This window comes from Arvicanthis niloticus, chromosome 13 (assembly GCF_011762505.2).
Source record: "Arvicanthis niloticus isolate mArvNil1 chromosome 13, mArvNil1.pat.X, whole genome shotgun sequence".
In the NCBI taxonomy this organism is placed as follows: domain Eukaryota; kingdom Metazoa; phylum Chordata; class Mammalia; order Rodentia; family Muridae; genus Arvicanthis; species Arvicanthis niloticus.
Window position 1 is genome coordinate 50,539,411 of NC_047670.1, and position 141,138 is coordinate 50,680,548.

General features: G+C 49.2%; 5 protein-coding genes and 1 pseudogene across 15 annotated transcripts; 4 read left to right on the top strand and 2 right to left on the bottom strand.

Moving 5' to 3' along the window:
• The first annotated feature begins 12,213 nt into the window (after window positions 1–12,213).
• Gpihbp1 (glycosylphosphatidylinositol anchored high density lipoprotein binding protein 1) lies at window positions 12,214–13,834 on the top strand. Its single transcript, XM_034517176.2, has 4 exons — window positions 12,214–12,332; window positions 12,638–12,757; window positions 13,144–13,260; window positions 13,361–13,834. The coding sequence occupies exons 1-4, from the start codon at window positions 12,281–12,283 to the stop codon at window positions 13,744–13,746; spliced, it is 675 nt and encodes a 224-aa protein (XP_034373067.1). The 5' UTR covers window positions 12,214–12,280; the 3' UTR covers window positions 13,747–13,834.
• A 17,201-nt stretch (window positions 13,835–31,035) lies between these two features.
• On the top strand, window positions 31,036–43,991 carry Zfp41 (ZFP41 zinc finger protein). 2 transcript variants are annotated; one of them, XM_076912287.1, is made up of 4 exons: window positions 31,036–31,193; window positions 32,389–34,037; window positions 36,093–36,211; window positions 37,721–43,991. In XM_076912287.1, exon 2 carries the CDS (start codon window positions 32,555–32,557, stop codon window positions 33,149–33,151), a length of 597 nt encoding a protein of 198 aa, XP_076768402.1. In that variant the 5' UTR covers window positions 31,036–31,193; window positions 32,389–32,554; the 3' UTR covers window positions 33,152–34,037; window positions 36,093–36,211; window positions 37,721–43,991. The 2 variants fall into 2 exon arrangements, with proteins under 2 accessions (XP_076768402.1, XP_076768401.1); XM_076912286.1 differs by lacking the exon at window positions 36,093–36,211.
• A 7,359-nt stretch (window positions 43,992–51,350) lies between these two features.
• On the bottom strand, window positions 51,351–52,423 carry LOC117719261 (HCLS1-associated protein X-1-like; annotated as a pseudogene).
• Window positions 52,424–57,962: 5,539 nt separating this feature from the next.
• On the top strand, window positions 57,963–62,915 carry Gli4 (GLI family zinc finger 4). Its single transcript, XM_034516889.2, is given in 5 exon segments — window positions 57,963–58,734; window positions 58,736–58,767; window positions 60,782–60,855; window positions 60,857–60,878; window positions 61,508–62,915. Coding segments are annotated over 5 exon segments (1,125 nt in total). The 5' UTR covers window positions 57,963–58,660; the 3' UTR covers window positions 62,431–62,915.
• A 9,853-nt stretch (window positions 62,916–72,768) lies between these two features.
• Top1mt (DNA topoisomerase I mitochondrial) lies at window positions 72,769–96,314 on the bottom strand. 8 transcript variants are annotated; one of them, XM_076911515.1, is made up of 15 exons: window positions 96,036–96,096; window positions 94,036–94,101; window positions 93,037–93,149; window positions 90,955–91,076; window positions 86,649–86,771; window positions 85,873–86,060; window positions 85,034–85,178; window positions 84,222–84,365; window positions 83,747–83,932; window positions 82,419–82,487; window positions 81,705–81,819; window positions 80,114–80,241; window positions 79,437–79,531; window positions 73,506–73,652; window positions 72,769–73,021 (listed from the first exon to the last, which is right to left on the bottom strand). In XM_076911515.1, exons 4-15 carry the CDS (start codon window positions 91,018–91,020, stop codon window positions 72,919–72,921), a joined length of 1,509 nt encoding a protein of 502 aa, XP_076767630.1. In that variant the 5' UTR covers window positions 91,021–91,076; window positions 93,037–93,149; window positions 94,036–94,101; window positions 96,036–96,096; the 3' UTR covers window positions 72,769–72,918. The 8 variants fall into 8 exon arrangements, with proteins under 8 accessions (XP_076767630.1, XP_076767629.1, XP_076767631.1 ...); XM_076911514.1 differs by lacking the exon at window positions 96,036–96,096 and adding an exon at window positions 95,953–96,007; XM_076911516.1 differs by lacking the exons at window positions 94,036–94,101; window positions 96,036–96,096 and adding an exon at window positions 96,198–96,314.
• A 23,902-nt stretch (window positions 96,315–120,216) lies between these two features.
• Window positions 120,217–130,725, top strand: Rhpn1 (rhophilin Rho GTPase binding protein 1). Of its 3 annotated transcripts, none has more exons than XM_034517504.2 (15): window positions 120,217–120,550; window positions 124,183–124,298; window positions 125,044–125,172; window positions 125,294–125,369; window positions 126,231–126,308; window positions 126,661–126,785; window positions 126,872–127,038; window positions 127,224–127,417; window positions 127,847–128,003; window positions 128,084–128,191; window positions 128,562–128,756; window positions 129,299–129,375; window positions 129,527–129,673; window positions 129,758–129,919; window positions 130,372–130,725. In XM_034517504.2, the coding sequence occupies exons 1-15, from the start codon at window positions 120,470–120,472 to the stop codon at window positions 130,543–130,545; spliced, it is 1,986 nt and encodes a 661-aa protein (XP_034373395.1). In that variant the 5' UTR covers window positions 120,217–120,469; the 3' UTR covers window positions 130,546–130,725. The 3 variants fall into 3 exon arrangements, with proteins under 3 accessions (XP_034373395.1, XP_034373396.1, XP_034373397.1); XM_034517505.2 differs by having other exon boundaries at window positions 120,309–120,550; window positions 128,081–128,191; window positions 130,311–130,447; XM_034517506.2 differs by having other exon boundaries at window positions 120,316–120,550; window positions 128,081–128,191.
• The last annotated feature ends 10,413 nt before the right edge of the window (window positions 130,726–141,138 follow it).

Consider the following 141,138-nt stretch of genomic DNA (forward strand, 5'->3'; position numbering starts at 1 on the left):
GGAAGATGCCAGGTTCCTGGTGTACAGCTGATCAACATTCCAAGTCTCTCCCAAGTCCTGAGCTCCTAGGTTTCCAACCAGGGGCCCTGCCTACTACAAGAAACCAGCCTCCGGCTCTCCACACACACGGCTGCCTCCCACGCTGTTAAATTCTGCAGCTGTCTTCATCTCTCTTTTCTCCTGCTTCGGATGACATCGCTCTTTAATTTCCCAAGCCAAAAGCACGGCTAATGAATGTCAGGCTTCTTTTCTAATATGCTCTGAAAAGCAAGCAAAGCTCCAGAGGGGCCCAGGAGAAGAGGAAGCTCACAGAACTGCTTGTCTGGGGCTTTGTACAGGTCTATGCCCATCACTGGACAAAGGCTGAGGGGATTTTTTATTAAGACTGGGCAATTATCTGAACAATAGAAAGCTCCATCCCTGTACTCCTGGCTCAACCAGGTAGATAACACTCAGGAGAGTAGCCACATCGTGAAGACCCCTGATCATCTTTAACTTGCCTTGTTAACTAGTGACCTTGTCTGTCTGATACCGTTAGTCTGGGCCTGTGTTGCTAATGTGTCCACCTTGCAGGTAATGCTGGTTAGTCTTCTATAGACTAGGCTAGCCTCTAACTCACAGAGATCTGCCTGCTTCTACCTCCCAAGTGCTGGGATTAAAGGCATGTGGTACCACGCCCAGCCAAGGGTCTACTCATGTCATTAAACTAAGCTTTGTCCCCATGTTTACATGATCAGCTTGTAGCTTTACCAAGGACCTAACCCTAGCACACAGCTACCAAAATGTAGCTACAGTCATTCTTGATTACTCATAGCCAACTCCTTGCCTACAGGGTGCTCAGGGATGGTCTCCTTCCTGACTTAGGTGGCAGCATTTTAGAAGGCAACCTTGCTCACAGTTCAGTGTGTTACAATCAGCTGCATTAGAATCCAGGGGTGCCTTGCAAGCTCTCCTCAAGGGAAGGAGCTTCCTAGAACCAGCGGCACTGGCCAGACCACCATGCTTCCTATTATGTCAGCTTAGTTCTCTATCTCACACTCAGTACAAGCTCCTCCAGCCCCAACATCGCCACTTTAACCCTAACGTTGATTCAACCTCTGTTTTTACTGATTGCCGAACAGAGGCAGTCACAGAATTGTGTTCTGAAAGTCGTATGCTGAAGTTCTAATCCCTGAGCCTCAGTGTAGCTGTATTTGGAAACAGACCCTTTAAAGACATGGTTTAGGTCTTAATCCAATAAGAAGAGATCAGAACGAATGGACAGACACACAGGCAAAGACACACGGGGTTAGGGTGTGGTGAAGACATAGGAACAGATCTACACAACCTGACTAACATCCTTAATCTTAGGCTCCCAACACCAGTCACTTGGGCTGCCCAATCCATGGCACACACAACAACAACCCAGAAGAGCAATATGTTGTGGGTGGGTGCCCACCACAGACTCATCACAGGTGCCAGGGCAGAAGAAGCCCCCCTGCCCCACAGTTGCAGCCTCCCTTCCTAGGAGTGTCAGTACCCCTGTGCTGCAGAATTGAAGGCAGCAGCCATGGCAGAGCAGGGTGGCAGCAGACCCCATCTGAGCATTCAGGTGCAGCGCCTGACTCTGTAAGGATCATCCCTGGCTGCCCAGCATCCTGCCTTCCCTGGAGAAGCCGCAGCTGCTCGCTAGCCTTCCAGTAAATTCCATGTCTACTCTGGTAAGCTGGGGACCATCCCTGCTGTGGGTAGCTAGGAGCCTGGCAGACAGACAAGGCACCATGATGGGGAATGGAGGGATGCCAGGCTGGTGATTTGGACTGGCTGAGTTAACAACAGACAAATCACAGCCAGCAGAGATGAAAGAGCCTCAGACAGCCCACACTTCACATGGAACTAAAAAAACGAATCCTACGAAAGGTCCTGGATCACCTGGCATAAAGTCCCCCCGGAAGGCACAGTCTTGGGGTTAGAGCAAGACACTAAAGAAACAGAGAAAGAATGACTCAGAACTTTCCCCAACCTGCCTAAAGGATCTTGGTTTTGCTATATGGCTGTGCCTGGGCACCAGAGTCCTGGTTGAGTCCACCTGCAAGGGTTTAGGTCTCTAGCAAGCCTTCCACCCTCAGGGAGGGTTAGCAAATAGGCCAGGTCCCAGCAGGCCAGCAGGTGGCAGGGCAGTTTTCTGAGTAATCAGTCCTTCCTCCTTGGAGGATCCTCGCCAGAATATTCTCCTCCCAGATAGTAATGGTTAGAAACATCCAGGAATACCCCTGACCTTTCCTACTGCTCCACGCCTCCCACTAACTGTGGACTCCAGCCACATCGTGGCATATTCAATCTGGAAGTGAAGTCATGCAGGAAAGATTCACAAAACGTAATTTTACATTAGCAGAACTTCAGTGAGTACATTTGGAAGTAGGAAAGGCTCCGTCTGAGGTTGAACGGAGTGTGCTTGCTGTTTCGGAGTCTCTCGGCGGAGGTTCTGTGTTCAAAAGTGTGGGGCTGTAGCTCACGCGTGGGCGTGGGTCCTGTTGGGCTGAGTTGTGGATTCCATGTGTCTGCCGCAGACCCACGGCTTGGAGAGCGCACTTTGTGGGAATTTGACTGAGTTTACTCCATGAGGAGCCGAGCAGAAGACATCAGACATTGGGCTATGAGAAGCCGCCAGACTCTGCTCGGGCATGGGGAGATCTCAGTCTGAGACCCGTGGGAGCAGAGCTCTTGGATGGGGACCCCGGACAAGAAGGCGTACAGGAATCGACTGGTCTCAAACTTCTGGGCTCCCAGGCACTGTTGGGAGCCGTGAAAGAGTTGAGACTGGGGACCTATGGCCTGGACAGACCCTCAGCCAACAGAGATGAGAGGGAGAGCTCCTCGGGTTGTGGTATTCTTGGTCAAAGCGACTTGCTTGGCTGGGTCAAATCTGGCTCGGCTAGCTTGCTTGAGTTGGCAGGGCTCCGTGGTGGCTGGAACGTAGAGAAGTCCTCCATGGGAGATTAGACAGCGCTGCTTAAGGCCTCCTCTACAGTTCTCCACGGCGGGGCCACAAAGACAGAGGAAGTCCATGGTTTTAAAAGGTTTATTGTAATGGTGGAAAGTGAATGTAGCTGTACCCCATGTCCTCAGGGTGGGCCTAAAGTTAAATACCATTTGTAAGGACGAGGGTCTGGGAAAGAATGCTTAGTTGGCTATGCCCTCTGGCCTTTAGGTATCTCATGAATATGGAGATCTCTTGAGGCTCTGCGGCCTGTAGTCATGCCCTCTACCTGTGGAGGGGCTGGTAGGGGCTGGTAGGGGCGTTGCCCTACCTGACTGAAAGGCGCAGATCAATGGAGGTCTTCAGCCTCCTGTCAGAAGCCTGGAGTCTGGGAGCATGACAAAATGTATGCAGTTCCTTGCAGGGATACCTGTTGGGTCTCTGGCCATCTCTAGCCAGTGCTCCACCAGAAACCATGCTATCCTTTCACGGTCCTACACAAAAGGCAAGCTCCAACTGCTGGCTGGACAGTAAAGATCTGCTTCATTTATGGAAACCTAAAATTGACAGTGGTCACAAGCAGCTGAGAGCCTGAAAGGTTCAACCGATGAGAAATCGCTGAAACAGGGAACACCTGACCAAGGTCTGAAGTTAGGGGCAAGGCCCAGCCACTCCCCCACCCCCAAGCAGGCCAATTCATGGAGTTGGCAGGAAGGACACAGGAAAGAAACAAATCATACAAGTCTCTGAATCCTCTTGAAAGTCACCAGAAGCCCCACCCCCACCCCAGCAAGTAGATACAACAGGAACAGTTGCTGGGGAGCCTCCAATCAACTGAGCTGGCTGCTGGTCAGGCTGAGAGCTCAGAAGATACAGCTTTGAAGCTGGAGAGATGGCTCAGTGGTTAAGAGCACTGACTGCTCTTCCAGAGGTCCTGAGTTCAATTCCCAGCAACCACATGGTAACTCACAATCATCTGCAATGGAACCCAATGCCCTCTTCTGTCTGAAGACAGCTACAGTGTACTCATATATGTAAAATAAAAATAAGGGAAAAAAAAGATACAGCTTTCATGAGTGGGTCTTGGGGAGGCACACCTGCCTCTGAGTTACACTCCCGTAAGTTACCTCCCTAAACACACTGATTCACTCAGGTGCATTTGGATGGAATCATTTCTGTGATTTGTCAGCAGTGCTCTAGCTAAGATGATATTTCTTCATATCTTTCCAAGAAAAAAAAATCACATAACAAAACTGGCTGTGCTTGCTGTTAGCAGCCTTGCTTGGAGCCTGTTGCCATCTGTCAGAGAAATCAAGCAGTGTGGACAAAAAAGATGCCTACATCTCTTGGGGAGTTTGGGACAGACTCCAAGCCCTCACTGCTTGGCTTTGTGCTTTCTGATTCCCCACAGCATCTGTGTGTAGGTGAGATGGATGGGGGTGGAAGGGGTGACAGGATAGTGGCCTAATTCTGCTCTCTAGCTCCTTTAGCTGTGTGCCATAATCTTGGGATGAATAAATGCATGTACAATTCCCAGGATCCCTTACAAGTACTTTGGTCCTCCAGGTTAAGGGTAGACAGGACATGACCCTAACCAGCTTGCATCCCCAAGGTCTCGACAGTCAGCACCATGGCCAGAGGCACAAGCTCTCTGGTCTATTTCCCTAAAAAGGTGACTGGGGTGTGGTGATGCATACCTTTAATTTAATCCCAGGAGGCAGGGGCAGCTGGGTCTCTAGAAGTTCAAGGCCAGCCTAGTCTACATAGTGAGTTCCAAGAAAGTCAGGTGTATGTAGAGACCCATCTCAAACAAAACAAAACAGGAAAGGAAGGGAGGGAAGGGAAGGGAAGGAAGAAAGGAAAGAAGGAAAAAAAGGCAGGCAGGCACAGAGTGACTGTCAGAACGTCGTGGTGATTTCAACTTGAACTCTCTGCTCTGTCATTGTCATTCCTGGGACATGCAGCTAGGCATCTGAAAACAGAGTTCTCTGTAGCTGGAAGTAGTAGTCACTTTAGCCTGCTCCTGTCAGCTCTGCATCCCACTTTAGACTGAAGGCCCTTGGCAGTTTCCTGTGGCCCTGCTCAACTGACCCACTTGAAGGATCTGAAAGGGCTGTAGATGCCCAAGCACCAGCCTCCCTTTCCAGGTAGAATGGAAACCCAGAATCTAGGAGCCGCCACCACAAGGTGCACCAGTGCTTCCACTTGTAACCTCTCCAGTGTCCAGTCCTCCTCATCCTTCTCTTTGTACCGGACTGCAATGGGCCTGTGCTGGCTAGTCTGTCAGATTGACACACAGACTGGAGTTATCTGAAAGGAAGAAAACTCAACTGAGAAAATGCCCCCATAAGATCAGGTTGTAGGCAACCCTGGAAGGTGTTTCCTTAATTAGTGACTAATGAGGGAGGACCCAGTCCATTGTGGGTGTTTCTATCCCTTGGATACTCCTGAGTTCTATTAAAAAAAAAAAAAAAAAAAAAAAGCAGGCTAAGCAAAGCAGGCAAAGCAAGCCAGTAAGCGGCACCCCTCCATGGCTTCTGTATCAGCTCCTGCCTCCAGGTTCCTGCCCTGTTTGAGTTCCTGTCCTGACTTCCTTCAGTGATGAACAGCAATGTGGAAGTGTAAGTCAAATAAACCTTTTCCTTCCTAATTTGCGTTATGGTCATGATTTCATCCCAGCAATAGAAATCCTACCTAAGACAGGGTCTGTGGTGGTTTTGAATACGCTTGGCCTAGGGGGTGGCACTATTAGGAGATGTGACCTTGTTAGAGTAGGTATGGCTTTGTTGAGGGAAAGGTGTCACAGATGGGCTTTGAGACTCTCCTCCTAGCCAGTCTAGGGAGCCAGTCTTCTCCTGTTTGCCTTTGGAACAAGATGTAGAACTCTCAGCTCCTCCAGAGCTATGCCTGCCTGGATGCTGCCATGCTTCCCGCCATGATGATAATGGACTGACCTTCTGAACCTGTAAGCCAGCCCCAATTAAATGTTGTCCTTTATAAGAGTTTCCTTGGTCATGTCTCCTTACAGTAATGGAAAAACTTAAGAAGGCCCAACCCTTTTCATCATGTAACACTGCCCTCAAATACCACCTCTAAATCGTATTCTGTGGGCAAGGGAGTGAGGTCAGGAAGCACATCCCTTGCTGGAGGCACAGTCTCCAGTGTGTAGTTACTGAAGAGCACCTGGATTGGGTATCTTGTTGAACCTGTTCCCCAGCTGTGAAGTTGAATCAAACTGAATGTGGGTTTAAGATGTCCCCAACACTCAAGTCTTTGTGCCGCATTGATTCAGAGCCTAAGTGAACAGAGCCCAAGAACAGGCTTCTCCAAACAGGCAGGCAGCTGGGCTTTAGTGCTTCATACCTGGGACACCACCTCAGGCCTTACCAGATAAGTCCAGGGCCCACTCCCATTGTAAGGACCACCCAGTTGTAAATCATTATGTGTGCCTGTAGCTGCTAAATTTAACTTACCCAGGGGTTTTCCTTTTAGAGGTAGGTACATCCTGTTTCAATTCACTTAAAAGAACATGGCTTGCAGCAGCATACAGAGCCCACCAGAAGCTGAGGCTGCTATCTGACAGGGATGGGCCCTGGCCTGGATAACTTGTTGTTGTGCAGAGAAGAATCCAGCATGATCTAGTTGGATTCCCAGGACATAAGGAAGCACAGGAAGCTATCAGTGACCACTGCTGCTCTGGGAAAGACAGGGGATAAGAGCCAGGGCCCACCTCCTATCCCACACCCCCAATGTCATCTTCAGACAGCCTGTCTCCTTGTTTCTCCTCCTAAGATGTAGTACTTGCTGGTTTTGTGTGTCAACTTGACACAAGCTGGACTTATCACGTAGAAAGAAGCCTCCCTTGAGGAAATGCCTCCATGAGATCCAACTGTAAGGCATTTTCTCTATTAGTTATGATCAAGGGTGGGAGGGCCCATTGTTGGTAGTGCCATCCCTGGGCTGGTAGTCCTGGATTCTATAAGAAAGCAAGCTGAGCAAGGCAGGGGAAGCAAGCCAGTAAATAACATCCCTCCATGGCCTCTGCATCAGCTCCTGCTTCCTGACTGCTTGAGTTCCAGTCCTGACTTCCTTTGGTGATGAACAGCAGTGTGGACGTGTAGGCTGAATAAACCCTTTCCTCCCCAACTTGCTTCTTGGTCATGATGTTTGTGCAGGAATGGAAACCCTGAGACAGATGTACTTTAGTGATTTTTGAGCCTTACTATACAGCAGCCAGGGTCTGAAAGGTAGACCTCTGGGTCCTCAGAGCCTCAACTGAAGCTGAGGCAGCTGGCAGGGGAGTGGTGTATGCAACACAGGGGGTCTCTGCCCTAGCTGGGGACATCAGGGGTCAAGCTGCATATCTCTCTGCCTTATTTCAGGCCCTAGTCTGGGGGTCCTGAATGCTGTCCTTACAACTCATTGAGGCTCCTTGGAAGCCCAAGGCTGCAAGGGGTCAGTCACCTCCTTGTACAGACACAGTCCTGACAAACTCTGACCTCTCTGTGAAATGGCCTTCATGATCTCAGGAGTCATCCAGCTTTGCCCCAGTCTCCAGCTTGAGGCATGTCTTGCCTTCTCTCTCACTTCTCACAGAGGATTCCAAAGGAGGAACAGGGAAAAACCACCAAGATGATTCTCTTTACCTAGTTCAGCAGGGCCTGCCCTCCCCCAAGGTGATCAGAGTTGCCAACAGTAGGGGCCTGGGGTACGAGGTGCTGGACCCCAATAGGAATCCTTAACTCTTTCTAGTGGGAATGTGGCCCACATCTCCTTACCTGAGATTTCATAATGACATTGGCAGGGTCCATGTGAGATGTCACACAGCTCTGCCTCCTGCCTACTGCAAGATGCAAACTCTGTCAAGAGGCCCTGTGTGCCTGCCGCCGGCTGCTTCAGCTTCTCCAGTAGCTGTTGTCTCAATCCCCACAACCCACAGCCTCCCATACATAAGGTACCACCACCACAGATCCATGTCCCAGCTCAGGGCCCTGTTCCCCTCCACAGATAATCTTGCCTTCCTGGGCCTGTGGGAAAGGCCACACCTTGCAGGCCTCCACTGTCCCTGCTTTGGGGGACAGGTATATATGCCCAGGAAGAAAATGCAGATCTGGGACTGTGAGAAAAAACATCGGGGGGCTGGAGAGATGGCTCAGCGGTTAAGAGCACTGACTGCTCTTCCAGAGGTCCTGAGTTCAAATCCCAGCAACCACATGGCAGCTCACAACTGTCTGTAACTCCAAGACTCGACACCCTCACACTCAGACATACATGCAGGCAAAACACCAACGCATGTGCAGTAAAAATAAATGAATAAATTATTTAAAAAAAAAAAGAAAAGAAAAAACATCGGACAGCCCAGGAATGTGGTACCTTCTGTGAAGTCACACAACATAACTTCAGCCTTCCTTTGAAGCAGGAAGCAGGTTCACTATCCACTTCCTACTTTTCCCATTTGGGATGTGAAGAGCGTCTTTGTCCTCCCCCTCCATTGTAGAACTCCCGGTGTAATTATTTTTAGAATCTGACCATAGTGGGAGAGGGAGATGGATGCATGACCAGATGCCATAAATGATACAGAGTGCCCTTTGCCTCTATATTTTCCAAGAGGGATGCCAGTAATGTACACGGTGGTGGGGGACAATAGAACTAGGCCTTGACTGGTCTTCTCAGAGAAGAAGGGGCTGAGCTCTCTGCCGGGAGATTCGTGGCAGAGCCTCCAGCTTCAGGGAGCCACGTGGAGGCCAGAAGACAGAGGACACAGGGTGAGGCCTCAGCAGCCTTTGCTGTCCCCTACAGGACCCATGGAAAAGAGAGTATCCAGGTTGATATGTGTGGCTGAGAGGGTTTAGGGACCAAAGAAGGGATACAGATGGGATGTTGAGGTCCACACTCTGCCTCAACACTTTGGGACTAAGTGCTCTAGTCAAGAGAGAGAGAGTGGGGATGGAGGGGCAAGTGACGCGAAGAATGGAGACAAGACAGGGTGTATGGTCAGGTCTTAATTCTCGTCCAGTCTCCCTTTATTGAAAGGAAATCTGGGGTATTTATAAACACAAGCAGGAGAACACAGGTGAAAACACTTTACCACGTGCACCATACAGCTGAGGTCACTAAACAGCAAAACAAGCTATGTGGGATAAACAATATATTTATCAGAGTGTGCTTCAGCTGTTATAGGCTTTTGAAAACCAAGTCTTTCATCAAGGTATATGGTTCCAGATGGCTGCAAAGTTGATCTAGCCGCTTTCTACTAAAGTCAGCTCCCAACAATGGGAGGAAATGAACAGTGAAGGGGCTTCTGAGACTGTGGTGGGCTTCCCTTATGGACTCAGGAAAGAAGAGGCAAGCCCTGATCCACCCACCACAGCTGCCTCTGAGCGCAGGTTCTCAAGAAGAGACTAGTGCCTGTCTGACCCAGGAGAACCTATACATCACCTTTGAGGGAGTCATTTACCCACCTTATCCCAGGGGAAGAGGTTGTGTGTTCTGCTTCAAGAAAGGAATCCAGACGGAACAGGAAGAGGGTCAGCAGCAGAGAATAGGGGGAACCAAGTGGAATGTTGAACATGAAAACTAGCGTAATTATACCCTAGGGTATAATCTGCTCCAAAGGCCTAATCTCCAGATACCAGATGCAAACCCCAAATTCTGTGTCTATCAATTGTTGGAGCTCCAATGTGCCTATCTCCCAAATGTCCCCCTTGTTCTCTCAATAGTATCCTTGGGAGATGGAACAGCTCTCAATCTGACACTATCGTGTTCCCAGAGGTCAAAATGGGACCATGTAAACCCCCAAGGACAGTAGCCTGCAGCCCTCAGTACTGCCCCTACCTGCCCAGCCTCACCAATCATCTCATTAGCCACCTCACTAGAGGGGACATGAGTAGCCAGGAATTCCATGTCCACAGTCAGCACCCAGGTCTAAGCCCAAGCCTGCTGCTTCCAAAAAGACTAAAGTGGGGAGGAGCTCAGAGTTCTATAACATACTCAGAGCTCAAGAAGGCATTCAGTCAAGGCAAGGCCAGAACCCACGGGCAGAAAGGTCTGCAGGCCAGAAGCCAGGTGACTGACTGCTTTCAGGGGTAGTCATTGAGAGAGGAAGTCTCACCTAGAAGGGAGACGCAACCCAGGAGCAAAAGCCCAGGACCCAGGCTTCAAGATGACTCTGGGCACCTCAGAGCCACTAGACTGAAATCTTGGGCTCTCGGCAGACATATCCTCACTCTGGAGGAGCTATAGGCTCCCTTGGGTCTGCTCAAGAGGCCATGTAGTACAAGGTGGGGGTGGGGAGAGTGAGGGGATGGGTGTTCATGCACACTAAACAAAGTGATTCCCACCCATACTCAGATCAGAGTTGAGGGGAGTAAGTCCCTGCTATCAAGGTATCAGGTAGGCAACCTTATCTCCATCAAGGGTCATCAACCTTGGCTTAGCTGGACCAGGTTCCAGCAGGCTTTTCCTGTAGGGCTGGGAACAGTATGTGCTGAGTCTGGGAGGGGTGTGTGCAGCACTGGGGACAATTTGCACCTCCCACTGAAGCCAGGGTGGCCACACCACTGCTTCTTACATTTCCTAAACATTGCCCTCACCCTTCTGAAATGCTCACAAGCTTAGGCCTGGGTGTATGTGGCCCTGGCAGAGGAAGAGCTGGGCTCACGGGGAGACTACTTGACAGAGCCTAGGCCCATGGGAGGAAGGTGTAGTAGCGAGCCTACTTCTCCCTACAGGGTCCTGGATGGCCTAGGCCCTCACCAGGTCAGAGGCTCCCCCAGAGGAAGCAGGTGACAGCTAGAGGTAAGCAAGTGGCCTGCGGATGACAGGTCCAGAAGAAAGAGCAAAAGAGACGACCTTAACTTGGGAAGAAACCATTGCTATGAGGACTTAGGAATGGGGGTACCGGACAACGCGAGGCTAGGCAGGTTCCCAAATGCTAGGAAGGAATACAGTTCAAGAAGAGTCAAGAAGGCTCAGCGTGGTTGTGGCTAAGGCATCAGACACGTATCTTCCAATCAGCCCAGAAGGGGCCACCCATGCCATGCACTGTTGTGGGCATTTGTGAGTCCTGGCCCTTGATGGTCACTTCACCCTAGGAGAAAGACAAGGTTAGGCAATTTGAGAAACATGGAGCTGGGACTCAAATGTTTGTTCTAAGTAACCCCTAGAAGATTGGAAGTTTCTCCCACTCCCTATTGATATCAAGGAAACTGAGGCTTAGGCAGGTTAAGGAGCTGGCCAAAGCCACAAGACAGGTAGATTTCCCAGGACTTGTCAGTAACTCTGACTCCTATCCTGAACCCAGTGCTTCTCTCCATACTTCAGGTGAGGGAACATGACTCTCCAGTACCTATCTCATCCATCTGCAAACTGCTCTGGAGCTTGGGGGTCACTATACCCTGGGAGAGACCTAGGAGTCCAAGGGCTCACACAGTATACACTGGGGGAAATGGTGGCTGGGACTTTGCCAGGCAGAAGCCAGTCCCAGAAGGCTCTCTGCCTCTAAGTTAACACCTATCTAGATGCAGAGGCCCAGGGACAAGAGGATCTACATTCTGTAGGTTTATCAAGGGCAGGAGTACCCCAGAGTGGTTAGAGGTAGCAATATCAGGAGACAGACATCCTGAAAAGTGTGAACAGTAGGGAGGCCTCTGGAGAGGTAACTCATAAAGAGACTGAAGAAGAAGGAGGTTACTAAAGGAGCAGCCTGTCTAAGGAAGAGGAGGCCAGAGCCTGGGCGAGCAAGACCACAGACAAGAGGTGAGAAAAATAGTTCTTGGAGCTGCAGCTGGACAGACCATGCTCTTTCTAGATACTCTACAGAATGTCTCCACTCGAGTGGAAGGTGCCTGGCCTGTGACCCTCAAATAGAATCCTGAGCCCTTGTGGTTGTGAAGCCAGGGTCCCCAGAGGTTTGAGATGGGTGCTGATGCAGCCAACAACCAGGCCTACATCAAGCATGACAATGCCAAGGCCTGGAGGGGTAAAAAGCCAGGACAGGAGCCAGGACAGGACCAGGTGGCTCCTGAGGCCACCACTCACCTTTTGTAGTCACCACCAGCTCAGGAACAGCTCAGGTGAACAGGACACTGTAATAACTTCCAATATAATAACTTCCCCTTCCTCTCTATCCCCGGAGGTTCTGGAGGGAAGTGATGTTCCTGGCCTTGTGCCTGTAGCTGGAGACCAATGTGAGGCTCATTGTTTGAGATTAGAGATGGTGGGGGCCACAGGAAGCCCCCAGTAATGTCCTATGTCCCACTTACTGCAGACTCAGAACTCTGAGTGAGGACTGAGCCAGTAGACAGAACAGCCTGAGCCAGGATGAAGGCTCTCAGGGCTGTCCTCCTGATCTTGCTACTAAATGGACAGCCAGGTACGGGTCACCTCAAGAAGGGATGGCCCAGTCCTTACCCATGAGTACCTCCAGGGACCCCTAATCCTAGGGACAAGGAATAGGCCTGAGGAGTAAGATGGAAGCTCTTCTCCTCTGCCTGCTGGAGGCTTGGCTGCTTCAGCATTGCAGGGTTGGGGGTTGGGGGTGGGGATTCTGTCTCCTTCTATAAAATGGAAAGGGTATAAGGAAGACAGCATGTTAGTTAGGGTCAGGACTTAGTGCTGAACCCTGAGTGCCCTCTGCATCTAAGTGGCCAAGGCTTACTGATGTCCCTGCACCACCAGGGAGCAATGGGACACAAGAAGATGATGATGTGGACCCAGAGCCAGAGAGCTACGATGACGACGACGACGATGAAGAGGAAGAGGAGGAGACCAACATGATCCCTGGAAACGGGGACAGAGGTACCCCACCCCAGCTGAGGGCCCAGCTTCCTGCTCTACACAGAGCATTTCTGCAACGCTTACCTCCCATCTCTGAGGGTAAAGCAGAGCAAGCTACTAGCATCCAAGCTGAGAGCCTCGCATGCCCACACACTGGCTCTCCCCTCAGGCTGCAACCTTGTCCACCCTGAACTAACACCCAGGTCTGCCCCTCTCAACCCCACCCCAAACCCCATGACCCTTAGCCCTGGGCCTAACCTTACCTGAACCCCATGCTCTGTCCTTCCTCTTAATAGCTCCAGGCACAGGCTCCTCTGGGAGGGCTACTGGGTAACTGGTGGTGGGGACTGGGCTTGGGCATGGCCCTGGAGTCCCACTCTCAACCTGAGCTGCCCTGCTACCCACAGCACTTCTACAGTGCTACTTCTGCCAAATGCTTCACAGCGGGGAGAGCTGCAACCAGACACTGAGCTGCTCTGGCAGCAAGCCCTCCTGCATCACAGTCATCTCCCATAGCGAAATTGGTGAGCATCTCAGGGAGGTACACCCAGGGCCGGAGACAGAGAAAGAGCCCACACCAACACCCGTGCTCTACCCTTACCACCTGTTTTCCACACCCCCTAGACAAAGGTTACCTGACTACCTACTCCATGTGGTGTACTGATACCTGCCAGCCCATCCGCAAAACAGTGGAAAGAACCCAGATGACCCAGACCTGTTGCCAGTCCACACTGTGCAATATTCCACCCTGGCAGAACCCCCAAGTCCAGAACTCTCTGGGTGGCTGGGCAGACAGCCCCCTGGAGAGTGGGACCAGACATCCTCAAGGTGGACACCCCCAGGTTATCAAGGTTGCTCATCCTCCAAGTGATGAGGCTACCTTGCCTAAGGGTGGCAGGGGTAACCAGCCCCAGGGAAGTGGGGCAGGATGTCCTCCAGGCTGGACCAAATTTGGTAATACAATCTTCATGCTCAGTTTCATCATGAGTCTGTGGGCATCAGGGGCCTGAAGACCTGTGGTCCTCCAACCAGGACACCCTGGCGTCTCTTCCCTGACAACCAGCTTCAGAGAATAAACTTGAATGTTTTTGCTGTCTAGCCAGTATGCAGCTCCTTTGGCCATTCTCTGCCCTCCATTTTACCCTCAGGCCTCCTTGCCTTCCCTCCTCAGCCTGTAGGCAGCAGCGTAGGTAACATTTTAGCCTCAGATCCAGCTGTCTATTGCCTGTGCTCTGGGGATGTTCAGCCTATAGGGGCCCCATCTGCTCAGCTACGCGGAGAAAATAACAAGCCTGGAAGGCTCATTCTCGTCCTGAATTTGCCAGCATGAAATTCTTCCCCAGAGCCACCATCTAGAGAAAAATCAGCCCTTTCATACATGTGAGGTGCAGGGTGAGCCTCCAGAGACCTGGAGGGAGGGTCTGTTGGAAGGAAACCGAGAATATTACAGGGCTGAGGCACAGTGACTGCAGCTAAGGCAGGGAGGGAGGCAGAAAGGGTAAGAAAGGCCTGGCTGCTTAGTAGGGGATTCTCCAGCTATGCCCTGGCACAGAAATCCATCCTCTTCTGGATTCTAGAACCTCTCTTCTAGCATAGGCCACGGGGAGGATGCTGGGAGCCCAAGATAAAGAGCAGGTTTGGGAAATGTCAAAAAGCCCCAAGGCAGAGAAATAGATGGCACACACATCCCTGCCTGGGTGGGTGGGTACCTTCTCTGGTGAGGAGAGGCCCCTAACAGGTAGTTAAGTCGGCAGGGAACCTGGCTTCTTGGCAGGTTGGCCAATCCTTCACTGGGTATGTCTCATATTGACTGAGCTCTCGGCTTCCTTGACTGCACCAAGCTAGACTTCCACCAGCAGTTGGTGCCAGAGCAGATCTCTGGGATAGAAAAAGAAGAGCATGCCTAAGCCACTACTTCACTGCCGACTTGGATAGAACTCAGATTCCCCACTTGTGCAACACAGAGCAGGCTTAAGGGACTCCTGGGCCCCCAGTACCTTAATGTTGCAAGAACTAGAAGTCTAGGGTCCTTTTCTAAAAGCCGAGCTTGTGTGTTGGCATGCAGTGAGAAGCCCCTAGTATATCTTATCTCTCCTTTTCCTGTTAATAAACTATCAGGGCTAAGCTAGGCTGTTCAAGGACAGAGTCCTTGGGTGGAGGAGGCACCTCTTCCTCTGTCCCCTTTCTCCTTCCTGCTGACTGGAATTCAACAGTCCTTTCTACCACAAGGAAGCACCATGAGGATAGCAAGAGAACATGGGAGAAGGTTATAGAACAGCAATAAATAAGACATTGCACTGTGTACCTCAGGATGCCCTTTTTGAGGAGGGGAAATAAACTCTCTTGTTGAACCTAGAAAACTGTCTGGATTTTTCTGTTGCTCATGTTTTCACCCGAGTTTGCACAGATGGGCTTACACACATGCCTCGTTACACACAGAGACACAGCTCTGAGTGGTTCACAGCTGAGAAGTCGGATCTCCCGAGTTAAAATCTTCAATCCACCTTACCAACTCCATGACCTCCGGGACCCCCATGCAGCTTATCACCTCTGTGACAGGAGACTGTCGTGTGAACTCGCTGAAGTGTCCCAAGCCTGACTATCCATAAGACACTTAGGACTCATGCTCCATCTGACCCACTAGGGTGTGTGTTCATTGCAAATGCCCCACCTATGCTAGTTCCAGTCTCTCCTGACTAAAAGAACCCTCAGTAACCAGCCCTAACTTAGAAACACTAGACACATCATTTCAGTCTGAAGTCACTGCTTTAGGGCCTCTCCTGCCTCACTAACCTCTTCCAGGGTCTCTGTGCTCACTTCTAGGGAAGCAGGAGACACAGCTAAGGTCAAGCTGGAGACTGTGCAGGTGGCACAAAGTGTAATCCAGTGGCTTCAGAAAGGAGCAAGGAGTAACTTGGGAACAGAGGAGGTCATCTGCCGGCACCCATCCCTACCACAGTCAGCTCCCCTGACAACCCCCCCATGTGCACACACACACACACACACACACACACACACAGACACACACACACCTTAACGTTCCAGCTTTCCCCACAGTGCCACACACTCATGTTCAAGCCTTCAACACCAGTCTCTGGAGGACATGTAAGATCTAAGCCTCACTTTTGACACCAGCATGCAGGAACACTGCAGGTGGAAGCTAGTCTGGGCCACACCCTGCTCCCGTGCTGCAGCATACGCTTGGACTTATGGGGAAGTCACGAGTCTGTGACCTACTGCAGCACCCTTGGGAAACCACCCCAGCCACACTCCTCCTGCCTGGCTGGAGGATTGGGCATGGCCCCTCCCTCACATCCTGTTCTTCCTTGGGATGACATCCTGCACGGAGTTCTGAGATAGGGTCTAGGATATCTTGACTGACTGGCACCTCTCACAGTTCTAGGAACTGTGGGAACCCTGTAGGTGTATGCACCATTTAGCTCCCCTAGCCTGTGGGACAACAGCTACAGTCTTTTGTTGACCTCACCTTACCCAACTCCTAGTGACATTCTTTAAATAGCAAATATCTGGAGGAATGAGTCTTGCTGCTGTAGCCACAATCATGTGACCTTGAGCCAGATTCCCCTGTCTGAGATTCCTGTATCCTTTGGCTGGGAGTCCTGACCACATGCATTTTCACCAGCACACCCCTCTCCCTCAGAGATCCATTGGCTCATGGCAATGCTCTGTGTGTGTGTGTGTGTGTGTGTGTGTGTGTGTGTGTGTGTGTGTGTGTTTATTGGGGCTTCAGGTTCTAGAGGATGAGCCTGTGGCAGGGAGCATGGCAGTAGGCAGGGAAGCCTGGCACTAAAGCAGTAGGTAGCTGAGAGCTTACATCTGGTCCACAAGCATGACACAGGAGTGCCTGTGATACTTGGAATGGTGTGGGCTTTTGAAACCTCAAAGCCAGCTCCCAGGGACATACTTCTTCCAACAAGGCCACACACCTCCTAAACCTTCCCAAACAGGTCTACCAACCGGGGACCAAGTATTGAACTATATGAGCCTATTGGATTATTCTGCTTTTTAACACTCTCCCACTGCAGTTGCCTGGCCCATCAGCTATGGTACACACACACACACACACACACACACACACACCATCAATAAATAAGTAGAACTCAGCTCAGCACACACTCAAGGATGTCTCCTCCCACTTAGGGATAGCTCCACACCCACCGAGGGGTGGAACCAAGGTTGCCCTGGGAAACAAACAATCAACCATCCAGGAGTTAAAAGGTTTCTTCCTCAGTGTGTCCTCCCCTCTTTTGAGAAAGATTCTTTCTATATAACAACTTGCTGTCCTGAAACTCACTAAGTAGACCAGGCTGGTCTTAAACTCCCAGAGACTACTCTGCCTCTGCCTCCTGAGTGCTGGGATTAAATTAGAGGCACATGCCCAGCTGTGCCTTTTTCTCTTAATTCTGTGCGAAGTGTAAAGGAAATATACCATCGTTTCCATCAAAGGTTAAATAAGACAAAGGTCCATTTCTTTTTAAATTATAAAGAAGCCACTCACTTGGCAGAAATTCAAATTCCCCGAGGGGCATCATTTCTTGAATCAAATATATGCTCCACATTGTGTCCTCTTTTTAAAAAATTTCCCTTTGCTTATCAGCTGCCTTGTTCTAAGTCAGCCAACAGCTTGTTTGTTTGTTTATTGTATGTGAGTACACTATTGTTCTCTTCAAACACACCAGAAGTGGGCATCAGATCCCATTACAGATGGTTGTGAACCACCATGTGGTTGCTGGGAACTGAACTCAGGACTGCTGATCCATCTCTCCAGCCCTTGTCAAACTGCTAGAAATGTGTCTGAGATCCCAAGAAAATAATCACACAATCTCAAGTATGTTGTTGGCAAGGCAAAAAGTTTCAGTTAGCCACTGCTCCTGTAGCCTCCACCCCCACCCCCATCCCCACCCCTTGTCAAACTGTCTTCGCCTCTGCTCCTGTAGACCCCTGACCCTGGAAGGTTTCAGATGCATCTCCGGAGAACCCTGAAATGAGCCAGACAGCTCTCTCAGCAAAACCGGAATCCTTGCTTCCTTACCGCGACATCCGCAGGCCTCAGCCCTTGAGGCTCCATGCTCAGCCCTTTGTAACACCAAGCCAGGAACCCCTTCAGTGAACCTTCTTCCTGCAACCTTCCCTCGGGGCTCTCTTCTCTCCCAGCTTCTAAATTTCCCTGCCTGGCTGACAGCCATAGCTTTAGGGTGGTGGGAACTCTATCCTAGGTGAAGGAAGATAGTGACAGCTGGCTCCTGATCTGCCTGAGAAGCAGAACATCTGTCAGACCCCATTGTACTCTGAGTCCGCTGTGGGGCAGACTTCCTGGGTGTTGTGCTCCTGGGAAGGCTTGGAGCACTCAGCAAAGGGACTCTGCCCTACTGAGCTGAGGGGTCGGTTCACTTAGCTTGAGCCCAGAACATTGATTTGCTTTCAGATGCCAGGAACAGAAAATGTAACTAGCTGCAGGGTTGTTTTTGTTTTTGTTTTTTTGGGTTTTTTTTTGTTTGTTTGTTTGTTTGTTTGTTTGTTTTGCTTGTTTGGTTTTGGTTTTTGTTTGTTTGTTTGTTTTGTTTTGTTTTTTTTTGTTTTGTTTTTTGTTTTTTGTTTTTTTTTTTATGGATGCTTTTGCCAGTTGGTTGCAGTGTGTCTTCTCTCTACTGCCAACTTGGGAGGATGGGATAGGCAAAAGAGTGAGTTCCATCTCAAACAAACAATAAATAAACAAAATGGAAGCATTCTGGGTGTCTGATAGCTGACACTGTGGAGTAACAACCCCAGAGCTGGGTTAGCACCCCGGCTATGCCTGTGTCCCCATCTCTTCTCCTTCAGTCATATTAGATCAGGGCCAACTTTAATGACCAGGTCTTGTCTTCATTGCCTCTGTAAATACCCTTTCCCCAAACACAGCCACACTATGGGATGGGATGGAGACAGGTAGGAATTAAGTGTGGCTTTCTAGGCTGCCATTCAGAATATGACAGAACTCCTGGTCTGTCAGCAACAAGGAGATCAGGGAGACAAAAGGATTGTCAGGTAGAGGGACTACCTTCTGGAAACTCTTGGAGACTGTGGCCACAAATCACAGTCATCACATACATGGCCAAAGATATGTACACATGTTCAGCTGGGCAACCATACAGATGATTGGTGGTCTACAAGGGAATCTAGCACCTCAATGGGCTGGTCCAGAAGCACGAATCCAACCTGGGAAAGAGTACATGGTTGGCCTAAGGGGCTAGGTGAGGCTGCTGTGAGCTACCTTGATCAGGCTCCATTCTCACATGACACTCAAAATCTTATCCTGGGGTACCTAGGCTGAGAGATGTATGTGGCTTGACTCTGGTAGAACTCAGTCTGCTGGAAATGTTGTATAACAAAGAGGATATTAGTTCCCTGGCCAGTGGTACCCAGGTGAAGCAAGCCCAAAGCTGCAGAATAGCCTCTGGGAACATACTGGAGCCTAAGACCCTTCCTTCTTTACTTGTGTGGGCCCATGGTGACCTACCAGCTGGAGCAAGATAGAGGATATCCTTGGCCTAGATCCAGGCCTAGATCTGCCCAATGTTACAGAACCTTCTTAGGGCCCACTGACATACTCAGAGGGTCTCCCCTCCATATAGAGCCTGTGGGTATCCCCCTAGATTGTGTTGTGTGTTTAGGCTCTGTATTATGACTCTCCACATAAAAGAAACAACTGTTTGTTCCAAACAGGGAGATAGCCAATGGGCTTAAGTAAGATCCCACCAAGTTTAGCCTGGATAAATTTATAAATGAGTCTGCTGAGGTTACACACAGGATGACTCACAGGCAGCTGCACCACTAAAAAGTCCCAACCCCTAATTTTTTTAACCCTTAATATACATTTGCATTTTTAAGAGGACATGCAGCTTAAGCAGGAAGGATGGCAGTTGGACTCTCTGGAGAGGTATCTTGTGACCTTCTCTTAATAGCCCAATGTTGTAGACTTAGCTGCCTCCAGTACAGTTCAACTTACTTCATTGTCCTAGTTTTCTTTCTGTTGTTATGATAAAACACCACAGCCAACACCAGCCTGGTGAGGAAAGAGTTTATTTTGTTTGTATGACCCCATCACAGTCCATCACAAAGGGAATTCGTGGCCTGAGCTCAAGACAGGAACCAGGAGCCAGGATCTGAGGCTATGAGGAATGCTTGCTCACCATAGCTTTCTCAGCTTGCATTCTTATACAGTTCAGGACTGTCCACCCAAGGGTGGCACTGCCCACAGTTAGCTGGGTTCTACCGTATGAATCACGAAAATGCCTCCAGCGACTTCCCATCAGAGGCCAATCTGATGGAGACATCTTCTCAGTCAAGGTTCACTCTTGTTGAAAGACTCTAGTTTGAGTGAGGTTGACAAAAACTAACCAGCATATAAGACTGGCCCAAGACTCCCTGTAGGTCACCACAGCTGTTCAACTTTTGTGATGGTAAAGGTCATAGCAAGTTCAAAAGAAATGGCTATGTTCTATCCTTCCTCCAACCCTTACAGTGTTGCTCTGTCCTCCTGCACTGTGCTCTCTGAACCTTAGGAGAGGTATTGTGTGTTCTCTTCTACTCAGGATGGACATTGTCTGCCACAGCACTACTGTAGATAACAGTAACCAACCCTCCTTAGAGTAATGGAGTAATCCAAGCCAGTGAGCAAAGTCCCACAGACAAACTAGGCATAGCGATGTCTTAGTTTTGTTTCCTGTCACTGGGATGGAAACTCTGCCAAAAGCAGCTTAAGGGAGAAAGGGTTTTCTTTGGCTTAAAGTCCAAGGTTCAGACCATCATGGCAGGTAAGTCAAGGCAGGAGGAGCTTAAGCTTAAAGCATCATCTGGTCACAATAACATCCACAATCAAGAGGCGGAGAGAGCACAATGAAGGATTTCTAAGGCTCAGCTCACACTCTCCACTCTATACAGTTCAGGAAGCCCTGCTGGGGGAACAGCGCCACCCACAGGAAAGATGTAATCAGCCAATATAATCAAAGTAAGCTCCCCATGCACATGGCCAGAGGATTGTCACCCAGGTCATTCTAGAGTCTTTCAAGTTGACAATTGACACTACCGTCACAGCAGCACAGATCTATAATCCCAACTAAGGCAGAAGGCTGAAGCAGGAAGGTAAGTTCAAGGCCAGCTTTGGACTAAAGAGACCCTGTCTCAAAATTAAACATCCAGAAGAGGACTGAGGAGATGACTCAGCAGATAAAGTGCTTTTGTATATTCATAAAGCCAAATTCCAATTCAAGCACCACACAAAAGCTGGATGTAGCAGAATGCCTATAACCCCAGATCTAGGGAAGCCGACACAGGAGACTTTCTCAGGCTTATTTGGTAACTAGTCTTGCTGAATTGATAAGCTCCATGCTCAATAAGACACCATAAGGTGAAGCTGGATATAGTAGCACACAACTTTAACTCCGGCACTCAGAAGGCAGAGGGGCAGAGGGGCAGAGGGGCAGAGGGGCAGAGGGGCAGAGGGGCAGAGGGGCAGAGGGGCAGAGGGGCAGAGGGGCAGAGGGGCAGAGGGGCAGAGGGGCAGAGGGGCAGAGGGGCAGAGGGGCAGAGGGGCAGAGGGGCAGAGGGGCAGAGGGGCAGAGGGGCAGAGGGGCAGAGGGGCAGAGGGGCAGAGGGGCAGAGGGGCAGAGGGGCAGAGGGGCAGAGGGGCAGAGGGGCAGAGGGGCAGAGGGGCAGAGGGGCAGAGGGGCAGAGGCAGAGGAGGATCTCTGAGTTCCAGGCCAGCCTGATCTACAGAGTAAATGCCATGGCAGCCCGTGGCTACACGAAGAAAGCTTATATAAAATAAAATAAAATAAAATAAAATAAAATAAAATGTAATGTGGAGGGGCTTATGAGATGGTTCAACAGTTAAGACACTTGCCACTCTTACAGAAGAGTCATGCTTGGTTCCCAGGACCCACATAGTAGCTTACAGCCCTCTGTAGCTCCAGGTCCAGGGGATCCAACATTCTCTTCTTACCACTAAGGGCATCATGTGTGCATGTGGTACACAGATATATGTGTAGGAAAAACAAACACCCAAACACATAAAATAAGAATAAATAACCCTTTCTAAATATAAATAAGGTAGGAAGTGGTCAAGGGTAGCACCTACATTAACTTCTGGACTTCACACTCGTAAATACACACACACACACACACACACACACACACACACACACACACACACACACAGCGGAAGATACAGCTCAATAGCAGAGCACTTACCTAGAGTGTATAAGGTCCTAGGTTTAATCCCTGGTTGTTGTTTTTTAAGTCATGGACATCCAAATGGCCTGTATTCTTTTTATCTTGTTTCAGTGGACATTAAATAGCCAGAGCCTCCTCTGACCTGAGCCCACCAGTGAATACTTTTTTCAGTGCCCATGTTACTTACTGGAAGAATCCACTGCTTTTCAAGGAGTTCTAAGAAATCAGCCCAATTTGTGGGGACAGAGAAAATGCCGTCAGTCCAGGGAATTCATGCTTAACTTAGAGAGGGTGAGTTGTCCACAAATCCAACAGTCTGACCACTTAGGAATCTCTGCAGTAACTTCCACAACCATAAGAATACTTTCTACTGGACAGTCTGATAATCGCAATAGTCTATGAGTGTTAGCACAAGTGTTTAGAAGGTAATCTGACAGGTGCGTCACATTTTCTAACCACCAACAGCAAGAGCCTTCATGCTGGGGTCTCCAGCTTCTCCAGGCACAGGTTTTTATCCTGGCTCACAGCATCAAACATACTGTGGAGTGGGCCTTAAATTCAATCTGATATCGGTTGTTTGCTTCTTTAACAGTCCCGCCATTTCATACCAATGAACACATTTTCCTGGAACGCCACTATTGCAAGCAGGTTGTGCTCACAACCATGCTGGACCATTGGGGACATTTCTCCTAGCAGCCCGAATAGCACTGTCTGACACTAGGAAAGCAAGCCAGTAGGGAGGAAGCTTCCGGCTCGATCATAGGTTAACTTCCCTAGGTCCTGCAACAAGAGCAAGTGGTGTCTCCAGCAACAGTAATTTACCATCTAGTTCTAGTATACAGACAGACAGAGGAGACAATGTCCCATATGGTATAGAAAGAGCCTTGTGATGGTTTCTATATGCTTGGCACAGGGAGTGACATTATTAGAAGGTGTGGCCCTGTTGGAGTAGGTGTAGTCTTTTTAGAGTAGGTGTGTCACTGTGGGTGTGGACTTTAAAACCCTCATCCTAGCTGCCTGGAAGCCAGTCTTCCATGAGCAGCCTTCAAATGAAGATGTAGAACTCTCAGTTTCTTCTGCACCATGCCTGCCTGGATGCTGCTATGTTCCTGCCTTGATGATAATGGACTGAACCTCTGAATCTATAAGCCAGCCCTAATTAAATGTTGTCCTTATAAGACTTGCCTTGGTCATGGTGTCTGTCCACAGCAGTGAAACCCTAAGACAAACCTCCTAGGTCAATAACTCACAGTGAGGTAATCATCCCTTCCACTAGGATCTGTATTAGCTAACTTTCTTGATTATGGGATTACTTCTCCCCAGACCTCTAGGGTATACCCTACAGTTAAGTCTTAACTGCCGTTATTGCAATCTGTGATTTCAAACACCCAGCCTTGCACTGTTATAGGACAGGTAGCTGTACCACTGGACTATCCCAGCATTCATGAATGCTGGTTTTTTCAGAGTGCCCGTATGTAACATTGAGTTGGGTGAGACTCTTGGTGACATCACAGCCTGTTTTCACAGTGATGCTTGTAAGAAGCCTATGGCAGTATGCAGATGAGAGGATATTTGCTCCGCCAACAGGCATAAACCCTGTGATGTCTACTTGCCAGTCCCAAAGTGGACAGATAGATTGTATGCTTTTCTCATCATAGCATATATTTGCCAAGGTCCTAGTTTGAAGCTGACCCCAGGTGTCAAAACAGCTTGCAGAATACCAAAGTGTTTCTTGGAGATGCTGGCTCTGCTTCAGCCTATGTTGGCTCTCTGGTGATCAGACTTTATATAAACCCAGCAAATAGCTTCTTGTGGCACTCAAAGCAGATGGCCTGCATTTTGTATTTTGGTAGAGATATCTGATCCCTAGTTTCCAGGAAGGCTCGGCAGGCTGTGCACTGCCATGTGAAGAACCACCGGGGACTCTGGTTTCTGCTGATCTCTGTTATACATCCCTGATATGTCTGTTGTCCTCACCACTGCCAACCCAGAGCCCGCCAGTTCTCTCTCCCCCTACTGATCATCAAATTCAGCCAGCTATCAGCAGATGATGCCACAGGTCAAGCCTCAGAGCTGGCACCATTCCCATTACTCTTAAGTCAGCTGTGGGCCACCCCTCCCCTCTCTTCTCCCCAGCTACATAGTGAAAACATTTCTTCAAATGGCTGCAAACACCCACTCCTGTCTAGTGACCTTGCCTCTACTATCAACGTGACAAGCATCTACAGGAATGAGAAGACCTGCTGTCAGCACCTTGCCTGGCAGGGATGTTGGTTCAAATACCGGGCAGGACTCAGTGGCTTGGAAAGACACTGGACCCAGTGCAACGTGGAGGACATTGGTGAGAGCACTTGCAAGCACCACACCATATTACTGTAAATGTGTACCACCCTTGCAGAGTAACATTCTGTGCCACCCCCCCCCCCGAAAGAGATTTGACCCTTTGGAAGGCTCCCTGAATCCCAGCCTTTTATCAAACAAGCTGCTTTCACTGTCACTGAGATGGAACCAGTGATGGATTCCATCTGTCACAATGCTTTATCCACAACTAGCAAATCGCTGTTCTAGCAATGTATGCCGAGATCCAATTTTTTCCATGTCTGAGACCAAAGCTCCATCAGGACTATATTTCTCAAGCCGTTTCTTACATAGCCCTCTGAGCTTCTGGTGACTTCTAACATGAACACTGGAGGACAAAGCATACAACTGTTTAGTTTGTCCTACCAAAAAAAAAAAATCTTCTAGCCCTACTGAGCCTTTCTGTCCCAATCCCACATGGCACCCTTCTGTCACACTAGACAAAGTATAAACAATTCAGGCAAGGTGGAGCATGAAAGTGTTCCAGTGTTCCAGAAGCCCCAGGAACACCTGCAGCTCTTTTATATGTGCAAGCACAGTCTGTTCTAGGATGTTCTGAATAACTATGTCAAGTATCATCCATATCTTATTCTACCATAAGGCATCCCAAAAATCTCACAGCTGTGCCTGGTCCTTGTATCTGGAGTGGATTGGTTTCCCATCCTTGGTCCTAGATTTGAATGTAGTTATGACTTCCAGATGCTTTTTCTAAATCTAGAAGACACTCAGATCTGCATCCTATCATCTATGTAGTGAAATCTTCTTTTAAAGATTTTTAAAATACCCATTCTTGGGCTGGAGAGATGGCTCAGCAGTTAAGAGCACTGGCTGCTCTTTTAGAGGTCCTGAGTTCAATTCCCAACAACCACATGGTGGCTCACAAGCATTTGTAATGGGATCCGATGCCCTCTTCTGGTGTGTCTGAAGACAGCTACAGTGTAGTCATATACATAAAATAAAAAATAATTCTTTTTTTAAATGCCTATTCTTAATTTTGTATGCATGGATGTTTTGTCTGTGTGTATACCTGTGCACTGCTGGTGCCCACAGATGCCAGAAGAGGATGTCAGAGCCCCTAGATCTGGAGTTACAGGAGGTTGTGAGCCACCCAACATGGATGCTGGGAATCAAACTGAGGTCCTCTACAAGGGCACTACTCCCCTTTGAGCCATCTCTAGACCCTATAAGGGTACTTTAAGAAGTGTTAGCAAGGTCCTGTACAACAAAGACCTTGTCATTTGTACCAGTTATCCTGCCAAAGAGCAATGTCGTGTACAGTAGTACAGATGGGGGAGGGGGTCACTGTCTTATCTGGATCACTATAACCCACACTCTTCTCCAAAAACTCCCTGGCTTCCTTTAACATACTTACTTAGCTTTACTTCACACGTATGAATTATTTGCTTGTATGTGCACCGCATATATGCTTGCTACCTGCAGAGGCCAGAAGAGGATGTCAGATCCTCTGAATCTGGAGTTACAGCCAATTGTGAGCTGTTAGGTGGGTATTGAAATTTGAACATAAGTCCTCTGAGAGAGCAACCAAGGCTCTTAACCATTGAGGCATCTCTACAGGGCCCTGTCTGGCTTTGTCACTGTTGAAAGGACTTTAGACTGAGCAAATAATCACCTTTTCTAATTCCTTAACGGTATCTGGGATTCATCCCACTGCCCCTCTTTGCCTTCACAGTTCACACTATCAGGAGAAACTTTCCCATAGTGTTGTGTTACTCTTCCTGGTAAAGTGTGAATACACATCTATTCACTCCAGACTGGACATGGACCAAAGAGAAAAGCCATCCATGTCTAATTTAGTGAACCAGTGCATTGTTTTGAGTTACCTATAGAAGCATGGGTAACTCAAAGGTAAAAATCCCTCCAACACAGGAGACAATCCACAACTACTACATCCTTAGAGTTCTCTGCATAACCTGCAAGTGGCTCGGCCTTGTGGGAAGTTTCCTCTCACAGACAATTATTTCCTTCTTTTGTAACCTTGAAAATAAGCCTTGTAAATCTTACACATTTTGCTTACTACCTGAGTTTTTAGAGCCATCTCTTTTTGGGGGTGGGAGTGGAAGGAATGTTCCAGTTCAGAAGAAGTAGCTGCACACAGCAAATGGGGGCGTGCAGGGTGTACCCCAGCAACATGCCAGCTCCTAGTATATTTTCTTGTTAAGGATAAATCTAAAAGTATACTCAGAGGGTTAATTGCCTAACCTTGGGATGAGCTTAGTGTTTTTCATGTGTTCTGTCCTTCCTCCATATCTAACCACTGACTCTCAGTGTTTGCAAAGATTCCTGTGAATCAAAGCACACTCAGGTCTAACATCCATCAAAGCTCAAATGTTTTACATATTAGGGGACCGATAAACCCAGGATTCAGCAAAGAGCCTCCAGTCACCCTGAATGGCCTCTTGTAGGAATTCTTAGTCACCCCCTCAGAGCCCTAGGGTGGCTTTCACTCCAGAGATCCCTTTCCACAACAGAGAGTCTGGTGGAACCTGTCAGCCATGGCCATGTCACTTTCTAAAGGTCCTTCATTTTGGTTAAACAGCGACAATTCCTGAAACATAAAGGTTTTGTTTCCCAGTGACTTGTTTTCTTGATTCTTGGCACCCCCCAATCTCTTGGTAATAAGCATCTGAAAGATGCTTATTAATCACCTGATGTTCTTTTACCCACCATGTGCCTTATTTCCTTCGTTACCCCTAGCAACAGACAACAGTGGGCCTAAAAGGAACATTTTCAATTCTCTTCCCCCTTTTCTGCACTGTAGTTATCCCAGCCAGGAAGCAGATGTCGGCTTTCTGAAATTAGAGATCTGCCCTCCACAGGTCTGTTTCCAACAAAGCCTGTGCTGTTGCAGAATCAGCCATCACTATGTGGATCCTAGGGACCAGATTCAGATCACCAGTCTTTATGGCAAGCACCTTTACTCGCTTTACATCCTCCTGGGCATAGATGATTTTCTTAACATTTCTGGAACAGTTGACTTTCATGGCCAGGTGAGTGACAGAGCCATTTGGATTAACTCTGAAGAGAGGTGACAATGGCTTTTACAACAAGGCCCCTGCTAGATAGTAATGTTATGCTCTTTGAAGCAGTACAGTGTCACATCTCTGCCTAAGGCAGAAGAAATTATTCAGATCTCCTGTTCTTTTGACCAAAACAACACAGGTAAAGTATAAAAGAATTAAATAAAAATAGGTAAATAATTCTATAAAAATAGTCACTCTTGGGACTGGGGGGATAGTCTAGTTCTTGCTATGCAAACATGAGGTTCTGAGCTCAATAAACCCACACATAAACCCAGAGCTGGGGTGGGGTGGGAATGAAGACAGGAGATTCCATGTCTGGGATTACAGACATGTGCTGCCACATTGGGTTCTTCCATGTATTGAGGGTCACGGCTCAGGTCCTCGTGCCTGTGCAATAAAAGCTTTACTCACTAAACTATCTTCTCAGCCCTATCTTTATTTTTAACTTAAAAAAATGTTGTGTGTGCTGGGCTTAGAACCTGTGTCCAGACACTGGAGCTCCTTAGCAGAAGACACTTGTCTTCTTAGAGAAAAACTTGGACCATGTGAGCAAGCCCAGGCCGTGGTCTTAGCAGTTGAGTCCCACCAACAAGAGAAGAGTATATAATTCTCCAGAGGGGAGCCACTAGGCTTCCATTAGGGCTTCCTGCCATCCTAGCTCCAGGTTCAATGAGAGACTCTGTCTCACAGAAATAAGGTAGAGCATGACAGAACAGGACGTCCAACGTTGTCTTCCTCTGGCCTGTACATCTGCACAGGGCACACACACCTGCACACAAACATGCTCAGATAACACACACACACACCTTTTTTGTTTTAATTACTTATTTATTTTATGTATATGAGTACACTGTTGCTGTCTTCAGGCACACCAGAAGAGGGCACTGGATCCCATTACAGATGGCTGTGAGCCACCATGTGCTTGCTGGGAATTGAACTCGAGACCTCTGGAAAAGCAGTCAGTGCTCTTAACCACTGAGCCCTCTCTCTGACCCCTCCCCACACCCCCACACACACAACTTTTTTTAAGTTAAAAATAAAGATAGGGCTGAGAAGATAGTTTAGTGGGTAAAGCTTTTATTGCACAGGCACAAGGACCGGAGCCGTGACCCTCAATACATGGAAGAGCCCAACATGGCAGCACATGTCTGTAATCCCAGTGTTCTTCCTATGGCAAGATGGGAGGAGGAGACAGGAGAATCCCCAAAAGCTCACAGGTCAGCTAGCATCACATATGTAGCAACAAACAGCAAAGTAAGCCTGCCTCAAGGAAGACTGACAAAGTGGTCCTTTGACCTCCACATGTATGCCATGGTAAAAGATAAGTGGGAGAAAAAAAGACTTTAAGAGCATCCCAACAGTCCAATGGGAAGAGCTCCTACAAACCCACCCTGTGACCACCCTGTATATAAACTCAAATTGAGGAACCAGCAAGCACAGAAAACCCAGCTGCCATGGGGGCTTCAGCTTAAATTGGTCCTCACCGTTGAGTTAGTCAACTCCATCCATCTCTGTGTTTACCTATCTGTTTCAATGACAGGGACTTGATTCCTCTGGGCTCTCTAGAGCCTTCCTACCTCCCAGGACAGAAAGCAGCCATTTATAGTGGTTTTACTGTTCCTTGCTGGGTTGAAAAACCCTGGTGGTGGTGGTTGGTGGGAGGAGGGAGGAGCAGGTGCTATCCCCAAGGCAGGAAATCCTGAGGAAGGAGACTCATTACCACTGCCCTTCCAAGGACCTTGTGGAAGGTTGTTTGTAGAAGCCAGTGACGCAGGGACAAGCCAGTAACACTAGCACAAGCACAATCCATTGCAACTGGGGAGGTCCTACACTACCCAGTTCTCTGTATCCAGGTTCTCGTGTGAACGGACACTGTCAGGAATTCTCTTGAACACAGACACATCTCAGTTTTATATCACTGAAGACAGTGCCTTCTGACCCTAGACTGTGCACACCAAATACTTGTGCCCACTAGACAAAGGGGGCATGTGTCCAGATGGCTTAGAACCTGTGTCCAGACACTGGAGCTCCTTAGCAGAAGACACTTGTCTTCTTAGAGAAAAACTTGGACCATGTGAGCAAGCCCAGGCCACGGTCTTAGCAGTTGAGTCCCACTGACAAGAGAAGAGTATATAATTCTCGGGGGGGGGGGGGGGGGCACTTAAAAACAGAATCTCTTCCACAAATGAAGGGCGATGGGGGTAGGGACAAGCCAGAGTGTGCCTGAGAACCGAAAGAGCAAGGATGGTACCAACAGTCTACCCACATCCAGCTCAACCCACCTCATTAGAGAATAGGTAAGAGATTTGTCACTGGGGACTATATGAAAGATGGCAGGAAGCACACAGACCACTAGCCTTCTGGGAAAAGCAAGCAAGGAGATGCCTACCTCCCTATACCAAATGCTGGTGAGGCAGAAAGCCTCATGCCGCTGATAGGAATGAATGAGAAATGGCACCTGCTCTCTGGGAAGCAGCTTGTCTGATTCTCGCAAAAGGCAACATGCAGTTTGGGACCTAGCAACTGCATTCCTGGGCATGGTCCAAGAGAAATGAAACAGCACGGGGGAGGGAAAGGGGTGCTTCACAACAACCTTGTAAACACGTCCTTCAGTGGACAAAGGATCCCAAAGCTGTGATGTACACAGAGCGGAGGCAGCTGTTCAGAAGGCTGAATGCACCACCATTCAATACACAGCCACTCTTGTGACTCTAGACAGCGACGCCCGAATGATAAGCGGAAAGCTCCGCCAAGTCGCACACTGAACAATTACATTTATCTAGCATGTTGGCATTGAGTCTAAAAGGATGAGGTGGCGACGACAGCTCAGTGGTTTGCTAGAGGTTTGATACCGGCTTCTGCAGCACAGGAGGCACTAACATTGCGTGCTAGTCATGCAAAATGGCGCCCCCAGGGAGACTTAACCAAGCACACAACAGGTCTGGATCAGTTTCTCCTAATTGCATTCTCCAAGCTCCGTGGGCCACACCTATAATCCCAGGACTCGTCCGAGGCGGGAGACTGCTAGTTCTAAGCCAGCCCGACAAAATGTAATAGTGGAGAATATACCCAGAAAGTTGAAACAGCACAAGAAGTGACTAGATTTAAATATCTGTAAAGACCCGTGTTAGGGGACAGAGCAGAGGAGGTCTGCGCCTGGCTTTGGCGGGGGGAGGGGGCGGGGTCATATTGATTCCAGGGGGCCACAGGCCGTGCACTACTGAGTCCGCCATCCCGGCGCACCACCGATGACAAGCCCAGACGACTAAGAAATGACACCATGCCTGCAGAAGGCTTGGAGTCCTGAGAAGTAGAGGCGCACGCTGGGAGAAAGGCGCCACCCTCAGCCCAGAAGCTTGTACAGGAAGAGACGCCTCCAAAGCATCCTCGCAAGCTAAGCTCATGGCTGCAGCCGTAGCTTTACAGAGAGCTAGGGTAGGGTCTCCTAGAGCCGACCCCAAGGGGAGGGGAGAGGTAGGCGGGCCTACGGCCGCAGTACAGGACCACAGAGAGGCCTGGTGGCCGCTCCTAGAGCGGCGCCAGAAGAGCGTGAACGAGCGGGCGGGGCTACGCAGGATGCCGTGATACCACCGAGAGCCAGGAGAGAATCCTAGAGCGGCACTGGAGCGGGTTTAGAGCGGTGGGCGGAGCTTGGAGCGCTCGGCAGCACCACCGAGAGGCTGGGGAAGGTAGAGCGGCACCAGAGGGGCGGGCGCCTTTAGGAGCGGGAGTGGCGGGCTCAAGTGGGCATTGTTAACGGTCGCCCGCCCGCCGGTCAGCCTGCCTACGGCCACGTTCTGCCGGCGTCTGCGCTCGGCACCCATCAGGTACTTTCTGCGTGTGCTCGGTATCCCCGACCGGGCGAAGGCCGGCTTCTGAGTCGTTTCTCTGTGGACTCCCTCTGCGGGGTTGCGGAGGTCCTGGAGGCGGGGAAGGTGGGCAGGGCTACCTAGCGATGCTCCTAGTTGCTGGATGCATTGAGCTCCTTGTCCTGCCGGGTCCAGCAGCACCTTGATGGACCTGAGTTCTTAGGTCCGCTGAATTCAACTAAGTTGCCTGAATCACTCGCACCTACTCCTGTGCACAGGCCTGTGAAGGGAAGGAGCAATAAGATAGTCGCTGTGGTCTTCTCTGTTTTTAATGACTATTTCAGTTTTCAATGAGGATGATCCTTGGTGAGCAAACACAGACACCTGGGTCCCGCTTGTCATTCCTCTCACCAGAGTGAGTGTTTGAATTGGTACTGAGTGATGCTCTAGACAGGGACTCTCAGGTATCTCCTGAGCTGCCCCACAATCAACAAACACTTTTAGATGCTGATAGTTGCCTGGATCTTGGACTCTGAATCCAGATAAGAATTTTATCTGCTGGGTTACATATGTGGGTATTTGTATAATGCTTAAAAGGAAAAAATACAGTGTGTTCCCAACGTGACAGTTTTGTTTTTTGGAAAAGTGTGGGAGCCCTAGATGGAACTGCCAGCATAGCTCACCCCTTTGGGCCTCCTGGGATAAAGGGGATCACAGAGAGAGACTCATTAGTTACAAGAGGCAGCCTTTAGGGGTGTGATGGGGTTTGCTGGCTACTGTGAATTATGAGGACAGTGCCGAGTTTTCCAGGCTCAGAACCAGGCTGTGTGTGATAGAGTTACTTCTTGCTCCAGAGTATTTACGCAGTCCCGATGTGGGCAGGTAGAGAGGATAACGAAGAACAGGGAAGGTTCTGTTTGAGGGGGTTGGAAAATGGCCGTTGGTCCATTGTAGGTAGGGCTTTCTCTGGGATGAGTGAAAACCTTGTCTTCAGGCCAAGGAGTGTCAGTAGCTGAGTGAGAGAGTCACTCAGAGAGATGAGCATGCTGTGGACAACAGTCTCTGAGCTCAGTTTCTAGGCCTGGGGCTAGAGCTCTGGGGAGTCCACTTTAGTCTGAGAAGCTCTTCCGGTGAGCAGCTGGGAAGACAGTGGAGGGAGAGACTGCAGCACTAAGAGCTGCCTTTGACCTGTTGTTAATGCTTTTGCTTCCAGAAGCAAGAAGACCATGGTTCTGTCTGCTTGATGAGGCTTCGTAAGCAGGATGTGGTGAGGTGTCCCTGACAGAGTGAAGTCCCAGAGGAGCAGCCAGGCAGCCACTGGCTGGGAACCCTCAGCCTTCCCTGGCCTCCAGGGGGTTTCCTGCTTCCTAAGAGCAGCAATGGAAAAGCCTGCAACTAGGAAAAAGAAGAGTCAGGCTCCAAAGGAGGAGGCAGGTGCACAAAAGGCCACTGTCAAAGGAGAGAAAACATCAAAGGGGAAAAAGCCAACCAAGAAGCCAAGAAAGCCTCGTAAACCCCGAAAAGAGCGTGTCCTGAGTCCTGAAGACGAAGCTCATATCTTTGATGCCTTCGATGCCTCGTTTAAAGATGACTTTGAGGGTGTCCCTGTGTTTGTTCCTTTTCAGAGGAAGAAGCCCTATGAGTGCGGTGAGTGCGGACGGATCTTTAAACACAAGACAGATCACATTCGCCACCAGAGAGTTCACACCGGAGAGAAGCCCTTTAAGTGTGACCAGTGTGGAAAGACCTTCAGGCACAGCTCAGATGTCACCAAACATCAAAGAATTCACACCGGCGAGAAGCCCTTTAAATGTGGGGAGTGTGGAAAAGCCTTCAACTGTGGCTCCAACCTTCTGAAACACCAGAAAACGCACACTGGAGAGAAGCCTTATGGCTGTGAGGAGTGTGGAAAATCCTTCGCCTACAGCTCCTGCCTCATCCGGCATCGGAAGCGTCATCCGAGGAAGAAGCACTGAGCAGGGCAGTCTACAATTGTGGCTCCTTGACAGACACCTGATGATGGTCCAGAGTTGTTCTGCAGTGTGCTCACCTGGCCGCCAGTCTCTGTCATTGAAAGGAAAATCTACATGAGACAGGAGAGCCCACAGAGGCTTTCTGCCCTTCAAATCTACACCTAGTGGTAACACGGTGCTCCCCGGAGCTTCCTGAAGCTCCAGCCATTTTCAGACTACTTTATGCTACTCAGGGCCATCTCTGGAACAGCTTTGGGTCGCTGAGAACTTTAGAGCTAAAGGGACACCCCTGTTGGCAAGGGCCCCTGCCTTTGCTGCCTATCTGCACCAACCATGTGCTTTTGTCTCTTCTTTTGAAGGCGTCTGGCTCTGCATGCCCAGTCCCATGCAGCCTGCTAGGGCCAAGGAACCCTGAGGTGGATGCCATGCAGCACTCTGACCAACTCTGAGGACTAGTCCCCTTGGACAGCACCAAGTCCTGCTCATCTCTGTGCAACCGACTTCGGTGACCATTTCTCTTTTCTGGCTGAAACAACAGTCTTTGAGCTTAACCCCTGGGCCTAGAACTGGGTTGCACTGCATTCCCTTGTCCCAACCACATCTTAGACAAGTAGCCTGGAGCCATCCAGAGTCTCAGCAGACCCTTGCACCCTGGCATAGTGGCAGATTTCTTAGACTAGGTCTTGTAGCTTCAGAGTGCCATCAGCAGCTTCTGTCCACTGTACCTTGAAAAACAACCGCAGCCCCACCCCACAGCATCTGTCCATTCAGGTCAATTCCACTTCCTGCTGCTTAGCAGGGCAAGACCACGTGACTGTGGCTATCATCTGTCCCGAGTGCTCTATGAGGTCTGTATTCTAAAGACAGCAAGTGACTGCTGACCAGGAGGGTAAGTTGGGGGAAAGTTGGCAGAGATTTAGACATAAAGGAACAAATAATGGCTTTAGTCTTTGAGGACTCTGCCATGAAGAAAGGGTCCTCAGCCAGAAGTAGAGAAGGGCTTGTCAGTAGGTACAGAAATCATCAGAGAGGGCACTGCCCAGATGGTGCAGGTGGTTATGTTCCCTGTTAGGAATATGTGACCAGGTGTGGTAGTTAATCTGCGTGATCAACCTGACTGAATATAGAATTACCTAGGGGACACATAGGTGTGTCTGTGAGGGTGTTACCAGGGAGAGTCAGCTGAAGAGGGAAGACCTGCCTAAATGTTGGTAGCACTATCACACAGGCTTGGTTCCTAGATTCAAAATTCAAAAGGAGAAAGCTGGGCCATCGAGATGGCTCTGCAGATAAAGGCACTTGCTTCTCACAGAAGCCTGACAATTTGAATTCAGTCCTAGAACCTATGCAAAAAAAAGGCAACAGAGACCCAACTCTTCAGAATTGTCCTCTAACCTACCCCTGACCCCATGCAGACAGCAGCACTAGAGACAGACACAGAGATTTCAAAAGAAAAACTTGAGCATTTACCTGTCTGCTTCCCAATTATAGTAATGTGACCAACCATGTCACACTCTCTACCATGGTGGTCTGTATCCCTTCCATCCAGGAGCCAAGGAAACCCTCAGGTTGCTTTTTCAGACAGTTGCCACAGTGACAACTGTGTAATGAGGTCTGTTGTCCTCTTTCCAGAAGCTGAACCAACACTGTGTGTCTCTGGTGCCTCCTGTGGTGCTGACCTGGCCAGGTTTGCTGATGCACCAGGCTGCTTCTACTGCCCCTCCTTATGGGGCAGAACCTTCCAGTTAGAGGCTTTCCCACACTGCACTCTTCTTATGCAAGCTTCCCCAGGAGTATTTTACCAGTCTTGATCCCCATGGGAGAGGAAGGCTTAATCTAATATAAAAATCTAATAAAGTGAAATTGTGAGAAAATGGGTCTCAGCTGGTGTAGGGGCTGATACATGGCATACTTGGGCAGCATGGTCCTGGAGTGGAGGGGTTGCTCACACACTCCAAGGACATTGGAAACCTGGAGTGCTACTAGGTGGCAAGGCAGCGTCCTGGTCTCAGCCGGTAGCCCTGTCCTTAAGGATGTGTGCTAAGGTTTTAGGGTACAGAATTACAGTTCCCTCAGTATTGAGGGGAAACCAAAGATAGTATGTGTTCATACACACAGAGAGGGCCACTCCGCAGGGTGGCCCAGGGTCATTCCACATGAATTTTGTTCTTGTCTTTGCAGCCACACAGCCACTCACCTGGTCACATACTGCACAGCCCTTAAAAAGCGCACAGAATGAGTGGGTGTGGCCATGCGCTAACCAAACATGACAGAAAGGTGCTGCCATAACTTGTTTGCCAACCCATTTGTTTTATTGTTTATTTTGTTGAGATGGGGGTCTTACTCTAACCCAGGTTGTCTTGGGTCTCACCGTGTAGCCTGAATTGGCTTCACTCAGTCCCGCCTAAGCCTGTGGAATGCTGGAGTCATAGACATGAACCATCAAACATGGCTAAAATAGATGCAAAGTACTCCCTGGAGGTCTGACTTTTACTTTGTTTGTTGGTTTATTTAAGACAGGGTCTTGATATGTAGCTCAGGCTGCTGAGAACTAACTATGTAGCCTAGATTGGCCTTGAACTCACCATGATCCTCTGCTTCAGCTTCTAGAGTGCTGGGATTTATAGGCATGCACCGCCACACGTGATTTCTGATCCCTATTCTTAATGAGAATATAAGAGAGTTTGAGCCACAGAGAGCTTGCAGACTTGTGTCAAGCCTTCTGTAGGCTTAGCTCTTCAGAGGCTGGTCAGAAAGCTGGCTCAAGGACATCTGGATCCCTGGGTGCAGGAACTGGACTGGAACAGTTTGATGTTCCAGGAGAGTGACAATGTGGACACAGACTTTACAACAACCAAGATTAGTCAGACACAACCCAAGGCTGTTTGCATTGTTCAATTTGATTCAATTTGTACAGTGCTCTGATAACTCTTGTCATTGGCAGGGAGAAGTGTCACTTTTCGTGGATGCATAAAGAGCCCTTAACTTAAGAGAAACAGAGCTGGTCCCAGCTCAGCCACTTCCTAACTGAGCCACATGGACCCTTTCTGGATTAAATTACAAGTAATCTCTTCTTTTATATCTTTTCCACATTTTAAGATGTATAGGACAGACTCAGACAATGTCATTCAGTCAGATACTAGCCCCAGGTTGGCCCTGAGAGACACTTTGGCAGTGCCTGGGTGGCAGGGTTGAGTTATCCTCCCCCTCCCCCTACACACACACACACACACACACACACACACACACAGGTTCATGATCACTGTTTGGCTTGTGTGGTCTTGGGGATGGAACCCAGGGTTTTGTGAGTGCTAGGCTGGTGCTCTGCTACTCAGCTATACCCCAGCCCAGGTTCTTTGAGTTTTGTTTTGTTTTGTTTTGTTTTGTTTTGTTTTGGAGTAGACTAGACTGGCCTCCACTCACCAAGACCCACCTGCCTCTGCTTCCTAGACTCTAGAATTAAAGGCCTACAGCACCACACATAGCCAGAGAACCATGTTTAAAGCCAGTATCTTGATCCACGAGAAGAAAGGAGGAGAGAGAGCATGAGTCTGTCAGCTGCAGCCTCCGCCTTGCCTGGATCTGGCAGTGTTGGATGTACTGCTGAACCTTGTGTCTCAGTGTCCTGTCATCCAGTAGGAATGATGGTGCCCAACTCTGAAGAATGAGCTAGAATTCTGTGACTTGGTGTATGAAAGTTGAGGTGTAGCCAGGAGTGGTGACACACATCTCCAGTAATCTGGAGGCAGAGGCAAGCAGATCTCTGAGTATAAGGCCAGCCTGGTCTATATAGCCAGTTCTAGGATAGTCAGGACTATGCAGTGAGACCCATGTCTCAAAAAAAGAAAAGAAAAGAAAAGAAAGTAAGTCCAGGTATTGCACTGACTTGTGCCTATGGTTTTAGTGATGCAAAGTTCTTCTTGTGTGTTGGCATGCTTTTACATTGTTTTGTGACTATTTGTGTGTGTGTGTTTGTTTACCACATGCATGAAGTGTTCTCAGAGGCCAGATGGTCTCAGATGCTGTTGGATCCTCTGGAAGTGGAGTTACAGTTTAGTCATCTTGGAGGTGCTAGGAACCAAATCCTGGTCCTCTAGAAGAGCAGCCAGTGCCTTTAACTGCTGGGCCATCTCTCCAGCCCCTTTTGGCGTTCTTAATGAGAGCAGATACTCATTCACACACATGGAAGGCTAGCCTGCAAGCTAGCAGCCCTGGGTGTTCCCTACCCAAGGGGGACAGCTGAATTCAACAAAGTCAGCATGGAAAACAGTGAAAATAAATGCAATTCATGAAAAGACATACAACCAAACCAGCAGGAGGAGGTCATGGGACAGCCCCAGCAGAAGGAGGAGCTTGTCAGACTGCTGCTTGTGTTGTCCTCTAAGCACATGTGCGTGTGCTTCTGGGTCTCGGCCCACACCTAGCCCCACATCCCTCTGTACCCTTCCCTTTTCTTTGGGTAGCCAACAGAACCAGTTTGCACTTAACCTACCTTTCCTTTAGTGCGCTGTCTCCTAGCGAGTGAGGAACTGTCTCTTGTCATTTACACAGACTGTTCTTTGTTTTTTCTAGGCTGCTAGAGCAGATTTCTCCAGTAAGGAGCTCAGAGAACTCAAGAGAGTCAGTCTACCTCTACCACAGAGCACAGCAGAGACCCACTGGGTCATGCTCGAGGGAGGCTGTTATCACAGAATCCATTGACAACAGGCAAGCTGTAGGTGGATGAGCTCAAGGAGGCCTTTGGTCACCATGTGGTGACCACAGGTCACTTTTGCTTGTTCCCACCCTGAAATTCAAGATGGCCACATCACAGCATTCATGAGCAACCATTAGTTCTGGCTCACTGAAGCCTATGAAGAGTTCCCAGCACCAGCGTCTACTTCAGTGAAAGACATTGTGAACAGCCACCCAGGAACACAGGAAATCTTCAGAACCTTCCAGATGTCTTAAGATGTGTCCTGGAACAACTAAGAACACTCCAGCAAAGTCCTGGGATTCTAATTACAGAAACATAGTCAACTGCAGCCAGAGATGTCTTAGAAGTCCAAGGCAGTCCATTTATTAGCACCTCAGCTGCCATGCCCAGTGAGCCTTGTCCTGCAGAGAGAGTTCTGACAGCACAGCTGCTGCTGAGCCTCACTTAGAACAGAGAGCACTGCCAGGGCCTGACAGCAAGCAAGTGAACGAGAGCTCTGAGCTGTGGTAATATCTGTTCCTTCAGCCTTCTCCCAGCCAAGAGAGAAGGCGGAAGCCACCTCAAGGAGAGTCAGAAGTAGCTCTGGGCTAGGTCTAGGACTCTTCTATTTGAGGAGACCAGTGGGTTAGACTTGACTGGCTGCCTCCCTCTGTTTCTGGAAGTCTGTAGCTCCAGATCACATGTGGGCTCCTTTCCTCCTGACCTTGGATCTATCATCAAGACAGTGATTTCCTGTGCCAATGAATTGGGACATTAAGATGCCCTGAAAAGGAAGGCAGAACTGGGGCCCTAGGAAGAAAGGCTCTGTACCCTGACTCAAGGGACAGATGCTCTATGGCTTCTAGGGAAGACTCAGGGGAATGGGGTCACCTCTGGTGTGAACCCCAGGTTCAGTGCAGACAAGGAGACTGGTCTATGAGCCACATTTACCTTTAGGCCAAGCGATGGTGCCCACCTTCAGCCTGCCCTTTTCAGTGCCTAGTGCCTGTGGAGTTGGGTGTTTGCTTTCTCCTGGTTCCTTCTCAAGGAAGACAAGTGGATTGACCACTTGACTCAAATCCTGTAGGACTAATGCTTTCATGTGGCAGCTCCCAGAAAACATCTAGGTGAGGCTGTTTCCCCGCATCCGGGCCTGCAGTCATTGGCTTTGGACCTGTAGAGGGTTCCTGGCACCTACATACTGGCAGCACCCCGTTGGCCTGTCCACATCTCACCTCGGCCACATTATGATCGGGTGGAATCTCCTCTTTCTTGTATCTGGCTGGTGCAGACACCCATGTGTCCTAATGCCTCACTGCAGTGAGTGGTGCGTTCCCCTTAAACAGCTGCAGCTATGGCTGTTGTGTTGTAGCAGACGCTGTCCCCAGTCTGGTGTTGCTGTTTGACATTTGTTAATGCTCACATCCATGTAATACCCTTGGTGCTGTGTCAGTGTTGTGCACATTGGACTAAACATTCTGCTTTGTTGTGCACTTGGTGGCTTCCTTCGTATATGACTCCTCTGCTCCATGGACAGTGGCACTGATGCTCCTGCACGCTGCCTTCCAGTTGCTGCCATGGTTCTGTGAGCAGGTGCTGTTGGTGCTGCTCCTGGACATCTATTTTCTCATAAAAGTAAATGTGTTTCCAACTTGCTTACTGTGCTCTGTTGGGTTCCCTACAGTGTGGACAGATGTCCTCAAGGAAGCCACCAGCTTTCTCCACTGGAGACAGCTGCAAGACCAGTGTCCCAGCTAGTCACTGCTTCTTGGGAGTGTCTGGGATACTTCCAGTGACCAAGCTCATGAGAGTCTAACATGTAATTCAAAAAAGTCACCACTGCCCTATCATGGGTGAGAGTTGAGGTTATACAAAAGCAAGACATCGTCCTGCCTTTCTGACTCCAGATAATGGGATGCCAGGTTACAGTTTAGTTATTTGTTCAGTACCTGTAGTAGGGACCCTGAAGGAAACCTGGGAAGTATCCATTCATTCTTTATTTAAGGCAGTTCTCAACAAGGGGTGATCCTGCAAGGGACAATTAGCAGTGCCTGGGGACAGTTTTGTTTGGAGGATGCGGTGAGAAGAGGCAAGGATTTACTAAACCTCACAGTACACAGGTCAACCCCAGCCCAGCAACAGGAGCACCTGTGCCGTGTTACTCAGGAAGCCAGGGACTGAGTTAGGCTTGCAGGCAGCAGAAGTACTAGAGAAACCCCGCTCTTTCCTGACCCATTCTCTCACAGCCTAACCTTAGTCTCACAAACTAACCTTGAAATGAAGTAAAAGGGTCATTTGAGCTTGAAGGTCCTAGAGTAGCTGGGATAAAAATAGTCCCCTCATCTCAAAAAATGGGGTTCGAGGGGTAGAGCTGGAGGTGTAACTGAGTGAAACATACACTTGGCACCTTTGAGACCCTTTGTTCCAGGTGCCATCCACAGAATTGTCAAAAAAAAAAAAGGGGGGGGTGTGTGTCTGGAGAGATGGCTCAGTGATTAAAAGCACCAGTTGCTCTTCCAGAGGACGAATGTTTGAGCCTCAGCACCCACCTGGCAGCCCACAACCATCTGTAACCCCAGTTCTAGGGGATCTGTGTCCTTTTCCTGCTCTCCACAAGCCCAGGCATGTAAGGAGTACACAGACATAAATAAGCAAAAAGTCAAAAGTAGATCCCTCCCATTGAGAAGTGTCAGTGTGTCCGGGACACTTGGAATGACATCCACGTTCTGGAGAGTGATGGTAGTTAGGGCTGCTCTGTCTGTCCCTTGCTTCCCACATCCCACCCTGCCTGCTGTGGTCCAAATTACTGCTAGCACTTCCCACACCTAAGACCTCTGCACGCACTGTTTCTTTTGACTATTACCTCCCTCTCACCTCCCTCCTTTGCTAGCACCTCCTGAGGTTATCTTGGATATCAAGCCCCCACTCTCCAGGCGTCCGCCAGAGAAGACTGCTGGGCTTGAGTATGAGCCAATAGAAAGTCTTTATTAGCCAGCCAGCAACCTCACTATGTGTTCAGGATGCCATTGTAGCCTCAAGCCTTTCTCAGGGTGAGCTGTTAAGCACAGAAACCATACCTTGGATTGACATACCTCAGTTAACAAGAACAGTTAGCCAAAAGCAGAGCTGCCGAAGTCAAAAAGCAAAGTTAGTATGTTTAGAGACTTTCTCAGAACTATGGACTTTGCTGAACTACGTCTTTGGGGTTTTGTTGTTGGTTTGTTGTTTTTTTTTTTTGGGGGGGGGGGTTGTTTTGTTTTGTCCAGTGGTGATGTCTATGTGCTGTTTGGTGACCTGAATGGTACTTTCATTATGAAGTCAGTATAGATAATGCTAAGGACCATTAATTTTACCCAATTGTTACATAATTGGCCATATAGTTTAAGATGCAGGGCCCCACCATTAATACAATTAGAATAAGCAAGGCCCAGGCAGTGCTGATAGTGTGAGGGCTGAAGAAACTCCTTTTTATGCTAGGTATCCATCTTGGTACTCAATAGTCATTTGTCTCTAACTCCAGTCCCTAGAATATAAGTTCTCAAGTACCCTGACTCACTCACTCCCACCCAGAAATGTACAGCCATGACCATCTACTTATTATGACTTTTTTGGCTACTATAACCCACTTATGCAGACATTCAGGCCTACTTTGAGGTCGCCCCTGACTACCTAACCTTGGCAGAGCAGCACAGCTCCTGGCTTGCTTGTGCAGACACTCAATGTGGGTTTTGCCATTACAGATCCTTCCCTCACCCCTTTGCACAGCAGTCTCTAGTTTGGCTCAGAGACTGGTGTCCTTCTAGTGGTTTCAATAAATTTATAACTAATTATAATCCAGATTGAGTCTGTGGTCTTTTCCTGGAGTGTCTTGAGCTCCCTAGCATTTAGGGGCTCATCCAGGATCCTTGGGAGATCCCAGACCCAAGTCAGGGATCTTGTGATAGTCCCTAAGTGGAAACAAGTCCAAGGTGAACTTGGAGCCCCAGGGGAACTCCAGACTGCGATCATCACAAATTTGTAAATGCCCAGCACTCATGAAACAGAGGCAAGCGGCTCTCTGAATTCCAGCCCAGCCTGGTCTACAGAGGAAGTTCCAGGGTATCCAGGGCTACACAGAAAAGTCCTCTCTCAGGAGTGGGGTTGGGGGATAAAATTTATAGCCAATGCACATTTGAAACCCAGACCAGTTGGTGAGTTGTTCTGATCTGGAAGTCCTGACATCTGGGAAGACAGGGGAGATGGGACAAGATCATAGATTTCCAGGGACAAAGCAGGAGACCTCCTCCTGTTCTCCTGGTTCTGCTGTATGGGTGAAGGTGGCCACCACATGTCTGTCTGGTCTCCTCTGTGTGGACATTCTGTCTTTTTAAGTTGTTTGCTCTTGTCTTATGGCTTTGTTTACTAATGTGCTTATAAGCTTTGTTTCAGACATGGGAGCCAGACCACCGCCCCAGCTTACTTTGTCTCTGTCCCTCTCATTGATTCAGTGAGCCTGCTGTTTAAGTCTCATGGGTTTCTCACAAATGGTTGTCTCCAGGCTTGCTTTATTCTCTGCTTGCTCTCATCACTGGAGTCAGTTCTGTGGAGATTCACGTGTCTTTGGGATATAGATAACATTGAAGCGCTGCTCTATGCTGTCCTGCTGTATTAAAGAACCTGGCTATGGGGTGGTGTCATGCCTTGCCTGGCCCAAGCATGCTTGTTTAAAGTTTTCTTTAGGATCTCTGTCTTGAGTCAGACAGGCCTCCTGCCTATGTCAGCAAAAGGAAAAAACAAACAGCCCAGGAAAGACACCAGGTGCTTTAAAACAGCTAAAAAGTAAACTGTCCAATAGAGTTACAGCTACTTACCTCTTCTCCTTTCCTTGGTTTTACTTTGCTCTCGCAGACTTTTGTTAAAATACAAACTTATCTCAAGACTTGTAAGACTATTATATAGACTTTCTGTGCCTTAAGATTTATAAGTTTATTGGATATGGTTAAAAACCTGTAAACACAAAAGCAACCTGATGCCAACACTTTCTAAGTTCCCACTAGTGTCTTGTTTTTATAGTTTTCTGTTTAATGTCCTCTAGGTTACAGCTACTTACATTACTCTGCAACTTGATGACCTTATAAAGAAAAAAATATCTATGAAGCTTTTCAGGTTGTCTGCCTCCATCTGCAGACACGCAAACTGGTTATGGAGTAAATGAAACCCTCTGTTTAAAATCTCTCACCCTTAATCCCAGCACTGGGGAGGCAGATTTCTGAGTTCGAGGCCATCCTGGTCTACAGAGTGAGTTCCAGGACAGCCAAGGCTATACAGAGAAACCCTGTCTCAAAAAACCAAAAATAAAAAGTTAATATTTCTTCAAAACCAAGGAGATAGACAAGGTCATTAGACCTTCATGCCAGTATCCAGTCACTCCTCCCAGCTAGTTGTATGCAATGAGGACCTAACTGCATGAGGCCTCAAAGTTTTCTGGAAAAACTAGGGTGTGCAGGCTAAAACTGGGTAAAGGCTGCACCCAGTTGTCTAACATCCCTTAGGAGAAACTTCTTACAACAAATGGTATTTTATTTGTTACTGTTATGTCTCCCTTAAAATTTTTAATTAAAATTTTTAATCAAAAAAGATTTATATACAAATTAAAATGGTCAAATGTAATTACAGATATCTAGCTCTGATTTCTTCCCCCTGTTTTGGATCTTGTTAGGAAAAAAACAAATGTTCCCCCACTCACGGTCATGGATATTCAGGGTTCTTGATAAAATGTAAACTTTGTTTCTCTCAGGATCTGAAGGACTATTGGGGGGTGGGGGGGATGACACGGTTGGGGTGCTGTAAAATTCCAAACAAAAAAATTCTGTAATGATCAAGATTTACAAATTCCTAGGGTTATAAAAGTCTACTCAGGTTAGCAGAAACTGACTTTAAAAAGTATACCTAACCACTTATGTCTTTCTTAACTGTGTTCAATACTGATTTTAAAATAACATGTTTGGTAACTAAGATATGTTTGATAATAAGGTTTATTAACTCCTTAGGGCTATTCAGGCTAGCAGAAACTGACTTAAAGATGTAGGTCTGGCCTTTTTTGTCTTTGCTGACTTTGTTAAACATTAGCTATTTGGATGAATTGAGTCATAATAAAAACTTTAATATAAAAAGATTTTTAAAAAGTAAGACTCCCAATCTCTCTTTGGACTGTATTTATGGTTTAAAGTTTTATATAACTGTTAGAGGATTTTCAGTTAAATCTTCAATTCAAAATTTTAAGGATAAAGCTAACCAGAGATAAAAATATAAAATCCTAATCTTGTAAAAACTGATGAATTGTGAACCATTAAAGATAATTAAGACATGCAGGTTAATGGTTAGCCACCTTCTAAATGGTCAAATTCTTTAATGGGCTCAGAACTGTTTATAGTCATGCTAAGTACATTTAGAGAGTGACAAGTTTTAGCCTTCTGTATATGATCGCAAACTTCAGCCTAAAACAAAGAACTAAAATCAGTAATGGTGAGAGAGTTCTGCCAACTGCTGGTCTCTCAGCTGAGAAAACAGTATGAGGGGTCTTCTAAATACAATCACATGGGCATTGCAGGAGATTTGATCACACTGTGAATGCCAATACTGTGTTAGTTACTGGGAAAACAAAAACCTGTTTCTAGTTGTGGTGTAGCTCAGCCTTAGTACGCACCTTTAATCCTTCTGCCTGGAATACAGACACACCCTTAGCACACACCTTTAATCCCAAACAATGAAGGTAAAGTTAGTTTGTAGAAGGAAGCACCCATGTTTGAAAGTGATGTCTAATTGAGTGGCAGACAGTGACTGCCACTTTGTGTCAGGGAAAGAGTTGAAAGAACTCTCAGGAGAGAGAAAAGGGAAAGGATCTAAAGGACAGGCAAAGAGAGGAGGCAGTTCTACAGGGACGGCTTTACAGAGACAGGCTGCAGCGAGAACAAGCTAGACAGGTGAAGACAGAATGAGCCAGAGAATGAGAAGGAGCAAGAAAATTAGACATATTGCCAAAGTTAGGATGAGGCCAAGGAGAACAATTCGGGGTGGGGGGGGGGGTGCAGGTTGAATCAGTCATCTTGGAGAGAAGTTTGAGCCAAAACAGCTGAGTTGAACCAGCCAGTCAGAGATCAGAAAGAGCAAAAGAAGGGTGAGCTTATTCAGTAGTAAATCTCAGAGGCCGAAAACATTCTAGGCCTAGATAAGATTGTACAAAGGCTAGAAACTTACAGGACTAAGCCTAGAATGAAACCAGGTACTTGGGAGCTGCAGTAGTTACTTTAACTGAAGTGATTTTGGCCCACATACCTGGTTTCATCTTTCAGTGACAGTTACAGATGAGTACCTGTGGATCAGGCAAGAGGGTGGCAGGACTGACGGCAGTGGGTTTCTCAAACCAGACTTGGTAGTCCAGGAATAGGGCCTGGTACTGGGTCACACAGCCAGTGTTTTGGTTCCTCAGAGGGCACTCAACAATGTGGAATGCTATAAGATCCTAGCCCAGAGTTAACTTGTTTGTTTGATTGATTGATTAGACAAGCAGAAGCTGCCACAGCTCTTAGACAGGTGGGCAATCCTGTGGTTACAGGGTCCAGTCCTTTGGACAGGTATGTCACAGGGCACTTTCATGGCCCCAAGTTTAGGGTTTAAAAACCCCTTTGTAATGTTTATCACAGTGGGGGTGAGCTTTGGGGTCATGTGTGCTCAAGCTACGCCCAGTGGGATAGAGAGTCTCTTGCTACAGATAAAGATGTAGAACTCTCAGCTCCTCCGGCACCATGTCTGCCTGGATGCTGCCATGCTTCCCACCTCGGTGACAATGGACTGAACCTCTGAACCTGTAAGCCAGCCCCAATGAAATGTTTTTCCTTTATAAGAGTTGCCTTGGTCATGGTGTCTGTTCACAGCAATAAAACCTTAAGACACAGATGAAAAGGTTTTGAACATCTGGAAGTGCTAGGACTGGAGCCAGGGCCCAAATACTTGCGTCTCAGTCAAGATTAGGGGCGCAGTGTCCCCCTACTGTTGTGCTGGTGTATACAGGCCTTGCGATTTCCACAAACTCTGGCATCTAGAGGAAACAATACCTAGCCACACCTAGGAATTGAGATCTGAAGGATGGCACCAATCCTCCTCTGAGACAGGGTCCTTTTGCCTCCTCACAGCTGGTAGTCAAAATACGTAGCCTCTGATGTACAAAGTTGGGCTTTCTTAACTGACATTCTGTAGCCCAACTCTAACTCTTGCAACAGTCCCTCAGTGGCCCCTTTATAACTTATTTTCGTTTTAGAGGCTAGGAGGAGGTATGGCAACAGTAAATAAAAGTTATAGTGTAAGAGTATGGTCCCAGGACACCTCTGATGGAAGGGCAGGATGTCAGCATGTAGTGTCTCATCAAACGGGTTTGAAGAATTTTTACATCCTTCAGGCAACCTGGGCCAGGTAAGTTGCCTACTGTAACCTCCCTCTGGCCCTGTCCATGTAAAAGCATAGATGCGTTGTCTCACCTTGGTCCACAGGAGGCTGAAGAACTCGGCTTTCAGGTGCAAGGCAGAGCACACCAGTTTCTCTGGAAGAGTCAGACTCATGAGAATCAGAGGTGCCAGGTTTCTTCACAGGCAGGAGAGGTGTGTTCCAGGGTGACTGACAGGGCACCAGGATGCTGGTCTCTCTAAACCAGGCAGTGTGGACTGCAATTTATCTTTGTGATTCCAGGTTCATTGGCTATTGTGTAATCTGGATGTGGGTGGCTGAACTGGTTAGTTGAATTATTACAGCAACTTGGTGTTGGGCCAGGCCTCCAGGGTTGCTTTCTGCCTATACCCCTGGAAATCTTTGTTGTCAATGTGCAAGATGGTACAACTGTATGCTTTGATTGGAGGCAGAACGTTTAGCTAGAAATTTTTCTTCTGACAGAGGGCAGGACACCAAAATTTTGTGGGGTATGTGTAAGTTTAGCCGCATCTCATCATCAGAGAAGGTTATGTCGGCTTTCAGTTTATGCAAAAGGTCTTGTCTCTCAAATGGTTCTCTAATGTTAAGCACCCTTTGAGCTACCTCCAGCAACTGGAATCTATACCTTTAACAATTTTAACTTTTGTGTTAATAAGCTTTTTTAGCAGCTATCTTTACTCCTTCAAAAAAAAAAAAAAAAAAAGACCTAGTAAAAATTATTTAAAATCTCTGCTTTAGTTAGGGTTTCTGTTGCTATGAAGAAACACCATGACCATGGCAACTCTTATAAAGGAAAACATTTGATTGAGGCTGGCTTATAGTTTCAGAGGTTCGGTTCATTGTCATCATGGTGGGAAACATGGTGGTGTGCAGGCAGACATGGTTCTGGAGAAGGAGCTGAGAGTTCTACATCTTGTTCCACAGGCAGCAGGAAGTGAATATCTGAGACCTCAAAGCCCGCCCCCTAGCAACATGCCCAACAAAGTCACACCTGTTCCATCAAGGCCACACCTCCTAAAAGTGCTACTCTCTATGGGCCTGTGGGAGCCAGTTTTATTCAAACCACCAAAGTTCCCTTGGTCAGTGTTGGAAAGAAGGGAAAAATTTATTCTATTGGGGGCTGCACTGTCCAATAGTGAGTCTCCTGCCCAGCATGAGGGGTGGTTTTTCTCCTTTTTTTTTTTTTTTTTTTTTTTTTTTCAGAGAATGAAGAGACTTGGTTGAAAAGGAGACATAAATCATGGAAGAAAGGAGCAGAGCTTCCTCTTTGCTCCTTCCTTTGTCCTGCTAGAAGCAAAGCAGGCTGGGGAGCAGAGGGAATGTCCATCAGAGAACAACCCCCCCATCCCCACCCCACCCCTGTGCATTCTGCTTAAATGGCAGGGGTTCCTAGATGAGAGTCCTGACCTTCCCCACCTCCACCCAGGGAGCATGAGCAGGACAGGAGAAGGCTTTTTTGGTTTCTCTGGGCAACCTGGCAGAGCCAAAAGGATTTGAGTCCTCAACAAAAGGCATGGTTCTTAAGCTGGGGGTGGGGTGAGTGTCTTACAGCCACTGGTCAATACTGGAAAGCAAAGCTGGCAGAAACAAATTGAAAGGCAGGCAGAGACACACACATACAGAGAGACACACAGTAAAGACAATAGGGTGACCTCCTCACATTCTAAATGCTTGAACAGACAGGAGGAATTCAGTGACATCTCACACAGATCCTGAACACAGACACATCCGACCTTTCCCATATGTTCAAACAGAAGGCAGACTTACTTCCTTAGTGACAGACCAGGTGACTTTCTAATTTGTTTCCTGTGACTTCCTGAGCCTGTGCAGGCTAAGCAGACCTTGAACATTTCCTACCATAGGCCTTATCGGCCCAAACAGAGACATCTGCCTTGGCTGTAGCTGTGCGTTTTGACTTACTAGTAATTGCAAGCTGCCAAGAAATAGGAACATCAGATTGGCTGCTGTTCTGTTGCTACCCTGCGATACTGCTCTAGGGATGGGATTGTGGGGTTTTTTTCTTTATATTTGCTGTGCTGAATATTAAACTTTGAGCCTTGATCAGAACACAGTCTTGGCTCCTTCTTCCCTCGTCCCCCGTCCTTTTCCAGCACTCCTTTCAGGTGATTCCTGCTCGGCCATAGCTGGCAGTAAAAGGCAATTCCGAGTGCAGGTAAGTAACTATACCCGCAGGCCCTTACCCAATGCCACCCCACCTAGGACAATCACAGCACAATGGGACAGGGCAATACAAAAAAAACCCAAAAAACAAAACAAAACAAACAAACAAACAAACAAAAAAAAAAAACAAAAAAACATGCTTTTGTTCACAGCCTAAAAGGGCTGCTTCAGGCAAGAGGAGCAGGGTTTTTTTAAAACTAACTTCGGAAAACTTCTTAGCTCAAGTAGACTCATGTTGTCCTTGGTTCCCAGAAGTAGGAATGGTAAACATACAAAGTTGAAAAAAAAATTGAAATATGCTTAAAAGATCATTACACTACAGACCTGAAAAGGTCCTGATATATACTTTTTCTTTGTGGGCTTTAATCAAAGATGCTTTAGACCCTTGCCATGAGTCTCAAAAAAATTAAAAAAAAAATTAATTAGACAAGCTAAAGAAAAATTAGGAAAGTTAAAAAACCGGGTGCTGGGGAACAGTTATCAAGGCTGCTACTATGCCTCCCCCCCCCCCCGCTTCTCTGACAAAATTCCCCCCAAAAAGAAAGAGATAAAGAGCTAGACCTTAAAGAGAGAGAAAATGGGTTTCAAAAAAACACTTGTCCCCTGTCTGGGACACTTTGACAAAAGAGAAAGAAAATGGAAGTTGAGAGACATCCTACTTCCTCTCTGGTTCCTACTGGAAAAATCCTTAGTTCTGGTTCTGGTTCTCTTAGGTAGGATATCTGGGTCCCTTTAGTGACACATCTAGTTCTCTTCCCTCTGTCTACTGTCTGTCCTTGGTGCACCAATATGGCCATGTCTGTCAATTTATGTCTGTTTTTGTTTCATTCTTTAAATGATTGTTATTCTGTGTTTCATGTTAAATATATGTGTGTGGGGAACTGACAGAAGGCAGCTATCATCCTTGCAGTCATCTTGAGCCACATACCCTGACAAGAGACTTGTTTTCAACAGCCTACAACAGCTGAGCACACTCTGATAACATCTTGTTTTATATACCTAGGATTTTCCCTTGGGTGTGTGTGACTTAAAGGTGTGACTTAGAGATGAGACTTAAAGGCTTGACTTAAGGGCGTGACTTGAGAAGTCAGACTTATAATAGGGGAAAAGCAAACAGAAGGGACTGGAAACTTGGAACTTGGAGGCACTAGGGACTAGGAACTAGGAACTCGAGACTTGGGACTTGGACTAGGAACAAGAAACTTGGAAAGAGAGAAGAGAGACTTGAGAATAAACAGGACTGAATCACACTCTGGTCTCCATTCTTTGCATCCACCCTCACTCTCTCTCTTGCTGAACCCTTGACCTTCGGACCAGAGCAGCAGTACGAGCCCTAAAAATTTAGCCCCCAAAGCTTGGGGCAGTGCGGGCTCTAACAATTTTGGCCCCCAAGCTTTTGGCAGTGCGGGTTCCAACATTTGGCAGAGCAATCCCTGGTATATATATATACACACACATATATATACATATACATATATATATCTTTATCTGCTGGATGTCCACCCCTTAATTTAGTTTTAAATTGATCAGGAAAACAAACAAACAAACAAACAAAACAAACAAAAAACCCTGCACCTATAGCTGAGAGTCAAACACAGCTAGAAAAGCCCTGCTAGGGGCTGATTGTCTACACAAGCCACTCTTAAAGGGGCCAACAGCTTCTCGGCTTCTATGATAAGAGCGCTAATGGCTTTTTCCTAGAAAAATCTCTGTGATTGTGTTTATTGGGTTCAACAGTTGACAAGGTGCTCTTCTCTTAAAATTACAACTAAAAAAAAAAATAAGTAAATAAAAAACTTTTGTCTGGTCTAAATATATAAGATGTGTATAGCCACTTCATTTTTGTTTCTGACTGGTTTTAAAACTATAAATATGTTCTATATGTTTTGATTATAGAATATTGGCTTATAAGTTATTGGATATGATTAGAAATTTATAACATTTGGTAACAAAAACTTAACTTAAAACTAATAACTCGGGTTTAGAGTAATTCTAAACAACATGTGACATGGGCCAACCCAAAAAATCAGGTCTCTAAAGATACTTCTAAATTGAGATAATATTTTATATAATTCTTATCCTAAAAACTAGACTTATAAAAGATAAGATTTAAAACAATGTCTCTGTAATGAGATATTAAAAGCTACACTGTCATACATTCATATATAATAGCTGTCAGCCAAGCTTTATAACGTGAAAGAAATACACTTGATAATGATTTTAGAAAAAAAAAATAGATTGTTTACACTGTTAAAAACTGGGTTTTAGTTTCTAAAATTATGGTTATGCTCTAATATTACAAAGGAAACTTAAAATTATAGTTAAACTGCCAATATTCCATTAACTACAGTTTACAAATCCATCAAAAGCTCAAGATTTTTAACTCACCCATATTTATAATTAAAAAAAAAAATCAGACAAGTGGAGATTTACAAAAGGTTATTAAAACTAAAAACTTATGAAGACATTACAACCTGGCTCCAGCTGCCATTCCAAAATATAAAATAAAATCATTATAGATTTAAAAGATTAATTTTATGCTATTCCTTTACATATTGATGGTTACAAAATGTTTACATTTAGTGTCTACTTATAATTTTAAATAACCCATAAAACGATATTATTAAAAAGTTTTCCCTCAAAAATGGCCTATAGCCCTACATTATGTCAAAAATTTGTTTCTGCTTCAATACAAGAGGTTAGGGCTTTAAATCCTTCAGTGTATATTATTCATTATATAGATATCTTATTAGCTGATCCCTCTAAAGAAGTTTTACTACAAGCCTTTGCTCTGATACATCGAGCTTTAAAATCTTGGGAACAAAAGATTGAAAGACAATATCCTTTTCTTTTCTTTTTTTTTTTCATAAATAAAGGCTTTATTGGTCAATTTGGATGAATGACAGACTGATATAGGCTCAATTGTTTATTTAAGACCCCAGGATGACAGACAAGGCTAAGCTTATTGGCACTGGGCAACAGGAAGGGAGTGGGAAAGACCTGAAGGCTTCCAAAGTTTAAGAAAGCTATCAGGACGGGACGGAAATGTACTAGGAGCAAATCCAGGATGGAGAAAGGATCATCCAAAGCTGAAGATCTCTGAGAGTCTGGATTGCTTCTGGAGCTGCCATGGGCTTCTTGATGGGTCACTGTGGTCTCTCTCTGGCCCTCTCTGGCTACCACAGTTCGGTGTTCCTCCACGGTCCCATCTGGCTTAGTGATCTTGGTCACAGAGATGCTTCTGAAATATGATTTGGGCTGGGGTTGAAGAAGTGGACCCAGACCTTCCTGGGAAACCTCGGAGTCAAGATCTTTGTCCTCTTTGGCTCTAAAATGGGGACTTACAGGCCATGTATCATCCAACCTATGAAAAGGTCCCTGGGACCCCCAATCTGGAGCTGGTTTGGGGGATTCAGGTTTTGCATGACTCTCCAAGACCCCCTCAAAGATCCTGGGTTGGTGACTATCTGGGTACTTGAGCGTTGAGTCTCATAGTGTCTGCCCCTCCCATAGTCTCTCACCAGGAGTTTCTAATTCAGGACCTGGAAGTTCTGTACAAAGTTGGTAGGTGATTCTGGGATAGGAAAGGCCTTAAAACACTTTAAATCTTTAAAAAATCAATTTCTGTAGACTATTCCAACTATTCTGCAAGTTCTTTTATTCATCACTAACCCACTAGAAACCCATAGGTTCACCGTCAGGGAAATTCACACACCAGGAGAGTGGGAAGGCAAGATCCAGGCCTCCATCTTGCTGAAGATGCTATTAAAATCTCATACTAGATCATCAAAGCCAAAGTTGCCATGGAATTGCATCCCTCCTCTGAAGCTGAAGCTGAAACTAAATTCCTCTGGAGGCTAAGAATCATCAAACACATAGTTCTCTGGACCCCACACGCCTCTGTCTTCCTCATCATCATCATCATTGTTATCATCTCGAGTCATCCCTCCAAAAAAAGATATATGTGGCTCCAAGGGCCAGGAAAGCCGAAAAAGCCTCAGAAAAGATCAAAGATGCTCACTCCGGTAGGGGTACTAGAAACTTTGAACATCTGCAGCCCATGGGCAACATGAGACCGCCACCAGCTTATGCTACCCTGTCGGTTATATGACAATATCCTTTTCAATATTTGAGGCATCAGTTAAATCCTAAACAAATTGTGACACAAAAAATTCAAATAAAAAAGATAGTTTATTTAACTTTAAATGATTTTCAAAAGCCGTTAAGAAATGTTAATAGGCTAAAACCTCACCTTAAACTTGCCACATAAAAAACTTAAAACTGTTTAATATTTCTCAAGGGGAATACAAATCCTAATTCCCCTAGACAATTAACTGATGAAGGACAAATAACCTTACAAAAAATAGAAAGAAAACTACTAGCCAACAACAGATACATTGTATAGACTGACCAATTGTTGGCTGTTTCACAGCAGTCCTTCGATAAAAGAGACCATTAATGTAGATTCATCTTTCTTCATCTCCAAAGAAAGTTTAAACACCCTATTCTAAAGCTGTTACTATGTTAATACAAAATTATAAGACAAAAATCACAAAAGTATTTTTAAAAAGAACCTAATAAAATATGTATTCCTTATTCTAAACAACAATTAAATTGGATATTACAAAATACTGATATTTGGTCTATTGCACATACAAACTTTTTAGACAGATTTGATAATCATTATCCAAAAGACAAGTTATTAAAATTTGCCGCGATGCATACTTTTATATTTCCTATAAATTTACATATATAGCTGATAGAAAATACGTTTGCTATATTTACAGACAGCTCATCTAATGAGAAGACACCATATATAACTAAACTATATGTTTATTCTCTTGAGTTTCCCCCTGCTTCACAAATAATTAAATACATGCTAAAAGCCATTGTTTTTAAAATGTTAAAAAATCAAACTTTTAATTTATATACTGATAGACAATATATAGTTCATGGTTTATAATTGCTTAAAATTGTTCCTTTTTTAGATACTACTAATTCTCAAATTTTATAATTATTTATACAAATACAACTTAATTTAAGAAAATATACTATTCCTTACTTTATAAGCCATGTAAGGGCTCATCCTGGATTGCCTAGACCCCTTAGTAAGTACAATGCCACAATAGGTTTACATACCAGACAGATTATAGGCTTTACACAAAAACAATTAACCAAACAATCTCATTCTTTACATCACCAAAATAGTAATAGTTTGAGACAACAATTTGATATTTCTAGAAAGTGAACAGATAAAATTATAAAGACTTGTCCTCAGTGTTTTCAATTTCTTTATATTCCACACAATGGTGTTAATCTTTGAAGACTCATACTTAGTCAATTATGACAAATAGATGTTACTCATATTTATGATTTAAAAAAAAAATTAAGCCAGGTGGTGGTGGCGCACGCCTTTAATCCCAGCACTTGGGAGGCAGAAGCAGGTGGATTTCTGAGTTTGAGGCCAGCCTGGTCTACAGAGTGAGTTCCAGGACAGCCAAGGCTACACAGAGAAACCCTGTCTTGAAAAAACCAAATAAATAAATAAATATAAAAAATAAAAAATATACATATGATTATTGATACCTTCTCAGGCTTTCTAGATACAACTGCTTTAACACATAAAACAACTAAAAATTAAATTAGTCATTGCTTACATTGTTTTTCTATACTTGGTGTTCCAAATCAGATTAAGACAGATAATAGAACTGACAATTACAGGCAGACATTTGAGATATTTTGACAACAATTTAACAGTACCCATATTACTGAGATTCCTTATAATCCTCAAAGACAAGATATTATAAAACAGGCCCATAAAACTTTAAAACAATATCTTCATAAAATAAAAAAGAGAAAATCATATCCCCATACATCACAAAATTATTTAAATCATGCTCTTTTTATTTTAAAATTTTAAAATTTAGATGCCAAGGAATTCTTTGAGTGTCTGTGGCACCCTACAACTAGGAATACTTATGCCCAGGTCAAATGGTTTTTTGAGACAGGGTTTCTCTGTATAGCCTTGGCTGTCCTGGAACTCACTCTGTAGACCAGGCTGGCCTCGAACTCAGAGATCCGCCTGCCTCTGCCTCCCAAGTGCTGGGATTAAAGGCGTGCGCCACCACCGCCCGGCGCCCAGGTCAAATGGAAGGACATGCTTCCTGACATGTGACATGACACTGATCAGGTATTAATGTGGGGAAGAGAACATGTTTGTATATTTTCTACAAGATGCTGAAGGAGCATGCTAGCTGCCAGTGTGGTTAGTGAGACATGCTACTGCTGGGATACAGAATGATGCTGATCGTAAGCTTACAGACTGCCCTGACAACGATGATAGGGAAGCTGTAGTGGGCCTACATCCCTGATCCACCCCTTTTACATCCAACACTATGGGAAGGCCCAGAAGTTGTGGTAACGGTAAACAACACTAAGTTGATGGATATGCCTGCTGGGAAAAAAATTCACTCTCAGCAGAGAAATGAATTACCAAGGATTGGAAACTGGTGTCTCCAGATGCTTTTCAAAGCAGAACACTACTGGATGTCTGAGAGTATCTCCTTCTACACTACAGGGAAAAGATCTTGACACATGCAAAGATGGTTTAAATGGCATTCGCATAACTTTACCCACTGGCCTAGAGGCTGAGGGATACCAGGGATACCATATGTTCCTAATTGTGGGATGAGGGAATGCACAAATGTCACAATCCCCTGGAAAAGATGTCTGGGGAATAAGCCTGTGCTTCCTCAGCCTCATGGGACTGACTTCAAGATTTTGGACTGGTCAGAATCTAGGGGAGTAGCTAGTCTGACTAATTATGCTACTGGCTCTTGTCTCCACCTATCCTCTCCTCACCTGGACTCACACAGGTCATCAACCAAGATTCATATAGAAGTTGGGTGCTGTCTTGGATGATGTGAGTGCTCAGTCTGAAAGATCAAGGCCAGCTTGAGTAAAGAGCCTATTACACCATGTATTCACATGCCTTATGTCCTATTAGTAGGAAATATTAACATTCATCTACATTCTAAAAATGTGCCTTGTATCGGCTGTAATTTGACTAATTGTGTTTTAAAGGCCTATCCTAAACATTCTGTAGTGATTTTACAACAACTTGCTTTTGTGACGGTTCCTGTAAATATTACTGAAGATTGGTTTGATGACAAGGGTTTATGGGTAATTGAAGAGTTACCAAGGGCACTGGCCAGGCCTAAACACATGATTGGTTTATTATAATGGGTGTTGTAGCTTGGATTACTTTAATGGCCAGCCCTCCTTTCAGGTGATACCTACTCCACCATAAGCCACTGAATGGCTACAGGTTCCTTTTGGGGAGCAGGTGCTAGAGATCTCCTAAGGCAGCAATGATTAAAGGGGGTCCTGAGGACCTAGAACATCTCAGATCATGCACCTCCTAGGAGCTCCCTGACCATTGCATTCTCCCCTGCTCTGAGAGCATTTGAGGACTGGCCCCTGCCCTCATCCCTGTGTCTCAGGGTCTGGTCTCTGGGGAATCTCTGTGGGACCTCCAGAAATGTTGTGGATTATCCAGCAGAGAAGGCTGCTCAGACATGGGTTTAAGCCAACAAAGTTTTTATTAGCTGGCCAAAGACTACACTGGTTGTTCGGGATCCCAGTCTACCAAGCCTTTTTCAGGGTGAGTGTTTAAGCACAAAAACCATATCCTGGGTTGGCATACTTGAGTTAACAAGAACGGTTAACCAGAAGCACAACTACAGAAGCCAAAAAGCAAGGATAATACATTTCAGGATTTCCCAAAAGTATGGACTTTGATGAATTAGGTCTTTGTTTTTGTTTTGGCAGGTGGGTGATGTCTATGTGCTGAGTTTTATGGCCTGAACAGTACTGCCACCGTGGAGTCAATTGTTCTAAGGTCTGGGGCCTACTAAGATCTGGGAGCCTGTGTGTGGGAGGGACTCTCAGAACCTCAAATAAGTGATTGTGGGGTTAACTAGCCCTCCTGCTTGGAAAAGCTTGAGAGGTTTGGGGTGAGATGGAGTCCCCTATGCTCCTGAACACACCCTAGAGGGCCAGCTCTAACCAATCGGGTTGGATAGCTTGTGCTGAGTGTGCCCTAATTCTCTAATCGAACAAACCCAACTGAGGCCTTTTCTACTACTTTGCATTTAAGAATGCAAACCCAAGCACCAAGCCTGGAGTTCTTCCTCAGCATCTGAGTGTGAAGGCCAGGGTCTCCAGGCCCACTAGGCTGAAATTCAATTAAACTCTCCCAAGAAATGTATAGCCATGATCATCTGCTTGTTATGACTAACTGCTGGTTTGGTTTTCTAACTTGTTCATGCAGACATTCAGGGACTATTTTGAGATCACCTTCATTGTATAATCTTGGCAGAACAAAGCAATCTTGTGGGTTTTGCCCTTAAAACCTCTTCTTCCTGGACCCACTTCTGGGCAGCACGTCTCTGATTTGGGTTAGAGACTGTGGCCCTGCTAGCAACCTTAAAAATTTGCTTCATTATAATCTGAATTAAGTCTAGGGGGTCTTCGCTCATAATCTCCATAACAACTGGCTGTGGCTCAGTCACTGCAAACAGCACCTTCCAGTGTCCTGAGGTGGAAATCTATTTGCAGGGAGAATTTTTAACAACCTCATGCAAGAACGCGCCCCTGACAGTCTGCAAAACCGGGTAAGGTTAGCTGCAGCTTGTGGCATCGTGTGTGGTCTTGGTTGGGGCCAATTCCAATGACGCCACTATGACATCCTCCGAAGCTCAACACTTGGGCTCTCACACCTCTGCCTCGCGTGGAAATGAGGGCCTCTGCCGGGCTTTTCGGCCAATTTGAAAGCAGATCGTCCAGACTGGACTGTGTTGGGCCATTGGGCAGACACCCTCTGCTAGGAAGCTACAAGGCTTAAAGGCTTTGAGTGTTAAGAGGACACCGATGTGTGGTCCTCCGGGGTCCAGAGCGTCCCGGATTAGGGGGCGGGGCCTCCCAGAGGGGGAGCACTTCCGGCTGGTTCACGCGGGCTGCCTCCTCCCTTTCGCAAGGTGAGTGGTCGCCCCTGCCAATGGTTCCAACCTGGACCCTTCGTTTCATTCGCGTAGGTGCCTGCCTGTTTTTCCTGCAGTGACTTCGGACACCCCCCAGCCCGGGTCCTCTAAGTGGTTTCAATCTAGGGGACCCAGTAGAGCGACCCCACAGTGTCCGCCCCGCGCCTGCACCCAGCGTCTCCACCTTCCTGCAGGTGCTGATGCATCTTGCCCCATGTCATCCTCTCTCCCCCTTGTCACTTTGTGGAAGAAAACCAGGCTCTCTCTTTGGCCTTCATCCGTTTATGGCAAACCAAGTTAAGGAAAAATCCCCTCCCCTTTTTTATTTTTCTCAAGTCTTGTATAGTTCAGGCTGGCCTCGAACTTGCTGTGGAAACAAGGATGCCCTTGAACTTACCGTTTTGCAGTCTTCACATCCCAAGTGTTGGGATTAGAGGTATGCTCCGTTGCACCCAGTTTTTGTGGTGTTGGGGATTGGGCCAAGGTGTAAGGTGTGCTAAGCAAGCAATTCAACCAACTGAGCCCCATCCCCAGCCTGGAAATCAGCCTTTGTTACACACACACACACACACACACACACACACACACACACACTACCCCTGTGGGTGGTGCTGTGGGAAATCTGAGCTTGGGGATAGTAGCCTCAGACTCTTCAGGATCTGAGGAAAAGTTTTCCCTCGGAAATGCATCTCTTCTGGTTGTCATGAAGTACCCCCTTTAAAAATTAGATTTAGGATTCTGACACCTCACACTGTCTGGAGCCAGAGCCCCAGTTGTGGCACAGGAGTATTCGCTGCTAGAATACGCATTCTGTTCTCTGCAGGCTATATTGGGAAGAACATTCTGGATACTGTACTGAGAAGCCAAGGATGGGGCTCAGTTGGTCGAGCCTTTGGGGCCACGCTGCCTTGCTGGGGAGGCTGCCAGTCATCATGAGGGTTTCACACTGAATAAGCATTCAGGCTTTTGCACGATGGGCCCTGCAGCTCCTCAGGAGGTCACCTGCCTTTTCTTGGCAACCTTCTCTTGCTAAGAAGAGAAGCTAAGGATCACCTAGGACCGCTCAGAGGAGCTGGCACGGTGCTCTTCAACAATCTCTTCCCACCATCCTCCTTGGTTTTCATTGCCCTCAGGTGTCTCCTAGGGCTCAGCAAGATGGCGGCACTAGAGGATGTTGAGGAGTCCCTTCCTGTCTTAGCACTCAGCAGTCTCTCATCACCAGGGACACCAGCACCGTGGAGCACTCCATGGGCACCCTCATGGTATTTGCTCCAGACTGCTAGGCCCCTCTGCCTCACTTCTACCCCATGAGACTGATCTGACCTGTGTTTGGCTGGCTGAGGAAGGGAATGTGCACTTAGCTCATTCAGACCTGGAGCCTCTGGGAAGAGCCCTGAGGGAGTGGTGGGAGGTAGCAGTGGTAGACGACACCCTCAGACTGACCCCAGGGAACAACCCCCTGAGTAGGTTTCTTCCTCAGTATAAAAGGGAAAATGGCCTCAGAATGGGCCCCGTTTTAGGAAGAGATCTCCCTCTCACAGCACATCCTCGACCAGGAAGAGAGGCAGCATTCTTCCCTGGCTAATTTGGGTATGCTTGCCTCATGACTTGCAGGGACAAGAGCTGCCATCCTGGATTCACTCCAACGGGCTGGCCTCATTAGTCAACCAGTAAAGTCGAAGTATTAGGGGTCCCGACTCTGTCGTGCCACTGAGCACACCTCAGGTCTCAGGGGCCATGTAGTCCAGAGGCTTCATCCCTGAGGCACATAGGAAGCTTCACTGTTCTCTTGAGATGCCAGTGAGGAGAAGATCCCACATGGGACCAGCTCTCTGTGCGGGTCTAGTCATCTCGTGGCTAATACAGTGAAGCTGTGCTTTATGGAAGGCAGCTGTGCTCTGTGCTAGGCTCCCTTAGGTGATGCCAAAGCCTATGCACAGCTTACAGATGGACAGTCACGGTTGAGGACAGAGAGATCACACTTCCCTGGGGAACCACAGGGGTCAACCCCAGACCACGTAGGGACCCCAAGCCCTGTCCTGTTTGCTGCCTGGCTCCAGGACCCTTCTGCCTATTCCTAGAACAATTCTTAGACAGGGCCGGACAGCATTATGCTGTTCCTGGTGGCCTGTGAACAAGTAAACAAAGTGGGCTCTGGACTAAGGGATGGTTGTTGGTGACAGGGACTTTACCAAGTCATAGTGGAGCTTGGGAAGGCACTGAGTGTCTGGAGGTAGATGAGGGAACAGCCACCACCCCTTGCGCAGATATACAGGTGACAGGTGGTCTCTATGCCTGCTTCCTAGCAGCCAGCAAGGTCGGGGCTGCCTCTCACAGTGCAAACTGTTCTCCTACTTTCAAAGGCCCATGGATTCCATTTTTGTTTGTCTTCTTTTGGTTTTGGGTTTTTTTGGGGGTGGGGTGGGGGGAATAGGGTCTCACAGCATTGTCTCCCTGCCTTAGCCCCCTGAGTCAGTGGAATTACCTTGTGTCACAACATTTGGGCTCATTCTGCACATTCTTTACCAGAGAAGACCCCAATGTTTTGAAACCTGCCTGCAGTTCTGCCAGGATTTCTTGGAACCTTGGGCTCTTAAAGAGGCCCATCCAGAATATCTAGGTCCCATCAGCCTGCAAAGTGACCTTTTACACGGTCATTTCAGGGTCCTTTGGGAGTAGCAGTAGGTGAAGAAAAGCACAAGGAAAGGGCACACAAGGGTCTCTATGCCAAGGGCCTCTAGGAAAGGCTCCACGCCACAGCCCAGTCCACCCTGGCTAACCTCCGAGCAGGAGGCCAGAGGGGATAAAGCAGTCCTTCTAGGTTCTCCCTAACTTTGTAGACACAGACAAGCCGGGGCTGTCTTATAATGCTAAGAACTGAGAAGATGGGACTGTGGGGCAGCTGCAGGGCTGTGTGCAAAGAAAGAGCAAGGATGGGTGGAAAGGAGGCAAGACCAGAGTCAGCCAGGGCATCAGCCAGCATGGCACAGGCACAAGAGCTGTCTGAGCAGCTGGGCTTGTGCTTGCCTACAGAACTAATGGAGAAGGAGTTCCTTGAGAGGCTTTACTTGAATGGGCAAGCCAAGGCAGTGGCACCTCACCCATCTGAACTTCTCTTTGGGGACATAAGGAGATGCTGGGTGGGTGAGGCATGTACAGTGTATTGGGGTCTTGGCCCCAGAGCCTTGGAGTCTTTTTCTAAGTTTAGGAAGGAGGAAAGGGGCAGGATGCTGCTCTCTGGAGAGGAGGGCCCGAGCCTTAGTCCCCTGCCTCCAGGCTCTCCTTGTTCCATCCCTGAGGTGCCTTCCCACACCGCAGACCCAGACCTCCAAGAAAGAGAAAAAGTAGAGATTCCCCAGAGACCCCTGGCTTGGTGAGTGAGCAGACCACCTCCCCTCAGGCAGCCTTGGGAAGCCCCAGCTGGATGCAACACAGCACTTCCCTGGATGTGCCGGGGGCTAGGCCATCCTGCCTGGGTCTCAGCTTGAGCCTAGCTACCCATTTTTTGTCTACTCGTAGAGGCTGGGTGAGCGAGGGATTGACTGTGACTGATCAAAGCCATAGCTGGTTCCTATGGAACTGTGAATCAGGCCTAGCCCCGTCCAGATCTGATCTCTTTGGCAGGGCAGGCCTCAGGCATTCTTACCATCTCAGCCTGAAGGACCACTTTTGAGAGTTCTCAGAGTTCCAGGTCCTTGCTAGCTCTTAGTAGCAACCTGTACCTCCTTTTCCCAGCTAAGAGAGGCATCACAGGACAAGTTAGCCACCAGTGAGGCTCCTCCACCTCAGGGCCTCCAAAAGGCGGGGGTCTGGCTGCTCCTGACACCATCTTTCTAAGTCTTCTGGCACACCCCTCTCCCCATCTTCTACACACACACACACTCCCCCACCCAGCCTCTCCTCCTCCTCTGAATAGGCCCCATTCAGGTTTTCCCTGGGCTCAGGTCCTAGAATGCCACAGTAGGAATGAGACTGGGAGATGTCTGCCATTTCTCCTTTCAGACTCTGAGTGGCAGCCTGAGAAGACTCCAGCATCTCTCAACTCCTGCAGCAGTCTTGGAGATGGGCCGACCTCAGATGGAAGGGCGCTGAGGGGCCTCTTGAAGAGCCTTCCCGGCATGTCTAAGTGTGGGGACAGTGTTGGCCAGGAATGTAGCTTGGAGCAGCCAGCAGGCTTGCTTCCAGGAACCATGCCCTGCTCTCAGAAAAGAGACACATGGCACTCGGTATTCTTGCCCCAGGGAGCCCCAAGCACTGAGGGTAGCGCCAAGAAGACTGCTGAAATGGGCAGTGGTTTGGGTCGAGACTGCCGGAGGGCGGGCTCACGGGGCACCAAGGCACACCGCTGTGAGGCCTGTGGTAAGAGCTTCAAGTACAACTCTCTTCTGCTAAAGCACCAGCGCATCCACACGGGGGAGAAGCCCTACACCTGTCATGAGTGCGGCAAGCACTTCCGGAGCTGGTGGGGCTTCATGCAGCACCAGCGCATCCATACAGGCGAGAAGCCCTATGAGTGCGGCCAGTGTGGCCAGGCCTTTAGCCAAAGCTCACACTTCACAGAGCACCTGCGGGTCCACAATGGCGAGAGGCCCTACAAGTGTGGCGAATGTGGTCACGCCTTCAGCCAGAGCTCCAACCTGGTGCGCCACCAGCGGCTGCACACTGGGGAAAAGCCATATGTCTGCAGCCAGTGTGGCAAGGCCTTCATCTGGAGCTCCGTGCTCATTGAACACGTGCGCATTCACACGGGCGAGAAGCCCTACAAGTGCGAAGACTGCGGCAAGGCCTTCCGAGGACGGTCACACTTCTTCCGGCACTTACGGACCCACACGGGTGAGAAGCCCTTCACCTGCGGCACCTGTGGCAAAGCTTTTGGCCAGAGCTTTCAGCTCATCCAGCACCAGAGGGTGCATTACCACGAGTAGCACTCACCCCAATAAAGTTTGGGTAAATCTGCTCTTAGTGAGATGGGGATGCTTTACAGGGACACAGCAGGACATGTCCTGTGTCCAGGTGAGATGGCTAAAGAAATTCCACTTTATGGTAGGTATTTAACTTGGAACCCACTGGCCATTTCTCTCTGACTCCAGTTCCTGGAAGATCCCAGTAACCCCGACTCAGTAACTCCTACCCAAAAATGTATAGCCATGACCATCTACTTGTTATGACATGACTGACTGCTCTTTTGGCTACTGTACCCCACTTGTGCAGACATTCAGGCCTATTTTGAGGTCGCCCCTGACTACCTAACCTTGGCAGAGCAGCACAGCTCCTGGCTTGCTTGTGCAGACACTCAATGTGGGTTTTGCCATTACAGATCCTTCCCTCACCACTTTGCACAGCAGTCTCTAGTTTGGCTCAGAGACTGGTGTCCTTCTAGTGGTTTCAATAAATGTATTCCTAATTATAATCCAGATTGAGTCTGTGGTCTTTTCCTGGGGTTCTAGAACTCTATAACATTCAGGGGGGCTTGTCCAGGATCCCTGGGAGACCCCATACACAGGGTCAGGGGTTTCAGGATAGGTCCTAAGCTGGGTGAGGCCTGGGAAAGCCTGGCATCAAGGCTACCCCAAATTTAGAGTCACTAGTCGGCAACAGGCCTAGAGGGGTGTGAGTACATTGTGGACTTGGAGGCCCAGGGGAACCCCAGATTGACCATTGCAGATCTGTAAGCAAAACAAAAGTAAAAGTTATTGTCCAACACGTATTTGAAACCCGGAGTAATTGGTTAGTTGTTCTGGGAGTCCTGGGTAGATAAGCAGGAGATCAGACATGATCATAGACCCAGACTCCAGGGACAGAGTGGCGGATATCCTGCTGCCCCCCTTTCACATACCCCCACCCCCGGTTCTGGCATATGAGTGAAGATAGCCACCACATGTCTGTGTTTTTCTGGTCTCCAGGGACTGTGTAGACGTTTTGCTCAGTAGGTCTGTGTTTTCCGGTATGCTTCTGAGTTTTGGTGCAGCACGGGAAACCAAACCTTATAGATGCTGCCCCTCCCTGTAGGATCTCCGCTCTCTCCTGAGTTTGCTATTTCCCAGCTCCCTTCAGGAACTTGCTCTCTCTTGCTAACTTCCTCCTGCAGCTTACTCTGCCTATAACCATGGCTACTTGTCTCTCCTCACCTTGTCCTAGGAGCTGCCTGCTCTGTCTCTGGCTCACTGGAGCCTGCTGTTTAAGTTCCACAGGTACCTCAGGCAACTCTTGTTTGCCATCCTTTTTTCTAGCTCTGCTTCCGAAGGACATATTTTTCCTGCTTGCTTTCTCTCTTAGCTGGCTCCTGTCTCTGCCCATGGAGGTCTGGCTACTGCCACCCCCTGCCCTGCTAAGCCCCACCCCCACCCCCGTGCCCAGCACAGCCCTTACAGGCCCCATAAGCCCGCTATTCTTCCACCAGCTGCTCGATGTGCCAGTGGCCCACACCCAGAATGTCTTTATCTCTAAGCCTTCTTTGTTCTCTGCTTGCTCTGGTCACCAGATTTGGTTTTGCAGGGATTCAGGGTCTTTTGGGTATGGATGATATTGAGATCTTCTATGCCGTTCTACTTTATTAAAAGCCGACTCTGGGGTTGCATTTATGGTCTCTCTCTCATGACCCAAGCATGCTTGTTTAAACGTTTTCTGTAGAATCTCTGTCTTGGGTCAGACAGGCCTCCTGCCTCTGTCAGCAAAAGGAAAAAACAAACAGCCCAGGAAAGACACCAGGTGCTTTAAAAAGTAAACTGTCCAATAGAGTTACAGCTACTTACCTCTTCTCCTTTCCTTGGTTTTACTTTGCTCTCACAGACTTTTGTTAAAATACAAACTTATCTCAAGACTTGTAAGACTATTATATAGACTTTCTGTGCCTTAAGATTTATAAGTTTATTGGATATGGTTAAAAACCTGTAAACACAAAAGCAACCTGATGCCAACACTTTCTAAGTTCCCACTAGTGTCTTGTTTTTATAGTTTTCTGTTTAATGTCCTCTAGGTTACAGCTACTTACAATACTCTGCAACTTGATGACCTTAAAAGAAGAAAAAAAAAAAAAAAACCCATGAAGCTTTTCAGGTTGTCTGCCTCCATCTGCAGACACACAAACTGATTATGAAGTAAAATAAAAAGCCCTTTGTCTAAAATCTCTCATTAATAACTCCAGATAGTCTTGCTTAAAATAATCAGAGCTGGGCTCGTTAAAAGTTAATGTTCTGTGGCTGGAGCGATGGCTCAGAGGTTGAGAGCACTGGTTGGTCTTGCAGAGGACCTCAGTTCAGTTCCCAGCACCCACATGGTGGCTCACAACTGTCTGTAATTCCAGTTCCGGGGGATCTCACACCCTCACACAGACATGTGCAGTCAAAACACCAATACACATGAGTTGAAAATAAATCTTTTTTAAAAGTTAATATTCCTTCAAAGGCAGAGATGGACACGTCATTGTCTCTTCACTCGAGTTTCCAGTCACTCCTCCCAGCTACTTATACGCCATGAGCCCGGAAACTGCATGAGGCCTCAAGGTTTGTTCGGAAAACTAGGGTGTGCAGGCTAAGAGCTAAGAATAAAGAGAGAGGCCACCTACATAGCAACCGAAAGCTGTTACACATACTGGGTAAAAGCTTCCCATGTTGTCTAACACCTCTTTAGGAAAAATTTCTTACAACAAATGGTATATTTATTTGTTACTGTGTGTCTCGTGCTATTTAAATTTTTAAATAAAAAATTATATAACAATTAGGATGGCTAAATGTAATTACAGATTACAAATGTCTAACTCTGCCTTCTTCCCCTTTTCTTAGTTCTTGTTAGAAAGGAAAAAAGAAAAGAAAAGAAAAGAAAAGAAAAGAAAAGAAAAGGTCCTGCATCACAATGACAGCTATGCAGAGCTCCTGATAAGCTGTAAACTTTCTTTCTCTCAGGATCTGTAAGACCTTGGGGGGGGGGATGTAAAACTCCAAGAAAAAAAATATTTAATGATTAAGATTTTCAACTTTTTAATGTTATAAATGTCTACTCAGGTTAAAAGACACTTAGAGATAATATGTCTAACCTCCTGGTCTTTGGTAACTTTGTTAAACTAATATCTGGATAAACTGAGTCATACAAAAAAACTGTGATATAAAAAGATATAAAAAAGAAAGAAAGAAAGGAAGGAAGAAAGGAAGGAAGGAAGGAAGGAAGAAAGAAAGAAAGAAAGAAAGAAAGAAAGAAAAGTAAGTCCCCCAATCTCTCTGTGGGACTGTACTTATGGTTTAAAGTTTTGTTTTGATTCTAAAAGATTCTCAGTTAAATCTTCAATTCAAAATTCTAAGGCTAAAACTTTACAAGGATAAAACTATATAAAATCTTATAAAAGCTGTTAAATTACTATAAACTATTAAAGATAATTAAGACACACAACAGTCAGTTGCCTCATAAATGACCAAGTTCTTTAATGTGCTCCAGATTATATTTGTAGTCATGCTAAACGCAAGTAATTCCCTTACAGAGACAAGTTTACCCTTCTGTATGTTTTCAAGGGTAAGCCTAAAGTAACAAAAAAATAAAGTTTGTTTGAAATCAGATATATCAAATAGACTAGATGCTGGGCCTCAAATTCCTCAGATCTGCTAAATATGGCATTTAAAATGTTTAAATAAGAAGAAAATTCCCAAAATAGACAAAAATGCCAGCTCCTACGAAGGGCTCTAAGGTCTTCTCTGAAGACTATGTTGAGGCACAGAAGACCCGCGTGGATTATGACGGTGCTAACCACCGGGCAAATACTTGCTCCGTGCTTTGCCTACCTCCGGGCCCCTGCCTAAACTATGAACAAGCAGGGCACCGGAGAACTGACACCTCTCTTTGCCTTGCCAAGGTAGGTCAATCTCTCATGTTCTTCTTCCACAGGAATGTATCTCAACCTTCTGGGCCTGGCAACTGAAGGCAGCCAGAGTTAATGCTGCCCTGTGTGATAGCCAAAGACATCTGCCTCTGTTTGAAACCTGCCCCTGACCTCTGCCTCAAATGAAACCATGGAGATCACCATGGGGGAGCCCAGGGTAACTATCCAGGTAGTGGGTAAGTCTGTCATTCTAATTGACAGAGAGGCCATTGGGATATACCTCCTGCTCAATTTTAGCCTTATCAGATCTTTGATGATGGTGATGGCTATCTGTCACTTTATCAGATCGACAACAGCAAGTACCCAGATCACACCCCAGCCCTGACACACACAAACACACACACACACACACACACACACACACACATACACACACACACACAGCTGCAACTGCCTAGTCAGTTCATGTAAAAAAAAAATCAGGCCTTGCTTTTTCTAGAACTATTAAGTCTCTTGCTAAAAAAGGCAAACTTCAAAACAGGTCTCAATGTAATTTTTACTATTCCTTTTTCTTTCTTTCTTTCTTTCTTTTCTTTTTCTTTTTTTTTTTTTTTTTTTTTTTTTTTTTTTTTTTTTTTTTTTTTTTTTTTTTTTTTTGTCTTTTCCAGACAGGGTTCTCTGTGCAGCCCTGGCTGCCCTAGAACTCACTCTGTAGAACAGGCTGGCCTTGAACTCAAGGATTCACCTACCTCTGCAGGTGTGCCAGTACCACCCAGCAATACCTGCTCTTCAATGACTGCGCTCAGTAGCCAACCACCTATGATTCGTAGTAAATAACTGAATTAAAAAGTATTTGGAGTTTATAAAAGTTATGAGGGTCTAGGGAAATTCACTGTGTATTTAAAGCACATTGTAAAGGTCTAAGGATGTGAAAGTTAAATAAATTGTGTGCCTCTAAGAAAGTAATGTAAAATATATAACAAACTTTGTAAAGTTTCAGGTTTTCTTTCCTTCTTGCTATGCTGTTGTTATTCTAAGACGTCAGAAGTTCCGAGTTTTAACATTAACCATGGAGTTCTAATAAGCTGCTGATCTGGCTCTGGAAAAGCACTGACTACAGTTACCATACCCACGAGCTCACACTGAAAAGCACTGGCTACGGTCACCATACCCACGAGCTCACACTGAAAAGCACTGGCTACGGTCACCACACCCACGAGCTCACTTTTTACAATGTCCTGTGCTTGTCTTCTACGTATACACAGTGTTCCTGATAGTGCTGAAAACACTGCTGACCAAACTATATATCCAGCCAGGAACAGAGGAAAGAGTGTTCATGCTTTTAGCCCAGAATCATTTTTGGGTCCCCAAGCTTTTGCAATGGCTCAAAGGCATGGGTCAGCTCCAGCTGTTTGCAGACACTGGTTAACTGCTGCTTCTATAATGAGGATTTCAGGGCGGATCACCAACAGCGGTGATGCTAATCTACCTAAAACTTTCTCTGTTTGTTGACTTTAAAAAATATTTCATGTAAGCTTCAGGGGAGTTGCAACTTGGACCCACCTGCCTGACAGACTCCAGATAAGTACTCCTGTCAGTCCATAACCTAAGCTTCTCCACCTAAAGTCTCTATCTGTCCCAGCAGATTTCCAATCAACTACAAACTGCAAACTACTCCACAGTGACTGCACCCCTATACTTGCTCAAATCTAATGTGCACCAGATGCTTCTAACAAAATGTCCTACCAGCTTGAGCCCCAACTTTAGGTCAGCATTCCAATCTGTTCCCAGACTACCTGTACTCCGCTAGCTCCATACAGTCCAGCAAAACCTGGGCAGCAAACCAGAGGTACCCCATCCCCCGGCCTTTGACCAGCTTTGTAGCCTTCCTGAGCCCTGACAACAAAGTCCCAATTTTTAGCTGACATGCAGTTATAGAACACAGTACTTTGTCCCTTACCATTAACTAAAGGCTGGAATGTTAGGTCCAAAGGAAACTAGTTCCTCTCTACCAAAAGGAGGTCACTTCTGTTCTCTCTGGCAAAATGGACAAATAGCTATCTCTGACGCCTGTCAGCATAGCAAGGCTCCTGCTGTCCTCCAGGATCCTTCGGTATTACAAATACTTGTTAAAATTAGAGAGTTACAAAAAAGGTTACTCATCTGGGTGTGATGGCACACGCCTTTAATCCCAGCACTTGGGAGGCACAGGCAGGCACACAGTGAGTTTCAAGACAGCCAGGATTACACAGAGAAACCCCATCTCAAAAAAAAACCAAACCAAACCACCACTAAAACACAAAAAGGGTTACTCAAAATAGCGGTTGGGATTTAACTGACTGGCTTACTTCATGGTTACCAAATTTGACCTTGATGCTTATTTTCTCCCTTTGCTTTACACATCCTAATTCTCCTTTGTAAACATCGATGTCAAACACTATTGATACCAGGAGGCCTAAGTTTAAATTCCCCACCCCACTCTAACAGAGCCATTAGGGACGATGATGGGAAAAAAAAAAAAACAACAACAACAACAACAAAAAACCCTCTATTTCATGCTAGGAATCCATCTTGGTACCCACAAGCCATTTGTCTCTGACTCCAATCCCTGAAAGGTAAGTTCCCAGTAACCCTGACTCAGTCACTCCCACCCAGAAATGTACAGCCATGTCCATCTGTTATGTCACACTGCCTGTTCTTTGGGCTTCTCTAACCTGCTTATGCAGACATTCAAGGCCTCTTTTGAGGTCGCCCTGACTACCTAACCTTAGCAGAGCAGCACAGCTCCTGGCTTTGTTCGTGCAGACACTCAAGGTCTTCTTGTGGGTTTTGCCTTTTAAAACTCCTTCCCTCAACCCATTTGCACAGCAGTCTCTAGTTTTGCTCTGACATTGTCGTCTTACTAGCAGTTTCAGTAAGCTTAACTATACGTTAAATGAAAGTCTTTTCTTAAGGGTCTTGAACTCCGTAACACAAGCTCCTGGCCTGAGTGTTAGGAGTGGCCACGTCTGCCTACAGCCAGAATAACATAAAATGGAGACCCTGGGGAGTAGGTGAGTGCCTGGAACAAATGAAGACAGGGTCAGCTTGCCCATAGGTGCTCACATTCTCCAAGCTGTCCTGAAGGCCAGGTAGACTGTCCTCCATCCTGACATGGGAGCCTGCCATGGTGTCCCCTCACATAACTGGATCTGGTGCTTTCTAACCATAGCACGGTCTCCCCCATCAGCCCTCACTCGTTAGCTTTCCCACCTCCTTGCAGCCCCACTGAAGAGGCTGCAATATAATCTGCTTCTAGATTTGCATCACTCCAACCAAACTTCAAAGTTCTAGCCAGTTAAGCAGCCATGTATAATTTCCATATAGATGCGCCTTTTTCCTTCTAGTTGATTAGACTGGCCATGGCCAGTGCTGAAACCTTCTGGTTGGAGCAGAGGGTTCCTGGTTGGCACCTCGGGGCTATGGTGGGCTCAGTGGTATAAATGCTCCTTGACAGCAGGCATGGCCACTGACACTGAGAACAGGGGCAGAACTGGGCCATGGAGTACAGGGCAAGGCTGCAAGGCTTCTTGAAAGCAATGGACAGTCTAGAGAGTCAGGGTGGTCAGCAGCTGCAAGGTAGGAGGTAGTCTCTGCCTGGCCCATGGTAGGACTGGGATCACCCAGTTCAAAGTCATAGCTGGTGCTGTCACTCAGGTTATGCATGGTATTTGCGGAGGCCAGAGGTGTGGCTCTCCGCTGTCTTAGCTTTTTTTTTTTTTTTTTTTTTGATAGGTCTCTCTACATAGTTCTTGCTGTCCTGAACTCACTATGCAGACTAGGCTGTCCTTGAACTCACAGAGATCTGCTTACCTCTGCCTCCTATATGCTGGGATTAAAGAATATGTCCAGTTGTTCTCCAGTTTCTTTGAGGTACTCAAGTCCATCAAAGAAAGAGAACTGTTTATGAACTTAGTGTTAGTTGGGGTTTTACTGCTGTGAACAGACACCATGATCAAAGTATCTCTTACAGCCAGGCGGTGATGGCGCACATCTTTAATCCCAGCACTTGGGAGGCAGAGGCAGGCGGATTTCTGAGTTTGAGGCCAGCCTGGTCTACAGAGTGAGTTCCAGGACAGCCAGGACTACACAGAGAAGGGCTGGCTTACAGGTTCAGACGTTCAGTTCAGTGTCAAGGCAGGAGCATGGCATCATCCAGGCAGGCATGGTGCATGAGAAGCTGAGAGTTCTACGTCTACATCTGAAGGCTGCTAGGAGAAGACTGAATTCCAGGCAGCTAGGATGAGGGTCTTAAAACCCATGCCCATAGTGACACACCTCCTCCAACAAGGCCACACCCACTCCAAGGTCACACCTCCAAATAGTGCCACTCCGTGGGCCAAGCATATACAAACCATAACAAACTTGAAGGAAACAAAACCAGAATTCATAAACTCACTAACGGGGCCAGTCTGGATGGTTCAAGCATAAATTCCAGCTACCGGAAGGTGGGCAAGAGGATCACTTAAGCCCAGGAGTTTGAAGCAAGCCTGAGTAGCAGAGATAGCTCTCAAAACACAGGAGTGCAAAAGGGCTGAAAGGAGCATTGCATTAAATACAGCGTCTTATTCACTTCATTTTGCCCATTCTCGATTTCTTTTCTTCCTCCCTCCCTTCCTTCCTTCCTTTCCTCCTTCCTTCCTTCCTTCTTCCCTCCCTCCTTCCTTCCTTCCTTCCTTTAACCCAAGGTTTCATTATGCCATCTCTGGCCTATGCTTCAGGGCTCAGGCAATTCACCACAGCCAAGAGCAGCCTACAGGCAGGGGCTGCCACACCCATCAGAGAACTAAAACATAAGAGGTCTTGAGAGTGGGAGGATAGCCCAAACTAAAGACAAAGCGGAGGAAATTCTGTTACCAGACAGAAAGGGTGGGTGCAGCTCTGTGCAGCACTTGCTCAGTGTGTCCCCGACCTTCTGTAAAGCCAAGCCTACATTGCTTTGGCTTCCTCCCCAGGCTGCAAGCCCTGCACTGATGCCTTTACCTCCTAAATCCCATGGTTCCTTTTTCTTACTGTCCAAGCACAGTAAGGCCTGGCATGGGGGAAGGGATGGATGTGAGCAGGCCACAGAGCAACTGTGGAAGAGCCAGATCCTGCTGGCTGAGACCTGTAATTATGGCTGCTACTGGCACATACCAGCCACTGTGAGAGCATTCTAGGCATGGAGGGTCACCAATAACCACACTTTTCTGGAGTCCTCTGGGCTTGTTATGGGGCTTACATGGGAAACCGAAACTCCACTTTAATTCATGCAGTAGGGTACAGAACTCCAGGGATGGCACTGGAGCAAAGAAGCAGACAGCTGCAGGCACGCCCAGGCAACAGAGCCCAAAAAGACAGTGACTCCAGAGGACACAGAAACTCAAGGAGCGGAATGTTGGGGGCCGACTTTTAGCAGAAAGCGGCTATCAGCTTTGCAGCCATCTTGAGCCATATACCCTGACATGAGATTTAAATTACAATAGCCTACAACAGCTGAGAACACTCGGATAATCTTGGTTTAGATACCTTGAGATTAAAGGTGTGTGAGATTAAAGGTGTGTGACTTAATAGTATACTTAGAAGTATAGAGATCAGGGTTAGAGACAAGACCTAAGGGCATGATTAAAGGTGTAACTTAGAGGCGTGGCTTAGAAGTGAGACATATAAAAGGCAGAGACAGAACAGATCAGATTTGAGACGATAGAAGACATTAGTCAGACTATAGAAGACAGAACCAGAGATCAGAGAATACATAGACTGAGATCAGAGACTATAGAGGGATCATCAGAGACGAATCTCAGACATTAGGGAGACACAGCAGAGAGAAGACATTAGGGAGACATCAGATGAGAGAGAGAGATTCATACACATCAGACATTAGGTAGAATCTGCCGTCACCCTCGCTCTTGCTGAACCCCCGACCTGAAGACCGGAGCAGCAGCTTGGGCCGGGATACAACGACCGCCCAAACGTGGGTCGGCCTGGGCCTCAACATTTTGCCTGGGCTGCAACATTTTTTGGCCACCCCAACGTGGGACTAGTGCGGTCCCCAACAGCGGGACAATACCTGGAAGAATACAAGGCTGCCAAACTGAGGCAGAAAGACATGACTCTGAAGGCTATAGCTGGCTGGAGGTATGTTCCGTGGTGACGTGTGCTTGCCATGCTTGAGTCCTGGATTCCATCTTAAGCTTGGCCGAGGCAGGAACTGAAAATTACCACTGGGAACTGTGATATGGTATACCTGTAACCTTGTGGGGAGCTAAGGTATATGGTGATGGTCGCAGCTCGCACACGCACATACACACACACACACACACACACACACACACACACACACACACACGCACCTCCAGGCACCCTCTCTCTCTTCTGCTCTCTCCTGGAACAGAAGCCTCACCCTGGGGGCTGAAAGCAGCTGGTGGGAGACTCAGGCCATGCTTAGAGTGTTTCCAAGGTCGGTATTGTTGCGGCCTTTGTCTAGGTCACAACGACAAATACCTTCCCCCAACATTTTATTATAGAAAAGCAGCACAATATTGCTTCACAGTGAGAAAGAAAGTTTCAGTGGCAAAGAGGCTGCCACTTAGAATTCAAAGTCTTCGCCTGCCTGGTTGAAGGCCCAGGCAAACCTCTCTCTCTGGGTCTTGCTGTAAATCTTCTCCACAGGCACTCCAAACCTCTTACACCTGTAGGTAACAACAGCACTTCTGAGTCCCGCCCTGGAGGCCAAGGTGTGGGAAGAGGTGGTGGCCGCTGCACATCAGGGTGACCAAGATACCCTGTGCCTCCCAAACCTGCTCCCCCAGGCACCACAACCAATTGTCTTCCCCTCCCCAGGTATCAAGACATCCCTAGTATGGCCTAGGTAGCACTGAGCAAGGCCCAACCTGCTCCCCAGTTCCCAGTGGCAGACCGAGCACTCCTGTGATGCTTTACTGCTCAGAGTACTGGTGGTCCCAGTCACCCCAAAACTCAGAGGAAAGAGGTCTAAAGACAAGACGACTCAGACTCAGGAACTGAGTCATCAGGGACATCCAGTTAGGTGACCCCTGTCACAAGAAGTGGTGCCTAGCGCAGGGCCAGGTACAGGACAGGGCACCTATGGGACAGTACTGGGCCCCCTAGAGCCTGTAGGTCACACACAGGCACAGTAGCCTCAGGCCTACACACCAAGCGATGCTGATCCTGGGGTCCAGGTAGTTGAGCTTGGCAGTGCCCAGGGCCACCTGCTTATTCTCCTCCTTGTCTGTGGCCTTCGCGCACAGTCGGGCCAGCTGTTCCTCCAGCTTCAGCAACCGCCGCTGCTTCTGAAGGAAACTGTTGGAAGAGGGGACACCTGTGCCTGCTGCTGAGAGCAGACCTGAGTCACCCTCTGCTCGCCTTCACCTCCCTCCCGCAAATGGCCTTGTTAGCCTTCTCCAGGCATAAAGTGAGAGAAGTCCAGAGGGGTCAAAGTCAAGGCCTACCGGCATCACACCTGAGGAGGCTGCCGGGTCCACAGATGGAGGAGCTGTGGTGCCAACAAGGGAGCAGGCCAGGCTCAGAACAGGAAGAGGAGCAGATGCCTCTGTAACTAGAGTAGGTGTCCAGCCCTTATTTCTGTCTTCTTAAAGAAATTAATGGGGCTGGAGAGTTAGCTCAGCAGTTAAGAGCACTGGCTGTTCTTCCAGACAACCTGAGTTCAATTTCTAGCAACCACATGGCAACTCAGAACCATCTGTAACTCCTGTCCCAGGGGATTCGATGTCCTCCTTTGACCTCCTTGGGCACCAGGCACACACATGGTTCGCAGACATACAAGCAGGTAGAACACTCACAGACATAAAATGATAAATAAATCCAAAAAAAAGTTACTAAAGAAAATAAATTTTAAAGTGAGGTCCCCCTTTCACCCTTCTCTTTACCATCCCCATGGCAACCTGCTCATGATCCTGCCACCATGTGGTACCCTGATCCCAACCCTAGGCACCGGTGCTCCAAACACAAATGTGGAGGAACGGACACACGTGGGAATAAGCTTCGAAAGGATGGGGACACTCTGCGCTTGCAGCAGGAGCCATAGCAGCCACCTGCTCAGTGACAGCCACGCTCCAGCAATGACAGAGTCACTGTCAAGAGCACAAGCAGAAAGGCCAGAAGGCCAAGTGTGACCTGTGGGCCACCGTATGCAGGGAAGGAGGCAGGAAGCCTCATGCCCTGCAGGACACTTCGGGTGACACATGGGACATCTCATAGCAGCTGCGCTGTGACAGCTGCACGCCTCACTGAATGCCCCCTGGTCTAACTGACATCGGCAGCACGCCACTCTGAAAAGACAGAGCTCTGCACCTCGAGAAGCTTGTCGCAAAGAGAGAACGTCAGCCCTTAAGAACCACAGTCACGTGGTCAGGAATGCTCAAGGACATTCCAGAAACACAGAGGAGTGGGGATGCCATGGAGAGCTGGACACAGAGTCTCATCACTGACTGTACCCGCAGAACAACAGAACCCACTGACTCAAGAAGGAATGTGAGACCTGGACAGACAGATGTCAAGTGGTCCAAACTGATCACTAACAGCTTCTCCCAAAGCAAAGCCCCCCATAAGGGCACCACGCGCGGGAGCACTCCACCAAATGCCTACAGAACCACCACCACCAGGTCGCCAATAAAGGAGGGAAACATGTCCCAATTCATTTTCTGAAGCCAGCATTACTCTGATCAAACCAGACAAAGGCATCTCTCTGGAAACAGAACAGAAGTCCCAATGGAACAGAAGCCAGATTCCTGCCACATGGGAGAAAGGGCAGAGACCACAGCCATGGGGATGCAGCGAGGGCTTTACACCTGAAACAGATCGGTGCTGTGCATGTTCTTACTGGACAAACCCCACCGTCATCTCAGAAAGAACACCCGATGGTCCCCAGCACCTGCCACGGTCACACGTATGCACACTTAACCCTGCAAATCCCAAGAGAAGCATCTATGAAAGCACACAGTGACCATCATGCTGATGACTGAAACTGAGAGCTTTGCCTCTCAGGTTGAACGAAAGACACAGTAACCAACCCCCGACCCCCATAGACTGTTAACGCTGCTCTTGAAGGTCTAGCTAAGTCAAGGAAAGGAAGCATAAGGCCTCTGTGCCAGACAGGAATAACCAAGCAACTCCGAGGGCACAGGTGGCGACTCTCTACCCGCACACACTCTGGCCTAAGCAACCATTTGTAAGAGCAGGGAACAAGGCAAACTGACCGCCAGCAGCTGCATTTCTGTAAGTTAGGGTGGTCACCCAGGGTGGTGAAAGTCACCACAGCTAGGCTTGGCCAACTCCCCACAGGACATCCCACAGGACAGCCCACAGGACAGGCTGGCCTATGGGTGGTGCCTGGGATTAGTATCTCACAAGGGCTCCTGCTGTTCTTGTTCTTTAGGCTCAACATGTTGCACAACCAGACAACACAGTGCATGCGGAGTCTGGCTCTCCTTCTTAAAGTCTGGGTCTTGGCTCTGGTAAAGGGCTCAGAAACTTTCCAGATAGATGGTGTCTCACCTATGTGGTCCCTCAAGTGCCATCCCATTTGTGCTGTCAAGAATAAAGGGAATAAATCAACAAGGGGCCGGAGTTCAGACATTTTCTTCCCCTGTGAAATTTTCCCTTTGCTGCACGCATGCTCAGTGCTCGGCGTATGCTGCACCCTGGGCATCAACCCAGATGTGCCCCCAGGGACACAACAATGGTGACTCTGAAACACAATGGAAGTCCTATAGCAAAAGACAGGACAGAGCATGGTGGTCAGCACTCCTCTGCACCCCTAGAGCCTAGACTCGAACCATACACAATGGTAAGGAGGCTGCAGAGAAGGTGAGGTCAGGCTGCTCTTCCAGAGACTCAGACTCGGTTTCCAGAACACACAAGGCAGCTCACAACCATCTGTGACTCCATCTCGGAGGAGTTGATGCCCCTTCCTGGTCTCCTCGGGCATTCTGTGACAGACAGACATACATACATGCAAGCAAAACTTCCATACACATGAAAATAAATACATTAATTTAAAAAAACCCAATGGTAGGGTAAGATGTTGAGATCACCTGGGTGGGGGGCACCGGGTGTGGTGGCCCATGCCTTTCACCCCGGCACTCAAAAGACAGAGGTAGTCAGAACTCTGTGAGTTCAAAGCTGGCCTGGACTACATAGCAAGTTCCAGGCCAGCCAGGGCTATGCAATGAGACCTTATCTCAACACCCACCACCCCCGCCCAAAATAAAATCCAACAAATAAAAGGATGGGTGAAAGACTCTAGATCTAGGCACATGAGTGAAACTGGTGCACTGTGGAACACTTAGTCTTCACGGTCCTGAGTACAGATGACTCAGTGCCATAAAAGGTGCAGGGATGGGGGAGGCGGGGCCACAGCTGCTTCTGTAGCCGCTGGGAGTGCGCTGGAACTGAAACCCTGAGTGTTAGGGTCTGAAAAGTCTTCTTAAGTGTCCTGACCATGGTTTTGCCTCCTGGAAGCTTTGGGAGGAGACAGACTAGGGGAGGATCCACCCAGGGCTCAGAAGTAGAGTCAAGTTGCTAGTGAGCTCTGGGGCTGAGCCACCTGGCAACCAAAGGTTGGGCACTTTGACCCAATATCCCTTTTCTGAGCAGGTCAATTCTGACTGTTACACATTGAAGTGCAAAGGCTCAGGACTGGCCTCAGCTCTCTGGGGTCCTGAGTTCACAGATCTCCCAGTTGGTCCTGGTCCTGACCTAACCCTGGCACTGCCTACCACTGCAGCTCTACCAACTTTGGCCACTCCGAATCCTGAGCTGAGAGCCTATGCTGCTGCCAGCTGGGAGCCTAACACTAGGCACCGTGGGAAATCAGGAGTGGCAGCCTATGTCCATTCCTAGCACGTGGATCCTGTAACTGCTGCTTCAGCACAAGGCACACCAGATGGGACTTGGCCCTGGAGGCCTCAGTGCTGATGTCAGCCCCCCCTCCCCACCCCCCTCCGCATGAGCAGTTTGCAGCCTCTGACAAAGGGCCTGATTACATCCTGCCTTCCCCTGGGGAGGCGGTGTGGCTGTCAGACACAGTTTGCTCCAAATGGGACTGGCCACTGCCTAAGTGATCAGGAGTAGCTCCTCGGCAGGCCACATGAGCCCTCTTACACTTGGCTTCACCCAGGACACAGCCTGCTTGTGCGCTTAAAGCCCCATCTGTGAAAATGTTCCTGTGCAGATGTGGCCCCTGGATGGGAAAGCGAACATCTGCAGGGCTGTGTTTATTACTGATGTGACTGTGGAGCCTGTATCTGTGGATCCTGTATCAAGGTGTGTGTTGGGGGGAGAGAAGGGGGGAGGAGAGAGGGAAGGGTGGTAGGCGACAGCTGTGAAATGCAGAAGGGACAGCACTAAGTGACAACCTCAAGGTACCATGGCAGCCTCAGAGACGCTCTCACAGAATCCTGGACGCAGCCCAGGTGCTTTGCCCGCTCCACTCCGCTGTGGTCGATCTCAGCCATAAGCACTGGGCAGACTGAGCCTGTGACCGGTTATCACTGGACCTAAGGTAGGCTGGGAAACCTCTAACAAAGGTAGCTGTGAACAATCCAAATATGAGCTAAAAAGCCTATTCACACCTGCATGGAAACACAACACTTAGCTTTTCCTTGAAAAACTACAAATGTTTGCTGAGAAGTTAAGGAAAACTGAGTTTGAATTATCTTGATTTTTTTTTTTTTTTTAACTTAAGTTCTCACATAACCTAGGATGGCCCTGAGTTTGCTATGTAGCTGAGAATGATCCAGACTTCTGCCCCTCCTGATCTTCTACCCCAAGGGCTGGGACTGCAGGAGCTTACAGATTGTGCTGAGACCCGGTACTGCATGGTGTGGCACTTTCAAAGTAACCAGCGAGCACACCACCACCCCTAAGTGCATAGGGAGGGGTGTGGATTTCAAGTGTCGACATGTAGCCAAAACAATCTTTAGAGAGAAAGACAGAGTTAGGAGTTAGGTAGCGGTGGTGCATGCCTATAATCCCAGTCCTTGGGAGACTAAGACAGGACTGTGAGTTCAAGACCAGCCTGGGGTACACGATGAGACTTTGTCTCAAACAAGAAAACAAAAAAGTTGGCAGTCTCATTCTTCCTGATCCCCACACTCAGCCACCAGGCTGGACTGGGCGGACACGGCACACAGACGAACAGAACAAAACCAAAGGCCATAAACGAACCTCATACCTGCAAACAACCGATTTCCTTCAACACAGGTGTCGGATGCACTTGGTAAAGACAGAAACGCTTGAGGGTAAATCCTCAGACCCCAGATACAAGTGAACTCAAGGTGAGCCGAGGGCTACGGTGACAGCTAAGGTGATAAAACCTCTCAGGAGAAAACCTGGAAATCCTCCAGCATCATGGAGCCAGAGAAAGTGTTAGGTACAACACAGACAGAAGTGACAGAAGAGAAACAAGGCCTAGTGGGCTCACCAGACAAGGCAGCCATGCCCACAAGCCCAGCACAGCTGCAGAGAAGCCAGAGGAGACAAGAAGCAGACAGGGGCTGCTCGAGGCTGGAGGCGAGGGAGGGGATGCTGATGGATACAGGATCTCTTTATGAAACAGGCCACGCATCTCTCAGAAATGTGTGTTTTGTTTTGTTTTGTTTTGTTGTTTGCTTGGTTTGATCTTTTTTGAGACAGGGTCTCTCTATGTAGCCTTGGACTGGATTTGAACTCATAAAGATCTGTCTGTTTCTGCCTCCCTGAATGCTTAAAGGATATATATCACTGTGTCCAGCAGAACAGGGCACTTTGAAAGGGTAAAGTGTGTACCGTGAAAATTCACTCAACCAACTGCTCAAAACAAAAACCAGAAAGAGCCTAGGAGCCTGGGAGCCCTGTCAGTAGTGACCCTGCTGTGTGCAGCCGGTGTCAGAGGCCATGGCCACGTCTTACACGGCTGCGTCTTACACGGCTCCGTAACCGTATTACTTCTGTGTATGAATAATGAAGCCTTCCAAGATCACAACAGTAGCTAAGGAGAATCTTAAGGCTAAGGCTGACCACACCCAGACTAACCCCAGCTGGGCCCCAGGGTCACAGCTTTCGGGGCAGCAGCCGCACACATACCTTTTGGACTTGCTGTCCCCTCTCATTCTAAGGTCAATCTCTGCCTTCTGCAGTTCCTCCTGTGCCTCAGCCACCTGTGCCTTCTTCATCTCAATCTATGGAGAAACAAACACTTGCATGGCTGCTTCCATCCCCACCCAGACCTGTTTTGAGGACTTCTGTCCACAGCTGTTGGCCCAACATTCTTTTTGTTGGGAGGGGGGTGTTGGGGGTTATAGCAGACTCCAGAGCCTCACAAATGCTAGGTGAACTATCACCCCTGTCCTGGCCTTATGTTCTGAAACAACTTAAATGACAGAGCAGCCTGAGAGAAGGACCCATGAAGCCACATGGGGCTGACCAGGAGCAGAGTGAGGACAAGATACCTCTGGGGCCCAACAGTGCCACCCGCGCCTGCCACAAATTGATCCAGCATCCCCATTGCTCTGACCTCTTTCATAAACTAGAACACAGGCTGTGTCTTAGCAGGGAAATCAGAGGCAGCCAAGCTGGCTCTGAACCTACAAGCTGGTTCCTCCCATGGCTGCCCAGGACATAGGCCTATGTGATTTCAAGCCCCCAACCCCAGCCTCTTACAGCACTATACCCAGTCTGCATCCCTGCCCTCCGTGAAATGCCCCGAATAGAAGAGAGGGAAGCCCTGGTATGGAGGGCCCTCACCGCAGGCACCAACCCACCTTTTTTTGGAGCGTCTGCATCAACTTCTCAAAGGTCTTGGGAACTGCCCTCTGATGGTTACAGAGGACCGCCACAGCCCGGTTCGCCCGGTTATAAGCTAAGACTTTGCAGGTTAGGCTGTCTTCAGCTGAGCAAAGACAATGACAGCCGTCACTCTGCTGCAACCCACTGTGCGCCTCCCTTCCTCCCGCCTATTCTTTGGTGGTACTAGCAATGGAGGCCAGGGCCTTGACATGCTAGGCAAGTGTTGTACGCTGGGTCACATCCTTGGCCCTAAAAGGGCTCTTTCTGGACATACTATAAATCAAAATCCCAAGGAAGAAGTCAATGACCTAAGATGCCCCAAAAGCTGGGGCCAACTGGGTTTAGTCATAGTAATGGCAGCATTGAGTCCTCACCTTCTTGTGGAGGCTAGACTATGTCCCATTGGGGCAGAGACAGGAGCCCCAAAGCCATCCCAGGCCCAGCCATTTCCTTCTGGAACAGGGTGACCTGGAAGCTCTAAGGCCCAAGGAAAGGCGAGCAGTCTTGTCTGCGCTTGTTTAGTTCAGGATCCTTCTAAGAAGTCATGATTAACAACCCTGAGACCTTGTATTCTGCACACCACAGCTTCACTGAGCGAGGTTCTCACCAGCTACATCCTGAGAGACTGAAGTTCAGGTTTAGGTCCCCAAGCCACCTATCTGCATGGCCACTGCTCTCGGACTAGCTCCCCCTGAAGAATTCTAAGGCCAGGTGGCCATTCACACAAGATTTACAAAACCACACCTGGAAATAGGACCCTGCAGTTTTTTTTCTTCAGGGCTGGGCCTAAAGGATGCTCTACTAGCAGCCCCGGCTTCTGGCTTCCTATGGCAAGTTCCTCTAAAAAGGACTCGCTCCCTGCATGCCTGCCCCTGATGCATGAGACGTCTTCAGGGCCACACAGCTCACTGGGCCCAGGTCAGCCATATTGGCTACCCAGGTTTAGTAGGGGAAGAGCCTGGATTCAGCACTTAATGACATCGAGTCTTCACCCTGCTCTGACCAGTGAGTTCCTGAGCCCATGGGTCGCAGTATCTCCTTGAGATACCCTGCTTAGGAAGCAGTGTGGGCACAGGTGGTAGGCACTGGCCTGCATGCCTTTCTGAGCCAGGAGAAGCAGATGTTGGGCGGGTTTTGTCCCCGGTGAGCATCTCACGACAGTGGAGGGAGACAAAGGTCCCTGGATGGCAGTAGAGGAACGGGACCTAAAGCTGAGAGGGTTTGGGGGTACAGGAGAGGTCAGGAGTGGTGGGGAGCAGAGGTCTGTTAGGAACCTCCAAAGTGACTGAGGAAGAGAGGCAAGGCCCTACCTAGAGGAGGAAGGGTAGGGACAGACCACACACCAGGAACAGCAGCTAGAAGGGGTGGAGCAGGAAACAGGACACTTCCCTCCTGGGGGCCATTGAGGTCACCCCCACTCTGGGATCGACCTCAAGCATTCTACTACCAACAAGCAGCTGTGTCCAGTCCTACCTCAATTCATGCTAGGGCCGGCCAAGGTGTAGCCCTTAGGCAGCTCCCATAGGGGACAGTCTGGCTGGCCCTCAGGGTCAAAGACCTACTCACCACGGGTCAGCACCCGCAGCTGCTCCTGCAGAGTGACAGAGGCATTGTAGGTCCGAAACACCTTGGCTGTCAGCCCCTCCATCAAGTCCTGCAAGTGCTTATTCAGGCTGGAAGTCTGGGTACAGAGAGGAGAAAGGAGTCGTGGAGACACAAGTGTCATGGGCTAGCCTCAGCTTGCAGGAGAGGGTTAGGAAAGATGCTTTAGCTGCTGGGTCAGAACAGAGAACACACTGGGGATAAAGACAAGCTAGACTTGAATCCCTATTCCGTTCCAGGCCCCCTAGTACCTATCTGTGGTGGTTTGAATAAAAATGGCCCCTAGTACCTATCTGTGGTGGTTTGAATAAAAATGGCCCCCATAGGCCCATAGGCAGTGGCACCATTAGGAGGTGTGGCCTTGTTGGAGGAAGTGAGTCACTAGAGGGTGGGCTTTGAGGTCTGGGAAGCTCAAGTTTAGGCTCAGTGACTCACTGTTCATTTCCTGCTGCCTGTGGATCCAGATCTAGAACATTCAGCTCCTTCTCCAGCACTATGTCTGCCTGCATGCTGTCATGCTTCCCACCAGGATGACAATGAACTAAACAAACCTCTAAACTCTAAGCCAGACTCAATTAAATGCCATCCTTTATAAGAGCTGCTGTGGCTATAGTTTCTCTTCACAGCAATGAAAACCTTAAGACACCATCACTGCTTCGAAAATATATGCATGCTTACAGTCAGTGCATCAAAGAGGTCGTCCCTAGGGTCCTTGTCTTCCATGAAGTGCTGAAGGTTCTGGAACACCTGAAATGGAGAAAAGTGTAACTCATAGCCACACTGAGACTCCTGGAGCAGAAGCTAGCTGAGCTGGAAGGATGTCTCACGAGGACAGGAAAGATCACACTGTGCACATCAACACAGGGGTACAGAGGGACACACACACCAGGTCCTGGACAGAGGTAATACCAGCATAGTGCCAGGTCTACCCTCTGGAACCTGTGTCTTTATGCCTCCCAACACTATCCTGCACGTGGCCACTCACTGCTAAGTTGTCCCTGGCCATGCCGTGAAAGCGGGAGCTGCTCTCGTGTGCCTCCACAGACCCACTAAGTGACTTTAGCAGGCAGCTGACTCCTAGCTCCCTCTTCTACCAGCAACACTGACTTCCACCCAGGTGGCCCAGGGCGCTGTATTTGTGACCAAATCAGACACACCTAACATCACAAAGCCTCAGGAGGACAATCTCTCTCCTCTGCTCACTTTCAGGAGAAGTCATGAAGTTCCTCCTGGCCAGGTCAACTTCAAGAGATTGCCCAGACTGCACTGGCCTCTCCTGGGTTTTAGCTTGCCCATCCTGCCAAGGGTGCCAAGGTGGCATCAAATCCCCTTTGGAACCTTATAATGTGACCTTCTGTAGAAACAGAGCAGCCACAGGTGGGGCTGTGGAGATGGGGTCACACAGTGCACAGAGGCCCCTCAGGACGGCACTGTGTAAGACAATGGGACGGAAGCAGCTGTGTTCAGCAGAGGCAGAGCATAGTGAGCAGCTGCACCAAGTCTCATGGGGCAGAAGGCAGGCCAGCACAGAAGAGGTCTCACAAAGGGGAGGAAAAGCCAGGGCACGCCTGGCACCAGTGGAAGCAGGGACAGGCAAGAAAGATTTGTCCCATATTCGCAAGGAATCAGCACCCAAACCCTGGACTTCATGCCTCATAAACAAAACATTTATGATAGGGATGTGTGCATGTGCATGTGCGTGCATGTGCGTGTGCACGTTGTGCATGTGCATGCATGTGCGTGCATGTGAGTGTGCGCATTGTGTGAGTGTGCGTGTGTGCATGTGTGTGCATTCACATGTGCTTGTGTGTGTGAATGTGCGTGTGCATGTGTGTGCGCATGTATGTGTGTTTGTTTAAGCCCTGGTTGTTATACCTCCTCACACAGCCACAGGGGACACTGGGAGGTGCACCAGGCCATTGCACATCGCTGTGGCTCTGCCAGGCTCTGCCAGGCTCTGCCAGAGACACCACTGTGAACACAGTCACTGAGGTGAGGGCACTCACAAGCTTCTCCACTGTCATGTGGTTCTTATAGCGGATGGAATCTTTCCCCAAGAAGTCCAGCTCCACAACATGCTCCTGGCCATCTGAGGGTGCGTGCAGTCGGACATGCTCCACGCGCAGCGAGCAGCAGCCCACGGTGTCGGCCGTCTCACCCTCTTCCTTCTCATTTCCTGTCCGCAGTGCCAGCTAGACCAGGGTGGACACTTGTCATGGCTGTGGTCTGTGGCACAGGAGCACAGTCACAACACTCATGCTTACACGGTGGCACATACACAGGAATGAACTCTCTCTCCCCTATATACACACTCACACATGAAGCACACACACACACATGTGCGTGCAGACACACAAAGCACACACACACACACACACACAATCACACAAAGCACACACATACCTATTTGATGGAGGCTCCAGCTCCAGGGAGAAGCCACCATTGTCCTGGCTGCCCCGCTCTCAAGGTCCCATGCTATACCTTATCAATAAAATAAAGGGCCACAGCCAGCTGCCTCTTCTTCATTTCTGGGGACTTCCAGTCGGCCCGATACTGAGCACGGATCTTGTCCACAACCCCCCTCAAGCGTCGTGCTACTTCATACTTCTGCCAATCCATCTCCCCCTAAGTAAAGACAACAAATGTTCCTACTAAGTGCGGAGCAGGTGACTGAGCATCTCCCCACCTCAGGCATCCCCAGGCAGGTTTAATTGAATGAGGGGCAGCAGAGCCTGGCCTCAGAAAAATGTGAAGTGACTGTCTTAGTTAGGGTTTTACTGCTGTGAACAGAAACCATGACCAAGCCAACTCTTATAAGGACAGCATTTAATTGGGGCTGGCTTACAGGTCCAGAGGTTTAGTCCATTATCATCAAGGTGGGAGCAGGGCAGCGTTCAGGCAGGCATGGTGCAAGAGGAGCCAAGAGTTCTACATCTTCACTGAAGGCTGCTAGGAGAAGACTCACTTCCACGCAGCTAGGATGAGGGTCTTAAAGCCCACACCCACAGTGACATACCTACTCCAACAGGACCACACCTTCTATAGTGCCACTCCTTGGGCCAAGCATATACGAACCATCACAGTGACTGTGAGCCCCACTCAGATTCCTGTTAGACTGCTGCCACTGGGCCCAGCTGCTCTCAACTCTGGCTGGCTGATCCTGGCTAATCTCTAAAGGCTGAACCGAAGGGCTAAGGAGTCTCCCATGCCTGCCACCCTGGAATAGCACAGAGGGGAGGGCCTGACACATGTACTCTGAGGCACAGGGCTTCCCTGGAAGGCCATGCTCTCACCTTCGGCTTGGAGCTGGGGTTCAGTATGATGTACTTGAAGGAGTTCTGGATGTTCTCCATCCAGGCAGCCAGCCACAGGACTGTGTTATCTGAGCGTACCTCTTTCCACTGGTGACCAGCTGGGGGCTCAGGGATCTTGGAATCCCTGCAGTAAAACAGGGGCAGTTGTAATTTCAAGACAATATGAGCAACTCTGGGTAACTTCCCTACCTGTGTCCTGCAGTCACACGACTATGCAGATAGGGCTTCAGAATTGGATCTAAGCTCCCTAGACTAAGACAGCCAACTTGCACACTCACAGCATGGCTGTGTACCCAGTGGCACATACACAGGCACGAACACACACACACACACACACACACCAGGATCGACCAGACCAGAGAGGTCACTCGGCACGCTCAATGCAGAGAGCTCTGAAGCCTCGGCTCACACACCAGGCTGCCACACAGCTACTGCCCAGGGTCACTGAAGTTGGGAGGACCATAGGTAACAGCAGCAGGGCAACAGCAGCAAACAGCATGTCCCCACCCCACTTGCCAGCATTTGGAAAGCCAAATGCTGCAGATGTAGCGGACACCTCCCGGTAGGGGAACCCCTCAACCGAGCTGAGCAAGACAAGCGGTTCTACTGGGTGGAGAGACAGCAGCCCGGCTGACCCAGGGCTCTGACAAGACCCAAGATACACAGAAACAGAGCTTAGTGTCTTCAGTCACTCATCCAGTGAAGGGTCCCATCCCTAAAGAGCTATGAACAAAAGTCACCTCAGTAGGCAGCCTGGGCTAGACCCAGCCAGGGTTCAATGCTCACCCACAAGAGCCTGGAGGCTGACTCCCACATACCTGCTGCAGTTAATGACCACATCCTCTGGCATGACCCTCCTCTTCAACATCCCCATCTTGGGATGGTCACCTCGGCCACGGAACAAGCCGGGTGGTTCCGTCTTGAAATTGCCTATTTTTTCTCTGTGGCCATCTAAAATACAGTAGCCAAACTCCTGCTGAAGCTTCTCAGCCTCTTCTTTTAGCTTCTGAGTCAAAACAATACGTGGGCGTTAGAGGAGAAGAAGCTGAAATGAACCCAGCTCCTGTGCTGACCGCTGGTCCCTCCTCCTGCTGCTGCTGCTAGAGGCCTCAAGCCCCCGGCTGTCCAGCAGGCGTGGGGAGCACGCGGCACAGGGATCCTCAAGTCCAGCAGAAGGAGTAGGGTAGCCTTCAAGGTAGGAGGAAATGAGGCAGGTTCTGGAATCGCCTCAACCCCCCTGCAAGAGATGGCCAGGAACTAATCAACTAAGAAAGAACGATGCGGCAGGCTCCCATTAAACAGAGGGGAGACGTGGAAAGGTGCACAGTGGCAGCAGCTCACCCTTACATTCCTGCCCTTGGGTCCTCTGCAACTCCTCACCTGTCAAATGGTAGTGTACTTTCAAATGTGCCCCAGGAAAATGGAATTATATCCCAGACACACTTTAAAAAGAGGGGTATCACTTGAAATCACTTAGCACCTGCTGTGACCTGGTCCACCTCCCAAGGCCACTCGGGGAGGAAGGCTTGGTGAGGGGCTCCCCGCACCTCATACCCACCAGCTACCTCCAAGTTTCCCAGAACCTGCTGCCAACCTGCTTCTGCTCCTTGGGCAGGGTCCTGCGGGCCTCGGCTCTTTCCAAGAAGTGCCTGTGAATCTCCGTGAAGTCGCATTTGTCAAGGTGTGTGATGAGCTTCCTCTCCTCAGCTGTCATCTCCTGTTCCAAAACCAGCCACACGGGATCAGCACTCAAATACAGGCGCCTCCCTGTGGCGCAGGGAGTCCACTGCACAGGGTCACTGTGGCGCACCACAAACACGGGACTGACTGCACTCTGAGAAGAGCACTAAGGCCATTCCACTAGACCCTCGGCCTCCAACAACTATTCTACGGGAGGCCCAGGTGTACAGTAGAGCCCTGAGACAATGTCATGTGACCTCAGCCGGAAACAGCTCTCTCCTGGCCACATGGTAAAGCATGAATGGGTGACAAGGTCGACCCTGGACAAACAGGGACAGCTTAGAGGAGAGCATGTGCAGTCTCAGCTTCAGGCTTGTGACCCTGACTCACACCTTGAGCCTTACTCTGTCAGAAAATGACCAAAAGAAATCCCCAAGTGAGCCCCTAAATCCACATCCTTCCCCAAGGCAAGGCTGCCCATGCCCCAAACCATCAGGGGCCAAAGAGTCTGCTGACAGAGTGGCCCAGCCCAGACAGGCTCCCAGTAACAGAACAGCACCAGCCCCAGGTCCAACCAACAGTAATGGACTCTATTAGTATGAACCCAGAGGGTGGTGGTACGGGAGGGCCAAGGATACCTCTTCCTAAGTATAACTTAGCGTTTCAGTAATGAAAGTGGTAAAATCCCTGACCCACACTAGCTCCACTTGGAGATCCTGTCCTATGCAACTCATTCACGTTGGCGTCATGACAACTGTACTCTAGGGACAATTTAAAGGAGAAAGCTATAAAGTACTGGATAAACTGCAGCAAATTCACTCAACAGAATATTAAAAATTAAATTAGAAGACTGTAAATACTTCTCCAACAAAATATCCGAGGTTGCATCATTTCTCACTCCTGGAAGCTGGAGGGCAGCATTTCACTTGATCTCTGCAGAGGGCCCTATCTCTGCTTCCACGGAGGGAGGCGACAGCCAGGTAACAGGGCCTGGCTAACCCTTTCCCACAAACACAGGATTCTCACAGGGCAGGAGCCCCATACATGCATGTGCCTGCAGAATCCAGAAACATCAGACCCTCTGGAGCTGGAGTTACAGGTTGTTATAAGCAACCTGCAGGTGGGTGCTAGGAATTTAACTCAGGGAAATTAACTGTGATATCTCTCCCAGTACCACCTCTAACTACTGATGCAAAAGTCATTACATCCCAGGGAAGAGTTTTGGAGAAAATGGTTGAAATCACAGCAGAATTTGATGATTCCATTGCAATATGAAAAAAAAGAAAACATACAGTAAAATGCTAAGTGGGAGAAACATTGTTTGCACGCTGGTCACGACTGTGCAAAAATCAAAGAGACACGGATGCAGACATGGAAAGGGTGGGGGAAGCTCAGAGGCTGGTTTTCTACCTCTGTTTCCTCACCACAAAAGCCACAGCCCTGCATCAGGTCCCGGCTCCCAGTCATCTGCAATATGCATAAAGACATAATGGGGTTCAACACAGTAACAACCTACCTCTTTCCTGCAAAACAGAGCTCAGAGGAGACCATCTGGAGATGGGACCCAGCCTGCACAACCATAGCTGCAGTCTATCAGACATCCTCTGGATTGGGCCCCTTCCCTGCTTGGAGACACTGAGAACAGTACAGCCCACTTTTCCCCTCTGGATTAATAACTAAGGAACACCAATGGGAAGGAAAAAAACACTGGATGGCTAGCTCCGCCCCTGTCCCTCAATGCTTTTCAAGGCAGCAGTTGAGAGTCAAAGTGAAAGATAGGATCAGGGACAGAGTCTTGTATGAGGGACAGACCACACTGTCCCTACCCCTGGTGCTGGACAGCCAGGGATCCATGCATGAGAATGTCAACTCAGATTCAGCTTAAACCACAAGCTGTAAGCCACCTCCGATGCTGCACCTAAGACACACACGCTAAACGTAAAACCAACAACTGTGAACATCCTGGGAAAACACAAAGGAGGAATATCTTTGTGACCTTTGGTGAGGCAAAGATTTCTCAGACATAACATCAGCAGCACAGCCCATTACAAAGAGCACGCAGCAGCTTTCATATTAGAGTAAAAACTCCCAAGAACGCAATGAAAATTAAAGTGGAGGCTGGCAAGATGGCTCAGTGGTCAAGAACGCTCACTGGCTGTACTTGCAGAGGAGCCAAGTTCACTTCCCAGCACCTACATGATAGCTCACAGACCATCTGTAACTCCAATTCCAGGGAATCTCTAGGCACCAGGCATGGATGGATGTAGCATACACACATACATACACACACAGATACACAGACACACAGACACACAGACACACGCACGCAGTCAAAACACACATACACATAAAATAAAAATAAATAGATCTTTAAAAAATGAAAATAGAAGCCGGGTGGTGGTGGCGCACGCCTTTAATCCCAGCACTTGGGAGGCAGAGGCAGGTGGATTTCTGAGTTCGAGGCCAGCCTGGTCTACAGAGTGAGTTCCAGACAGCCAGGGCTACACAGAGAAACCCTGTCTTGAAAAACCAAAAAAAAAAAAAAAAAACAAACAAAAAAAAACCACATAAAAAATGAAAATAGAAGCCAAAATTTTGGCAAGTCATATTTCTGATTAAACTTGTAATAGCGAGAAGGATGTGACAGTGCATGTGTAGAGTCTTAGCACTTGGGAGGCAGTGGAGGGTGGAAGCTCATGGCCAGCCTCGGCTATATAACAAGCCAGAAGCCAGCCTTGTCTCAATAAATAAACAGGACTAAAGAAGTGTTACAGCAGCTAAGAGCTGGCACTGCTCTTGCAGAGAACCTGAGTCCCCAGCACCCATGGCAGATGGCTCACAAATGCCTGTACCTCCAGCTTCAGGATATCCAAAGCCCTCACCTGGCCTCTGCAGGCAGCAGACACATACATGGTACATACAAACATACAGGTAAACAATCACATGTGAAAATGTCTTTTTCTGAAAATCCCTCTTGCCTTCGAAGGTTTGAACTTTTGCCAGACTGTGCAACCAAGCTAATAACATGCCCTGAAATCATTAAGACTATGTACTGGGGGCTGGAGAGATGGCTCAGTGGGAAACAGCGCTGGCTGCTCCTCTAGAGGACCTGGGTTCAATTCCCAGTACCCACACGGCAGCCTACAGCTGTCTGTAACTCCAGTTCCGGGGAAACCATGACACTGGGCATGCACGTGGTGTGCATACCTGTGCATACAGGCAAAATAACCATACACATTTTTTAAAAAGTCTATGTACTTAACCTGCTGTCTTACTGTGTGCTCAGTCTGCTTGTTTAGCCTACCTTTAAAATAATACCTTACCATGGATTTCCCATGTCGTCAGCTTTTACAACCCAAGATAATGTATAGCTTTAATCTTAAACTACGTACTCTGACATGCCCTCTTACACACCCTCGACCTAGAATAATGTGTTTTGTCTGTCTGTAACTGTTCAATAAATATAGAACAAAGTACTTTGTTAAGGGACAGACACAGGCACAACAGACAGGCCACATACCACAAGCTACAGACAGGCCACATACCACAAGCTACAGACAGGCCACATACCACAAGCTACAGACAGGCAGAAGACATTGGGTGAGAAGTGGAGAATTCTAATTTGGGCTTGCCCTTGGTCAAACCACACAATGAAAAAAAAAATCTCTTTTATGCAATCATATGCATTAAAAGAAAGAAACAAGCCAGGCTGTGGTGGCGCACACCTTTAATCCCAGCATTCAGGAGGCAGAGGCAGATGGATCTCTGAGTTCAAGGCCAGCCTGGTCTACAAAGGGAGTTCTAGAACAGACAGAGCTACACAGAGAAGCCCTGACTTGGAAGAAAGAAGAAAGAAAAATCCAAATGACAAACAGTATTGGAAAAGACACTCAGTACTGTGAGTCACTGGTGAGATGCTGCAGGCCAGGCACAAGCTAGACAGCAAGGCATGAGGATCAGACCAGGCTCGCATGTTAAAACCATGTTTTTAAAAACAAAGGAAAAGAGAAACCTCACACAATACCCTTGCCTCCACACCTGTACTTATTTTCATGGGGCAGAAACCACCCCTGACTGCTCCAGCCTCCCACTCTAAGAGCTGAACACTGTCCTTGGAGCCCCCAGGGCAAGGTCACCACAGACTGACATCTTAGATCCAGCCATGCTGGGCAAACACTGGCCACTGAAAAGGCTGCTGCTGGGGCCGCTGAGACACACACCTTCCGCCAGTCACTGAAGAAGTTCCTCCGGAACACTTCCTTGGTCACGCACTCAAGATGCAGCATTTTCCCATAGAAGGTAGCGACCTCCTCCGCTGCCAGGCTCAGCTTCACCGGCTTGCCTGTAGATAGCACACACTCTAAGAGGGACAGCCACAGGTTTCATCCGGGTGACACAACCTCCCACTTTAGTACACAGTTCACTCTGTACACAGCCTAAGTTAAAAGCCCCCGGGTGAGGTAATGGCCAGTCACTGACTTCTGTATCATGCAACTTCTTGCTACAACGTTTGTATTATGTGGAAAACCAACGCACGTAGTTCATTATTATTGTGTGTGCGCACACACCACACATTGGGGTTACGGGGACTACACGTGCCATGGAGGGCCTGTGGAAGTCAGATTTATGGAGTGGGCTCTCTCTTTCCATCTTTATGATGGTCCCAGGGATCAAACTAGGTCACCAGGCTGAGGTGGTAAGTGTTTTTCTTCATGGAACCATCTCAATGGTCCAAAAAACAAAACCCACATTTAAAAAAAAATTTTTTTGTTGTTTTTCATCTTATTGCAGTTCTGGGGATGAAACTCCAGGAAAGCATTCCACCACAGCTATACCCTTGACCCTAACACGTGCAATTTGAAAACAAATTTCCACATAGAAAAGTACAGGCACAGGGCTGGAGAGATGGCTCAGTGGTTAAGAGCAATGACTGCTCTTCCAGAGGTCCTGAGTTCAATTCCCAGCAACCACATGGTGGCTCACAACCATTTGTAATGGGATCTGATGCCCTCTTCTGGTGTGTATCTGAGGATAGCTACAGTGTACCCATATACAATAAACAAATCTTTTTAAAAAAGAAAGAAAGGCAGACAGACAGACAGACAGACAGACAGACAGACAGAAAGAAAGAAAGAAAGAAAGAAAGAGAAAAGTACAGGCATGAAATGAAAGTTAATGCTTTACAGTGGGGAAATGTGAACCACTGTAGACTAACCCTCCACGCTCAGTGACTTCATGTAAAGGTTAGTGTGACAGACAGTGCACAGCAGCCTAGACAGAACACCAGGTGGATGCCAAAACTACTTCTGAGAGAAGCCTCTCAACCGAATGTCTGAAGAGTTTCAGGACAAGAATTTCAGAACAGGCGTGTGTGTGGGTAAAGGACTTACCAGACAACAACCTGGACCTGATCACAGAACCCACATAAAATACAATGGGAAAAGAAAATGGCCTCCACAAAGATGTCCTCCGACCTCCACAGCGCACCATGGCACATGGGCCAGAGGTCATATCATAGGTGTGTATGGGCCCAGCATGGGCGTACACAATAATAAGGCAAAGACAAGTAAATCTCTGTGAGTTTGAGGCCGATCTGGTCTACATAGTGAGCTGCAGGACAGCCAGGACTATGTAGAGAGACCCTGTCTCAAAAAAATAAAAATTAAAAATATTTAAAGAAAGAAATAAAGAAACAAACAAACAAACAAACAAACAGGGCTAGGTATGGTAGCCCACACCTCTAATCCTAGCACTCGGAGGCAGGCACATATCTATGAGTCCAAGGTCAATGTGGTTTATACGGAGAGTTTCAGGCCAGCCAGGGCTACAGTTAGACCCTGTCTCAAAGTGCCAAAAACAACAAACAGACAAACTGGGGCAGGACATATACGGCACACACTATCTCCACTACCACCTCTCACCAGGAGTGTACAGAGGAGAGGCTGGGAGACCAAAGCAGCTCACCCAAACCTGGGCAAGTCTGGATACAATTTGTGCCCCTGAAGTACAAATCCATGTCTCTCCTTCCTTGTAGCAGCCTGCCAGTGGTCATCTACACACACACACACACACACACACACACACACACACACCCCACACAGAATTTCTGGGGGACTCCAGGGTTGACCCCTGCTATCAGTCAGTCTGTCAGGATCTTCTGAAACCCAGGCAGGAAAGAGGACTTCGCATCCTATACTGGGATGACCAGCCTTCTTCTCGGCATACTGACCATGTACAGAGAAAGAGTCAGCCCAAAGCACCCAGGCAGCCCAATCCCGGGAGTACACACACCCCGTCCTCACCATCATAGAAGAAGTGTACTCCATCAGGAAGGGGCTCATAGGCCGGGGTGAAGTACGGGCCCTTGTGCTCCAGCTGCGTCCACTTCACACTGCTCTTGTTCGATTCTTCCCACCTGAAAAGACAGGAGAGCACCTACGTGGAGCACGGCGATCACCACCCCAGGCCCCTGGCCTTCGAGTCTTCTGCCTGTGGATTTTTCCCTTGGCTTACGCTTTACCTCGGAGGAGGAAGACAATCCCTGAAAAGCTGCCTGGCTGCCATACTCCAGTGTGTATCTGCCAGAGTGCAAACTCAGGGGCCCCGGCTGAGTAGAAAGGGTGTGTGTGTGTGCCCTTTTCTGAGGCCCAAGGGATCCCCAGCTTCATCCCGCTGAAATCTCTTCACTGGTGTAGCCATCACACCTGGCAACTAGGAGTGTGGCTGGTATATGTCCCTGCCTGTGAGGGACAGGGAGATGGAGGACATGACTCTAACAATGCACAGAGAAGGGAAGCTCAGAAATAAGGAAAGCAAGGGCAGGGACAGAGGCAGGGCACCTCGAGGGCTTTTGAAGAAGGGACTGCCATTGGGTGTGGCATAACTCTGAAGACACCAACACGGCATGCTGTGGCTGGCTTCCTGCAAGGTCTGTGCAGTTTGTCTCTCGATCCCCCCAACACAGGGCATCTTCTCCCAGGCTAGCCCCACTTTGGAGCCAGTAGGACACAGCCCAGCATGGTGCCACAACCTAAGTGCATGAACTCTCCTGGCCTGTTCATCTGAGCCTGTCCCAGCCTAGCACTGCACCAGGTTCTGGGATACAGACACCAAGGTAAGCTGGATACTGAGATGCTGGGAGAAGACGGGACGGGGCATGCATGGGAGGTTTCTCGGCAGTAAGGACTCAGGTATCAGAACAGACATACGAGCAATCCCAGCAGAGCACCAGCCAGGAGGGGATGAGGCAGACTGAGGTAGGAGCATCTCTAAAACCCGGGTAGGGATTCCCAGATACATGCCTGGGCTCAAAGCCATCTTGGTAGGCCTGGTTGGCTCAACTGTGTATCCTATGAGGTGCAAGAGGCCTGTTGGTTTGAGGAAGGAAAGGATCAGGAAAGTGAAGGGCACTTTGTTTTTGTTTGTTGAGATTATGTAGCTCAAATTAACTTCAAACTTGAAGCACTCTTGCCTCAACCTCCCAAGTGCTGGGATTATAAGGATATACTATCAAGTCTGGTTTGACAAATTTTGTTAAAAGGGCCTTTCTCGCTGTTCCTGCAAAGTAGGGATCAGATTCAGAGGAGCTACAGTGATTGAAAGTGAACATAGGTGGGGAGGTCAGGGGACAAGGGACAGAGTCCTGAGCCAGAAGGCAGTTCTAGGTGTGCCCTGAGAAAGTTAAGGAGCTGGGCTGGCAGCACTTGGGAGGCAGAGACAGGCGGATTTCTGAGTTCGAGGCCAGCCTGGTCTACAGAGTGAGTTCCAGGACAGCCAGGGCTACACAGAGAAACCCTGTCTCGAAAAAACCAAAAAAAAAAAAAAAAAAAAAAAAAAAAAAAGGAGCCGGGCTGGACTTCATAAGCAGAGCAAGTCTGTAAAAGTAGCCAGAATTTGGATGCCTGAGGGGTGAGGGGTGTCCCATGAACTATGCAGGAGGGAGAAAAAAGTGGTGGCCAAAGGTTCCCAGAGATAGAGGTTCAAATCCCATTCTGCCTATCATACGGGTCTAGGTGGGGAACAGTTCATTGGCAGGACGCGGAAGTGCTGACAGGACTCAGGCAACTTTCTTCCAGCATTCAGCCCAGTTCCATGTCAAACACCTTAGCTACACTGAACGTCAAACTCATCATCCAAACTGCTAGGCGGAATCCATGGCCATCCCCATTTCACAGACAAGGACACTGAGATTGGGGCTATAAACAACTACTGTGGCATGAGTGACATTCCTTTGTCCCACTTGGGGAAGAATATCAGGCAAGTTACCCCGATGTTCTGCAGTGCATCTGCAACCCAGCAGCTTCTCCTAGAGGCCACGACTCAGCCCTACCTGGAGAGGCAGGACAGCCCTGTCTTCCCCCCTGGAATTTCTAGACCCTAAGAGTTTAGCTACCCCAGTCCGGGACTGAGCTAGCAAAAGCAGGTCAGCAGGCTAGCTGTAAAGGCTGATCCTGGAAGGGCTGTCTTCTTGTGAACCCACCCACCACTCCTGGAATCAGATCGGGACACCCCCTCCCCAAGCGCTGTTAGCAACAATCCCCCCAAACAAGAGGCTGGGTGCTTCTGAGAACCTCAGTACACGAGGGAAAGGTTGAAAGGCCAGAATCTCACATAGAATCCCAGCCTGGACAGCCATCCCACCCCCTAGGAAGTTCAGCGGGGCAGGCTGGTGACCTGGGGTAGGTACTGAAAGCTAAGGCCACGTGACAAAGAGTGTGGGAATCGTGGAGTGGGCCTGAGACCAACCAGGGAATCTGGGAACTACACTCCCAGGGGACCTCCTCCAAACCAAACGCGGCACCCCGGAGCCCCTGGTCCAATCACATGAGTGACCGAATTTCCCAACGTGTCTGGTGTGACCCGGCGCAGGGGCAGGATTCAGCAAGTCACTGAGCCCTGTCTCGCCTGAGCTCCGTCCCACCCGCCTTACCCGGCTCTGCTCGCCTTCGCGCCCCGGGACACCTGACGGCAGGGTACACGGCGGGGGACACGGCCGGGGACATACTGGAAATGCCGGCGTAGGGTTTTGAGCCAAAGCAGCAGCAGCATGCGTGCGCGTGCCTGCGTGCGTGCGTGGGCTCAGCCCGCTTTCTGAGGCCACACCCTTCTGGCAGAGCCCCGCCCCCACTCTTCCCAGAGTCCCGCCCAGCCCCGCCCGCCTTAGGACGGCTTCCCCAGCCTGGGCCAAGTAGTGCTAGTCTCCCAGGGCTTCTACCTACCATGGCAACCTGAAGAAGTCATGAGTAAACACACATGCTCGGAGGCCGCTATCTATCCACCTAAGTGGCAAAACACTAAGTACCTGCAGCTCCAGGAGGACGCTGTTGCAGCCACCAGGTGTTCTGCCCAAAACAACCTCCCCTGGGCGACTGACCAACAGCACTGGAAGTCCTACCTCCAAGAGACAAGAAACATAAGCCATAGGCGCCCCCTTTCCCACATTCAGATCTCAAGAGATTTGTACCAAGATCTCAAGACGTTTGTACCAAGCAACAAAAATCTCCTAATCAGCGGACAGCTGCTCCCCGAGCCAGCAGCAGGCAGTTTTGGTATTTCTACTAAAACAGCACATAGCTCTGCAAGAGGGTGGTGAACAGGAAAGGTAAGAAAGAGGCGGAGACCAGCAGGAAAGAGCTAGTTTACCCTATAGGTCCCGCCCACAGCTACCAACTTACTGGATTCCTAGTGACATCTAGCGGCCGGAGGCAGGAACAGAGGCGGGGAGAGACTAGTGGGCCCCCTGCTGGACACAGCCAGCACTACAAAAAGTTTGCTAAGTATGATCAACAGACCAAGACTCTGGGAAGTGTGTCAGGTATTCCAGGTCTGTAGCTGCCTTCCCAGGACCCTTTGTCCCCTTGAAGACCAGCTGGAGTTGTCTCAGTTGGGGAGCGTCCTTCATTGCGTAGGAGACACAATTCAGGATAAGCAGGGACATTTGACTTCAATACAAACTTACTGCAATCATCTCATTGTGAGTAACCTACAAGCCTTTTCACATCGCTTTCCTCAAATTGATGGGCTACAATGGCCTGTGTCTGCCCACAGGAGGCCACCATCTGCTTTTTACTAGACAAGTTTATTTTTTTCTGAACTTCAGCCTCCTCCAGCACCTCCTTCAACCACCTCTCTCTCTCTCTCTCTCTCTCTCTCTCTCTCTCTCTCTCTCTCTCTCTCTCTGATGCCCCTGAAACCCACAGCTCAAAACTCCACTGCAGCAGCCAGAGAGATGTCTGGGGAGGCAGAGAAAGGCAGATCCCTGGGGCTTAGTGACCAGCCTAGCCAATTAGTGAGTTCCAGTAAGTTGACTGACACCTGAGGTGACATCTTCATTTGCACGCGCGCGAGTGCGCGCATACACACACACACACATTTTGTGTGCACATGAATGCAGAGAGAGAGAGAGAACGAACTCCACTTCAATCGAGGCTCCTCTGAATTTCAGCTCACACCTCCCCAACCATCTACAGCACAGAAAACTGCCCCCACCATGGCCCTGAGGTTTGCCAGCTGCTCTTGCTTTTTCCTTATCATCCAGCCCTCCCTGTGCTGATCTTTCTCTGCTTCCTCTCAAAGCTCCCCGGCATCGCCTGGCTTGTCTTCTGGCCAATCTCTTTGACACTCTTCCCCAGCATTGCCCAGCTTATTGTAATCTCCTTGAGACTCTTAGCTGCACCCCCTCCCCCTGGTTCTGTATGCTGCCCCAGCCCTGGCAGTGCCCAACAAGCTCATTCTCAAAGCACATGTGTCTCTGGGCAGGCTGTATGTCCAGCTCCAGGGTTTTCTCCTCCAGTAGCTCCCTCACCCCGTGGTCTTCCCCATCCCCACCACCTTCCCTTTCTTCTCTCTCTTGGGAGCCAAAGTCTCCAGTTTAGACTTACCAAACACTGAATCCAGTCTCCCGACTCTGTGTTCCCACCCAATCTGCCATTTTCTTCTCTTGGCCTCTTCAGGGCACACACATCAGCCATCTCCCCTACAGTGGTTCCTGCTCCTCTCCAGCCGCAGCCTTCCTGGCTCCTGAGTCTGACCAAACTTTCCAGGGGCACTACTGTTCTTGAAGCCATCGACTGGCTATCTCCTGGCAGGGTATCTTCTGAAGTTGTTTTTTCTCTTCCCATCCCTTGGGATTTTCCCACAGCTCACACCCCGGCTATCGTCCCCAGGAGAGCACACAGCTGTTGTCACTTTCATGCCCTGCTCTTGGGTCTTGAGGTATAGCCTAGCAGAGACCCACCTCATGTCCATTGAAGACCACCTTCTTCTTGTCTGGCATCTCCTGGGAACCTGGGGACTCGCCACAAGGGAAAACATACAGTGAGTGAGCCACACCCTTAGGCAGCACCTGGCTGAGACAATCAGAGGGAAGATAGCTTCACCATGCCCTGGCTATTTTGTTGTTTGTTTATATTGACAACTGATTTAGTATCTAAAAGCTAGACATTATAATATTAGAATGCATTTGCCCCGTGTGTGTGTAACATGTACAAGACGTCAATGAACCATACATGGACAGTTGAAGAAGTTTTCTAGTATATGCCAACAAGCATCAATGGCAGGATCCTCCCTCCCCCTCTCAACACCTGAACAAGTACAGCCCACACACTGTTCTCAGAGGTGGTTGTCAATGCCAAAGCAAGCACTTTCCAAGAGCCATTTACAAGGGGGGGGGGGGGCGACAAGATGGCTCAGTGGGTAAGGCCTAACAAAACAAGTTTCATCCCAGAACCCATGTAAAGGTTGAAGAGAATTGATTCTGCAAAGCTTTCCTCTGACCTCCATAAGCATACCACGCACACACACACACACACTAAACAATAAGTAATTTTTAAAAGCTATTTACAGTGTTATTCTATTTCTACTGTAAAAATTTATTAAGTACTTCTACACTTGATCTTAGGGAATCAATACATCGGTCACTTCTAAATATCTAGGACTAGATATTTCATACAAGACATCAATGATCCGCACATGGCACACAGGGTCATAGACAGCTGAAGTTTTCTAGTGTTTCATACAGAACCTGCCTACACTTCGCACAACATTGGTAAATAAACTTGTAAGGAATGGTTGTAATCTGAGGATCCATTGGCCTTACTGCCACTTAGGACTGTTCTTCTGCCATCGAGTCTCCGATGAACTGCTTCCATGTGCAGCAATGGACCTGTCTCTTTCTTACACATCTGGAACACAGTGCTAAAGAGAACTGAATTCACTCTCCTGCCCCTTCACGAATGCAACTCTGTCATGGCCTGGGAGAGCACAAGGCCCAAGGCGGACGGTACCTGTGGAGTCTGTAGGCAAGCCTATCACACACATGGCACACTCCAGTCGCTGGCCAGGCCATCCTTGAGACCCACCTTTACAAGCAGAACTGCAAACTCTAAAGAAGCAGAGTCAGGACAGTCCTTACAGGGCGTACGAAAGGCAAGCACTCAGGAGGGTATCTGGTATGGATGCTGGATGCAAGAATCCAAGGAGACCAGCCTGAGTGTAGATCTCTGCAGCAGAAGCAAGCCCAAACCATGGAGAACTGGCTGGCCCTGCCAGATCTTTTCAAACACACACACACACACACATACACACACACACACACACACACACACACACGCTGTCACTGTGAGGTGTCACTCACACCCACAGAAAGCAGAACCTCTTGGAGCTCCAGGCTGCACTCCCACACCGCTGGCTGGCACTTCAGCAGAGAGTTTGTCTCAGTTTTAAATTAAAACACAGATACGTCTTGCATTAATTTGAGTAGTAAAGTTTAGCACCCACTCGGGGCTTTCATAAAATATACAGGAGCACACTACACAGTTTTAGAACACAAGAGAGGGGGAGTTCACACTTGAAGCATCTGATAAAATCAGTCGCCAGAGAGATGGCCAAGTTCCACTCATGCCTCCTTTCCACATTAAGTCCAATGGCTGGCACTGCTTCTAGAAAAATCTGAATCTCTTTAGCTCCACCTGACTTCTCAGTAGTAGCTATGCATGGAAAGCCTTGTTCTGAGGGCTGAGGTCACTCTAGGAGTGGCCTGCTTTTTCTCAGCGGGCTGACTGACCCACCATGTCATACTCTCCTGGCTGGAGACACAGGAGTGGGGGCATGCCTTGCTTTGAGGCAGGTTTGCAGAGGGACATTGCTGTTTGTCACAGTGCATGAAAACTCATGTGAAGGTCATTTCTCAATTCCTGTGTCACCAAGACTTTGCAGAGGGTCCCTTTAGCTCGAAGGTCCAACAGCCAACTCGAAGACCTCGGAAGAGGTCAAGGAGGAAGGCACTGCTCCACAGCTGCTGGGATTCCTCTGAGGCCAGAGCTCTTGATTGGTCATCTTCAGAGCAGAACCTGAGAACTGCCCACTGCACCAGAAAACACTAGGAATTAGGATTTGGGATCAGGCTTTGCCTTTAAATCTACTTTTCAAGATTCTGGGAAGCCGGGCGGTGGTGGCGCACGCCTTTAATCCCAGCATTTGGGAGGCAGAGGCAGGCGGATTTCTGAGTTCGAGGCCAGCCTGGTCTACAGAGTGAGTTCCAGGACAGCCAGAGCTACACAGAGAAACCCTGTCTCAAAAAGCCAAAAAAAAAAAAAAAAAAAAAAAAAAAAAAAAAAAAAAAAGATTCTGGGAGAACATGAAATAGATTTTAAAGGCTGGGGCAGCAGAGAATTGAGAGCTCCAGAGGGAGGTGAGGGCACATCACAGGTTTCCTTTCAGAGGAGAGAATTCTAAACAGGGTCTCATGTAGCACAGGTGGGCCACAGACTCTTTAAGTAGCTGGGGATGTCAACTGAACTCCTGATCTGCCCGCTTCCATCTCCCAAACCCTGAGATTCCAGGAGTGAGTCTTCCAGGCACTTGTCAAAACAAAACACCACACCACCCCTCCCTCAGCTCAAGGCTTAGAGGGGCCACCACTGGCCAGACTGGGCATCAGGACCTGAGTATAAAGATGGGCCATCCAACTCAAACCTCAGAGTCACCATGGAGACTAAGAACTCTGCTGCTGCCTGATGGGTGGGAGCCTACAATGTTGAGGGTGGGCTCCCGGGGTAGGAAACCCCACTTTTTCCTGTCCCAGAGAGCCCAGAAGCTCCCCCCCTTTCATGGAAGACCCAGCAGCTCCATACCAAGCTTCCCACCTCTGAGTCCCTGTCACCAGCACAGTTACCAGAAAATGTGCTCTGAGAGTCTATAGGACAACAAGAGAATACAACCCTCGGGCTCTAGCAGGGCTTTCAGCCTTGCCTTGCTGCCCTCGGCCATGGACTCAGTCCAGGCTCAGTCCTTGTAGCACCTGTGGCCCTGTGGCCACTCTCACTGGGCAGACTCATTTTCCAGCCCTCCATCAGATCACACCCCACTGTGGAGTATGCCACCGCTGGGGTCTGGCCACTACGCGGATGGCAGGAGGGGTCTGAGCTGACAGGACCTTAAAAGCACTTTCCTTCAGGGACTCAGAGTGCACACCACATGTGTACACACACACACACACACACACACACACACACACACAGGCGCCACCTTTGACTTTGAGGACAAGGGGTCTCATAGAAGGAACAGAACAGACCTGACCAAGTGTCACCCACACTATGAGGCTGTCCATTGAGGAGAGTCCAGTCTGCCATGCCTCTCGGCTGCTGGAGAGACAGAGCTGAGCTCCTGCCATTTTGACAACGGAACACAGCTGACAAAGTAGAGGTACTGGTGTGATAGATTCCCCTGACTCTCAACTCTTGCAGATCCACTGCTCGCATATAAAGATGATCCAACAGTGTAGTTGCTCGGAGCGCCTCCTCTATATCCACGGGAGTCCTGGGAAGCAACTCCACCCGGCACAGCACCTCACCCACAGACACCTCAGCAGCACCTCACCCGTCGTCAGGGCTGATCTGTTAAACAACAGCTGAGATACCATTATCACACTCTGAAAGCATCCAGTTCCCAGAGAGTTCTTAGGGTGCCTCAGCTGCCCTGGGTTTTCTAGTTTTGATTTTTACAGGGCTGAACCCCAGGTCTTGACCATGCTAGGCAACCAACTGTTAGACTCACCACCTCTGAACCTTGGTATAAATCAGAATCAAAAGTCCAAATGCATTTGGCTACACTTTTTGACTCTCTTTTAATTAGTTTAGTAAAGCCCTGGCTGATCTTCTAAGAGGACCCAGTTTCAGTTTGTTGCTGCATAGTTTATGTCAACTTGACACAAGCTGGAGTCACTTGAAAGGCCAGAACCTCAATTAAGAAAATGCCTCCATAAGATCCAGCTGTGGGCAAGCCTGAAAGGCATTTTCTTAACTAGTAATTAATGGGGGAGGGCCCAAGCCATTGTGAATGTTGCTATTCCCAGGCTAGTGGTCCTAGGTTCTATAAAAAAAGCAGGCTGAGCAAGCCATGGGAAGCAAGCAGCACTCCTCCATGGCCTCTGTATCAGCTCCTGGCTCCAGGTTCCTCCCCCACTTGAGTTCCTTCCTGTCCTGACTCCCTTTGACGATGAACAGTGTTGTGGAAGTGTAAGCCAAATAAACCCTTTTGCCCTAACTGGCTTTGGTCATGGTGTTTCAGCACAACAGTAAGACAAATTCCTAAGACAAATTCCCAGCACCCATGTGCCAGCTCACAGCCATCCGTAACTCTAATTCCAGGGAATCTGACGCCCTCTTTTGACCTCCACAGAAGCCAGGCATGAATGTGGCACACAGACATACATGCCACAGAATACCCACACATATAAAATAAAAGGAAAGTAAAAAGATTTGTTTTGTTAGTGTGTGTGCGTGTGTGCGTGTGCGTGCGTGTGTGTGTGCGTGTGCGCGCGCGCGTGCATGCGTGTGTGTGTGTGTGTGTGTGTGTGTGTGTGTGTGTGCGCGCGCGCGCGCACGCGCGCGCGCGCCAAGGCAGGAGCAAGAGGCACTCTTAACCACTGAATTGGCTCCCCTTTCCTTTTTTATTTTAAATTTAATACTTTCTAAACTTTTGAAAAAAAAATTAACTTTAGAAAAGCTTAAACATGCACCAAAAATGAAAGGAAAAGAAAAAAAAAAAAAACCAGGGCTGGAGAGATGGCTCAGTGGTTAAGAGCACTAACTACTCTTCCAGAGGTCCTGAGTTCAATTCCCAGCAACCATATAGTGGTTTACAACCATCTGTAATGGGGTCCAATGCCCCCTTTTGGTGTGTCTGAAGACAGCGACAGTGTACTCACATACACAAAATGAATAAATATTAAGAAAAAAATCAGGGGCTGGAGAGATGGCTCAAGAGTTAAGAGCACTTGATGAACACAGGTTCAGTTCCCAGCACCCACAATGGCAGCTTACAACCATCTGTAACTCCAGATCCAGGGGATCAAATCCCCTATTCTGGAATCTGTGGGCACCAGGCAAGAAAGTGGTGCATACGTGTACATACAGGCAGACTTACACACATAAAATAAAAATAAGTGAATCCTAAGTGAAAAAAAGCTGGCCAGGCAGTGGTGGTGCACAACTTTAATCCCAGCACTTAGGAGGCAGAGGCAGGCAAATCTGTGAGTTCAAGGCCAGTCTGGTCTACAGAGTGAGTTCCAGGACAGCCAGGATGACACAGAGCAACCCTGTCTTGAAAAACATAAAATAATAATATGATTATTATACACACTATTTTTTTTAATTCTATGAATAAAGCTGGAGCCAGATTGATCCCAAAGTGACCTAATAATAGCCCCCACCAAGAACCCAGTTGATCTTTATGGAAGAAATTGACAACCTGATTAAAAAAAATTCTCATGGAAACAATAAGGGATCAAGAAAAATAAAAATTGTCTTGAAACCCAAGAACAAAGCTGGAGGGCGCCCTTTCTGCTGTGCAGGCCTCAAAGCTGTGGTAATCAAGACCTCATGGTCCTGGTGTGGAATAGACACAGGCCATTGGGGCACGAGAGTCCGAATGTGAACCCTGTGTCTATCAGCAGCGACATCAAGGAGGGACCATGCCATCTGATAGCAGATGGTGCTGGCTGCCAGCATGAAGAAAACCAAGTTCAAATTCTTCCCATCATATTTGAGACCTAATTGTAACAGCTCGAACTATTCAGGCACAGGTGTAAGTCTCCACAACGATGAACAAAGAAGACAATGACATCTTAAATATGACACCACATGTAAACCAACCAGAAATGAAGCAGGTCAACTAGAATCACCAACATTACAAACTTCTGGGCTGGGGTCGTGATTTAGGGGTAAAATAGAAGTGCCTACTGTGTGTAAAGTCCTGGGCCTGAGTGTCACTTCCTACTCCCATGCCCCGGAATCACCACTATTAGAAAGTGGGAGCTGGAGAGATGGCTCAGCAGTTAAGAGAACTGACTGCTCTTCCAGAGGTCATGAGTTCAATTCCCAGCAATCACATGGTAGCTCACAACCATCTGTAACAGGATCCGATGCCCTCTTCTGGTGTGTGTCTGAAGACAGCTACAGTGTACTCATATAAATAAAATAAATAAATCCTTTAAAAATAAAGACAACAACCAGAAGGAGGAGGAGGAGGAGAAAGAGGAAGAGGAGGAAAAGAAGATGGAAAGCAGAGCTCCAAGGAGCTGGGCACAGTGCACATCTGTATAACCCTAGCTCTGTGGAGGCAGAATGTGAGTTTGAGGCCATCCTGGGCTACTTAGAATTCTCAAACAAAACCAAAAACCTGTAGGGCTGGCCAGGTGTCTCAGTGGGTAAGGATATTTGCTGCCAAGCCTGATGACTTGAGTTTAACCCCAGGGACCGACTCCTTCTCAAGTACTGTATGGCTCTCCCCTCCCCCAAAAAATGTTTAAAAATATTTTTTAAAATTACAATGAATACCACTTCACACCCAGTAGGACAACAACAATGGATGGGGGGCTGGGGGGCTGTGGTGTGGGGTATTACAATGAATGCCACTTCACACCCAGTAGAACAACAGCAATGGATGGGGGGTCTGAGGGTATGAGGGTGTAGGGTGTTGGGGTGTGGGGTATTGGGGTATGGGATGTTGGAGAGTGGGGTGTTGGGGTGTGGGGTGTTGGCATGTAGGATGTGAGGTGGAGGATGTCAGTGTGTGGGGTATGGGGACACAACACCCCTGACACACTGCTGGTGACAGTATGAAGTGTCATGTTGCTTGAGAAAGGCTTGCCTGTCCTTCAGCATGATGGCTGGTCTTGTTAGTCAGTTTGACTGGGTCTGGAATCAGAGACTAAGCCTCTGGGCAAGGCTGTGAGGGATTTTCTTGAATATATTCATTAAAATGGGAAAGCCCACCCTAAACGTGTGTGGTACTTCCAGTGTCAGCCAAGATTATAAGAAAGGTCAATATTTCCATATTCCCTTCCTGCCTGCTTACTGTGTTAGTTACCTTTCTCTTGTGATAAAACACCACGACCAAAAGCAACTTACAGAAAGAAGGGTGAGTTTGGCCTAGGGTTTCAGGGGCACAAAGGTTCATCATGGCAGGGAATCACGGAAACAAGAACGGAAAACTGAGGGCTCACACCTCAACCACCATCGTGAAGCAGAAAGAGCAAACCGGAAGTACACAAGGCTGAGCCTTCCTGCAGTGATGTACTTCCTCCAGCAAGGCTGTACCACCTAAACCTCCCCAGACAGCACCATCAGCTGGGAACCAAGTGTTCCAGTACCTGAGACTGTGGGGGACATTATTTTCACTGGGACCACACATGTACCTTCACATCTCTGGAGTTAATCTGCCCTGTGGTTGCCATCCTTCACCAACATCAGAACCATTCATGTGGACTGAAGATCGGTGCCTCTCCAAGAATCTTCTTCAGGCCTTCAGCACTGGGTTTTGATGGCTCGGTCATCCAGCCTTGTGGGGGTGCAACCACAGTTTCTCAGTGTCTCTAGTGTGAGACAGCCATTATGGACTGACTGTCCATATTGTGTAAGTCAATCTAATAAGTCCTCCTTGTGATATACATTCAGGGTCTCGGTTCTGTTCCTCAACAGAACACTAACTGGACTTCCAGTGGTGGTCGCTGAAAACGGGTATTGAAGCAAACATGCTGGAACCAGAGTTCACAGCTGAAAAGAGAAAACCACCCAACTATCCAAAAGATGAAGCTACATACAGAGGTATCTATCTGTCATGCAACAGTTTCCAGCTTTGAGAGGAAATGAAGTCCTAGTCGTTATGAGGTGGACAGAACTTGAAAGCGTGCTAACGGGATAAATGCTGGCACGGAAGGACCGAGGCCGTTGGGCTCTGTTCATCTGAAATGTCCAAAGTACGCCCACAGACCAGAAGCACAGTAGTGGCTGCACATAGAGGGGCTGGAGAGGAATGCCTGAAGGGTCCCTGGCCTCATTTGAGGGTGATGGAGGAGCTTTGAAATGGAGGTGAGGACTGCCTGAGGCTGTGAATACAGTTCAGTGCCACTCAGACACCTCAAAATGACAAAGACGAGGGGTTTGCGATATGTACGTTTTATCAAGATTTAAAATGAGAACATACAAGGAAAGTCTACACTGTCCTGATGCTTTCTGTGAGGAAACAGGAAGAGCTGGGGAGCAGCCTGGGTCACAGAACTCACTCGGTAGCTGAGAATTCAGCCAGAGCCACGTCTGCCACGTCTGCCAACGCAATGTTTACATTTCTGCAAAATTGTAATGGCGCTTGAAACTTGCGACGTTTCGCTACAAAAAAATTCCGGTTTCTGTTTCTACTTAAACAAGTCAGTAGTCTAAGAAGCCTGGGTGCTGGGACCGGCACACATCCTTAGATGGGAACACACGGCTCACAACAGAATTGCCCCTGGAATCCTGGCCAATGTAAGAAGGACTGGCCCATCCCCTTATCAGGAAATCGGCAGCACGGTTTTATGGTTGCTGATCAGACATCGAATTAAACTGCTTCTGAGTCCCAAGGCCAGGTGATTCTCCTAAAACGCCAACTCAAACTGTTTAAATCTGACTCTGTCCACTAAGAGAGCTGAGAGGTCACCACAACCAGCAGGCTGTGAGTTCCAGTATGGCATCCAACCATTCAAATACAAAACCCTGTGCTTCCCCTCCAGACCTGCGCCCGTCTCTCTCTCCTCCAGTCACAGGAAAGCAACTGGAAACAAACAAACAAAACAAAAAACAAAACAGCCAGGAGGTGAAGGAATTTACAGCAAGCCTCACCCTGGAGATTAGAAATGGCAGTCACTCAGCTCTCAGAGGAGCTATGGCTGTAGGCACTGTCACCAAATGTACAGCTATTTCTAACAGAATCATCTAAGTAAAACAAAACCAAACACATACACAAAGGGCCCACAGCACGTGAGAGAGAGAGGACGGTCCCCTGAGGGCTATCTTCAAGGACTGAGTTTCCTCACGTGTCTGAATGCGGCTCACATTACCAACCTGTTCCACCATCTCTGGATTCCTATGTGACCAAAACAAAGACTACAGGCCTGAGTTCCATGGCATGGCCAGGCTCTCAGAGCAGAAACAGATCTCTCCTACCCACCCTGCCCTGACGCCCTTACTAACCACACAGGAAAGGGACAAGAAGATGAACCTCACTTAGTGACAGGGTCACCCTAGCCTGGGGCTTCTCTTCTTTGGATGGTAACTACAAGTCACAAGACAAAGCATTCACACCAAGAGTGTTTATATGACATGACCCAAAGTGGGAATGTCCTTAAGAACACAGGAAAGGCCACCGAGGTGTGTCCACAGGAGGCCAGAGTGGCCTCCAGGGTGAGAGTCACGCCAAAGCCGCTCTAGGAACAGGACAGGTTGCCCACCCAGAGTCCAGCACCAGCTCCAACATTCAGGAGCTGTGAACACTCCCACAAAGCATGGAAACAGCAAGCTGCAGACAATTACAACCCCCCCCCCCCCCCCAGAACTGAGAAATAAGTGCATGTTACCTAAGCAATAAGTATTTGTTTTTCAAATTATATTGATTTACTGGGGCACACAATCCTCACACAGGCTACAGCACATGCATGGATATCTGAGGACAACGCATAAGAGTCAGCTTACTCCAAGTGTCTTTACCCATCAAACCATTTTACTTGCCCCCTCCCCCCCCCTCCCCCGCATTTTCCAATTCATCAGCACATGACCAAAAAGACTTTTCATGGGCTGGAGAAATGGCTTAGCAGTTAAGAGCTCTGGCTGCTCTTCCAGATGTCCTGAGTTCAATTCCCAGCAACCACAAGGTGGCTCACAGTCATCTAAAATGGGACCTGATGCCCTCCCTCTCTTTTCTGCACACAGACATAAAATATGTAAAGAAATAAATCTTTAAAAAAAAATGAAAAGGAATTTTCAAGAGATAGATAAAACCAAAAGTTTTTTTAAAAAATGTTTTTTTCACATTCAAAATACAGATTTAAAAGTTGAATAAGGTTGAATAAAAATTATGACCATACTGAATAGTGTGAGTTTGGACTACAACACTGAAAGTAAATAACATTCAAACCCAGGGCTGGGAACGCAGCTCAGTGGCATGGTACTTACTCGGCTCTGAGAGGACCTGAGTTCCAGGTCATCCTCAATGTTCCTTGTTTGGCTTCTCCTACACTTTGTTTCTTTATGATTTCTAGTTTCATCTGCTCAGGGTTTTTTCTTCCTTGAAACAAACAAAAACTAGTCAATATGACTCCGAAGGGAAAACTCAAAACTGGTGTCACCGTGATGTCTCAGAAGAAAAACAAACCATCCAGCAGGGCCACCTCCTCCCTCCTCAGCTCTCCTCCCAGCCACTTCCCCCTGCACCTCCCCACCAACCTCTCCTTCTCTTAGCTGCCTGCACCATTTAGGGATGAGATCAAGGCAGAGCATGGTGATTCAAAAACTGAGTCAGAAAACACAGAACCTGCCTGATTGACACAATTCTCAGGCCAGCAAAGGCCAAAGTGCAGTCACTGGCAGGAGCCTCGTCCTTCACTGACAACAACTTCACACTAAGTCCTGGTTGTTCCCCATTACCCATCTCTCTTACCTAAGAAGGTAGTTGGGATAGGAGGTGCTGAAGGGGCCCTTGGGTCCATCCACAGGCAAGTTCTGAGGGAAAAGAGCAAGGAGAGCCTATGGCCTGCCTTTCCTGTGGCTGAGTCACAGGGAGCATTCAGGGATGGCTTTCTCCCATCACCCCATCACCCAGAAAACAGTGAAGTCATTTGGTTCCACTGTCAGTAGGCATTATTTTCTGTTGATCCCAATACACTCTAACTGATCTCTCAGAGAGTGTCAGCTAACTGGTTCCTGAGCATGCTCTTGGATCTGACGTGTCATGTTCATACTCATGTGTCATATTTCATATTAATCAAATATTTAGAGGACAAGCATAAAGCCCACTGAAAATGCGCAACTGGACATGTTTGCCTGAGTGCTACGGCTTTGGGGCAGGAAAAGCTGTATTTAGAGGAGACACTCAGTGCTGGAAGAGGAGTGGTTGGTCCAAGTGTGGGAAATGGAGAGGGAACAGGAAAGACCAGTGAAAGGCCACGGGGACACAGAGAGTACAGCATCCTCACTCCATAAAGTGAGGGGGAGAGGGACACGGAGCCCAGGTAGGGAAGCCCTTCAGCACAGGAGGAAGAGCCAAGGGATAATCCAGTGAGATCCTAAGGCTGGGATGGCAAGATTCTCATGTGTCTTGTATCCAGGCCTTGTTTGATAGGGGCAGCCACAGCAGGGCAACTGGTCAAGGCCAGGGCCCAAGTTCCTGCAGAGAAAGTCATTGAGAATGGCAGTGGACCAAAAGGAGAGGAGATGCTCAGGGGACACCAAGAAAAGGGGGGCAGCAAGGCAAAGGTCATCACCAACAGCAGACCGGTCCCAGGGAAAGAGTACCACTGAGGGCTGATAACCCTCATGCTCTCTGTGTCTTGGCCCCAGCACACTGGCTAGGACCTATAGCCTTTACTTCAGTCCAAGAACTTTTGTGGCAAGGCAGGGTACAGCAGCAATGCATGGACTATAAGCCACCCAGACAGATGTTGAAGGATCAGCAAACCCTACTGTGCATGCATACATGTACACACACACACACACACACATATCTAGGCAGGGGTCTAGTTTCTAACTCCTATTACAGCCCAGAAGTGCTACATCCAGCACATGCATAAAGCATCAAGTGAGTGCAGGGGGTGTGAACAAGATGTTTGCTGCCTACTGTGATAGGCTGTCCTGCAAGGAAGCACAGGTGTAATCTGGAGCAGTCATGGCAAGCAAGCCAGATTCTCTCTGCTGTTCCATCACACTGGCCAGAAGAGGACATCAGAGAAAGACAACATGCAACATCAGTAGATATGGCCAGAGTGACTGCAAACAGAGATTCCCAGAGAGGGAGCACACGGACCACTGTAAGTCCAGGGCCGAGTGCTGCCATCTCCGCAGCAGACCCTTGTGCACATATGCGATTTCAGAGGTGGGTCCAGCGAGCACTGGTGGAGAAGCTGGAATGAGGTCACTTTCCCTGTCTTGAAACCTCTTGCAGTCCCTGTGACACATTGTGATGATTCCCTCTGATCTGCATCCACAAGTGGATGGAGCAGTTTATGGGGACATCAACCTTGACAGTCCTGGTAAACTATGGGCCCTGGGCATCTTTGGGCCTTGAGAGGATCCCTAGGGGCCTTCAGGAGGGATGCGCCGGCAAGACCCTGAGAGCATTAGGCACACTGTGAGTGTGCTGAGGATAAGGAAGTACAGGACCTGCTTCTGGCATGCTCTTCCCTGCCTTTTAAGGGAGGATTGATGTCGGCTAGGGCCCTTACACAGGATGCCTTTCCACTGCTGGGTCTCCAGAAGGGTTGAGCCACAGGTCTGATGGAAGGTCAGAGCTGGTTAAACATTAGTCTTAGGAGGAAGTGAGGACAGTATTTGGGCTCTGGTTTGCACGACTTCAGGAAAAATGGACAGTCGGGGAAAGCGGCTGTCACAGACAGGCTCCCTGCCTCTGCACTGTGACTGCTTTATAAATCGTAGGCCATGTTCAGGGTTATTAACGATGCTATCTTCCTGTCTTCTTTACAAATAGGTGTTAGGCAAATAGCCGTTTTCCTGTGCCGGTGAATGATGAGGACCAGACGTCACCGTGGAGATGGCTCGCTGCCCGGCTCTGCGGAGCCTTTGCATAGAGAACGGATAATATGCATTTGTGCCTGGATTCGCTGAAATCACATGGAGGCTGAGCTCATTTTATTCACGACGCCACAGGAACAGTCGCCAAAAAGGAGCCCGCGAAGGCAGCATATGTCATACACTCCTTAAACACCATCGCCAGCAAGTGGCACAGCACCACTCAGTCACCGAGATTAAAAATTAGTCAGACGTGGAAAATAGAAACGGGGCTTCATAAGAAGGAGGGATGGTTGCGCTGAATGATGCACCCTCTTTTGTGTAGTAAATAAATGATATATATTTCCTGGTGACAAATATTTCTTGGGGCAGCGGTGTCTAGGTGGTCTCATCATCAGTTGACTGGCTAGGCAAGAATCAAAAGTATGTTACAAATTGTGTCCCAAAAAATGTCAGACAATACACAATAATGACATCGGAGTCACCTCCATCCAGGTCAAGTCTGGGTTAGGCCACAAATGAGTAAGTACCCTTGGAATTAGGATTTGGGGAGGACTGAATCTGGGCCTCAACTGCAGAAGGCAAGTGTTCTACTGGCTTACATCCTCAGCCCAGTAATATTCAAGTGTCCATGATTCTAAAAGCACAGCTCCCCTCCCCCTCCCCCTCCCCTCCCCCTCCCCCTCCCCTCCCCCTCCCCCTCCTCTCTCTCTCTCTCTGTATACATTTGTGTACATTGTGTGTGTGTGTGTGTGTATGCGTGCACATAGAGGATGTGTGATATGCGTATATGTGTGTGGGGTATGTGGAGGTGGAGAGTGAGTGGTGTGTGCATGTGTGTGTATGTGTGTATATACATTTGTGACATGGTATGTGTATATGTGTGTGTGTGTATGTGTGCATGCACATGGGGATGTGTGATATGTGTATATGTGTGTGGGGTATGTGGAGGTGGAGAGTGAGTGGTGTGTGTGTGTGTGTGTGTGTGTGTGTGTGTGTGTGTGTAGGTGTAGGTAGCTGACCCTTGCTTATATTCCTGCTGTCTCTGAAAAGTATGGCTGGGCCCAGCCTATACTCCTGCTTCTCCTCTTCGTGTGTGTGTGTTTTGTGTGTGTGTGTGTGTGTGTGTGTGTGTGTGCGCGCGCATGCACTTGTACATATGCATACATGTGTACAGGCTTCAGAAGAGAGCATTAGAGCTCTCCTGGAACTGGAGTTACAGGTGGTCAGTTGTAAGCTGTCCAGTGTGGGTTGCTGGGAACCAAGCTCAGTCCTCTGCAAGAGCAGTGTGTGCTCTTACCCACTGGGCCATTCATTGTTCCAGTCCCTTCTGTGACTTCTTATACCCCTCATCAGCCACTGTCAGAAAGGATAGTCGACAGGAGAACTCAGATCCACACAACACCAGAGGTGCCCTGCACAAGCCCAGATTCCACAGCTCCCTTTCTGCAGATTACCAGGCCCTAAGGCTTCCCCAGCCTCGTAGCCAGGAATCATACCAACTCCTTGAGTTCAATGTGTCTACCTCCATACCCCTGGCTCATGTAATCCCAGCCAAAGCAGCCTGGTTCTCACACTCCAGTGACTATAGCTGGCAGGATCTCCTCTGTATGACTTCAGACGGTACTGGATAGCACCATGGCCACTTCCTCTGCTTTAAGCACCCCCTTCCCTAGACTGTAGGTTCTGCTGCTTCCTGATGCTACTGTTGCATGCTATCCCTCCTTTTCTGAGTCCTGCTATGAACTCTGTTCCCAGCACTACATAACAAAAACAAGCAAATATAGACCTTTGCCTCCGGCTGCCCCCTGCGCTCTAGGCTCAACAGTTATCAGACATATCTATGGAGCCATCTGGCAGCCATTGCCCTAAGTGCCCTAAACAGAATCTTCATCTGGTGGTCACAACATGAAATCTATGGTTCAGCCTTCATACTCTTCCCTGTGGCCACAGCAGAGCCTCTATCTACATGGTTCCAGCTTGACTACCTGGACACACTCATGGAGTCTTTGTGTGTTATTTGAGAAGCAGGAGGCTTTGGGCAGCTCCAGCTTGTAAGGTGTGCTTCAGGTTCACCACTATGCCCAAGGGACCAGCAATGCCAAAATCCAACACAATGCCAGTGTCCCAGGCTTTACCAAGGTGCAAATCTAAAGGTAAAGGGTACCCACCCATGCAAGTCATTTGTGTGTCACCCTGCCCCATTGTCCCTTGCCTGTTCTGTCCCCAGAAGACCTCAGGCAAACTGCCTTCTTGCTCTAAACAAAACTTTCCCCTCCCTCCTTCCCCTCTGAAAGCATGCAGGCTGTTGGGAGTGGCTGTGTGCCAGGCATGTCCTCTCTGAGGCTCCCCTACAGTGCCTCTAGGAAAGGGTTTTGATGGGGGGGGGGGGGTTTTCACTGTGGTACCTGATGCAAGCTTATGCTCTTAGGGGGCACTATTTTGTTTTCTAAAGTGACTCAACTTACCTTCAACTAGGAATAAGCATCCATGTGCTTCCCAGGGCTTGTGACAAGCCCTGCAGGGGCCCATGATGTGGCAGTGATCGATGGCCCATCTCACCCAGGAGCTAGGTACATCTTTTACTAAAGGTGGCCTCCGAATGACAAATGGTTTTCTCACAAACATGAAACTGTTGATTGTATTTACAAACAGTTCATTTTTCACATCCTGCCGGTCCCGGCCCTCATGCTTGGGACCCCTCCACATGATGTATGGGTGGCTATTACCAACATTGATTAAGGTTTCCTGTCCTCCTACAGTGCCCGTCCCTCCATTCATCACAGACGGGAATTCACACACCAAGTGTATGGCTGGCTCTCCCCCACCCCGCCCCCGTACTTGGCAGTATCTGCTCTTCAGCTGTGTTGTTCTGTGTGTCCCCAGAATAAGGTGCATGCCATGGCTCTGACATCTTGACGGCCAAAGCCGTGGACAAACAAGCCCCTAATTAAATCCTTTGGCCTTATCCAATCTTGGGCCTTCAAAGACTTGCCTCCTCTGCTCCTCATTCTGGAAAAATGCAAGTGTAAATAAGGTGTCAGCAGGACGAGCAATTGAGCCAGGAATCTTGACGTAAGTGTCACCATTGAAAGTGTCTGTTTGGACCTTCCATTCCTGTGACCTAGAGTAATTGGAAGGAACAAAGGTTGATTTTGGCTTGTAATTCCAGAGGTTTCGGTCTATGGTCAGCGGGCCTGCTGTTTGAGGGATCTGAAGAGAGTGGGGTATCATGGCGAGAGCATGAAACTGTGCCTCTTGCCTCGGGGAAGCAAAGAAAGACAGGGTCTCATTTGAGGGTACACGCCTAGTGACCTTCTCCAACTAGACCCTACCCTGAAAGTTTCCACCTTCTCCCAAGTCTTCACACATAGGCTTTGGAAAACATTATATATCCAAAATATAGCAGGATTGATCCAAGGGACCCCAGAACCAAACTCCTCAGCACCCACGGAGGCAGGAGCAGCCGCTAGAGTGGCCCACTCCAGACCAAGCTGTAGTATTTTAGAATCAACTCCTTTTTTCACACTGCTCTCTCTAGCCCATTTCTTTTGAGTTGTAAGTTTGGTTCTGTAGTGGCATCCCCAAGACTGACCCATTCCAAGGGATAGGCTGCCATTTGTGGGAAGAGCCAGACAAGGCTAGGAGTCTCTAATCTCTCAGCACAGGGTCAATGAAAGGAAGGCAAGCCAGTGGTTTCTAGAACCTGCAGGCTCTTAAGTGGCAGCTCAGAAAAAGGGCCACTTCCTGCCCAACTCAGAAATCCAGTTTTACCAATGACATCAAAACCCACCAGGGACTGGGAATGAAGATGAATAGTAGGGTGTTTGCCTGGCATACACACGGCAGCCATGGGTTCCATTTCCCACACCACACCACACACACACACACACACACACACAGCACACATGCATGCTTGCTCATGCACACATACAGAAGCCTACTTTCTGCCTCCCGACTACAAAAAGCTCCTGCACCTTTTCAACCACTGCCTTACCCTCCACCTCTCACAGTGAACTCATCTCCCTTCCTTCTCTCACTTTTCCCTAAGAAAGAAGCCACTCTTACTGTGATCAGCCCAGTGATACATAAGCACTTAAACTCGGTGCCTTTCTGCCTGCCCTGAGGACCAAGAGGGGACATGGATCACCTCACCAACAGGGGTGGTAGAGTTACCTCAGTTTTCCTTGTTATGAATGTCAACATAGGCCTCTCCCCACAGTTGAATCCCCATAGTTGATTCTCTTGACTATACGACCTGTACTTCCTCCTAGCTCACTGCCTGCCACTCAGTCTGTGCTCTCACACCCCACATGTAGAGGACAAAGCATAACCACCAAGAGTTTGTTCTCACTTCCTACCTTTTTGTGGGTTCTGGAGATCAAGCACAGCTTTTAACAGGAGTATGTTGTATGTTGTACCCCAAAGCATGGCCTGGCTAGCAAATCATTCTGACAGTTACAAAACAAGGTAAGTTGGACTATGGGTTGGTGCACACCTTTAATCCCAGCTCTTGGGAGGCAGAGGCAGGTGTAATCTGACACAGAGAGTTTCAGGCCAGCTAGGGCTGTATCATGAGATATTGTCTCAAAAAAAGAAAAAAAAAAAGAAAAGAAAAGAAAGGAGATTTAGAAGCTCCAACAAGCCTCTGCTGCTGTGTTGATCAAGCCGTGTTAAGATCACTGGCATTGCATCAACATTTGTGTGGTTTGGGGGCTGAGGGGGGGAGCATCATGTCCACTCTTAACTCTACATGTCTACTTCAGAGGTCCCCTTACCCACTTTGGTTTTTCAAGACAGGGTTTCTCCATGTAGCCCTGGTTGTCTTGGAACTCACTCTGTAGACTAGGGTGGCCTCAAACTCAGAGATCTGCCTGCCTCTGCCTCCTGAGTGCTGGGTTTAAAGTCATGAACCACAATGTCCAGTTATAGATGTATTTCTTCCTTCATTTTTAAAAAATTATTGTATGCATTGGTGTGAGTGTGTCAGATCCCTTGGAACTGGAGTTACAGCTGCCATATGGGTGCTGAGAATCGAACCCAGGCCCTTTGGAATAGCAGATAGTGCTCTTAACCACTGAGCCATCTCTCCAGCCCTACAGATGTATTTCTTATCCAGTATCTTCCTAGACAGCTATAGTTAAGTCACATTTATGAATAAATACCCTTCTATTTCCATGTCTTTTTTTTTTTTTAAAGCAGTTGTACTTTGTATCAGTCTGGTCAGACTGTAGTAACAAGCACTCTGACAGGAAGGCAGAGGCATAAGCAACAAGAACCTCTTTCCCCATCACCCTTGAAAAGTACCAATGGACTCAACTCCTGGTGAGTGATCTTTCCAGTTTGTAGATTCAACCTTTGGGGTGTGGCCTCCTTGAGACTATAGAGAGCTGTCAGTTCTCTTAAGAGGCACTGGGCTGGCTGCACTTCCTCTAGCCCTCATTAATCCAAAAGGCTCCATCTCCATCCCATCCCATGAGGGAGGGGAGATAGCCTTCAACATGTTAACCTGAGATGGACACAGATACTCAGTCCATAATCTGCTTTGCTTCAAACCGGCTGCTCTACCCAACTCTCTGATGAGTTAGAATTGGGTGTTGTTGTTGTTGAACTTCTTGGGATCCTCCCAGTGTTAATAACTTGACTAGGAGCTACAAAGTGCTTAGCCTCCATTCCTACCTTTTATCCTAGACCCCTACTGTGAAGATTTCCATGTACAGTCACCTGTGTTCGATATACCATCTTTATCAAGTTTAGCTGACTTATCTCCTTCAGGGTGGCTTGCGGGAACAGTTTCCTGCCCTAGGAGAACGGGAAGAGGAGCAAGCCCAGCATGGACTTCCTGGAAGCCCATCCTCTCTACCACTCTCAGGACCCGGCCCCAGGACACTGCACAGCTCTCCGGGTGGACCTGGCCATAGTGGTATACAGGGCAGAAGTCATGGTTATCTTTTACAGGTCTTTCTCGGGAGCCCCAAGAGCCTCCTACAAAATGGGGTTCTGTTGCATAAGCTGCCAGTCACTGATGACGTCTTAAGGCAGGCTGAGTGGACTTGTTGTATAAAGTTCAAGCACTTAAAAAAGAAATGGGAGTTGAAGAATGTCTTTATTCATTCACAGCTATGACAACTATGCTTAAGATGAGACAGGATGTAGGACTTCCCTCTGGCCTCAGACACCCTGGCAGTCAGAGTGATGTGCTCACCCACACAGTCTCTCCTCCAATCTGACCTCTCACCTTCGGTTCTCACCAAGCCATTGGCCTCTCACATTTATGTGTCCTATCTTCTTTCAACTCAGCTAGCCTAATTAGGTTATGAGATATAGTGTCCCTCCTGGAGAGATGGCTCAGCGGTAAAGAGCACTGACTGTTCTTCCAGAGGTCCTGAGTTCAAGTCCCAGCAACCACATGGTGGCTCACAACCATCTGTAATGGGATCCAATGCCCTCTTCTGGTGTGTCTGAAGACAGCTACAGTCTTGCCCATATACATTAAATAAATACATCTTTTAAAGAAGATATAGCTTTTCATTTCCAATGGTTACATTTTAATTGGGGACTGTTGTTGTTGTTGTTGTCAGTTTCTAGACATCCACTCTTACAACAACAAAGAGAGAAATGCAGGCCAGTATGTGCTGGAATAAACAGCTTGATGAAACCAGCAGTTCTGGTTTAGCAGAACCAAATCCCTGCCCTTCCCGCCATCCTCTCGGTATCCGCTACCATCCGCTACCCCGAGACTCTCCAAGCTGCTGACTCGGTATCTAACTGCACAGTGCTCCCCACCTTGCTTCTGCCTCCACTTCCAATGTTTTCTGTGGCTGTATTCTTGTGCTGGACACTGAACCTTGGACATCTTGCTGTGTGCTCTGTGAACCAAACATCCTGTATCCCAGCCCCTGCCCCGGCACCCACTTCCTAGTCTGGCATCCCCACTCTCCTCCATGGCTCTCCCACTCCTACCCTGGGAAGTTTTTTTTTTTTTCTATTTGAGCATCACTTACGAGTTCTCCCTGAGAACGCTGAGGATCCACATTCTCTGCCTCTCTTGTCTCATGCCACCTTTTCCTTACAACTCAATACTGGGATCCAACTTCCAGTATTCCAACATTCCAGACAAGGCCTCAACTGCCAGCAGATGCTTCTATCCAACCCCCCCCCCTTTTTTTTATATTCCTTGGAATCAACCACCACCTTGTCTTTTCATATACTTTTCACGAGTTCAACCCCAAGCTCTCTGCCAACTGAGACACGCTACCTACTCCACTGATTTCAGCTTCTTAAAACAATGCTATTCTGTTCTGTTCTGTTCTGTTCTGTAGTCCACAGGCCCAGTTGTTCCCTACTCCCAGAAACTCTCCTGGCTAAGGCCCCTGTTTGGGGTTTTCTCCGCCTGAGGTTTTATTTGGCTGAGTGCTGGCATGGCCCTCAGAACCATCTCTTCCTAGACTGGGAGTAACCACGAAAGGCAAACAGCAAATGCCGGGGAGAGCTTGTGCCCACTAAGGATCCAACTGCCAAATGCCTCATCAGCTTTACTGGTTGATGCCTCAGACACTGACTTTCCTCTTCTATTGCCTTCCTTAGAAGTGGGGGTGAGGGGATATTGAGGCTACATTCTCTATCTAAAAATGGCTGTATTCTATTCTCCAACCTGGTTTGGTTGGTTGGTTGGCTGGTTGGTTGGTTGGTTGGCTGGTTGGTTGGTTGGTTGGTTGGTTGGTTGGTTCAGACTTGTAGATTCCAGGCCAGCCTCAAACTCACTGTGTACCTGGAGGGTGACCTTGAACGTCTGGTCTTCCTGCTTCTGGATCCTATATAGTTGGATCAATGTTTTATGCCATGCTGGTGACTGAACCTAGAACTTTGTACATGTTAGACAAGCACTTGACCAATCTGCCCCCTCCAACCTGATTTTTGGCTGAATCTAGGGTTCTCTTTGGAAAAGCCCTGCAGTTCTTGGGACCCTCGACAACTGAGAGCCTCCCTTATCCCCTAACAGCCGTGCCTGCTGAATTAAGATGCCCTGCAGGACTACTGAGGGAGGTATCTGGGGACAGAAGCAGGACATCCCTAAGAACCCTGAGTGGGAACCTAGAGAGAAAGTGTTTCTGAAACTCTGTCGATCCCTGCAGCTGTCCTTAGTGAGCTGGGGAGGGGTGGGCTTTCCTAAGGTTTATGAAAGGGACAATCCTGCTGAAAATAGAACAGTTAAGACCCAACCTGGGAGGGTTGGAGAGGTGGTCCAGTGGTTAAGGACCAGTCTTATTCAGGGCCAAAGTTAGGTTTCCAGCCCCTACATTCAATAGTTCACAACTACCTGTAATTCTTGTTCCAGGGGATCTAGTACCCTTTTCTGGACTCTGCAGGCATTATACTCATATGCAGAAACACACACACACACATACACACACACACACACTAAAATAAATCTTTAAGAGAAACAGTTACTTTAGTTACACATGCTTTGCTGGGTGGATGTAAGTCTATGCATACAGGATTCTGAAGACACAAGAAGTCTGAATTCCGGGTTGCCTATGCAGGAGGGTGGCAGGTGTACTAGGTGACAGTACCTATGGTCTCTCGTTAGTTCTAAGGTGTTGACCACACGTAGGCAGCATAATAAGAGCCCCAGCGATGGAGGTCAAAACAACAACAACAAAAACTATTGGGGAAGGCCAGGAAGTTTGGAGAGGCTGGTGGGGCCGATGAGAGAAGCATTTCTGGGGGTGCCCACTGTAAATGTCCAGGGACGTCCTGGGGATGACAGAGCCAGGTGTGTGTGAGCGGAATGGGGCGTAGAGATTGAGTCGCTGACTCAGTCAGGGCAAGCAGTGACCAGGATGGCAGGCAGCGTGGAGGAGGCTGACCTTTGGAGCCGCCTGCAAAGGGCTAGCCACTCATTTCTAGAATGTGTTCTCAGCTCACCTAGTGAGAGCCAGCCCACACGGAATCTGAGAAGTGCTTCGGGGTAAGCCCTGTAAGGAACTCGGGTTCTGGAAAAAGTCCAATTCTCAAAACAGAAGTTCTGGGAGGCGATCCGGTTCTAGAAGCACAAGGAGGCCAAGGAGAATGTAGGTTCTGGAAACAAATGCACAACCAGGTCCCGGAGGCGAGGTTTCTGGGGGCGGTTCTGGAAGCTAGGGGACTGCAGCGGAGCTCTGCTTCGCAGTGCCGGGAAGAAAGCAGGCATTGTTTAAGAATCAGCACAAGCACTTGTCTCTAACAAACCGTTTAAAAACCCCATTGTAAACATTTTTGGAGCAGTCCTGGAGGGTACAGTTGCCGTGGTGACGAGATAAAGCCCTGAAGTCCCTGCAGAGGCTGCAGCGACTCTCGGTCGCCGCCCCCAGTTCTGCTTGTCTTTTCCTAACTTTCCCCGCACGCCCTTGGCGCATGCGTACCCTGATCGGCGAGCGGCCCTGGTTGCTAAGAGTTACCAGATCCCTTACCAGGAGCCCGCCTTACTCTCACTCTAATTGGTAGTAGTTTCTAGTCATTGGAGAAGCTGCCACCTCTGATTGGACAACACTAAGTTTTTGCAGGCGGGGCCCCCGCTCTGCCGCACCGGTCAGTCGGACCCTCCAGGAGGGGAAAGTCCGAGCAGCACGGCTGGTCCTCCCTGGAGCGCGAAGGACCTGCTGCTCGCAGCCTCTCTGGGTCAGCGTCCGAGCGGGCGGCGATGATCCTCGAGGAGAGACCAGATGGCCAGGGCACTAGCGAGGACAGCTCTCGGCAGCAGGACGACGGCAGCATCCTCAAGGTGGGGGCTGAGGAGGGGTGTGGGTCTCCAGCCTCCTGACCCCGCTCTTTGCAGTGCGGCCTTCGCGGCCTTTCCTTCCTGGAACCCTCTCCCCTGAAAGCCAGCTGGGGAAACTGAGGCCACTAGAAAAGGCCTGAGCCCGCGTCCCAGCCCGAAGGGAATATCAGTGGCGCAGTCCAGGTCTAAATGATTTCCCTGAAGCTAGGGATCCCCTTGGTTCTCAGAACCAAGAAGTTGGTTCTGATGGGTGACAACCCCCACTTTCTCACCTCCACCACTAAGCACGTGTGTTTTCTGACGCCTGGAAAGCCTCCTTTCCCAACAGTGTAGGAGCCGGTGTCCATTAGATGTTAGATTGTGCCACAAACAGCAGAAACCTTCCGGACTTCACGGAGCAGCCTAACTGCTTTTCCCGAACATACATACAGCCTCTCCAAAGCTCCTGACTCTAGGGATGATGCCTGGGCTTCCAGGAACACAGGGGTGGAATGGAGACTTGTTTGCTCTTTGCCTAAGGGATATTATGTTATCTTAGTCCGCTTCTCCGGTCTGGGTATTTCCTAGGGGTTCCTGAGTGTTTGAGTTTCTCTCTCTGTGTGTGTGTGTGTAGGCTCTGGGGTACTCCTGCCCAATCCCCAGAGCTGCTAAGCAGAAGCTCTTGTCCCATCACTACTCCCGGGTGTCTGCCATGGCACTTTGCCTTCCTTCCTTCCTGGTGTCAGATTGTACTTTGTTCCTGGCTGATTCTATCCAGCGTGTGTGTGTGTGTGTGTGTGTGTGTGTGTGTGTGTGTGTGTGTGTGATCAGGTCTCCTGGGGGAGCAGGAGAGGAGGGAGACAATGGGACTTGGACAGATCCCTCAAGGGCTCCATCTTACCTAGGCATGCCTGATACCATGGTGACTAGCTGGCACTGGGGAGGGGGTAGACTCGGGAAAGGGAAGGAAGGAGGGAGAGAGACAGAGACAGCATGCAACATGTACTCCAGGAACTCTTCTTCCTAAGGTGCCCATGCCTTGCAGGTGCCCTTTGGAGGGAGTGCATGTTGCATTTGGTCAGCCTCCCTGTGAATAGTGTGGGACTCCCCCCTCCCCGATAAAGAGCTGACTCAGTAAGAGAAGCCTGGGCAGGCTTAGGACTACTCTATTCCTTCTTTCTATTCCCAGTCCTGTGCAGGGATAACTGTCCCCTCCCTTTTGCTAATCCTTTAGGACGAGCCCAATTCAGGTCACTGGGTCTTTGAGTGGGAGGTTTTGTTTCTTTGATCCTCTCCTTTTTCTCTCTGGCCATGGCCAGGCTCTGTTCTGGTTTGGTCACTGCTATTGCGGTGTCCAAAGTGATGGCAAGCTCTCCCAGAGCTAGACAAGAGTAGCCACCATGGAGGTCAGCCATGGTTAGATGGATGGCCTTTGTTTCCAGAGGGTGGGGAGATCCCGCCGGGAGAGAGATGGTTACTCAGCATCTGTGCCCTCCCTGCTGGGCACTTCCCTCAGCCCAGCGTGGAAAACTAGGTGTGGGCTATCAGCTTCCAGAATCCATCTAGCCGAGCTTATCTTGCCCTTCCACCAAAACAGGTTAGGAGGCTGGCTTGGCCTCCGTAAGTGAACCAAGGTTAAGAAGGGCAAGAACAGGCCCAGGGTCTGGGGCTGGTGCCTAGAAAACTCAGAGTGGCTGGCTGCTGCAGCAGGTGGGGGAGGGGCTGAGGCTATAGGCCATCAGTGAGCTAGACCCTTGTAGCAGGATCTTAGGGAAAAGATGTTTGTAGTCTTCTTAGTAGCTTTGAAGACAGGAGACTACTGTGGCCTCAGTTTCCCTTCTGCACAGGCAGGGGTAGACCCCGAGAAGGTGACAGTACAATGTGACTCTCCTCTGCCCCTATGCTATCTTGTGCCGGCTATCCAGAGAGTGAGTCACCTATCCGTGGTCACCCAAGGATGACTTAATGGCCTCCTTCTTTCAGAGTGAGCCCAGGTGCCACTTCTGTGGGTGCTCTTCAGTGACATAAGCCTCTCTTGGAAAGTTGGCTCCATGGTAAGGGCCTGGGGCCACAGTCAAAGTGATTGCCTCCAGGAGCTCCATCCATGCCAAGGTACAAGTCTCACTTAGACACACTCAAGGTGCTCAGACTGTTCTTTGCATGACAGTAAGCCACACTGTCAGTATCAGCACTGCCAGGACTTACACACACACACACACACACACACACACACAACTCTGTGTCATTTGGAATAGAGCCTTTGAGTTTCTGTGACCTCCTTCCTCATATGTGATCACTAGCGAGGGTGTCCCACAGGGAAAGAGCCACCTGCAAGATCTTTATCACTAAGTCTTAGGCCAGTGGGTTAACCCAGCAGGGTAAGAACCCTGCATGGCTTAGAGGACTTCATTCTGTGTACAGCACCACTGATCCCCACTCCTCAGCAGCTCTGGGAGGAAGCCTGTGTAGGCCATGGCCGAGCCTGTAGTTGGAGAGGGGTGTCACAGATAAGGCAGGCCACTGCTCTCACATTACACAAGAGGAGCTTTCATCCTACGGGAGCTGGCAAGGGACACTGGAACCTAATGCCTTGTTTACTATATCACAGATCAGGTACCCACTGCCTGAGCAGCACAGGCTCATGACCCATAACTGCATGGCTCTTAGTGCCTGTGGCTACGCTACTTCAGAAGCCTTGTGGGCAGATAAGTCTCCAGGGCTACATAGGCCAGGTCCTTTTAAGAAGGTTCATCCTGGGCTTTGGTAGTAGCTCTCTGGAAAGGTGGCCAGACCCCAAGGCAAATTGTACTACATGCTTAGTTGATCTGGTGAGTCCCGGGGGCATAAGACATTGATTTCAGCCAGGACAATTAGAAGGGCTTCCTATGGAGAACTACAACATATTTTCTTTTATTTATTTTTATTTTATGCACATTGGTATTTTGCCTGCATAGATCTCTATGTGAGGGTGCTGGATCCCCTGGAACTGGAGCTACAGCCTTGAGCTGCTGTATGGATGCTAGGAATTGAACCTGGCTCCTCTGGAAGAGTAGCCTGTGGTCTTAACCACCGAGCCATCTCTTTATCTCCTTATTTTAATTTTTAGAAGGTCTTATTTTTAATTATGTGACTGTTGTTTGCATGTCTGTGTGTGGTTATTTGCGTATGAGTACAGGCGTCCTTACAGGCCAGAGGTGTTGGATCCTCCCCTCAGAAGCAGAATGACAGACAGTTGTGAGCCACCTGACATGGGTGCTGGGAACCGAACTTGGGTCCTCTGCAAGAGCAGTATGGCCTCTTAACCACTGAGCCATCTCTCAAGAGCTGGGTCCAGAGCTATTATATCACATTTTAAACTGTGGAGCCATGGAGTACCCAGTGTTAGGAGAGTGGGTTATTTGGGGAGGCCTCTTGATATATGGACCAATTTGTTGGTTGGGATGAGGCTGAGCCTATGGTATCTGTGAAGTATTGAGGAGAAGCATTTCACCCCTGTTCCCCAGCCAGGCCTGCCTAGGTCCCTTCCTGCAACACTAGCTCAGGTTCCACCCACAATGACTACTGCTTTCCCTAAAGACAGACCAAGGTCCTCTATGCTTGGCAGAGGCTATGCTGATGGGGGCGCTGCAGGCATAACCACATGCACCCTCCTGCAGGGCTATGACTCCTTCGTGCAAAACCATCCTGGCCAGCTGCAGAGTCACAGGGCTCGGCTTCACCAGCAGATCAGCAGGGAGCTCCGGATGCGGACGGGTGCTGAAAACCTCTACAGGTGAGCAGGCCGCTGCCTGGCCCTGGACAGGGGGGTGAGCCTGTTATTAGTCAGAAAGAGGGACACATGGGCAGATGCCCATGCCATAGCTACCATTCAGGTCCCAGTAGCCACACTATATACTTCACCATTCAGCCTAGACCCTCACAGACAAACCAGGCCCATTCCTACCTCTGGGTCTCCCCATCTATGCTTGACCAGAAGACCAGAAGCCCCTTTAGGAGGCCCAACAGTATCTGGCAAACCTCAGAGGCTGCTCAGAAGAGGCTGTATATGGTGCGTGGCTAGGCACTCTAAGGTTGGAGACCTTGCAAATGATCGATCATCTGACTTCAGCTGCTTCCTCTGAACACAGTAGCATTCTGTATACTCTCCTCTCCCTTTGCAACCCACACTATACAGGAGCCCCAGGCCCATAATCCCTCAGCATCCTCCTCTTCCCTGTCCAGGTCTGTGTTGGTGACCAACACAGATACAGGGAGGGCTGGCTGTGCCTATAGTCCAGTTGGAATCATGGTGGCACTGGAGAATGAGCTCTAAGAGGAGGCGTTCTAGAAGGGAGGGCACCTCTGAGCCAGCCCTACTCAGCTCTACTTCAGCCATACTCCAGCAAGGGGAGCCAGCCCAGCAGTGCGCCCCTTTGGATGGGCTCTGAAGTTTGGGTGGGGCGGGAGAGCCGCTGTGAGTCAGGGTCACTGGAGCTGGCTCAGATGTGGGTCTTCTTGCCTCTCCCGGCCCCTCCCAGAGCCACCAGCAACTCCTGGGTCCGAGAGACGGTCGCCTTGGAGCTGAGCTACGTGAACTCCAACCTGCAGCTGCTGAAAGAGGAGCTGGCGGAGCTGAGCAGCAGCGTAGATGTGGACCAGCCAGAGGGGTGTGAGATGCCAGGCGGGGCACACACACGTGTGGAGGGTGCACCTGGGTGGCGGGAACCTCAGGCTAGGACTCTGGGCCGCTGTGGGTAGTAGATCTAGAGCCCATTCTTCTGGTTCTAGTGAAGGTATTACTATTCCCATGATCCCCCTGGGCCTGAAGGAAACCAAGGAGTTGGACTGGGCTACACCGCTAAAGGTAAGTGCTGGGCTGTGAACTCTGAGGGACAGGGCCCTGAAGTGGGCTGAGGGGGACTTAGATGCTTCCTAATCTACTCATCTCATTGAACAAATAAGGAAGCTGAGGACAGTGGGGAGGAAGAGCTACTATACGGGGAACTGAAACTGCCCTTCTGTTACCTAATTCTTCCGGTCTCTACAACCCGGGCTAAGGGTTATATGAAGGACTGGATTCTGGGGTCCTGCCCCAGAATGGCTATGAAGGAGCCTCATCATTCTAGAAGCCCCAGTATGACCACCAAGTTCTAGGATCCCCTGGCTCAAGGATGTCACCCATCTGGTACCTACTCCTTGAGAACTGGCTCCTGAGTGACCTGGAGGGAGTTCAGATCCCAGAACAGGCCATGATCCTTTGTCCAGGGCCTATAGGGCCTCATGGGAAAGAGACATGACCTGAGTCTCCAAGGTGGCAGATGAGAAAATATGTGTAAAGATGGCACCACAAAGCTGGGCAGTGGTGGCACACGCCTTTAATCCCAGCACTTGGGAGGCAGAAGCAGGTGGATTTCTGAGTTCGAGGCCAGGCTGGTCTACAGAGTGAGTTCCAGGACAGCCAGGACTACACAGAGAAACCCTGCCTCGAAAAACAAAAAAAGATGGTACCTCAAGAACCCTGGCCCAGTTCTGTCTTAGGAACCCACGCCCCACGCCCCAGGGACCAGAACACCAGCATCCTCCAGTGTTACAGCAGCCCCCAGTTCTTCAGCCCTTCTCCTTGGTCCCAGTACTAAGTCAGCCTGCTCTACCATGACCCCTCCCATTCCCAGAGCAGGCTGCCAGGTGTGGAGTGCCCCAAGGGCAATACCCATTCCTCCTTCAGGAGCTGATCTCTGAGCACTTTGGAGAGGATGGTACCTCCTATGAGACAGAGATAAAGGAACTAGAAGACCTACGGCAGGTGGGTGGGCTGCTCACCGTCTTGTTGCTCCAAAGACAGAAGAGAAGGTTGGATCCCGGTGTAGAGGTTCACATAGATTCCCTACGTGATGGGAGGGAATCTGGGAGATAGCCCGTGTTTGTGGAAGGACCCGGGACTAACAGCTGACTCTGTTCTGGCCATGCTCTGTTGCTCTTGGAAGGAGCAGCACATGGCCCCCCCTCCTCAGGGCCTTCCTTGGCCTCTTGTGCCAGGCTGCCTTCAAAGTCCCTAGGATGCCAAGTGCTCCTTGGGGATGATGCCCAGGGATTTCCTAGGGTGGCATCACGATGGTGGGCCTTGGAACTGGGCTCACCCGGACTCTCCCTTCTAGGCCACTAGGACTCCCAGCAGGGACGAGGTGGGCCTGGACCTGCTTGCATCCTACTATAGCCAGCTCTGTTTCCTGGACGCACGTTTCTTCAGTCCCACCAGGAGCCCAGGGTTGCTCTTCCACTGGTAGGGGCTAGTAACAGAGGTAGAGGCCCAGGGATGGGAGGCCAGATGGTTATGGGAACTGTACCCATCCTGACACCCTGCCACAGGTACGACTCGCTCACGGGGGTCCCGGCACAGCAACGGGCTCTGGCCTTCGAGAAGGGCAGTGTACTGTTTAACATTGGGGCACTCCACACGCAGATCGGAGCACGGCAGGACTGCTCCTGTACCGAGGGCACCAGCCACGCTGCTGAGGCTTTCCAGAGGGCTGCTGGTGAGGGCTGTAGACCATGATAAGAGGGGTAGGGTGCCCATCTCTGTGGCAGGAAGTAGTGTTGGTGGGCATGGCCTCCCTGTGCGATAAACTTAGCACATAAGCCCTTTGGTGCGAAGTTCTGAAGATAGTCCTGGCGGGCATAGGGGAATCCTTGCCGGCATGAGGACTCTGTCCATCCTCAGGGGCCTTCAGACTCCTGAGGGAGAACTTCTCCCATGCGCCAAGCCCAGACATGAGCACCGCCTCTCTCTCCATGCTGGAGCAGCTCATGATTGCCCAGGCACAGGAGTGCATCTTCAAGAGCCTTTTGCTGCCAGCCTCTGCCACACCTGACATCTGTCCAGATCAACTGCAGCTGGCTCAGGAAGCTGCCCAGGTGAGGTCAGGGAGTTCTGCCCAGAAGCCCCAACAAGCTGGCCAGGTGGTGGCCACTCAACAAGCGAAGAGCAGAGCTCAGAGGGGAGACAGGCACAGAGTTGGGTTAGAGCCGGGTCAGGGAAGGATGGGCGGCCACAGACAAGGCACCTGCATTAAGTGCTCTGTGTCATTCCCTAAAGCCAGTCGCTGTCCCCATTTTCTTGAGGTCCTGAGAATAAGAACGGAGCCCCCAGATGCTCAGGTCTGGCTCAGCTTGGAGTCTGGGGAGAGGCTGCTGGAATGTGGGACGGAGTAGGAGATTGAACCTAGGGTGCAGAGGCAGGAAACTTAATCTGTCTACTCAGGGTTGACTGGCCTTGTCTCTTGAGCTCCATGGGGCCGGGGGGAAGGCAGAGGCTCCATTTGTACCTGCATGCCTGTTTGGTAGGTGGCAACTGAGTATGGGTGTGTGCACCGGGCCATGGCCCAGCCACCTGTCCGAGACTACCTGCCTGCCTCCTGGACTAACCTGGCACGTGTCAAGGCTGAGCACTTCTGTGCCCTGGCCCACCATCATGCAGCCATGGCCCTCTGCGAAAACTACTGTGAGTGTATCGCTCCACATGCCCGTGTGTGCCCACAGAGGCTCCCTGCTCGGGCTCACAGCCTCTCTGTCCCCTAGCAGCAGCCAAGGGAGAACTCTCAAGGCAGGAGCACATCTTCCAGCCCTCAACTACCCGTGAGCCCCAAGGTCCCCCACTGCCGCAGCACCCAGAAGAGCGCAGGAAGCTTGGTGAGGCATCACACACAGGGCCCTGGGCTAAACAGGGCATGGTCCCCATAGCCACTCAGCAACTGACATCCCTGGGTTGGTGGGAACTGCTGAGAGCAGGGTTGTTGAACTGGACAGCTGGGGACATAGATGTGGACAGCTCTTTCGTCCCTTGCTCAACTGTTTGGCCTGGCAGAACTTTCCTAATCTGGCCAACACTGTCGGACCCTGTGGCCCATTCCACTTCCTGATGCATCCTGAGACAGAGGGTCTGGAACCCAGCCTGGAAGGGCCAGCTTGCATGCATGGTGTGTGTGTGTGTGTGTGTGTGTGTGTGTGTGTGTGTGTGTGTGTCTGTATGTGTGAGTGACAGTGCCATGCCTGTGCACAGCCAAGGCCCACCTGAAGCGTGCCATCCTGGGCCAGGAGGAGGCGCTGCGGCTTCACACCTTGTGCAGAGTCCTGCGCCAGGTGGACCTGCTACAGGTTGTGGTGACTCAGGCACTGCGGCGCTCCCTGGCCAAGTACTCAGAGCTCGAGCGTGAGGATGACTTCTTCGAGGCTATGGAAGCCCCCGACATCCAACGTGAGCATCCAGGGCCCTTTGGGATGAGTATGCCAGTCAGAGGACCAAGCTGAGCCCCTGCAGCTATGGCTGAGAGGCAGTCAGCAAGCCAGGTGTGGGAGCACGTCTGTGATCCCAGCCTAGCACCAGGGACCCTGAGTCAAGAGGACAGAGTTGAAGGTCAGCCTGGGTTACATAGTGAAGCCCTCTTTGGGTGGGTGGGAGGCAATCTGTGTTGAGGAGTGGATCCTAGAAGGATATCAGGCCAGCATCCCCTGCCACCTCCTCCCCCACTTGACTCTTGCAAGGCAAGAGGGGACAGAGGCACAGTGCCAGCTGGGGCTTCCAAGTGCATTCCTGGGAGCCTCTACATACACTCATGGGAATAGTGCAGCCCCAGATGTCAGTCAGGACAGCTAGGCTTTGAGGTCCCAAGCCAGTCCCGTGTGCAGTTGCGGGCCACACACTGAGCTGAGCCAAATCCTATTGGTGGAACTCTGGTTCTGGGAGGGCCAAGACCCCGGGGTTCAGCTCCAGTTCTCCTTTTCCTTTTGCTTGGTCAGCCAAGACTCACCAGGCCCCAGAGGCGAGAATGCCCAGCCTGTCACAGGTGAAGGTGACAGACTTCTTCCACCGGCTGGTGAGCATGCCAGCTTCCCCTACCTGTTCCTCTTCCCTTCGGCCCCTCCCCTGTTCCTGCTCCAGGGTGTGTGGGTTAAAATGGGGTACCAGACTGGTCAGGGCTCTGTGACTGCCACTCAGCCAGCCCTCTACCACATGTCTCCTCCCAGGGACCCCTGTCCGTGTTCTCAACCAAGAACCGATGGCAGTTGTCAGGGCCGGTGCACATGACTCGAGGAGAGGGAGGCTTTGGGTTCACGCTGCGTGGAGACTCACCGGTCCTCATCGCTGCTGTCGTCCCAGGGGGTCAGGCTGAGGTAAAGGCCCCCTAGCCCCTAATGCTGGGATCCTGGACGACCATAATGTACTGCCACCGCCTCACTGATCCACTTTCTCCATAGTCTGCTGGCCTGAAGGAGGGTGACTATATCGTGTCCGTGAATGGGCAGACTTGCAAGTGGTGGAAGCATGTGGAAGTGGTGACACAGCTGAGGGACATGGGCGAAGAGGGCGTGAGCCTGCAGGTCGTGTCCTTGCTGCCCAGTCCTGAGCCACGTGGCATGGTGAGCGCTTGGCCTGGGAAAAGATCCCCAACCCTCAGTCCTACCCAGCCCTGGTCATTCCCCAACCCCCACCCCCAGGTACTCAGAGAGAAGGTGGCCAGGTAGCCTTCACTAGGGGTGGCTTTCTGGGCAATGGTCACTTCTGACAATGCCTCCACAGTGTGGCTACTGTCCTGCTCCAGATTCAGCCCCCAGGCCACCTCGGTGAGATTTTGTCTCCAGAATGAGAGGCTTCTAAACCAGTTTATCCCAGAGGTCACATCTGTCCAGCATGGCCACTCCAGGGTAGAGTGGCAAGCAGCAAACAAGGAGCCTCACAAGGCCACTTCAAATGCCCCTAACATGTCCCTAACACACCTATCGTTCCTAGAAATCTCTAATCTCTTCTCAGGGTGGCCGCCGATAGGGTGGGCAGTGATGGCTGACCACAGCCATCTCTGTCCTGGCTATAGGGACCCCGACGGCCAGCACTGCTGTGGAACCAGAGAGAATGTGGTTTTGACACACCGATGCCTGCACGTACCCGCCCCTGGCCCATCCTTGGCTGGAGCCGCAAGAACAAACAAAGCAAGACTGGGAGCCACCATGACCCCTGCACCAACAGGAACTGTGTCACCTGCCCCTGAGCTGGACACCCTGTATCCCTGTGTGCTCAGAGTGGCTGTGGAGGCCGTATTCCTATTACATCACCCTGTAACCAGCTCCACCTAGCCAGGTGTGCCCAGTGGATTCTGTCCTCTACTCTGAGGGACTACTCAGGCTGTCCCCACCTTGCTTAGAGATGTCTATTAAAAATGCTGGTCAGATGAGGTGAGTCTGAGTGAGGTACTGGTGCCATGGCCACCAGAGATATGTCTCAGTGTAGTCCAGATATACTGTCCCTCTGCAGAGGCCCCCTCACACAGTTGCAGAGGGCAGCAGAGCTGGTGCTATCCTCCTGCAGCCGGCCTCTTAGCCCCTGTCATGCCCCATCTGCTCTGCAGCTGCCTGGCTCTATACTCAAGTCCAGTTGCTCTGAGCATGTACCCTTATGGCCCTACCCTGATTCTGCCTGGTCCACAGTAGCCCTTCTGGTCACCAGCCTCCCTTACTGGCTAGTCAGTTTCTCCATGTGTAAGATCCCAGCAAAGACATTTTATCTCCAGTCCCCTTATACTCCCCCAACTTTCAGGCCACCCTGTTTCCCATTCTACCTGCTCCCATGCAGGTCCTGGCAGTTCCTCAGAAGGGTGGGCTCTGGACCTGGACTCCAGAGGGACAGGATGGCGGCGCCATGCGAGAAGCAGTCCTGAACTGTGCATGGCTGAAGTGCCATGAAGATGCTCTCCCTCAAAGGCTCTGGATGGTTCAGGATGAAAACAGAAAGGCTGTATGTATTTCTGTAGTAGAGAATGCAAGAAACCTGGGCTCAGTCCCCAGAACTAGGAAAAACAAAACAAAACAACAACAAAACCAACAACAACAACAACAAAAAATCACGACAAATTAGATGGGGAACTTGCTCTCTATGACCACCAGGGGGCGTGTGTCACCCATTCATATAGCCCTAGGAGGCTGCAGCTCATCCAACCCCCACAAATCTGAGAATCTGAGGACAGGCCAGGAAAGAGAAGAGTCCGGCTCCTAGTCAGCAACCCACCCACACCCTTTCAACCTCCAGCCTCTGCCCAGGGGCTCCCAGATGAGAGCACCCGAGTCTGCTCCAGGTCTGCCTGTCCAGGGCTCTGCCGCCCATCACCCTGTGCAGTCATCTGTGTCAAGGTCCAGCGGGTGAATGTAGGGTGTAAGCACGTGGGTCCTGAAGCTCCAGGTTCAGCTTTCTTCTAATGTAGGAGAGGCTCCCAGGGGATCCAGGTGTGTTCCTCATCACTCACCTGCCCTCCTGGGACAATCTCCAACTCAGCACAATGGCCGAGGCCACTCGGGCTCCTCAATACTTGCTAATTTTATTAATAAAACTGTGTGTCAGGGAAGCCATTACATGATAATCAGGGATGACAGGGTGGGCAGATCTTGTGGAGGACAGTGAGTGTGGGACACCACACACACACACACACACATACACACACACACACAAAGACGCGAGCCTTGGATTTTCTGTCAAGATGAAGAAGACCAGAGCTGCCCGTCACCTCCTGCACAGTGAGTGGCCGGGTTACCAGGGCCTGTCTCCACACTCTCTGCTAACCTTCCCACACCCGGGCCTTCTCTCCGGGTCCTTGCTAACTGAGCTCTCTACCTTAACTCTTAAGTCCCTGGCTCAAAAGTTTCGCCACTTTTGGGGCCTCTCTTACTGCCGTCCCTCCCAGAAGGAATCAGGTACAGCTCCATGTCACTCTGTCTGAGTGGGTCATCCCTGCACTCCCACAGGGTGAGCTGAGTGCCCAGATCACACTATCCCTGGGCAGGACAGAGGTCCTTGAATCAAAGTGAGAAAGCTCCCAAGACCAGGGTCCTGAGTCTAGAATTCCATCTGGGCTTGGACAGAGTGGCCAGAGAAGCCCTACCTAACCCTCTGTGTGAACTTCTTTTAGACAGGAAAATAGGTGTGTGTAATACACACCAGTATGCTGGAGGGTACTGGCCCTGATCTTAACAACACACTGCTACTCTAATGGGCCAGCTGATGGGCACCCCACCAGAAATGCAAGCAGTCTTGGTTCTGGCATATCTCTTCTTACCACCCTGCCCCACACACTTTCCCAAACCTTCCTACCCAGCTGGCATCTTCTCAGCCTTTAGAGTAAATGTCCCCCTTCCTTGGGCTGCTTTTGCTTGGCCAACCCCTGCTCTGGACTGCAGCCCCTTCTGGCTCAATCATGTAATGCTGACTCTTATGGATCACAGGTGGACCCTTGGGTCATGAACAAGGATTGGCCAGCTGGTTAGTGAGGGCTCCAAGTACCTGAGGAAGACATGCGACATATGTCACACACACACATGTGCTGCCTGAGAGGGAAGAACAGCCAATGTAGAGCCAGGGTCCATAGCCAGCAGGGAGAACACAAGGCTCACAGAAGTGGGGTGTCTGTGTGCACTTGCCATGCGTACAACCCAAGGCAGCTCACGCCATGGAGGGGGTGCTTCATTTTCAGAGTGGATTCCCTGGGCAGGAGGCTGAGGCGTGCATATGCTGTGATTCCTTTCTGCTTTGCCAACAAAATCTGCCGAGAGGGGAAAAGGCAAACTCTGTTTTGCTTGAATCAGCAGTGAGAGGCCTGGAGATTAATGTGGGAGAGGGAGGCGCAGAAGAGAGAGTGGGGGTGGGGATGGAGGGAGGGCGGGGTGCATGTGGAGTGGGGGGTTGGTGATGGATAGCCAAATAGAGATGGCCAGGTGGAAGGATCCTGCTACCTGCCTCAGCCTCAGCCTCAGGGGCCTTGGGGCCACCATCTTCTAGGCCCCTCCCTTCAAATGTGTGCTTTGGGTCTGAGGCCCAGCCCAGAACCTCTGCCTACCACATGCACCCCCATGCCCATTAATATTTTATTTTGTTCATTGTTCCCAATGGCCAGGGATTTGTGAGTTCAGCTGCAGGCATAGAAGAGAGAAATCAGTGCACCAAGCTCCCAGGCCAGGGAGGTGAGTCCCTGAACTTCTGTCATCCCTGAGTAAATTTAACACTACACAGTCAGGGTGTCCAAGGAAGAGGAGTGAAGATGCAAGTCAGACACGTGTCCTGCCTGATGGGGCACCTGAGTCGGGAGCCCATAGTAGGGGGTCTCTGGCTGGGTATCAGCTCTGAGTGGAGAGAGGTAACGGATGCAGGACAGATGCAGGGGCTTGGCAACAGGGGATGGGCTGCTTAAGAGCTGCAGCCCGGGGGAGGGACAGTAATGGCCAAGCCACAGAGTTACAGAGGTTTAGTTGCGTGTGCCTCAGTCTCTCAGAATAAGGAAGAGGGGGTGAAGACCTGCCGCTAGCCTTGGAGGAGCTAGATCACTCCAGATCACACTAGCCTGGCTAGAAAGATGACGTAAGGCCTCCGGAAGGCCACAGTCAGCAGTCATCACACCGTGGCCTGCCACGGCTGTCCACCAAGAGTACAGCCCCACATCTCTGGTGGCTGGGGCAACAAAACTCATGGGACATTGAGGGCTCAGGACCCTGATTCCCTCGGGGGCAGAGAGGTTCTTGGCCCTGTTCTGAGAACAGAGAATACTAGCCAGGCCCACCTGGCTCTGCTCTGGCTCAAGAAAAGGGGCTTTGGGCCACTGTACCCATACAGGCCACTGAGACTCCATTCACTAGTTACTTCCTGAAGTTCTTCATCAGCTCTGAGGTGAGCGGGGTGTAGCCACAGCCCAGCACCTCATCCCGAATCAATGCCCTCAGCTGCTGCTCTCCTGTGTCAAGTAGAACAGGAGTTCCACCCCAACCCTGGCCCTCCCCACTCCTGAGGCCTGAGTCCCATTCTCCCCTACAGGCTGTGGTAGTGCTCTCCCCACACCCCCTGCCCCTGAGGCCCCAGAATTGCTCTGCTAGGAAAACACCCCCTTCACTCCCCGCTTCTGTGAGCCCAATTCACAACCCTCACAGTCACCTTCTCCGTCTCCAACTCTATCCCCCCCCTTCTCTTTCCCCAATAGCTTTTCACCCCGTCTCCATCCCCACCAACACAGGTCTGCTTCATGGCCCAACCACCACCCCATTCAACTCAGCGCACATCAAAATCACCTTCCTTGCCGCCATCACTGAAGTTCCCTGGTACCACTGCCACGCTAATTCATTTCTGTCAGTTTGACACAGATGAGAGTCACCCGGGGAAAAGGACCCTCAGGGAGGAGTTGCCTCCATCAGATGGACCCATGGGCAAGTCTGTACCGCAGTTTCTTGGTTGATGATTGGCGTAGGAGAGCCTAGCTCACTGTGAGTGGTGTCATCGCTGGGCAGGTAGTCCTGGGTACTATAAGAAAGCAAGCTGAGCAAGCCATGTAGAGCAAACCAGGAAGCAACAGTCTTCCTCTTCCCTGGCTTCTCTCTGCCTGGCCTTACTCGCTATCCCTGGCATCAACACCTTTATGTATCACTGTCTTCTTCATCATCTCTGATACTTAAGTGTCCAGTCTGGGCCCAGGAAACCAGGAGGCTGTGACTCCAGGAAGTGGGGTAGCATTAGAAATGGTGGACAGCTCTAGCAGGACCTCTTGGTGCTGGCATGCGAGTGGACACCAAGATAATGAAGTAGATGCTGGGTGTATTCTTTGGCCGAATAGAAAGGCCAGAGTCACCTGAAGCCCAAGTGTTGTCTGTAGAGAAGAAGGAATGACAGCCTAGGAACCTAGAGGTGGAGTCTGGGAGCATCTAGAAGAGGAAATCAAGGTGGGCTAGAAAATGGGGAGATAGCCCAGGCTGGCCCAGAGCTGAATGCAGAACTTTGGCTAGGATTGTTTGAAGTGGCAGCCCCCTGTTGTGGGAATCCAGAATGGATTGTGGACTTTAGGCTGGGGCTTTGTGGGAGCTGAGCAAGTCCTTACAAATCTGAGGTCCTATCCTTCATGGAGGGGTCTCCGCCTCAGGTCTCCTCACAATGGCATCTCAGAATTTGCCTGTCATCCCAGAAGCCCTAGGAGGCCTGTGGCCAAGGCCTACCCCACAGAGGGTCCACAAGCGGCCGGGACTGGCTACAGCTGTGTGTATCCACCTTGGGGTGGCCCAGGCTCCATGCCCATGCATAATGCAGTATTTACCTGGGGGATGATTGGCAGCTGCTCTGACTTCCCCTCCCCCGCAGCCCCAGACGTTGAGCCAGACGTGCATTAAGGCGGGAGTGACTTATCGAACTGTCAGGGGGAGCGTTTTAAGACAGAATTATAGGGGAGAGGAAAAAGATTTTTACCAAATTAATGAAAAATCAATCTGGCCTCAAAAATCCATTAGCCTTCATAATGTGCCTGTTCCAGGCTGAGCCGCACAGTCCAATATTGGCTGTTAAATACCGCAGTGGCTCCCCCGCGGCCCACCATTCATTATAAGCGGGCAGTGTTTACTTCTGAGAGTGACACCTGCCCCTGTTGTCAGCCCAGAGCTCCTGGCTCCATGACCCCCAAGAGGCCCCAGGCCTGGACCCCTATCCGGGAGGTGCGTCATTGGCTCCCTGACACACAGTCAGATGAGCAGGACCAGCCTGCGAAGCCACAGGGTGAAAGGTAGTTAGGCTCGCTGGGTTGCTGGTGGCAAACGGTGGTGTCTGTGAAGAGAAAGTGCCCATGAGGACAAGGTGATCATGGGATGGGGTCACCATGGAGGTTAAGTGACCACGGAGTAAGGTGACCATGGGGTGAACTGGGTGACCACTGAACGAGGTGACTGTTATAAGGATGAAGTGATAGTGAGATGAGGTGACCTCAGTGTGAAGTGACTCTGAGGAGAGATGAGCACGAAGATAAGGTGACCAGGAGAGAGGTCATAGGAGCATCACCAGGTCCGTGGTACCTGTCAGGATCTTGCTGTGCAAAGACAGTGGGTGATGGGGCCGAGACTGGTGGACACTAGCTAGTGCCATCATAATAATGCTGTAATGGGAGAAGGTCATTGGGCCATAAAGGTGACCACAGGGTGGCTAGGCACCCTGGGGAACTGGGCAGTTCTCACTTGGGGACAAACTACTTACAAAAGCAGGTGACTTTCCTGTCCCTTTCTATGCAAACAGGAGGACAGTTGGGACCCAGGGCCTCATACCTAGGCCATATGAGAGATGGACAATCCAGGGAGGCTAGCAAGAGGACTTAGGAAGCTAGATAGGTCCAGGGTGGCAGAGGGAGAAGCCTAAAACAGCCAAAGGAGGCTAAAGAAGCCTAGGGATGCTGGGGATGGCAGGGAGGCCGAGGAGGTACATGGAAGCTGGGAGTCCAGAGACACATAGGACAAGTTTGCATGCTGAAGAGATCAGAGGCCAAAGGACCTGTTCAACAGGAGGTCTAAGGAGGCCCACAGACAGGCTTGTCTGGGTGGAGTCGGGCTTCTTCCCCACATCCACATTTTGAGCCACCTGCTGGGCCAGGCTGAAACTGGATGTCTGAGATTGCTCTGTGCCCTCTATCAGGCAGGTACATGGCTAAGAGACTTGATGAGTTTTTCTCATTAAAGTGACAAACCCCTCCTTTCCCTCTCTATGGAACACTGTCTTGAGATGCTTGCTGCCATCCTGACAGCAGTTCTGGGACTCTAGAAGGAAGGCAGAGCAGACACCTATACTGGTTTCCTTGGGGGTCCCCCTTGGGCATGGCTTTTGGCAGGGCAACATTTCTGGGGAAAGCTCATGATGACAAAACTTACCTGGCATTCAGTGTCCCTCAGGAGCTGTGTGGGCCACCCATACCCAAACCCTGTTCCTCATGGTCCCCCTTGACTGACACTGCTTTGGCAGAGGTCACATGGCCTCCAGACCATACTGTGTAAATAGATTGACATTCCATAAAACCCAGCTCCCAAAGCTGCCAAAGGAATTGTCTGGTTTCTTTTCTCACTCCCTCGTTTGACCACAGAGTCCCAAGTGTGGGAGATGTGTCATGCGGTGTCAACTGCCTGGCTGGGCTTAGTCCTGGCTCCTGCCCCCAAAAGCAGGTGGGTTGGTAATAGCCTATCAGGAGAACCCGGCCACCTGCTTGCTCCTCACCAAGTGCCCTGGAGCCAGACTGCTTGCCAAGGCCTTTTAGATTAAATCCCAATTCATTAGTGGTGGAGCTTGGGTTGGAAATGTGGGCAGCCCAAGCCCCTGTCTGCAGTCTAGAGAGACTCCACATGCTGTCAGAGCCCACCAATAAACCACCTTCCCACTATTGATCTGTGGCCATGCACAACAGCTGCAAGTCGTGCAGACAGACAGACAGACAAAGGCTGGAGTAGCCCCACCTGAGAGCATGGGCCCATTCTGAAGGTTTCCCCAGGGCCAGTAGCAGAATCCAAGTCACCACTGACAAAGTTCCTCACTTCTAACATATCTGCTGTCCTGCCTGTCAGGGTCTCCTCTTGCAGGTCCCTCATATGTCTGTCTTCAGGGTTCAAGATGGCATTTGGGGACCCCTGTCCCCCTCTCTATGCCTGTGCCTTCTTCCCTCTCTGGCCTATAGATCTCATGCTGCCTGTGGTTACCCTCCCACCCCTCACTAGCATCATGGTCTCTACGGGAGTGTCTGTGTCGTGGGGCACCAAAGGCCAACCAATCAGCAAGACAGCCACAGCCTGGTAGCTAGCGATGGAGCTGACGGCCAGGTATCCTCTGTGTAGGTGCCCTGCGGAGTAGTAGCTTAAGCATTGGAAAACATCACACAGTCATGATGAAGAAACACTCCTGCTCCCATGACTGCATCTGAATGGACTAACCCCCAAGAGCCCAATCCAGCCTGTGTCTATTCGATCAATAGCCAGGCACATCCTGTGCATAGCGGATCTGCTGACCCAGGCCGGGCCTGTTCCCTCCTGCTCTCCTCATCAATAGCAGATCATCCGGACCCCTGCTGCTCTCAGCCCCTTGGGGAGAGGCAATGCTGACCAATGCTGACCTGGCCCCATAGTCATACCAGGGTGCCATCCTGACATAGAGGCCAGACAATCGGTTGGTGACATCCAGGCCTCCCCCATTTTGCCGTCTCCTCTGAGGAGCCAGGTCCGTTGAGGTGGACTCGTGAAGACAGTGTAGGACTTGCACCAGACTCTATCCCCAGAACTCTCATACAAAACCTAGGGCACTAACCTGACCTCAGAGACTTTGCCTGTCGGGTGTCATGGCTAGGATGACCTCCCAGATTGCAGGACTGAATTCTGTTACTAGGAAACTAGACGCCTGAGAGTCTGGGGGAGGCAGGTTCCCATGGAGATGTCCACCTCCTGCCTCAGCAACATCTGGCCTCTATTTCCTTACAGGCAGCGGTCAGGGCAAATAGACACATGTCAAAGGAGCACAGATCCAAAGTGTAAACCTCTGTGCTTTATAACACACATGATCTCCGCTCACTTGACCCAAGTCTTTGCTCATCGTGGAGGAGTTGGGCCCAGTGGTTCCCTTGGCAAACAGTCCATCCTGATGGACCAGGGAGTAACAGGGATCTCCCATGGACAAAGACTGGATACTGGATGCTCATCCTGCTACTGGATGCTCAGGCACCAGGACACAATAACACAAAACAGGAAAGAAGAGCATTTTGAAGAATGCTTAGGAATTCCCCAGGAGGGTTGCAGAGACTTTAGTAGCTGTGTGAGTAGGCGGGAAGGGGAGGAGGCTAGGCAGGCAGTTCGCCTGATGCAGAAGAGGATCTATGGACAAAAAGTCACCTGGCTGCTGGGAAGAAGTGCTTAGAGGGACAGAGAGGAGGTGCCTGGGACTCTAATCTACTTCACAAGTCCTGGGCTAGACTTGGGCTCCTGTTTTAGCACCCAAAGAGGCTCTGAGACCTGCCAGGATCACACAGCAGATGGAACCCAGCCAGGTGTGACCTTTTTACCTCCTGGAAATGTTCAGGGCAGCTGGTGGCATCTACATGAAGGCAGCCCCCACCCTCCTGCCACCAGTATTTAATCCCCTGCCCTGTAGCTGTTCCTGTCGGGAGCAGGGTCTCTGTGCCTTTTGCCTTGGAGAGGCTATAGGTTGCCTCCTGCATTCCCCACCTCATGACTGGCTTGACTAGGGCCTGGGACTTGCCGGTTCTTGGAACTGAGATTTATGAATATTCTTAAAGAGAAGGATCAATCAATTCCCCCAGAGCAAGGCTGTTTTTTTTTTTTTTTTTTTTTTTTTTTTTTTTTTTTTTTTTTTCCCTGACCAGGACAAGCAGCATCATACACCTCAGAAGAGCCTCCTGACCGATCAATGGTGAGTGAGCAGCCCTCTAAATCCTCTGGGCTGGCGGCGCCCGTCTTGGCCTCAGTGGCAGCCTGCCCTCTGCCCCTGCCAGGTCAGCAACCTTGGCTCAGTGTACTGGGGAGCCTGGGGATGCAGCAACCCAGGCCAGGAAGAACAAAATGGCTCCTTTATCTCAGCCATGATCCCTGACACATCAGCACCCTGTCTTCTGCCACCACCTTTCAGAGATCCAGGGTGCCATGAAGGTTGGTGACGGCAGTGTCCCAGTGATCCTGCTAGCTTGGCTTGTTCCCTTCCACCTGGTGGTGTTTTCAGGTTTTCTTACAGACTGGGCACAAGCACAGGAAACAGGGACTAAATCTTACACTGTCACCATGAAGTGCCCTTTCCACAGGTACATTGTCCCCTGTGCCCAGCCTGCTTTATTCCCTTATAAGTGGCTCTCTGAGTGACAATGGCATGTCCCCCTAGCCCTGTTCTATCCACAAGACTCCTAAATCAGGCCCGGGATGGTTCCCCTCCATGGAACTACACAGAGTGTTCACAGCAGTCTCCCAGACAGTCCGTGTCTTGTTATTCCTCTGTTGTTCCTCCTTGGAGCAGTGACTGGGACCCAGGGACCCAGTAACCTCCATCATTGCCTCTTCAACTTCCAGGAGGCCAGCCTGGTCTACAGAGTGAGTTCCAGGACAGCCGGGGCTACACAGAGAAACCCTGTCTCAAAAAACCAAAACCAAAACAAACAAACAAACAAACAAAAAAACCCCAAAAAAACAAACAAAAACAGCGGCTCGGCTAGGTAGTCAAAGGCCTTCTCCATGGTTCTGCATGGTGGGGAGGCGGGGGGGGGGGTGAGCAAAGACACGAGGAAGTCCATGGTTTTAAAAGGTTTATTGTCATGGCAGAAAGTAGATGTGGCTGTACCCCCACACCCCAGGATGGGCCTTTGGTTAAATATCGTTTGTAAGGAGGAGGGTCTGAGAAGGAATGTTTAATTGGCTACACTCTCTGGCCTTTAGGTATCTCATTAATATGGAGATCTCTTGAGGCTCTGAGGCCTGTAGTCCCGCCCTCTACCTGTGCTAGGTGACACAAACCTCTCTTTGGGAGGGGCTGTAGGGCTATTGCCCTATGTGACTGAAAGGTAAGTATCAATGGAGGTCTTTGGCCATGTGTCAGGAGCCTGGAGTCTGGGAGTGTGGTGAAATGTATGCTGTCCCTTGCAGGGTGGGTCTTCGGCCATCTCTAGCCAGTGCTCCACCAGAAACCAAGCTATCCTTTCATGGTCCCACACACCCCCTTCTCCTGCATCTCCTCTAGATCCTCCTGTCAGAGGGACATCCAGAATGTTCCCCTGGGTAGCCTTCAGCAGCGTGTATCCCTGAGGCTCTGAAGATAGGTGTCTCTCACATGGCAG

What these genes read in the sequence shown, in the direction of transcription:
- Rhpn1 (XM_034517506.2), top strand. Translation starts at nt 120,470, where the DNA reads ATGATCCTCGAGGAGAGACCAGATGGCCAGGGCACTAGCGAGGACAGC. An exon ending in GATGTGGACCAGCCAGAGGG is followed by an intron (nt 125,173 to 125,293) that starts GTGTGAGATGCC and finishes TTCTGGTTCTAG; the next exon opens with TGAAGGTATTACTATTCCCA. An exon ending in GGCTTTCCAGAGGGCTGCTG is followed by an intron (nt 127,039 to 127,223) that starts GTGAGGGCTGTA and finishes GTCCATCCTCAG; the next exon opens with GGGCCTTCAGACTCCTGAGG.
- Gpihbp1 (XM_034517176.2), top strand. Translation starts at nt 12,281, where the DNA reads ATGAAGGCTCTCAGGGCTGTCCTCCTGATCTTGCTACTAAATGGACAG. An exon ending in GCTACTAAATGGACAGCCAG is followed by an intron (nt 12,333 to 12,637) that starts GTACGGGTCACC and finishes CTGCACCACCAG; the next exon opens with GGAGCAATGGGACACAAGAA. An exon ending in CCCTGGAAACGGGGACAGAG is followed by an intron (nt 12,758 to 13,143) that starts GTACCCCACCCC and finishes TGCTACCCACAG; the next exon opens with CACTTCTACAGTGCTACTTC.
- Zfp41 (XM_076912287.1), top strand. Translation starts at nt 32,555, where the DNA reads ATGGAAAAGCCTGCAACTAGGAAAAAGAAGAGTCAGGCTCCAAAGGAG.
- Top1mt (XM_034517168.2), bottom strand. Translation starts at nt 96,155, where the DNA reads ATGGCTTATGTTTCTTGTCTCTTGGAGGTAGGACTTCCAGTGCTGTTG. An exon ending in ACATGACAGTGGAGAAGCTT is followed by an intron (nt 82,488 to 83,746) that starts GTGAGTGCCCTC and finishes TCTCCATTTCAG; the next exon opens with GTGTTCCAGAACCTTCAGCA. An exon ending in GGGGACAGCAAGTCCAAAAG is followed by an intron (nt 73,653 to 79,436) that starts GTATGTGTGCGG and finishes CTCTTCCAACAG; the next exon opens with TTTCCTTCAGAAGCAGCGGC.